Source organism: Arvicola amphibius, chromosome 8, assembly GCF_903992535.2.
Source record: "Arvicola amphibius chromosome 8, mArvAmp1.2, whole genome shotgun sequence".
NCBI lineage: Eukaryota > Metazoa > Chordata > Mammalia > Rodentia > Cricetidae > Arvicola > Arvicola amphibius.
Window position 1 is genome coordinate 113,348,102 of NC_052054.1, and position 144,179 is coordinate 113,492,280.

General features: G+C 43.7%; 2 protein-coding genes across 3 annotated transcripts in view; both read left to right on the forward strand.

Annotated features, from left to right (window-relative positions):
* The window catches only part of LOC119821960 (RING finger protein 223-like), a 2,894-nt gene extending 735 nt beyond the window's left edge, over positions 1–2,159 (forward strand). Inside the window, exons 1-2 of the mRNA XM_038341043.2 lie at positions 1–287; positions 2,096–2,159. The exon at positions 1–287 is cut by the window's left edge and continues 735 nt beyond it. Coding sequence (XP_038196971.2) covers positions 1–287; positions 2,096–2,159 — 351 coding nt within the window. The remainder of the gene's footprint in view (positions 288–2,095) is intronic.
* Positions 2,160–21,433: 19,274 nt separating this feature from the next.
* Positions 21,434–116,088, forward strand: Pax3 (paired box 3). 2 transcript variants are annotated; one of them, XM_038339996.1, is made up of 9 exons: positions 21,434–21,518; positions 22,649–22,884; positions 24,119–24,248; positions 25,344–25,478; positions 85,123–85,328; positions 96,267–96,432; positions 97,270–97,484; positions 115,319–115,565; positions 116,054–116,088. In XM_038339996.1, exons 1-9 carry the CDS (start codon positions 21,434–21,436, stop codon positions 116,086–116,088), a joined length of 1,455 nt encoding a protein of 484 aa, XP_038195924.1. The 2 variants fall into 2 exon arrangements, with proteins under 2 accessions (XP_038195924.1, XP_038195925.1); XM_038339997.1 differs by having other exon boundaries at positions 24,122–24,248.
* The last annotated feature ends 28,091 nt before the right edge of the window (positions 116,089–144,179 follow it).

Genomic DNA, 144,179 nt, shown 5'->3' on the forward strand with positions numbered 1-144,179 from the left:
GTCAACCACTACGGCGGCGGCGGCGGCGGGGGTGGGGGACCCCCGGGCAGCGGTTCGTCCCCCGGTCCCGCCCCAGCTCCAGGAGGATCGCCCTCGCCCTCGCCCTCGCCCGTAGGACCCATCTGTCTGTCAGTGGCTAGCATCCTGGCACTCTTCTCGGTGGTGGTCACCTGGATCATCTGCTGGCTCAAGTATCGGCCCGAGGGGGCGGCCGCGGGCTCCGCAGCAAGCGGCGGGAGTGGCTCCAGGGCGCGGGCAGCCGCAGCTCCCGGCAGGAGGAGCGACAGGTAGACACCCGGCTCCCGGTGCATTGCCTGCCCTGGGAGGCCCCAGAGGACCTGGCTTCTGTTCCCAGAGGACCTCAGTGCGCTGGGGTTTCTGCTTCCCCCTCTTCGTCTGTGACCATGGGCCAATGCGGAGCCTCAGTTTCCCGCCTCTCTGTCTTTCTGTTCCCTACTTCATTGGGCAAGAGGGATGCCGGTGTGTGTATGGGGGGGGGGCGGTTCTTTTATGTGCCACCTCACCCTGACCAGAGTGTGTGGCTGTCCCTTCCCAAAATCTGTGGATGTGCAGAAAGCGGATTGCCTCTAGCGCCGTTGGACTTGAATTGCCTAAAGGAAGAATGACTGCGACGTAAATGCAAATGACCTTTCTGACTCTCAAAGATCCCCCCACCCCCACCCCGGAGGGGAGAAACTGTCGAACACCCGACTCTGCACACAGAAGGATGCACGTCTGGACCGACTTAGCTGTGCTGGGCAGGTGTTCAGCGCGCGTGCGTGTGCGGTCCAGGCCATCTCTATTCTCCCTCAAGCTGGCACATACTAGTTGGTGATCCGTTGCTTTCCGCTTGGTGGCTGGAGCCGAGCCCAGAAGTCCCATCTCCTGGAGGCTTGCGGTTGTTTTATTCACAGTGCTACTGCCGGGAAAGTCGTTTTCATCTTCTGTAACCGGACTCAACTCAGGGAGCTTAAAGAGCTTGACCCTCGTTTCTCTCAAAACTGACTGACGGTTGCCCCCACCTGGAAGACAATGAAAGCTATTCACTCAGAGTATAAACTAGAGGCTTTCCCTTTTCCTGTGACCCTCCTCCCCCCATTTCACTTAAAAATAATTTATTTTTGAATATATAAATCTGGAAGTTTTGCACATTGAGATCTCTAGAAGCCGTTTTGAGCGGTATCGTTTCTCTGTTACCTCTGATTCAAATGCATTTCAGAACCAGAAGCCGAAAAATCGAGGAGTGTTAGTAATTCATTCGAGATTTTATACTGTGAAACAACTTTCAACTCTAGGAAAACACAGACTAATGCCCAAAGATGAAACTGAAAAGTGTCTCTGCCTCTAATGATTCTCGAGATATTGTACATTTATCATATCTTGAGTTTGGCTTTTTGCTGTCATGGAAATCATTGAAATGCCCACACCTGATGGGGGAAAATACATATTGACCTGCTTTTGAGACTAACGGGAATGATTTGTGAGTGTGTACTTGACATGGGGTAGCTGCCTTTTCAAAAGAAAAAACATGGATTTAAGTGTATTTTGTATGGAAACAAATGTTCCCTCTTTTGGAAATTGGAAAGAAATAGTTTTCACTGTTTGAAAAAAAAAAAACAGAGATGTCCCTTGGGGGTGTGTCGTTTTTCCTTGTGTATTGTGTTGTCTGCATGATGCCCTGACACCATCTTATTAACTGAACTTGAATGAAGCATTTATATCTATCACATGAACGAAGTAATTTATTGGCCATCCATAAGTAGCGTGGCTACAATTTAGGAACCACAATATGGTGTGTTAGATGTCTATGTTGTCTTAATAAAAATAGGAAGTGTTTGTAGAAAATCAGCCACACTGGGTTTGGTGCAATTTTATTTCATGGTGGAAATGCTCCAAGCTATTCGCACAGCCTTTCTTTGCCTTGCATGCACATTCCCAGCCAGGTCCCAGCTGCATGTTTTGAATGAGAAGTAACTCACACTTGAGAGTGTGGTTGCTTAAGATGAGCATTTTGTGTACTTCTGGGATTCCTTTCTTTTAAAGAAATGTTCCTATTTTTTAAAAGATGTCTGTGGGTGCATGCATATCTGTGCAGCCTGTGTGATCCTGGTGCTGATGGAAGCCAGAAGAAGGTTTTGGAGCCTCTGGAACTGGAGTAGTGAGAAGCCATGGGGGTCACCATAGGGGTACTGGGAGTCTAACACTGGTCCTCCACTGCTCTAACCATTGAGCCTCTTTCCCAGCCTCTGTTTCTGAGCTTTTTAAGACTCAACTGAGGACTGTTACAATCCTTTGGAGAGAGAAGACTTTTAGTCCCTATGGCTATGACACCCCCCCAAAAACTAGATTTTGATGTCACACTGCTCTTGGTTTCTGTGAGCTCTGTCAAGTCCCAAATAGGAGTCACACTTCAGAGATGACTTGTGATTTATTTATACTACAAACAGCTCGTGCTGCTTTTATATTTACTTCTATGTTTTTTATTCACCTTTATTTACTCCAGTGCAGTCATTCTGTTTGTAATCACTGTGACCAAGATGTATCCACACATGTATGTTTGTGTGGATGTGGATGTATATGCAGGGCACATGCACACTAGTAATAAACCTTGGCTTTGCAGATGGGGCCATGAGTACACACACACACACACACGCACACACACACACACACAAAACAAACATGTGTTTGCTATTTCATCCCCTTCAACTGGCAGCCAATGCCTAGAGTTACTTGGGGACCCGCTTGCTTCTTACTTATAGTTTATTTGTGCCCCACAGAACTGAGCCAGCGATGCAGGATGAACTGTTCCTCCCACGGGAGGAATGCATGTGGCTTTGAGGTGCCTCCATCACAATGAGAGCCACATTTTGCCTCTTCCACGGATTACACATGTAAATGTCTTGTGAAAATTGAGTTAAAATCGTTGAAAAATCAAACAGATATCACTAGAGGATCGGTACTTAGAGATATTTTCCACCTTGGCTGACCTTGCTTTGGTTGCTAATTTCTAACTTTGTAACCAGAAATGGAGTGGTGATTAAAACGTGTGTCTGCTCCTCTTGCATTCAGACATGTGAGCCCTCTCTCGTTTCGATTTAACCATACACCTTTTGCTACTTTTATATTTATACACATTTTTTATCCATCCTTTTTTTAAAAATTTCCCTCCAGTGCAGGGACTGTAATTGCTATAGCGAATTGCATCTCCACATATGTATATGTTCTGAATATGAAAACATATGTATTTATTTATTTGGTTGGTTTTGGTTTTTCAAGACAGGGTTTCCCTGTAGAACAGTCCTGGCTGTTCTGGAACTTTCTTTTTGGACTGGTCTGGCCTCAAACTCACAGAGATACAGTCTCCCAAGTGCTGGAATCAACGGTGTACATCACTATGCGTGGCTTGGGTGTGTCTTAAATATGCGCACTAGTAATGGAACTTGGATTCCATAGATTTTAAGATCTGACAGAACATCATCTTAGAAAAAGCAAGAGTTTGGAAAGACATTGAAATAATATCTGAATTGTCTAGAGGGCTTCTGGGATAATGGGAAGCACCTTCAGATCTTCCCATGATAATTCTCCCCTAGATATTCCTTCTTTCCTTCCTTCCTTCCTTCCTTCCTTCCTTCCTTCCTTCCTTCCTTCCCTCCCCTTCCTTTCTTCCTTCCTTCCTTCTTTTTTTCCTTCCTTCTTCTTCTTCTTCTTCTTCTTCTTCTTCTTCTTCTTCTTCTTCTTCTTCTTCTTCTTCTTCTTCTTCTTCTTCTTCTTCTCTCTTCCTCTCTCTCTCTCTCTCTCTCTCTCTCTCTCTCTCTCTCTCTCTCTCTTTCTTTCCTTCTCAGGTTTTCCAAGACACGGTTTCCCTGTGTAGCCTTCATGTTCCTAGAACCTTCTGTATAGACTGTGCTGGCCTCAAATTCAAAACTATTCACCTGCCTCTGCCTCCCCAGTACTGGGAACAAAGGTGTGTACCATCATCTGGAGTCCCCTCACCATTTTAGAGGAGAGCGAGTCAATCCTGGACGCAGATCCATCTTAAGAGTAAGAAGGTCCGGTAAAATTCTATCTGGTCTGCCTTGAACAGCCTCTTAAGAACTTGGAGATTTCAGCACTCCACTTGTGCCTGAGTTCAAGGTTGCAGGTTCTTCTAAATTTCAAGCACAAGCTTTCTCCTTGGCCCCTGAAGGCTTCCTGATTTGGTGAACAGGATCTTCCCAGAAAGTGCGTTTGCACCTACAGTCAGGGGAGGCATTCTGAAGATTGCTTTCTCTTTATTTGGAAAGACCTTGGGAAATCATTCCACCTCTTGGGCCTCAGGCTCTTCATCTGTAAAAAGTGAGGCTAAGTTCATCAGTGACCCACCTCTGCCTCAAGATATTGGCAGGAGGATTTGTACTCTCAGGAAGACTAACAGTTAAAATGCCCCGGAAACTGAAGCTTCCTGAACCCATGTTGCTGCTTTCATTCAAGAATTTAATGTCCCTTTCACAGAGAGTTCTGTCATGTCTACTATCTGTCCCCAGATACTGGAACACTGTCTGTCTTTCCTGATGTTTAAAATTGCCTACAGAACTTTTGCTTATTTGCCCTGTTGGGTGAGGGGAGAGTACTATACTTTGTAAGCAGAATGTAAAGTCGAGGACAGAAATCTTGTTTTCCTGGTCTTCTCATAAAGGGTGTGTGAGTTCTCAGTACAAAGTAAGTGACTAATCAATACAGTGGTAAATTGGCAGAAGGAAAATCTGAAATAAATGTTGGACAGCTTGGCTCCTGCCTGGCTCATTCTGCCAGTCAGTAACTCCCTCCTGAGATCTGAGGGCCAAAGGTGAGGAGAGGAGAGAGAGAAGGGAGGGGGCTTTCTCTACTTCATAAGGATTTATTTTTTAGGGGTGGAAAAACTAAGGGCCAAGGATTAGTAAAGAAGGCATAGGTCTAATCCCCAGCATGCCTAAAACTGAGCGTGGTGGCACATGGTGCCCTCCTGTGATGCCAACCCTGGGGAGGTGGAGGTAGAAAGATCCGAAGTTCAAGTCATCCTTATGTAACCCAGGCTATGTAAACAACCCAGTCTAAAAACAAAACAAATGCATAAGAAATATATTTACAAAAAGCACTCTGAGTCCTGAGGGAAAACGGACCCTGCAGGGGAACTCACACTGCGTATTCAACAACAGAACCACCAAGAGCTTTTTGGCTTTTGTTTCTGAGTATTTCTGTATTGTGACATTAGGATATGTTTGTACCGTGTGTTCTATAGTGAGTGGCATCTATAAGCTTGACAGAAGGCTTCCCCACAACACCAAAAATGGTTCTGGTACATTTCCCTTTACCTGGTGCTCCCTGTTTTATTATCAGTCCCATTCACTAACCTGCTAATTTTATAAATCACAGCAGTTCCACCTTCTGATTACTCTGATTACCAACTGGTACTCTCTCTCACAACTTAATTCCTAATTGTTAATATCTTTATTTTTTGCTAATAAACAGATTGTTAATATCTTTGCATTTCTGCTTTCACACAAACATGAGTAAATTCAAATAGCAGGCAGGCATCCTTGTTGGGTATACACCTCTTTCTTCCTTTGAAGTTATGTTTTACTGAGAATGTTAGAGCGTGCCTTAAAAGACCTATTATCTGAGTGGCCACTGTCTCATCTCTTGGATGAGTGCTAGAAACAACTGGAGTCGACCTTAGTTTGAAGTTATGTGGATGAATCAAATGCAGGGAAGATTATATCTATAATTCACTAGGTCTCTTGATTGTCTGTGTAAGATAAAGTTTATAAGGATTACCCCATCACTATTCCCTTCCATCAATTTTGATCCTGAGGTTTCGGCTCTCTTAAGCAGACCTAAAATTTGCCAAAGAGAAGCAATTTTGTTTCCGTGATAAATTTGCAGCCATCCCTGATCATAAGACATTTGGGGAAGTGAGTGTTTATAATCCAATCACCAAGAATATTCCTAGGAGCCTTGGAAGAATGCGCACATTTCCTTTACAAAAACAGTTGTCTTTGCATGTAAAATTGGATTATCTTTGGTTTAGAAATGCCAATTTCCAGGGGGTCCAGTGTGTGCGGGAGGGGCTGCGATGAGAGGAGAAAGGGTAGAAAAGTCTTCCTAACCTATAATATTTCAAAACAAACCCCAACATAAACTTAAGAAAGTGTCTAATCTATGCGGAAAGACACTTATTTCAACAGCTATTTCAGAAACCATGAATTGTGGTCCCCTCTGGCACCGAGTAGTCTCCATTACATATAAATGAATATTTCTTTTTTGTTTGTTTTTCCGAGACAGGGCATCTCTGTACATAAATTAATATTTCTATTGTGTGCTCGTTGACAAAATAATTTTTCAGTCGAACTTGAAGGATCCAGAAAGGGTATTGCATCTGCCCTTACGGTTTCCGGGGAGGAATTATAATTTCCAGTGAGAATTATAAAGCTTTTGGCTGAAGGAAAATCCAGGAGGAGCAACCCCAATAAGGAAAATGATTTGTCTTCAAAAGCCCATTTTTTATGAGACACACAAAGCGAACTTATTTCTCGCTGGGGGTCTTCGCAACTTCTCTTACAGGTTCAGAGTTACCTGGCTGGCAGGGAGAAGTACGGGAAGCTCCCGCCCTCAGAGGCTGCTGTTGATTGGCCAGTAACAGGAGGGGCGGCGCGGTGGTATTTTTAAAAGGCGCCCCAGGTGATTTTCTAAGCTGCTAAAATTGGGAGCCACATATTTCACACCTTATTGAAACGCCACTGTCTCCCTAATCTCACTTTAATGAACTCGACCCCGCCACTTTTGTTTTTTGTTTTGTTTTAAGCAGAAATTTCTTGAAGGAGAGGGGCAGTCCTTGGATTTAGTGGTTATACTTTGGAACCAGAAGGGGACTATTTCACAGTTGGACCATTGCTTTAGCGCTCTCTCTCTCTCTCTCTCTCTCTCTCTCTCTCTCTCTCTCTCTCTCTCTCTCTCTCTCTCTCTCTCTCTCTCTCTCTCTCTCTCTGTGTGTGTGTGTGTGTGTGTGTGTGTGTCGGGGTGTGCTGTGATTATTGTAACCTATTATTGTGCAGTGCCTTCTAAAGTGAGACTTTTCTACGAACTTTCCCACCCTCGTCACGGTGTCTGTGGTCTCAGATACTTAGAAAAGAAACGGAGGCAGGAGAATCTCTTGAGACCAGTAGTTGGCGACAAGCCCCAGCAACATGGTGAGACCTCATCTATAAACAAGCAAAGATTTGGGGACAATTTCTAAATAATCACGAAAGTCTTGCGGTTAAGTAAACAGACTCCAAGGGACGTGTGCAGTCGAGGCCAGCGACAGCCACGGGCTACATCTAGCTCCTCTGGTGCTGGGGACAGGTGCGGATATTGGCTCCAGTTTTGGTGTCAGAGCTAGCTAGCTGAGTCTTTGAAACAATCACCGGGAGAGCGGTTAGGTTCCTTTAGGAAGTTCCGCCTGCACACTAATTCCATGCCCTTGGAACCAGGTGTGGATAGATTCGCCCTGACACAGACCCGCCTCCAGTCCTGTGAAGCAAGTCAAGCCTTGGTTTTTCTGTCTGAGTACAGTCTCCTGCGGTGACTCCCGCTGGACCTATAGACTAGGGAGAGTGGCTGCCGGATGCACAGGGGTCTTCTGCTACAATTGGAAGACCCCGGACAGCCGTTGCAATGAGGACGGCTGAAGTGAGTGAGGAGTGGGAGGAGAGGGCGGTTGCTGCTGTAGAGTCAGTAGAGAAGAATCCGGCACCCTGGGCCTAGGGTCTTCTCTAGCCTCCCATCGGCCTTCTAAGCAGACGTAATCCCTGACATGCTAGGATAGCAGACTGGAATCTGCAATGCCCATATTTCGAGCCCAGGTACACATGCGTTTGAGATCCGGAAAGGAGAGGACCAGGACAACTCCAAGGCTCAGAGGTACAGTCCGGAAATGTGTCTCTAAGCCCCACCTTTTCTGCAAGAGATTAAAAGGGAAGGGAGAGGAGGAGGGGGAGGGGAGAAAAGAGAGGGAGGAGAGAGAGAGGAAAGAGAGAGAAAGAGAGAGACAGAGACAGAGACACACAGAGAGCGTCTCATGAACTAATGTACTTGGCTTGCTTGCCTATTTTATTCGGTGCTGAGGGTACAATCCAGGTCTTCCTACCTGTCAAACAGGCGGTTTACCAATTAGGCAACACCCCTCGCCCTGTCTCTGTGTCTTATCCACTCACTTATTCAGATCCCCGGTTAGCTAAAACGATGGTTTAGTCTCTCCCTGCCTCCACTGCTGTAGCCCAGGCCTTCCGCCCTCTAAGCAAGAGCTCTCCCATAACCACACCCAGACCCTCTTTGGATAAACTTGGGTTTTAGCGCCAGGTCTCTCTGGTGACATTTCCCGACTTCAGGTTCTGAAGAGTATTATTATTACGAATGACTAGAGCTTTTAAAACCCAGGAGTCCGACTAACCATCCCTACATCTCGCCAGAAAGTTCACGTCTGTTAGAACTGGCAAAAAACATCCAAAGCAGGAGTGCGGCTGCGCGGCTCTGCGGCTGCGCGGGGAGTTGCTTTCCTTCGGTTCTCCTGCCTGGCGGAGATCTAGGGTTGTGGAATTGCTGTCACCTGTGGCTGGGAAATCAGCTTTTGGTAAGAGCCCAGCTTCAGTTTTGTGTCTGCCGCCTGACGACTGACCACGAAAGAAGGATTGCCGGGCACACCGGTAGTTCTAGCGCTCCGGAAACACGGGCAGAAGGATGGCGAACAAGTTCACAAGGTGGAGTGTCAGACTGAGGTCCAGTGTCTGTCAAACGGAAGCGCAGTGGGAAGATGCAGACGGGACTCTTAGGATTTCCGTTTATAAATTCCTCCTCAATCCCCAAAGGGGTCGCGCCTTTGGGCTGGTGCCTAAGGGCATGGTCCTCTGAGTGCCTCAGTGCCACCTTGCTGGACAGTGATGAAGAAGCAGGAAAGGAGATGGCGACTAGCAGGAAGACAACAGGTGATCAGGGCCAATGACCTCAGGAAGCCCCCACGGTGCCCTTTCATACCCAGTGCTGTTTGCTTCAGGGATGAAAGAAGACGTGGTCTTCAAAGTCTTTCTTTCTGCAAATAGATTTGTGCCTATTATGTGACTCGCCTGCCTACTATGCATCTCACTAGAATTCTCAAGTCCCTCTGGGGTCCCCAGAGAAGTAGAAACGCTTGTGTAAACTTAACAAAAAGTTTGTGGTGGCTTTACACCGGGAGATGTGTTTTAAAATGTCACAGAGACTAGATAAATTTGTGAATTCTTTTCTATTGAACTGAGCTAGCTTCGTGCTTACTCAAAGTATCAAATGCAACCTTTGGCTGAGGTTCTTCTTTGGCTGAGGTGGCTGTGCTCCTAGGAGTAAAGACTGAAACAGGAAGTTGGTGAGTTCAAGGCCAGCTTGGGCTACAAACGAGTCCCTATCTCCAACCAACCAACCAACCAAACAAACAAACAAACACCCAAATAAATGTGTTGAAAATTGTTTACAGCCAGAACAAAGCAAACAAGGAAAAGTAACAATTTTAGGTAGCTTCCTGATCTCAGTTCTTATGGATTTGATTGGGTTAAAAATTGGGGATTTCTGGCTACAGAGATCAGCAACTAACTGTTATTCTGCGTTCAAAATACTACCTGAACTTCCTAGCTGTGTATTTTGGGGCAGACTTATTAGCATCTCTGTGCTTTTTCTTTTTCTTTTGAGACAGAGTTTCTCTGTGAAACAGTCATGTCTGTTCTGGAACTCGCTTTGTAGACCAGGCTGGCCTTGAACTCACAGATATCCGGCTGCCTCTGGGATTAAAGGCATTCACCATCACCACCCGGCTTACTCTTATAAATTAAGTAGGTTGTCAGCACGTATGGATTCTCCCAATTCTACTGCAATGGTTAGTTAGTGTGCTAGAGGAAGGAGATTCGGCAGCTGGACCATAGAAAGTTCAGGCTGTCTGAGCTCTTAGGCTGTTAATGCTCGGACTCCAGACATATCCTTTGAGCCTTATAGAATAAGACAGAGGCTAAGACTGGCTGACAGAGAAGAAGGCAGAAGAAGTGGATTATCAGGTTGTGGTATTGGAAAGGGGATGTCGGTCATTTTCTTCTGGAGTGCCCTCTCTGATACTTCCTTAATGCCTATTTTGTTCCTTATTTAAAAAAAAAAATAAAAAAGACTCTTGACTTTTGTTGTTGAGACAAGATTCCATGCAGCCCAGGATAACCTCAAACCTAGTATGAAGCCTAGGTTAATCCCGAGCTCCCAATCACACCTGCTCAGCCTCCCTCGTGCTGGGATTACAGGTATGTGCCACTAGACTGGGCTCTATCACTTCTCCAAGGACAGATGCCATCCACAAGTTCCTTGCCCTCATTCACACACACTCATTTCCCCCACGAGCCTTGGATTTCATGATCTGAGATGGCACCACCCGACCTCTATCTATCCTCCCGACTTTTTTTTAACAAAGGCATTTCACAACCTTGAGAATGAAACAAACTGAAATCTTTTTTTTCTTTTTCTTTTTGGTTTTTCGAGACAGGGTTTCTCTGCAGCTTTAGAGCCTGTCCTGGAACTAGCTCTTGTAGACCAGGCTGGTCTCGAACTCACAGAGATCCGCCTGCCTCTGCCTCCTGAGTGCTGGGATTAAAGGCGTGCACCACCACCGCCCAGCCAAACTGAATTCTTAAGTCAATGCTAAGTGAAGAATCTGAAGGCACAGTAAGGTATCTGTCATGTTTTCCTTCTAGAAGGCCCTCTCGCCTCAGAGTTCTTACCATCCCCAGCTGCACATTTCTTGGGCTTGCAGGAGTGGTACTGGGACTCAGTTCCTATCTCTGGATACTGGTGTGTTCTTCCAGCCATGAACAGTCAAGCCATTCTGTCCTGTTGAGTATGATCCCCCCAGGCTCTCTTCCCCTCTCGGTGGGAATGGTCTTCTTCTTCTTCTTCTTCTTCTTCTTCTTCTTCTTCTTCTTCTTCTTCTTCTTCTTCTTCGTCTTCGTCTTCGTCTTCGTCTTCGTCTTCGTCTTCGTCTTCGTCTTCGTCTTCGTCGTCGTCGTTGTCGTTGTCCTCCTCCTCCTCTTCCTCCTCCTCCTCCTCCTTCTCCTCCTTCTCCTCCTTCTTCTTTCTCTTCCTCCTTCTCCTCCTCTTCCTCCTCCTCCTCTTCTTCCTCCTCCTCCTCCTCTTCTTCCTCCTCCTCCTCTTCTTCCTCCTCCTCCTCCTCTTCTTCCTCCTCCTCTTCCTCCTCCTCTTCCTCCTCCTCTTCTTCTTCTTCTTATTGTTATTATTATTATTATTATTCAGTTTTGAGCTAAGGATGATCTTGCTTTCTCCTTCTCAGTCTGATCTGGCAATCTGCTTCTGAGAGCCCCTGGATCTTTCTCCTGTTTTCCTGAGTCCCCTAGAGTTGTTCTGACTCCTGTTTTCCTGGGTCCCCCTAGTAAAACCACACAGTTTGCTGGGCTCTTCTTACATTTGGATCTCTAAGCTCCTCCCACTAGTATGATCTTGTTCATTGCCACAGAGATGTCCCTTTCCATGACAAGGGGTGACACTTGTGTGCCTATTGTGACAGGGCTGCTGGTCCCTTGAGACTATGTCCAGTTCTGGAGATCTTACAGTGATTGCCTTTCCACAGAAACTGATACAGTTCTCTGTTCTTCCTTCGGATATAGGACCTAGATATTGAGACATTTTCCTTAATTAACTGTTGGGGACAGGTGAGACTTGTCGTCTTTAGGTGAACTGTGACAGTTCTGAGAATTTGTGAGCCACTTTTCAAGCTCCCAGTGTTGTCACCTTTACTTCCTCTTGCTTGGTCCCAAACTCCCTAGACTTTTAAAATATGATCTGGCCAGGAGGTGGTGGCCCATGCCTTTAATCCCAGCACTTGGGAGGGAGGCAGAGGCAGGCGGATCTCTGTGAGTTCGAGGCCAGCCTGGTCTACAAGAGCTAGCTCCAGGACAGGCTCCAAAGCCACAGAGACTCCCTGTCTTGGAAAAAAAAAACACTGAAAAAAGAGGGCTAGAGAGATGGCTCAGAGGTTAAGAGCACTGACTTCTCTTCCCGAGGTCCTGAGTTCAATTCCCAGCAACCACATGGTGGTCTCACAGCCAGCTATAATGAGATCTGGTGTCCTCTTCTGGTATGCAGGCATACATGGAAGGAATGTTGTATACATAACAAATAAATAAATCTTTAAAAAAGATGATCAGATGCCCAAGTCTTTCTATTGATAACTTGTAGAGCTCTGTATGCAGTGTGCCTCCTTCCACAACTCTCCTTGGGTCTTTTCTGCTTGCCTCAAAAAATCCACAATCCAGGGAAGGCTGGCTAGCTCTTTAGAAAAATCCATCTCGGGGCTGGAGAGATGGCTCAGAGGTTAAGAGCATTGCCTGTTCTTCCAAAAGACCTGAGTTCAGTTCCCAGCAACCACATGGTGGCTCACAACCATCTGTAATGGGGTCTGGTGCCCTCTTCTGGTGTTCAGACATACACACAGACAGAATATTGTATACATAATAAATAAATAAATAAATAAATAAATAAATATTAAAAAAAAAAAAAAAAAAAAAAAAAGAAAAATCCATCTCTTCTGCTTTTCTGGAGAAAATTTTCTGCAGCTTAGTGGATGAGAGCAACAGGTCCCAGGGAATGAGGACCTGAGCACTGTATTTTGTTTTCTGTTATCCTGTCCCATTCTTCTCCCTCCTCCCCCAGCTTTTCCAGCCAGTGTCTACTGAAAGCAGACCACAGGGTGTGTTTCTCCACAAGACACAGGCACCAAAGACTGTGGGCCAGGGTGGGGCAGCCCCCTGCAGCCCCTTAAAAGAAAGCTAGACTTTTCCACTTCTGAGAAAAACTCCAAAAGGAACATTGGGCTAAAAGTGCACAAGGAAAGATGTAAGAGCCCTTAAGCAATCCTTTAAGGCGGGGGATACACTGCAGGCTGTACTTTCAAAGCTAAGCTTCATATACTGTTTACAATTGGGTTGCGAAGCCAGGTGGTCAACTAGGAACAGATGAAGTGTCCCTCTGGGTTGAGGAAGAGGGATTTGCAGGTTATGCACCACCGGTTGGGATCTTGGAGGTCATTAGTGTGGATTTGGACACTGCCACCCCACACACCCTTTAATTCTTACAGACATAGGGAACTTTCAGACTCTACTGTCTAGACTCAAGGAACCAGGAGGAAGGACAGATGGGGTTCCAGTGGGAGTAGGCAAGGATAGGCCAAGAGGTGAATTCTGGTCAGGTCGGGAGGTGTGGTCACACCAACTCCTTGCCAGAGCATCCTTCTATAAGCACCTAGACTTTCTGCTTTCCCAAGAACAGATAACCATAGGGGTAAAGAACCTGAAATTATCCCCCAACCTCCAATCCAACCCCACCCCTCTACCCCCACCCCCAGCCCACCCCACTTCAGCCAGCTTTTCACTGAATGCCTGGAAGCTGAGACCTTTCTCTCTGCCAAGAACTTGAGTGCCTCTGCTTGGGCCCAGGCACCTGGCTTAGGCGCTATGTCCTTAGGGGACCAGAAGGCACTGGATCCTTGAACATCTAAAAATCTCACCACCTCGCTATTTATGAAAGATCGTAGAGATGTCATGGAGAGGCAGGCTGGGCTAGGCTTCTACTTCCTTTTCCTACCACGAGGGCCTAGAGATGATCAGAATCTGCCCGGATTGCATCTCTGCCAGGGGTTGAGCCTTGGAAGAATTGGACTGCTGTCGGGCTCTTCTTTGCACATCCATAGTTGGAAAGACAACCGGGAGTTGCGGGAGCCGAGAGAGGACACACACGGATGGGGGGTATGGGCAGGAATGTTCCCAAACTAGTTGTGCGAGCAAACAAGCATACCCAAGTGAGGGATGTTCTTGGGCGAAGGCTTTTCCCCAGCCGGGTCCAGGCAGCGGGAGCCAAGCGCAAAGAGGACTTGGATGTGTAAAAAAGGCCTTCTCACCAGAGCTGTGTCCCTCTGACTGCCGCCGCGGGGACAGCCCAGAAAGATGAAAGCAGTGTTGACATTTCTGCTCCCCCGAATGTGCTCTGGGAAAGGGATCTGGCATACGCGGTACTTTCGCTTTGGGCATGATTGATGCGAGCTGCGCTCTGAGGGCTGAGTAATTAATAAAGATTACACTCGTTTTGTCGGAATGTCTCTCTTAATTAATGGAGAAGGGGGGTCGCCGAGGGTGATTTATTTGCATTGGGAATGTTCTCTAGGCAGGGCGAGCTCGAGTTCCGGGATATATGAGGCCAGTAGCACTCAGGACTAATTGGCAATCAGTAGGTGGAGGGGTTCTTGTAGGGATTGACGCACTCCACCGTCCTTTCTTCCTTTCTTCGTCTTGCTGTCTAGGAGGTTCCTCCAACTCTCCTCCAGGCCCTCTATTCTGGAGGAGCCTCCCTTTCTTCAAAAGAGGAGGCCTGCCTGGAGGGCACTCGCCAGCTTCCTGTGGAGGACACTAGCCTTTTGAGCTGCCTCCAACCCACCCAGAGGGCATGAGCTGGATCCCTACTCCCCACCCCATCACCCACTCCGGGCTTTTCTCAGGTCTTTGGTAGGTGTTCTGGGAGCCTAGGCCGAGGTGGGCAAGCGCTGGCTCCCTGTTGTTCCTAACACTAAGGTTTACACGGAAACCCACCCACTATATGTTAGCGTGCCTGTGTTTCTAGGTGTCCGGGTGTGATGAGCTCACCGCCCACCCCCTCCACTACAGTTCATTTCCAGACCAGCCCAGGAGAAAAATAAAATGTCCTCCTCCCGCCTATAATCCTGCTGCTTAAAAATCCTCTCCAGCTCTAAATGTTGACTGTTCTTGACTTCCTCACCGGCTCCGCAGTGGAACAAGCCAGGACTTTCAGTTCTGTCTAAGGTGTGTGTGTGTGTGTGTGTGTGTGTGTGTGTGTGTGTGTGTGTGTGTGTATGTGTGTGTGAGACGGAGTGGTCCCTGGAAGGGCGGCAGAGCCAGGAAACAGCTTCAAAGGTTTCGGTAACGACTCTTCGGCCTTTATTTATGTCCCTATTAATACAATATCCATCATATGCAGATATCGATCTTTATCCTTTAAACTGATACGCTGGAAATCAATTAGCCATGCAGATTACATTTCCTACGTATCCGAATGTTAATCTTTCAGATTCAGAACTGGTGATATATATTTTTGCAGCCAGAACGTATTAGATTTCGTTTGGAAAAGAAATGAAGAAAGAAGAAAGGCTCTCCGACGCGCTTTCCTCTTGGGGCTACTTGTCTTGACTCTTGACTCTGTGCAGGGAAGTGAAATACCCCCTCGTGAAGCTTTTTTTTTTTTTTTTTTTTTTTTTTTTTTTTTTTTTTTGCTTTTCCTCTAGAAGGGGCAACTTTTCCACAGTGACTTCAGTGAGTGTCCACCATGCGGACCCAGGACAGCTATCTGCGAGATGACTTTGAGAGGGCCTTGCCAGCGGCGAGAGTCTGCTATGCAATTGCGAGAGTCTGCTCTGCAGTTGCGCGAGCTAAATTCTGGCGTCTCTCTGGCTGCTTCTTCCTTTCGTTTGTCCAAGATGGTCAGTTTTCTTCTGTTCGGTGTTACCCTCGTGATTCTCCTGTTCCCAAGCTTGGGATTCAAAATAATCCTGCTCCCACTCTCGTCTAGAGAAAAGAAAATTGTATTTTTAAAGTGGACGGACGTTTTCCTCTGACCGCGGCATGGGCGAGGGTGTGGAGAGAAGGTTAGAGATAGAGAAATGGTTTAGAGTCTAGGAAGGAACTTAATACTTAAGTCATGTCTAGCTATTCCACCATGGCAGGGTGATTCTGGTTTGGTTTTTTTGGACAGTGGGGTTTTTTGTTGTTGTTTATTTGTTTTTTTTTCTCGTTCCATTTTTCCTTTCCTCCGCTTTTTTCCTTTTTTCTCGGTATTCCCTCACCTTATTTTTCTTATTTTCCCTTCCTTTTCCTTCTATCCACCCTCCTCACTATAGAAAGTCTTAGGATCCTGAAAACAGCAGCCCCTCCCTGCTTAGCCAAGTTGCCTATTCAGTGCGCTGAGCGCACTTTACCACTGAGTCTCTTCTAGGCAGGTGCACAAGGCAACTTCCGGTTGTCCACTCCTCGCTCCAGGCTGGCTCCCCGCAGGGCTATCGCCAGATGATCCAGCTTGGAGGATGGGAATCTTGTCTCCTCCACCTGTTGAGATTTCTCTGCTCAGCGCGCTGCTGTGTCTCCAGCTCCACTCCTGTCTTTAAAGTCCCAGGGTCGCAGAGCTGGGGGCACACTCGCGGCCCGCGGTCGCCACGACTCCCCTGTAACTAGCGTCCAGGCTCGGCGAGGGGCACCCTGCAATTGAACACTGGCTTTCGAGTTTTCTCCCTTTTTGTTCCTATTAATTAATTGACCCTCATCCCTCCCTTCGATTGAAATCACCACAAAAATCTTCTGTAAGTCGAAGGGCTCGGATCCAGGGAGCGGTGTCATCCTACTGCCCTGACGCCTGCACCGGGGTGACTCAGAAACAGGTCTGCACTCATTCCAGCGACAGGCCTGTCACCTCGCCCGCCACACCACCACTGCTTTGCTACTCCACCATTTTGTCAGCGCCTAGAGCAGGATTCACAGTCCCGGAACTTAAGTCCAGTCCCCCGGGAACAGGAGATCCTGGGAGGGTCATTTGCCTACCTTTTTGCTCTAGTCAGCAGTCCTTAGAAAGTTTGTAGACCTTGCTTCTCTGACTCACTCCTCTTAACCACTCTCGGGACGCCTGGGACTCAGCTTCTCCGCCTGCCTCTGCACAAAGGCGGCCCAGGCTGCTCCCGGTACCAGTCAGTCAGTCCTCAGGCTAAGGAAAGCCCTTTCGCCTTAGCCCCTAACCACAGATACACCAGAGTCAGATCTATGAGCACAGGCTGTCACGAAATTGGCTCTTTTAGAGATCAAGTCCTCCTCCTCCTCCTCCTCAGTTTACTCCCATCGACGCGTGCAGAGAGGATTAATATGTTATTATTGTTATTATTACTATTATTACTGTTACTGTTATTATTATTATTATTGTCATCATATTTTGTAAGACTCCTCTGGCCGTGGCAGATGACCATCTGTGTTTATTTAAAGATAAATCTTGCAAATGAACTTCTGTAAGACTACAGAGGTGCAGTTTCTTCCTATTCTGTTGGTTTTCAGTTTTGTTTTAAAAAGATTTCTCTTCGTCTCTTTTCCTTTCCTTTTCCCTTTTCCTTTACCCGTTCTTTCCCACAAACCATATGTTCTTTATTGCGAACCCGCTCGCAGCTCCCCAAGGACCCCTCTGCTACAGGGGCATGACAAGGACAAACCCGCTGTGGCTCACCCAGACATTTCAAGATCCGCATCTTGTTCCTAAATTAGAGCTCACCCTGCCTGATTTTTCTTTCTTTCTTTCTTTCTTTCTTTCTTTCTTTCTTTCTTTCTTCCTTCCTTCCTTCCTTCCTTCCTTTCTTTCTTTCATTCTTTCTTTCTTTCTTTTTTTTTGATGAAGAGAAGAGCGGCGCCAACGCTTTTGACAAGCGACTGTGAAGCTGGGGCGCAAAATGACTGTCATGACGCTGTGGTGGTGGGCGCGCTGCTCCACGGATTTAACCCACACATTCACCACTGTTGGGTGAGAAGCACACGACCTGGAATCTAGAGTTTTATTAGACTCCTTTTTGTAGAACTGAAGATTCCTACTCAGTTGTCCCACTGTATCCTGCCGCCCAGCGGTGCAGTCAAGCAACCTCTACCTCCCCACCCCCGTGGGCTGCCGGTCCCTGTCTCAGCGTCTCTCCTACCAGCCCCGGCAAAGAAAGCCTTGGGGGCCTTCACCACCACTTTACTTCCCTCTCTCTTAACATTATTTTGCATCAGTTATAATTCCGGGTTGAGACTTCTGTACTCCTGGAAGTGAGGTCATCTCCGAGGGTCCTGGAGGAGCCCCTGAACAGACGACCCCCCCTCCCTGCCAATTGAAGAGGATACATAGAAAAACGTGTCCAGCAGAAGCCACTGTAGATGTAGAGTCCCAGATCCATATCCACTTGGGAGCCAAGAACTAAGCAGTTCGCTCAGGCTTGGATTGTCAGTTTTATCTACAATACCTGACACACCTCTAAAGTGTGTATTTGGGTGAGGGGGTGGATACAGGAGTCAACCGCAATGTTCCCTTCTTCAATCCCACTTGTCACAGGGGCTAGATAGTACTATTTTTGCTCCCAAGACTCAAATTTCATTTTACAAATATGTGAATGGCAGGGATGGGTGCCAGGGTTATTCACGGGATGGTTGCAGGCACTTCTTTGGACACATTTGAGGTTCGCCCTGGGTGAACTGGAGGAGTGCTGCTGTCCAAACCTGGGTTCTCTGTCCTAGATCCACGGGTGGCACTTGTTTGTCCAATTAGTGACTGTACTCTGACTAGACTGAACACCTTGTCTTGGTAGCCCAGTGGCTCCTAGCTGGGGCAAGCCGTATGGGTGGAGACTCCCCCTCCCCCCCCCCCTTCAGGCTGGGGGATAGGGTAGTTTCAGCTTCCAGACGCATTTGGTGAAAAAGGAAGGGGGAAGACCCCAACGAAACCTTTTTCCGGAAACCAGGGCTTGTCAAACTAGGCATTAACCTGTTGTGGGCTTCTTCCAAGTTTGCTTTGCCTGATTTGATTTGGCATTGGGTGCCACTCTCAGGAGACCCTCAGCCTTGGCCTTTGCCATGGAGTTTTAGAAATGGTCCATCTGCTTAATCCACTCAGTGCCCTCAGGACCCTGGGGACTTCTGGGCAGAGATGAGTTGGCCTTTATCCTTTGGTGGCATGTGGACCGGAGAGCGCTGGGCAGGGGAGGGAAAGAACCCAGTCCTTGACCCTACCCTTACCCCATCTCCTCTGCCTGGACATTTTCCTAGCAGGTGGCAAGTATGAATGTACTATTGAACTGGCACCCAGGAGATGTTCAACTGGCAATACCTTGGTGGAAGTATCCCAGAGGACTTTCTTAATGCAGAAAGGAATCTGCATCCACCCCTTACAAAGAGGTCACCATTACTGGCTCTTCAGCAGGGTCAGTTCTCTGGAGAACTGGGGATACACCACTGAAGCCTTGAACTAAAAATCAGAGGAGGCTCGGCCCCAGCGGGGCTCTAACCCTCAAAAATGGACCCCCTTTCACTGACTATACAGCCTCAGTTTACCCTCTTGAAGTTGACCTTGGGTCCCTCGTCCTCCCATGGATTAAAGTTGACCTTACAAAGTGGGAAGCCCGGCTCTGCTCAGCTATGGGGAGACAAAAAACTTGGAAAAGTCTGGCTCCTCGGTCGCTATGGATGTGCCGTGGTTTAGAAAACAAATACCCAGACTTTGAAGGACCCCAATTCTGAAAAAAGAAGTGAGAAAGTTTTGTTCCTTGACAAATCGAATCATTTAATATAAAACTTGGTTAAACAGGACTCCAGGCAAAGAGCTTCTCGGCTTTCCACTGGGAACTCAAATGCTCCTCCCTCAAGTGTGTGGGAGGTGGGGGTGGGGTGTCCAGACATTTTCTGGAGTCCCCCAGAGGCCTGTCTCGCCTGCTCCCAGGGTCAAGGAAGCCTTTTGACTTCAGGGGGAGCACAGAACTACCCAGCTTTTCCCACTGGGAGTGAACTCTTAAAGGGCCAGCTCCCTAGACTTTGAACAGTTACCCGCACCCTCCCCACCACCAATCTTGCCTCTTGAGTTTGCCTTAATTAGCGCTGGGCAAGTGGGATTGGGGGCCTGAGTTCACGTCAAAACTGTCAAAGGAGATGCGGGTAGAGGGACATAGAGAGGCTGGAGGACTCAGGGGCAGGAAAAATTCAAATATCATAAAAGGAAAAAGGGGAACTTGAAGCCCAGAAGTCATTGTTTCCTTTATTTCAAAGGGAAAAAACCTGCCCGATTCTCATCCTTTTGATTGATTAAGGCCCTGAATACCTCTCGGCCCCAGAGTGACAGTCCCTGAATAGACTTGAGGGAATAAAGAGCGGTGCAGAACGCGGGGCTGGCACTCGGGGGTGTAAAGGAGGCGAGTTCGCTGGCACTTACCAAGTTATAAATAAAAGGCTATGCACAATGGTACCTTCTCTAAGGACAGACAGTCTTTACAACACTCCTGGCGTCATATCCTGCTGGGGACACTTCAGCTCCTAGCCAAGACTTTGCTCCTTTTATTTTTCAAGCAGTTTAGTCTGAATGCCATAATAAATTCCTGAGAACAAACGCTGCAGCGGGGCAAAACCTCAACATATAGATGCATGAGCATCAGGGATCGATCTGTAAGTGTGATTTAGAGTCCCCGACTTCCCAGAAGGTCTTTTAAACCGGAAAAAAAAAAAAAGAGTTGAATCCCTCGCCCCAGTTTGTAACTTCTAGTTCGGAGGCCTAGTCATGGCTGTCTATGTCTAAGGCTACCCCACCTATCAGTCCCAGACTAAGGAAGACAAAAGGACCGTCTGGGCACATCCTGGACTCTTCCCGAGAGGAGCCACTCTGGGAGGCTCCCATAGCGAGCCTCGGCCCAGGGCAGACCAGAGAAAGGAACACTAAACACATCCGGGACTCCTTAAGCCTTCCCCCTCCCCCCGCCCCTACCCCCATGTTAGTAACCTCGAAGAGAAATCCACAGGTGAAAAGCAGAGACAGTCAGAGAGAATAGGAGCCAGATAAGAGCAAGCCTCTCCGAGAGAGACACAGAAAGACTTAACAGACAGACAGGAATGGAAAAGCAAAGAGATCAGAGGGACAAACACGTGGAGTGACAGAGACACAGCGAGCCCTTCTCCAGCCTCAGCCGCTCTCATCACCCCGGCTGCCTCTTCCAATTTCAACCTGTCTACCCTTTTCTCTCGGGGAAAGGGGCACAGAGCTGGACCCCTTCGGGTCGGTGGAGGCCTGGGCACCGTCAGGGATGGGAAGAGAAAGTAGCCTCTGTCGCCCAATCAGCGCGAGTCTTCGCCACCCGGGACGGTCTCCTCATCGGCCAATCGCAGCTCAGGGCTCCTGACCAAGCTTTGGGCGAAAGAACTAATAAATGCTCCCTAGTCCGGATCCGTGCACTCGGTGTCACAACGGGAGGAGACTCGGGTCGTGCTCCCGCCTCGTCACCACCCTCCCGCCCCCATCTTCGTGGCGCCTTGAGCACCCTTGCCAGTGGCCCCAGTTGAGGGGCCGATCTGCCAGACTCGCACCAAACTTGTCCGTCTTGGGCTTAGGATCTTTCATTCTAGGGACTCCTCTAGAGCGGGTAGACTAGGAGCTAGCAGCCCCCCTTCCCCGAGCCCCGCCTCTCTCTCCTCTCCAGTCTTCTTTTTGGGGAGGAGCTCTCCGCGATCTGGAGAGTTCCCGAGGGTCACCCGCCTCATTGCGCTCGCTTTTTCGTCTCGCCTTCACCTGGATATAATTTGCGAGTGAAGCTGCCCCCAGGATGACCACGCTGGCCGGCGCTGTGCCCAGGATGATGCGGCCCGGCCCGGGGCAGAATTACCCACGCAGCGGCTTCCCGCTGGAAGGTATGTTAGGGCCTCAGCCCATCCGGATCCCGGGGACTGGGATTGGCTGCCGCACCCCATTCCAGGTCTCCCGGGCCTTTAGTCGTGCGTTCTCAGGAGCCTCTTCCTCTTTACTTCCCATCCCAAGAAGCAATAGTGGGGAGGGGTTCTCGTGGAGGGGAGAGAAGCCCCATTTCACTTTCTGGCTGTAAACGCAGCATCACACTCTCTACAAACCTTCGGAACTTGTCTGGCCTATTCCCGCCTACTCCACTTGGCTCTGTTGTTTTGGAGTTGCTGCGGTGAGGATGGTGGTCAAGCTTCGCAGCAGCGGAAGCGAATTCTCCGTCTGTTCGCCCAAAGTTGCTAGGAAAGTGTCCTGGCTGCGTCCACGTTTGAAAAATTCCTGCTAGCTCGGCAAGAATTTTCCTGCTGTCATAATTGGAAGTTTTATTATTGATTAGTTAAATTCCATTCAACTCAAGAGGCATCTCGAAGTTTCCTAACATGTTTAGAAATGCCTTTTGGTTTGCTTGGGGAGGTAGACATTACTGCAAACCCGAACCCTACCAAACAATTTGGGCCTTAAAGGCACAGCCCTTAGACCTCGGTCCAGAGTAGACCCTAGTAGAGCAGCAACCTCGGCTGTGGTGGCCACTGCCAGGCTCACCGCCGGTTTCGTTTCTGAGGCGTAACAGGTGTGATACATGCTATCATCCGTGTCTCCTTTCCGCACCTTTGCCTACTACTCCCTGGTTCGGAAACACTAAAGGCTGTCTGCGTGCTCCAGACCCGGCAGGATTCTGTAGCAGTTATTGCAAGACAGTCTAGGCAGCAGCCCGGATTCTCCCTCCGACTTGCCCTTTCTCCCTAAAAGAGAAAATACAGTTCCTTCTGCATCAAGTTATCTTGCAGCAATTACTCAATTTCCGAAAGATTATATGCCCCTGCAGTGCGTAATTATTTAAACAATCATAACAGTAAGGGTCCCGGACTGGGAGTCGCAAGCCTGGTAGCTGGTGTTTGACTGACATAGGAGGACAGGCCGGAAGGAGACAAGCAGAGTTGGGTTCTTTCGTCTTTCTGCTGCTTTCTTTCTATTCTTCTAAATGACTTTCGCCTGGGCTCTGTCTTTTGCATTCTCTTTCTAGTGTCCACCCCCCTTGGCCAGGGCCGGGTCAACCAGCTCGGAGGAGTATTTATCAACGGCAGGCCTCTGCCCAACCACATCCGCCACAAGATCGTGGAGATGGCCCACCATGGCATTCGGCCTTGCGTCATCTCTCGCCAGCTGCGTGTGTCCCACGGTTGTGTCTCTAAGATCCTGTGCAGGTACCAGGAGACAGGCTCCATCCGTCCTGGTGCCATTGGAGGCAGTAAGCCCAAGGTGAGTCTGGGGCCTAGTTTCCTGGACGCAGGGCGCATGGTCCAGCGGGTGGGAAGGAGGCACTCTCTAGCTGGGAGTAAGGGACTTTCCAAGGGAGGTATACCTCATATCTAGGAAGAAGTGTTTGTGTGTGTGTAGAACTCAGTTCTTATAGTTGCTGGTGGTCCTTGAACACTAGAGAAAGGCTAGCATTTTTGGCAAAGGAAGGTAACATTAGCTTTTGATGCCCAGGAACCTTGGAAACCTCATCAAATTAATTTGATAAACACCTAAAGCAAGCCCACCCATTGCTGATTTTCCCCAACAGTCTTCCCAGCCCCCTCTCATGGCAGCATCCTAGAACGAAGCTAAACATTCCAATTTGGTTCTTGAACGGTTTCTTTCCCAGATTTGGACTGCACCCCTCCCCCCAACCTCCGTGCAAATTGTTTCCAAGAAGTCAGGGTTATTAGTTTTCTTTATAATAAGCCTCTTGACTCCATTTTTGAAAAAGTATTTTTGTGAGATCCTTAAATTATGTTATTTTTTTAATAAGCAATAAAGTCCTGCAGGCTAGAGAGTGGGAGGAGATTATACGGGTGCTGCCTTCTCTTTGGGTTATTCAGAGAAGCCAGTATGATTTTCTGGTTGTCAGAGGTGGGGGTTAAAATCAAGCGGACACTGAAGACTCCCAAACACAGTTCCTCTCTCCCCGTTTTCTCACTTAACCTGAGGATCTAAGGAGACAGTTTTATTTGAGTGGGTGAAAGAGTCATTCTTTCCAGTTATCTATGTTTGTTTAATTAAAAGCAACAATAACCCAGCCTAGATACATGGCCTTTGAAATCTCATCTTACTCCTTCCATAGCTCAGCTCTGACCTCTTCGGAACTGACGTAATTTGATTTTTCTGTGGCTCTTTCCAGCATTCGCCTTTCAGTTTCGTTTTTGTGTGGATTCCCTCCAGTTTCTGGTGATCAGAATGTACAGCCCTTACCTCCAAACTTACTTTTTTTTTTCTTTCTTAATTTAATCTGGTTGCTCTAGCGTCTTTGGGCAGGTGGAGGGTCTCCAGGCTGCCCCGAATGGGATAATTTCCTGTCTGCTTCTTTCTAAACTGAATTAAAGTCATTTGGCTAAGCAGAGGGACAGTCCCAGAGAATACACGAAGGGGCATCCAAAAGACCCTGAGGTGGGGGCACTCCATCGGGCTCACAATACTGGGTACCAACGCACCACCCGCCTATCTCTTAAAGCAGGTGACAACGCCTGACGTGGAGAAGAAAATTGAGGAATACAAAAGAGAAAACCCGGGCATGTTCAGCTGGGAAATTCGAGACAAATTACTCAAGGACGCGGTCTGTGATCGGAACACTGTACCCTCAGGTACTGGGTCTATTAACTTTCCCCGGAGGCGCGACCGTCAGTCTCGTACTCCAATGGGACACACCAGCCGTAAAAATCGCCCCAGTTATCTATCGTGGCTATTAAGAGACTGCCCTGAAATATTTACAAGCCAGACATTCTTGATGTTTTATGGAGCATTGGGTGAACTGCTGGTCCCCAGGGTGGCGGCTTGGGGGACGGCCTGAAATTTCCCGGGGGGGGGGGTGGCGGGATGCAGAAACGCGGCGCACAGGCCAGATGATTATTAGTATTGATGGTTCCGTTCTAAAGAGAAACCAATGTTTTGGTAACCTCCACTGAAGTAACCTCCAAGCCCCACCGGTGGAGAGTTGGCTGGGGCAGTAAAGGGGGTGAAAATTCGTTCAGACGCGATTTCCCCAGGAGTTCCAGAGTCGGTCCAGCATCCTGGCATCTTGGGAGAGGTGGGGGGTGTGGGCCTCCGCGCGGGAAGAGTTTGTTTTTAATTAAAGGCAAACTCCCTTTTTCTTTCTGTGAGAACGATATATTTCAGAGCATGGATTTGTTTACCAGACTGGAATCTGGAAAAAATAAATCTTAGAGAGTGTGTTTTCTTTTGATTTTTACAATAGGGAAATATTCTGCAGTTGAAATTTAAACCCTTTCTATCCTGAAAACAAGTTCATCTGCAGGCAGCAGGCCCTCCGTGGTTCTTCTTGGTTCTTCTTACCAGGACTTTGGGACCCAGTGTGGGGAGGGTCACGGTGAAGGGTGAGCTGGTGGAAGGAGCCTCTTAGGGTGTTCAGAGGCAAGTAGCCAACCTCTTCTCGGAAAGGGACAGAGGTAACATTTCTCGATTCTAAATTGGAGGTGCTGCGAGATTTCTAGTTACCAGTTCCAGTCTAAGCAATTAAAACCCCACGAAAGTGTGAGGGCTTTTTTTTTTTTTTTTAGACCGGAGAGAATGGAGACCAGAGGCAGGACACAGCAACGATGATCCCTGCCCAAGAGCAAGAAACGTGTTGAGTGCCTGGGCTGGGCCTTTGAGGTTTCTCCTTTGGGATCTTTCTCTAAGTCTCTTAAATTTGTTTGTTCCCTTCCTCTTCTTATCCCCAGTGAGTTCCATCAGCCGGATCCTGAGGAGTAAATTTGGAAAAGGAGAAGAGGAGGAGGTGGATCTAGACAGGAAGGAAGCAGAGGAAAGCGAGAAAAAGACTAAGCACAGCATCGACGGCATCCTGAGCGAGCGAGGTAAGGGGCCCTTACTGGGCCGGGCGCGCACCGACTAACAAGCGCTGGTTCTAAGACTTGTGGGTCTGCGCAACCGCAAACCGGCCCTGGCTCATCTCAGAGCCCAACTCCGGCCTCGGCCACAGCTACTGCTCTTGGGAAAGACATTTACGTGAAAGACCAGCGAGGTACTTGGTATTAAACAAACATCTTCTCTAGTCTAATCTTATTTTTTTTTTTATTTTCCTGGAGCTTGAATCCGGGGCCTCATACACGCTCAGCACGTGCCACCTCCAGTAATACGAACTCTAAGCTATTGTGAGTTTTATTCTCCACCATTTCTAGCTCCTCGGAGTCGAGAAGTCTGAAATGCGTTGCAGGTGGACCCTTTCTAGATGGAAACTAAGCTTCTCTGAAAGCAACTTATATGGGCTGATAATGCGGGGGGGGGGGTTGTTAATTAAGTCTTCGGAGCTTGAAGCAGATTTTACGCTCTGGAAAATACTGTGCGTGTGGGTGAGAATTAATGAGAATATGACTTTTCCGGGCAGTGGGAGCCTAAAGATGCCCACCCCTGCTGCCTAATACACGTGTGTGTTCGTGTGTGTGTACACAAACCGAACTACGTTTCATTTATTTTCAAGTAGGATGAGGGATATATAACCTGTATGTGTCTGGCAACCGACGGTGCCCAAGTTATAGCATTATAGGGATCTGGGTCAAAGGGATCTGTGTTCTTCAGCCCCTGGTGTTGTCACCCTCTGTCCCCCAGGGGTACAGACCACCCACTCCATGTTGGCTGTGGCCTGTCAGCACCAAAAGAAAAATCTCCCTCCGGGGCATGGAGAATTGCAGGCTGTTTCAGTATCACCTGCTTGGAGTCATCTTCAAAAATAAAGGTTTACCGAAAGGAAGAACCCTTTTCTACCAGGGCTTTCTGGGATGAACTGGATGGCTCTAGCAGACAGATTACTGTATCTTTTTTAAAAACCTTCATTGTAGCCTCGAGACAAGTGTTGGCTTTCCAGAAAAGCTGCCTTCAAACCAATACAAAAGGCACCCTCGATATTTAGAGTTGGATGTGAGCAACCAAGTGCCCGACTTCTAATATATGGATGTTTTTAGGGCACACATATAATCAAGAAAAAGGCACTCAGAATGGAAGGAAGTTGAGCAGGGAAATGGGCATGCGGTTACTTCTGTGTTTACAGCAGGGGCTTCTCTAAAATCTGTGCAAGGCTGGACAAATGCATTTCTGGTCACCTCTGGTTTGTATTCCAGCCCTAGCTGCACTCTAGAGGTGCTAGGGTGAAAGAAAGCTGAGGGCTGAGGACCCAGACTTCTCCCGGGCCCAATGGGCTCCTATAGCAGAGGCTAGAAGAGAGGCTCTACTCTAGCGTAGCTATGAGAGAGGCCCTGCCAGGATCCATGGCTTTGCTACTTGTTGCTCCGAGCTCAAAGTGGCAGCCAGGCAGAGCAGCCGCTCCCTCGCAGCAGCAGCAACAACCGAGGCCCAGGAGACAAAACGTCCCAAATGAGCTGGTCAAACATTTGTACAACTTTTCCAGCGTTTACAAAGAAGGCCTTCTCTACACAATCTACACTTGGAGATGAACTTGGGAGACAAAGCCTGGAGAGTCCATTGAAACTCACACTTTAGCTTGGCCCAGACAAAGCTCCAGCTTCGAGCAGCTTGATGTGAACAAAGGAAGGCAGCCTTTTTATAATTCAAGGAGAAAAGAAGAGAAAACAGCCCCACAAAGGGCCCAGAATAGACATTATGGGCTTGCAATGAGGGATGAATTATTCAATGAGCCCCAGTAGCTGCTGAGCCAGGAAGTTTTATGGACTCTCCAGCGTGGAAAAAGTGGCCATTTCACCTACAAAATGTTTCGAGTCTTTTGGGTCGCCTCACTGGGCCGGCTGCCATTCAAGGGCAATTGCTACCATTTTTAAAAACCAGAGTGTTCCCCCAGTGGGGGCTGTGTCCTTGAAACACACACACACACACACACACACACACACACACACACACACACACACACCTCAGTGGCTGAAGTCTAATTTAATTTGGGGTTGTCAAGGAAGGCGCAGCCTGGGTCCCTTCAGTGCCTCCAGCTTCCTTTCCGGATGAACCCTGCAGGGCAAGGGGGCCCAGAGAGAGGATAGAGGGAGATGCAGTTTGAAGTCTAGAAACCTCAAATATTCCGCTCTGTTGTTTGGGCATCAAAAGTCTCCGGCGGTCCCACTTGTAAAATAGAATGGATGTTGAGAAAGGGCTCTCTGAGTCCTGGCAAAGGGGAGGGAAAAGCTGGCGGAGGAGGGACTTTGGGGAGTCCCCACCACTGCTGTGTGCTCTTGCCAAATGGGCCTGGTACCTGCTACTCAGACTGACTTTTCTGGACACAAATTTGGCCTGGGGTCTGCTTGGCAGACGCTTGGGTGCGGGGAGAAAGGCACCCAGACAGAGGTCAGAGCCACCGCCCCCCCCCCCCCCCCCAAGATCTTGTCCTTTCTCCTAAACGGTCCCTTTTGTCTTGTCCAATTTTCCTTCTCCCTTGTCCAATCCAAGAGTTGGTCACCAAATACAGCGGGTGCGTCCTGCCCTGAGCTCCAAGGGAACCCTAGGCTCTCTGCACTCCTGCTGAGACCATCCTTCCTGCTCCAACACACCCGTGAAAGAAGAGCAATGAGCGGCCGGGGACCTTCCACCCTGTCCCTGGCCAGCAGTGCGGATGGACGGAGCAGGCACAGCCGGACCTGCGGAGTCCTAACTCAGGCACCCCGGGCTGCGGCAGCTCAATGGGCGCCTCTGTTCCTCCCCCGGCGCAGCAGAGCGGGCCCGCGGGCGCCGCCACAATAGCAGGGGCCCCCACTGCTGCGCCCTGCGCCAAAGCGCCGCGCCGCCCCTCCCCGCGCTCCGGCCGGCCGGCAGCTTAGCTCGCCGGGCTGCAGCCGACTCAATTGCCTCCTTTATGTCCCTCTCACTTTCATCTAGACGCAGCCCGCCTCCCCCTTCTTCTCCTCTTTTTTTCCCTCCCTAGCCTGAGGCTCACATTAGTGAAATTTCTGCAACCTCCCCCGTTTTTTTCTTATTTTAAAGAAAGCCCTTAACACAAAAGCGGTGACTAATCGATAGAAAGTGCTCCTTCATCATCCTCTCCTTCTCCACCTCCTCCCCTCCTTTTTTCCCTCCTCCCTCTGCCTCTTACTCCTCTTCCTCCTCCTCCCAACCCCCTCCGTTTCTCTCAGCAGGGTGACGCTTTTCCTGTTTGTGAGTTTTGGGCAACATTTTTGCTTTGTGCGGTAATGGAATTACCGGACAGACGGGGACTGTAGATGGACACGCGACGGGAAGACTTTCCGCTTAAATATTTAGATGTAACGTTACAATTACGGACTTGTTGCCGCGTCTTTGAAGTGGCCGTGCGGGAGCGCAAGGCGAAAGAGGCCAGATTGCCAAATTGATGTTTTGATTGGGACTGGAGACACACTTTTACCGGACTCCCCCCTCCCCCTTTAAAAATAAAATTTCAAATAAGCGTGGGAGGTTTGCAACCATTGCAGGGATGAAACTGAGAGAATTCGGACACAGGATCGCTGAGAGCCTGTATTCTCTTCACATTTCTTCAATTTGGGGAGAAAAGGGCGCTTTGTTTTTTTCAGAAAATGCAAGTGTTAAACGTTTTCCCTGGCCCTTTTTGTGTATAAGCTCATGCTCTTCTCTAAAATTAATGACAAATGACGTCAGATTAAAAAATGTGTTTCTATAAAGACCAAAAAAGGTGGGGGGTAAAGTTCTTGGGATATTTCGTTTGCAGTGGATGGTTTGGAAAACTCTTTCGAATGGAGGGGGTCCCGCTGGGAAGAGGAAAGGCATTTGCTTCTTCCGTGTTGGTGGGGAAGGGAATTGCTGGTGTCGGCTTGGTGTGGTGTGGAGGCACAGGCTGAGCCGTCCCACATATTAAAATAATGGGGTGTAGGATCACAGATTTCTGGACCCAGATCTTTTATTACTGGTGGCTTTCCTGGCCGTTTTCAAGTCCACTCGCCAGGACAGGAGTCTGCCTTCAATCGTATTTGGACTTGGAGATTAATTTTAAAGTTTTGCGATTCTACTCAAGGAAAGTGTCCCATTTAAAGGGGAAATAAAAAACATTGGCTATGACAGTGGGTCACCACACGGCAGTCACATTCTCTAGACAGGACAATGAAGAGGTTGGGGAGGGGGTTTCTGTCTCTTAGCACTTTCTTTTTCCTCTTGTTTGACTGGGGTAACTGCTGTATGCTTACTCTGTAGCTTTATTGAAAACATGCAGATTTTCTAATTAATGCTTGAAATCATATGTTTATTTTGGGGTTTGATGTGATTGTTGATAGCACCGGAACAGGAGGTAGGGGCTTCCAGTGTGTAATAATTACTGAAGGGTCATTTAAGAGTCCCGAGGGCTGAGTCATAAAACCCACCCAGGCGGTGATGCGGAACCAGAAAGTGTGCCTCGGTTCAAGCAAGTGTAATATACAGAAATCAATCAAGTGAACAGGAGCGTTGCACCAAACCCGCGTGGTTTCCAGATTCATGAATATTTTGAGGACCAATCAAAAATCCTTCCTAATCGTGAGAGTAAACGTTCAAGTTATGCAGAAATAAGTGGGCAGCAGAATGAGAAGCTCAGTGATGATTGCCTGGCCTGGGACCCTGAAAGTTGCAGTTCAGTGGGACCCTATGACAGGTAACTTATTCATTCTCTCCAGTAAATGAAGATTAAGGAACTATTAAGAACAAGAACTGACCACATAACTCGCTAGCCACTAAACGGCAATTAAGCAGTCAGCTTGGTGCCTTATCTCATTGGCTGCTCTTGGGTTGTTTTACAACCAGGAATTAAAATCTGAAAGGAGCGTTTTCTGCAGCTCTGGCCAAATATTGATTAAGTAGCCGGTTGTTGATATACCATTGTCATCCATTAAAAGGCCAGGAGCTCAGCCCCTCGGTGGCCACCTACTTTTGTGAGGGCTTCTTAACCACACAGATCAAAGCAGGATCATTTCAATTTATCTGTCTTGGAAAAAAATCCTCCTTTTCCTCTGAAATCTCTAAGGAGGAACTGACCAAATTCCCCTTCAAGGAATAGGAACTGAAACCAGTTCCGTGTCGTCATCTCAGAGAGAAGGCTCATGGGGTGTTTTTTCAATTATCCCGTGGCGAGTTTATGTTGAGAACTGAGGTTGAGATATTGATTTTTATCAAGGTGGTTCTCTCTTTGGGCCGGGGTGGAGGAGGGCGGGGGGGGGGGAAGCTGGGGTGCAACTGTCTGTAATGGCAAATTTTCTAAATCTGAATTTGTCACTATAATTGCCTCCCAGGCTGGAATGTTATGCGGAAAAGATATCAGATTTTTATGTCAAATTAGACGGAGAATAAATTACACAGAAGGCTGTGCGGTAGAGTGGCCACATCTCTCTATAGGTGGCGTTTCCATAACTTGGTGTTTGTTTTTAAATCCCTGTAATAGAGGAGTAGATATGTGTTTGTGTGCACAGTGTGTGCCATCAGGGTTTATTTACAAACTGGTTGCCGAGAATTAAGCCGGCCCTGGTGTGCTGTAAAGGTGTGTTATCCTGCAAACTTCTAGAGGCCTGGCAGTTGGAGGTAGTGGTGCAGATCTTAGTCCGTTCCCAGATGGTGACTGCTGGGAAAGACACCTGAATCCCCTCATGGCTTCTGTAGTTGTTGATTTTTTTTGGTCAACTATTAGGTTTTTGTTTGTTTAAGAATTTGCTATATTTGTATTGGTTTTTCCTTTCTTTATGAGACGGCAAAAAAAAATCTTTCAAGGGCTCCTCTGGAAATATACCATTTCTGTGCTTAACTTGCAAATTCCAAGAAATTACTCTGAGCTTCCCCTATTGATGCCAGAGTCAGGCTTGGGATAGTTCCCTGTGTATCATGTATGTGCCCCTGTATGGGACTTGGTGAGTGCCCTCGCAGTGTGCATTTTGATTCTAAATAATGATTTTTATAAGGGTTCATATTTTTATTATTTACGTTTTCTTTTTCATTCTTAAACGAGGTATATATTGACATGCTGAGTTAAGTCATTGCTGGCTGTGTTTTTCTTATAAGTATTTCTAAAAATTTCATGCAATAATCCCTTATATTAACTCATAATGAGCTCATTGATGATTCATCTATGTTCAAATACCTACTAGTGTAACATAGCGCTAATCAATCATTACAATATAGTATGACTTCCCAAAACAGATTAGGTTGTAAGTTAGAGTCTGCTTGCATATGTGAATATGCCTTAACTGGGTCAGGTACATCATTATTTTATCCTTGTTGTATATTTTACATGTACATATATTTTTATACACATACAGAGTTAAAGCAGCTTTCTCCCCTTGAATCTGTGCTCAAACATTGCCAGGGAGACAGTAGATCCCAGTTCCAAGTTGGGCCAGATCTTCGTCCCAAGGCCAGCTTGCTAAGTTAAGAATGATAGCCTCTGTCTGGGGAGTTGTGGCCTCAAAGGAGGAACTCTCCTACATTCTGCTTTATTTAAAATCCCGCAGCAAAATTCAAAATGCCACAAACTTTGTGATTTGTCACATGAAGAGAGAGAAAGCAAAAGGCAACTTGGACTTTGCCGTTCTCCCTGCAAATGCTCACCAAGCTGAGAGTGGTGTTGTTCTATGGCTTTCCCATGTCCTACAGCTTCTCACCCTTCCCAGTGCTGCAACCCTTTCATGTAGCTCTTCATAAGGAGATGGCCCCCCAACCACTAAATTATTTTTGTCACTACTTCATAACTCTAATTTTTGCTGCTGTTATGAATCATAATGTAAACATCTGATAGGCAGGATACCTGATATGGGACCCCTGGGAAAAGGTTGTTCCACCCCGAAAGGGTCATGACCCACAGGTTGAGAACCGCGGCGTTAGAAAGTTGCCCTTGGCGAAGCGAGACAAGAAAATGGGGCCGAAGACAATGCCACGGGGTTTATGAATTCTTACCTTCGATCTCCCGCTTTCCCATTGTCCCCGGTAAAAAGGAACAGATCACTTCTGCTATGTAAATGGCCACCTCTCTTTTTACAAAAGAAGAAGTTGTATTTGCGATAAGGAGCATCTGTGTAAAATTTAGAATTTGATTTGTTACACTTTTCTCCCAAAAGGGAAAAGGTTGAGAAGGCAAATTAGTTTACATGGCAAATAGCAAAACAGTTTTCCAGCGTTTACAGTCCTGCAGTAGATTTGTAAGTAAAGTGAAAGAAAAGAACACACACCCCCTTTGGGGCAAAGAGACTTGATGGAAGGCATCTGAAGTTTCAAGTCCTCCATCTACTGCACTGACAAACGGTCTTTTCTACGTCACCTAGAAATCATGATAGTTAAAAACCAAATTACTCTCTGTCTATGTCCTTAGACCCGTTCGGTAGTTTATTGGCTAAAGTTTCTTGTGGACTTTTAGCTGTCTAGTTTTGTTGTGTCTATACTAGCATATTAACACCAATTCTCAATTCTTGGGGCCAATTCTTCTTGTTCTGGATCCAATCCAACAGATTCCATTCAGAAGTAGTTGATTAAAATGCTTCGCAATGAGCCAGGGAACCCCTTCAGCACTGACCAACAAGGTGGAGGGAGGGGGCTTGCGACTGTATCTTCAGCGTGCACCATTCATAATATCATAGTAAAAATTTAAAAAGTATAAATTTGTGGAAACATAAATGAAGATCTTTAAAAAGTAAAATCAATAACTATGACTCTAGAAAGAGCTACGACATTAAATCTGCTTGGTCTCATTCCATTAGATAGACACCACGAGCAAATTAGGGTAGAATAGCTAAGAAAAGAAAGTTAGTTACTTTGCAGTTTGTGTCAGAACATAGAATTGACTTGATTTATTTTTGTTATTATAGTGAATATTGATGCAGTCACACACTAGCTTTTTAGTAGAAAGTCAGTATTTTTCTCTTATGATTTTTTTGAGCGATATAGATATATTAAAACATAGCAGTCACATATCCCTCTTATTTCTTAGTGTTAAGTTCTGGAATAAACATGGAGCTTGTTTGTTTATTTAATTCCTCTGATGCTAGGGACACAACCCAGGGATCAACATGCCAGGCATGCATTCTCTTATTCGGGGCATCTCCCTGGAGTCTCAAACATGTATCCTAGAATTTAATATTCTAATGTATTGTTATCATTAAGAAAAATTGTGTCCAAAGGGTAAGTGTGTTTGTCTCTCTCAATTTTCATAGCTGAGCTTAATTTGAACTAAAGAAAATTAATTGGTGTCATTTATTTTATTGTAAAGAAAGTGGAAGCCTGGACTGGACAGTTTCCTGGTTGAAGGTTGTTGGGGCATTGAGTGTGTTTGTCCTGTCTGGTTTAATACTTTCCTACACGTTTTTGTGCTCCAAAAGAACACAGTGCCCAAAGTAAAAGTAACCCGTGCTTGCCTTACCCATGAGGCTCTGAAACGGTGACCAAGCACACTGTTCAGGTGTGACCTCCTGAACTCCATTTTTTGGCACTTTTAAGGTGAAGTAGGTAAATACTAGTTTCCAGGGTTCTGTGAGACTAAGATGAGAAGCTGCTTGTGTGTAAATTATATCCATCCTAGAAAATTCACAGTCCTGGTGGAGTAGGGAGCACAAAACTCTGAGCATGCTGAGAAAGTGACCAGCCTACAGACTAGCAGATGGGCTCTGCCCAAGGGCAGATAAAAGCTTAATTCAGGGCTTAGCAGCAACAATGAAGACCAAGCACACACACTCAGCCTTCACACATACACACACACACACACACACACACACACACACACACGCCGCATCCCACATCCCTCGTGTCAGAAATGTGAGTTCGCAAGTAGTTATTTCATAGACCAACTTGACTGATTTCATGGGTAAGAAAAATGATAAATTTCTCAGACTTTCACCAAATGTCTTCACTCCTTTTCTTTCCCAGGCTCTTGGTTTTCTCTGCTAGATGAGCTTGCTGTTTGCACACTTTTGTTTGTTTGTTTATTTTGCCGGGTCAACGATGAGCACACTACTTGGTGAAAACTGATCTCAAACTTTCACTCCAGCAACTCTGGAACTTGCTCGTTTGGTGGAGTTCCTCACCATTTCTCAGTATGCCCCATCTTCAGCCTGCTCATCCTTAAATAACCTTGCTGTTCTGCACGTGGGATTACATGGATTCTCCGTCCTTTGTGGCGTGCGGGATTCTTCTTAAGACTGCAGCTTAGACGTGTTGAGGAAACCTTCTAAAGTAGTCATCTTACGCGGGAGGATAAATTACAATGACCTTTTAATTTGATTTCCTTCTAGTCAACACCACCCCACCCAAAAATGGTGGTGAGGCTGTGTGTGCGCCCTTGTGTGTCCTGTTTTACCGTCAAGCGCTGTGAATGAAGAAAGTACTTGCTCCCGAGGCCCTGGGGACACAGAACTCCTGCTCCTATCTCTGGCTTGAGCCGCTTGCCAGTGCAGGCCCTGACTGCATGGACTCTTGTTTTCTTATCCCCACATGCGCAGATCTGACCTGTCTCAGAGATAGGTCAAGCTGGGGCATGGCCGGTTTATGCAGCTGTTACGGCTTAGGCAGCACAGCAGGCAGTCTCTGCTCCTTGGCTGCCAGGCCCCAGTAAACTGATAAAAACTTATTGGAGAGCATGCCACTTTCCTTCTGGATGCCCCCTAGCCCCCTGAAGGCTTTCAGATGTGAGGGGACTTCTAGGTTCTGTGAGCCAGCTCTCAGTTCCGTGGACAGACTGAGGATCACATCCTCAGCAAGTCAACCCTTCAAATGACTTAGACTCCCAGTTAATTGTGGTTTTTGAATTTTTCTTTTATTTCAAATTTGGGGTGGATAAAACACTTGATTTGTACAAAACTGTAAAGCTATGATTGGAAGCAGGATAGCATGCTTTCTTTCCCTGTATTCTAGTTATCAGTCAGTACCTTGATTTTTAGGAAACTATACACAAACATGCAATTAACTCCTATGCCCCCAGCCTATGTCTCATGCATGTATACAATCTGTTCACCTCTTGTAGACATGGTAATCTTCTATATCAGCTGTTCCCTTCCTCGTTTGTTTTTTTTTCATTTTAAACTCCACATTATGCCCCAGCAATCCCTCTTTGCCAGGGATTTGCCCTGTTCGTGTAGCCACGTAGTATTCTGCTATATTGACAGAGGGTGGCTTATTTTACATTTAGAATGTTTCTAATGTAACAGCACCATTTGGCACAGATGTGAGTTTATTTATAAAATAAAGGGGATGGCATCTGTGATTTTTGAGAGCTTTGCTGGAATTTGGGTTCTGCGTGGAGAGCAAATGGTGGAGGAGCTGAGCAACTGAAAGGCGGGGGGCCGTGTTTGCCTTGGGGGGGCTGTGGCACGCAGACAGGGCACTTTCCTCTATCAGTCTGTGAGGGGGAGCTTTGACATCACGGCTAAGAGTTGTTCCATTAACAGTGACTGCCTTCCAGAACCTTCTCCAGTGTTCTATTGTTTCTCCAAGTGGAACATCTAACTCTAAACCAATTTCCGCCCCCGCCCCCCCCACTTACTGGTTCCTTTTAAAATTTCTTTTTTGGTTTAATTTTTACTTAATTTCCACTCCTATCTAAAACAGTCTCCTGGTGTTAAGCTTCTTTGTTTACTTTTATTTTGTGCGGGAGATATTATGGATGGTTTGTATAATTTAGAAGCAATTTATTCTAACTATTATGCTATAAAGGAGATATTATCTTCCAAGGACTTCCAAGCTGGGTTCGAACTAGTAAGTCATAGAATATCCTGTTGTATTCTGACTCTGAGCTATGCTGGTGTGGGGGTTCTGCATCCAGTAATGGCTGACTTGTAACGCTGCACGTTTTAAGGGAGTTTGTATTCATTCCCTTCCTACTGCACAAAAGACTGGTTATATTTTTCCACATACCTTACCTCTTGCTACACACTTTGGCCTATTTCCCCTTAAATCTGATGCTTGGGAACACAGTTGCTAAGACCTAGCTTACCTAAATTGGGAGACAGAGTCCGGACTAAACCAGAAAGAACTGTGCTCCAACTATCCCAGAAAGGCAAGCCACTCCCAAGCCCCAGAGATGGGGAACAATGATAGGAGTACACAGGTACAAAATACGAAGCAGATATTTCAAGCCACTACTCCTTAGAAGCAGGCCATCCGGTGGCGGGAGAAATGAGGCTAGGAACTGACTTCTGAATACTAAAGCCTTAGCTGGTGAAAACAAAAACTGAAAAAGAAAAGCGAGACTTGTCTCTTGACCATTCTCGTTACCATTCCAAGATGCTCAACAACGCGATCTGTCAGTGCAGACCGGAAGGTGCGTGTTCTGTAAGCTGAGAGAGATACTGCTGGCTTCTTGGATCCCCTTTATGCTCTCCCTCTGCCTTGCCTGTGGGATCCGAAGTGGTCAGGGAGGCGATGCAAACAGGCTTGGTGTTAAGAGCAGCTGCTGAGAGCTGGGAACAATCCAAAGCAGCCTTTCTCCCTCTCCCCGCCCCGTGCATCATTTGGACCGAATCAGGTCCTTAAAGTGTGGCATCTCCTTCTTACCTGTAAGAGTATGTGGTCCCCTCAGTAGGAGGGAAAATCTGGGGTGGTTAATCCCCAAATGAAGATCCTGATCTGTTTTAATGTTGCTGCGAGGTTGTTCTCAGCGGAAACTTAGACCATATATTGTGAATTGTTTCAGGGCTACTATGTACACAGTAATGGAACCCTGGATAAATGGCATAGCCTCGTAGTGCTTTTTTAGTAGGGAAAGAGATGGCAAATAGAGTCAGCTTCTAGGGAGGACTAGGTTCATAGCCCTGAGATCTCTGAGGAGGAGGGGAGGAGGAGGGACGGAGGAGGAGGAGGAGGAGGAGGAGGAGGAGGAGGAGGCGGAGGAGGAGGAGGAGGAGAGGAGAGGGAAGAGGTAAGAAGACTATGAAGAAGGACTAGAAGACAGATAAGACTCAGAAGTAAGAAGAAGAAGCAGAAGAAGAAGAAGAAGAAGACTTATAAATCCAGACTCACGACTACGGCTTATGCTTCGCCGCCTCATAATTCTCTCCTTCCTCTATAATACTTCTAGATTCTTCTTCTTCTTCTTCTTCTTCTTCTTCTTCTTCTTCTTCTTCTTCTTCTTCTTCTTCTTCTTCTTCTTCTTCTTCGATTCAATTATTATTTTATGTATCTGAGTGTTTTTCCCGCGTGCATGTATGTGCACTGCATATTTGCCTGATGCTTACAGAGGTCAGAAAAGTGCTCTGGATGATCTTGGGCTGGAGGTAAGGGCGGATGTGAAGCAACAAGTAGCTGCTGGGAGCTGGAGCCATGTCCTCTGCAAGAACAAGTGCTCTTAAGCACTGAGCCATCTCTCCAGCTCTGGGGAGAAATACTCTTTCACTTTCAGTGTGTGTGTGTGTGTGTGTGTGTTGTGTTTTACATGTTGTATATATGGAGATGTTCTGGTACATGCTCCCATGCATATGCCTGCAGAAGCCAGAGCATGACATATGTGTCTTCTATTACGCTTTACCTATTTCCTTTAGACAGAGTCTCTCATTCAACCAGAAGCTTACCATTCAGCGAGGTCAATGAGCTCTTAGGGTTCTCCTGTCTCTGTCCCTCAGTGCTAGGGTTATAGGCATACAGAGCCACGTCTGACTTTTAAAACATATATAGGAACTGGGGATTCAAGTTCAGGTCCTCATGCTTACAAAGAAGAGCTCTAACTAAGCCATCTCCACGTCCTATTCCCTGAAATTCTTGAAAATAGCAAGGGACTCCTGGATCCAGTGGGAGGGGGTGCATTTCAGATTCCTCTGTAGGTGAGATCTCAGTGCCTGGAAACTGCCATTTTGAAATGTTTAGGGCCTTCTGACATCCTGTCAGACTGTTTCTAAAAGGCCCGGGAATCCATTCCAGGAAGGAGAGCAGTTGAAATGGCTGGATCCTCCCAGTGCCTGGGGTAGACTAGTAATCTGTCAAGGCAAAAGAGGACTTGGGAGCTCATCTGGTGTGGATGCTTTCCGGGTGGTGGCTTGCTCGGTGTTGTGCAGACAGGGCACTCCATGGCACACATCTGTGCGCAACACACGTTTATTACAAGCGGCAGAAAGGCAACTTCTATAGTTTCTTACTTGAAGCCAGTGACTGCTTGTGGTCACTGATCCTGCCAAAATCTGAATACTTGCTGAGTGTTTGTCTGGGAGAAGAGGGCAAATGGATGACTTGGGATAGAGTGTCAGGTCAGAAAGCCCAAAAAAGCAGACTCTAGTGTGCCTGAAGTAACTAGCGGGATACCCCAGGCTGGGAAAGCTGCTGTCAGAGGGTGGTCGTTGCTCCAGTAGAAGGTCAGGATGGCAACTCAAACTGTCACGTATTGGCCATCAGTTTTGAGTTACTCGCAAAGGTTGGCTTCTCTGTGTCTTCCCCTTGCCTATGCTGGTCGTTTTGGGGATCCTTGAGGACAAAGTCATTGGATACTTGGGATGTAGGAGGTACCATAAATATTCAGTGGAATAGGGGGATACAGTTTATTTTTAAAGATTTATTCATTTATTTATGTATATGAGTGCTCTATCTGCATGTATGGCTTTATGATAGAAGATGGTATCATACGGGGAATACAATTTTTATATGCATCAGAGAAGGCTCTTATCCCTTACCCAGCATCTCCTGGTCTCATGTTGCCTATCCTTCTCCTACCTAAGCTAGGCACAGTTTGTAATGGAGAGCCAGCATATACTTTGGTCAGGCAGGAGAGGAGTCATTTCCTTGTTAAAATGATAACACAGGACTGAATTTTCTGCACTTTTGTTGGATCATTTTCATTATTTTATTCAATTACTATAATTTAATGTCACCCAGTTTAATGAACCTCCCTCCCGAAATGAATCCTATTTTCTAAAAGTGAAAACTCACATTAAAACCAGGAGGAAAGACAATGCCTATCTTTCACCCTGACATTTCTGTACATGGAAAATCCTTTTGGAGAAACCTTAGGCAAAAGGAGTGAACTGTCACTCAAATCTTTATAGGAAATGATGTCTCCATAACAAGCTTAGCTTTTCCACTGATGGTTATGAGAATCTCCCTGTCCTCTCACCTCACCCCCAAAGACGTTTGAAAATGCTTTCTTTCCTCCATTGGCTTGTGGGTTGACCTTGGGTAGGGGGAGTGGTCAGTTTCCAGGCTTGTCCCTTCTCTTCTCTCTCTTCCTTGACTTCTCCCTGCCTGCTCCCGTGAAGCCCTGTCACACACACATACACTCCCACACAGCTTGCCCTTATTCATATAGAAACTCAACAGCTTCATCTGTCAAGGGCACTGTCATTTTTCAAAGGGATCTTGGGACTGGTCAATTTAGTATGGAGGAAAGGTGAGATTACAGGTGTCCATGGCGACAAGCAACTGGAAGAGGCAAGGAACAGGCTTCTGTTGCTCCTTCCATTAACCCTCAGCAGATCCGGTTTCGAATGTGGGCATACAGGGTCAGTTCAGCCAGGAGAGTCCTCCTTGTTGACAGAGAGAACCAGAAGGCAGGGTGTCCTCCTGAGCTATCCAAGAGGAGGTGAAGCCAAGTTGGCCTCAAAGAATTCTCTACTTCACATGCTCCATCTCCCACTTTTTTTTTGCATCAGGGAAGGGGCTTGGTTTTGGTGTTTTGGGCTCCTTGGCAAATAACAAACCAGAGAAGAGCATTCAGGTTCTTTTTGGCTCAGAACCATAGATCAGGAATGCATGTGTGGGGCTCATCTGGTCTCCAAGCTGAAAGCTTTGCCATGGCAGCCAAAGTGACCTGAGCGCTCACACTTTCAATGGCTCCGGGCCATTTTTCAGAGGTCTGAGGAAATGCATCTGCCCCGCTCCAGAGGACGTTAAGATGTGAGGGATATTCTTCTTGGGTGCACCAGCCGAGAGGGTTCCAATGCTCAGTGCATCTAGAATCTAGAGTCTAGATGCTGGGTTATGTGGTGCTGGGGACTGAACCCAGAGCTTCATGCGTTCTAAGCAGTCATATTATCAAGTGAGCCATGACCTCAGGTTCTGGAAGCCTTGAGAACCTCAGAAGTTCATCACTTTGAAGGACATAAGCCAAGAGGCTCTGAATTGAACAGCTGGGCTTTATTTTGTGTATTTTTAATTTATGTACTATTAAATTTATCATAGTCCTAGAGTTGGTACTTAGATTCTATTGATAGTATATGAATAGTGAGTTACATCAGTGGATATGACCCTAAAAGCAATCCATGTCTGTTAGGAGGGACACTTGTCAAAAGTGGGTTCTTTCTATTTGTTGCTGTTGTTGTTGGTTGCTAGTTTGTTTGAGACACAGTTTATGTAGCTTAGGTTAGCCTCAGGTTTGCTGTGCAGCTAAGAATGACCACGAAAACCTGATTCTCTTGTACTTCCAGAGTGTGGGGGTTAGATATTCACAACCTGGTTTATGAGGTGCTGTGGACTGAACCCTGGACTTCGTGCATGCTAAGCAAACACTCTACCAACTGAGCCACATCCTCAGCTCCCAGAGGTAGATTCTCCACGGAGGCAATGAACTTGTGGAGTTGCGCCTATGCGAGCCGCTTTGTGTCTGGGAAAGGTCCAACCAGGTCTTAATTTCCTTAGAGCTTTGCAAATGAAAACCTAAGATATCATGATCTACTCAAGATAGACCTGTGAGTCTCAAATGCTGCATCTGCCACCATCTGTCTCCAGCAGAGGTGGGGTGAGTCGTCAAGCATCTGTATGTGACATGGGAACATGGTCCAGTTGAGAACAGATTAACCTCAGTACTGATGCTCTGGTCCCCTCCATGTGTCCTTCGGACCTTTGAACTTCCACTATGATCCTTTCTGTCGCGTGCCTTGTGTTGTTAACTCAGTTGGGCAAAGTGTGAATCAGGCAGCTTCCCCACCTGACTTTCCCCTATGTAGCATCCTTGGAACTCACAGAGAACTCATATCTGGGACTGACACCTCACAAGTAGATGGAAGAGGGTTCACTCACTGGAGAAGAGCAGGTAGGCAGAACCCTACTTTGTCAGGACCTTAGTCCCCTCGGTTGTCAAGGTAGCATGAAGCACTATGTAGATGCTTCTAGGAAGTCTCTGGAGATATTTCTGTGACCAGCTTGCGGCTGTGACTCTCTGGCCCTTAATCTCTTGTCCTTTGGAGCACAAGACCAAATCCAAGGCAAAGTGAAAGTCAAAGCCTTTAACTTGGGCAGGCAGTGATGGCTGTCACAGTGTCCCTCCACCAGCAATTCTGGCACCCCCAGGCAGCTTCTCTAGGAAACAGTGGGGCCACAAGGAGTCCCAGCATTTAGGACAAGAGTAGGCAGACTATGGCTTGTCTTTGGGGTGGGGGCAAGATTGCTTTAGGTACCAGAGGGTGGTGGGTAGGACCAGAAACCTAGAAGGTACATCTGTGTATGCTCCTACAGGTGGTCAGGCAACCCTGCCTTATCCACACAAGGAATGCATGTTTTCTTGTTCTTACCCGCAAAGCTTTGGCTTATAGAAGAAACTGGGAAAGTATGGGGTATTCCTTTGAGACTGCATACAATTCTGCATTTATATAAAAATGTTACTGCCTTCTGTAGAATGGTAGTGATTTCTTCATGTTTCCAGAAAGGGAAATAGAGCTGTCTGAGCAATGACCAAATAAGCATTTGAAATGATCTTGAAAGCAAGGAAGGGAAAGAGGGAGAGAAGGAGGGAGGGAAGGAAGAAAGGAGGGAGGCAGAGAGGCAGAGAGGGAGGGAAGGAGGGAGAAAGAATATTAGACAAGGCTGTACTTCACTCACTCTGATTCCACACACTGTTTTAAGTGTAGGTTAAGTGAGTGACTAACTTTCTCACATCTGGTACTGAACAGCTGTCAGAAATAGAATTGGCCAAGGAAATTTTTTTCTGTTTTTTTTTTTTCTATTTTTTTCTTTTCTTATTTTGCCTTGACATACAAATATACATCAAAAAATTCTTTGAAAATCTTGTTTGGATCAATGAATTTTTTTTATACAAAACAATTTGAGATTGTTTTCTGTAAAGATTAAACAAGAAATCACTTAAAATCTGGAAACTATTCTTCTCTCTCTCTCTCTCTCTCTCTCTCTCCTCTTTCTTTCTTGAGACTTGCTGTGAGCATTTTAGAAGCTTGGAAAGAATGTAAGACCTTTTCCTTTTGGACTGAAAACAACACAAGGCACAATGTCATGGTCTATCAAGAGGAGATTTTATTAAGTTTTTTTCCCCCCTCTACCTTTTTACTGTTTTGTTTTTATGGAAATTTATTTCAACAGTTGACATTTAACATATGGACTTTTAAGCTGTATATTTTGAAAATGGACAGAAATTCATTCATGTATTTCAATCCTTCACTGTGAAGGCTGAGTGATAAAATTAACAACACACGGTGCATTCTGAAATTTTAATATTTACATGCAAAACTTTTTAATGTATCGAATATCTCTGGTTCAAATTTTGTCGTAGATTTCTTTATCTTAAGTAGGTTTGTGGGAACACATGTAAGCGAATGTTGCCGTATTTACTAATCTTTTGAAATCGAGGCTGAATGCTATAAAAAAGAGACTACTAGGAGAAGAAAATATACCCTTGTACAACCAGAATAATAAGCACTACCGTTTACCATATGAAAGAGTTTATTTCTATTTTTCTTACTGATTATCCCATACTAAGATCAAATATATTGCAATTTTGAGCTCTGAATTGCAAATTAAAAAAAAATTTATTTGATAAGAGTGAAAGGCAGCGCTCGACCTTTAGATTAAAGAAGAAATCTGATCTTAGCTACTTCTAGCCAACGCTTGACTCTTTTTTTTTTTTTAAAAAGTAACTCCATACAAATCAAAACAATCAAATGTATTGAATTCTTTTTTTCTGATTCACAAGCAAGGCCCTGCCTTACACCGATACAGGGAGCAGCTTCCAACAGGTTGTTGGGGGTTACATTTGTGAGAGTTAGGCATAATTTTTTTAAAATATAGTTTGAGTAGCAAGATAACCATAGAACTTTCAAAACGGCAGCATTCATAGTGCTGGGCCAAGTCTGGGGTGGCGCACCATACTTGATCTGAGTATTTGATTTCCTTGACTTAATATTTTTCTTTCTTTTTTTTCCTGTGTTTTCTTAGGGAAGTACTAGTTGAGTTTCGAAGAAGAGTTGTTATTCTGTTTAACTATATAAAAACACTAAAACATTTTAGGGAATGCAAAAATACATATGTTTCAAATTAAAATATTGAGACATCTTGGATATTTTAATAACGTTTCCACTCTAAAGTAGCAAAAACAGACCTTTTCTTTCATTCCTTTCTCCTTTTCTCTTTCTCCCTCCCTTTAGACAGGAGTTACATTCTGACTAAGGCAATCCGAACACCTGGGGGGAGCACTTTGAAGACACACTTTTTTTTTTTTTTTACTTTATTGGGAGGACGCACTTTGAAAGTTTTTTTTTTTTTTGCTCTCAATTATAAATGCAAATATATTTTACCCACTAAAGAAGTCAACAAATGTTAAAGCGAGACCGTAGGATGATGTGCTCGGGGAGATATATCTATATTTGTATCTGCTTCACCAAGGTCATTCGTAGTTTGCTCAACAACTCATTTTGAATATTAGAGACCTGAAGAAAACCGACCAGCAGAGCAGAGCCCAGGGTGGCCAACACTTGCTTCTAAACGTTCTCTACACACCAAGGGGCTCTGTATATTTTTGTCTCACGAGCCTTTTTGTGAAATAGATTTCTCACATCAGATTTAAAAGGCCTTCTCCACAGGAACCAAATAAATACTTTGAATTCACTTGCAGGGCAAGTAACAGTTTCAATAGGCTTCTGAAGTTAGCTTGATCGGGACTGCTCAGTGAGGGGAAATGAATCAAGCAGCAACATTTTAAGATATTCCAGCACCTGCTTTGATTTACTGAAGTTGCGTTTCTCTTCTGCTGTAGTCCTGAGACTTGTTAAATTACCTGAAGAGCACAATAGTTTTCTCAAGAGACACCCAAGTAAACGAACAAATAAGGAAAGAAAAGGAAATTAGCCCCAAATGCTAGAACCACACACCAGTCGTCTCTGCTAGGCTTTGCATGCCTTTGACTATGAAGGAATATTAATTTTATGAGAATGAGCTGCCTTAAAAGCGCGGGTGGACCGGGAGCTGATTTTGGCATGCCTTCATTTTCTGCCCCCACATTCTTTTGTTCACTTGACACCCAGCTTTTCATAGGCACCTCCGAAGCAGCGATCACTGGACAGTCTGTGCAAGCAGGCTTGGAGGGTTTCTCTAACCAGCAGCCAGAGGTTTAGTTACATAGTATCCACCCTGCCTGCCTCAAGCTGCTGAAGAAATAGCTGTTGCCATCAAGGTACTGATGAACTTAGGTTCTCTGGTGTTAATTGGGCAAGGCATGTTCTTGGTGGTTAAAGAGAAAGACAAAAACAAAACAAAAACAAAAAAAGAAGGGAAGAAAAAAGAAAGAGAAAGAAAGAAGACACAACAACCTCTCCCCACAACACGCCAGTCATGTGGTTATTATTACTGTTCGAAATGAAAAAGAATCATAACCCAACAGTTGTGTGCCTTTCGTCTCGTGCAGAGGATGCGGAGGTTGAAGAAATTATTTTGTCTATTAATCCTGCTTCCATGTCCTGCTCGGCTGGCTCAAGAGAAAGGAAAGAAAGGTGTAATTTTAAGCACACCCTGATTTGTTCTTATTACATAACAAAGGTCCATTTCTTTATCATGTTATCATTCCGTTAATAAAAATTAGCTACAATAACAGCATCAACTTTAAAACCCCTCCAAGTCCAGGGGATTTTCTTTCACAATGAACATGAATACTGTTCAGAAATACAAACAGTCAGAGGATAACTTTAGGTCTGAAAGAGAAACCTGGCGAGGGTAATTGAATAAGCCTGGGTCCCCTGACCGTGTCATGGTGAGGGCAGTCAACATGTCATAATTAGGTTTATTGAGGGCCATTCTGACAATCTGCTCCTATTCTCCCTTCCTTATTGTCCACAGCTAGGCAAATAGCCAAGGGACAAAGGAATCAAGTGCTGACAAAACATGAAAGAGGAAAAAGATTTAGCTGCTTTTATCAAAGAAACTGAGAAGGACTTTGTGTAAATAAAATAAGTGGCTGGCCATCCTGCATTTAGGCAATGCCGTTTTCATTAGAATTAATTCTTGACATATTGGAATAGTTCCAAGGAAGGATTTCTACTTCTGACAAGTTTAATTTGTAAATTAAAAACAGTTGGTTAAACATGAGCCTCCATCAACAAAACTTAACCAAAGCCATACACGGTAGAGGCCTAAGCAGGTGAAAGAGAGAATGGCTTTGAAAACAGTCTTCCCCCCAAATTATGCAAATTCTTACTATTTCATAGCAAATGTTGTCCATTGAAGCCTACAGCAGGGATACCTGCTCCCGGAGCTCTGCGGAGACTCAGGGTTTCTCCCCCTTTAAACCTCTTTCGTTGATATAACACTGACTTCAGTGCTCGGATGAGGCGGGGGTAAGGTTAGAGGAGGAAGACGTAGGTTTTAATCGGAGCAGGCCAGTAGAGCTGGAGTATTTCCTGTGGGGCTTCAGAAGCCCTTTCCAAGCTGCAAATGGGAAGCCCAGCTGGAGAGGAGTACACAGTCATCACCAGGAATAATTTGCACTTTGGAAGAATAAAGGTTACTTGGCTATCAAATGCCCCTCAGTTTTATTGGAAATAAACGGATGATGTGGGTAGCTTCCCTGAGTAGGCTATTCAGATTTACAGACTTTAAATGGTTGTTTCCTTCGACATTAAGCTCTATCGCCCCATCCCTCTGCATTTGAAATTAAAGTTAAAAAAAATTATTTTCTCAACTCAAAGAACCAAAATGATGTCAGATACTGGATCTGAGACTTTTAAGTAATGCAGAGCCCCCCGGGGCTGAGGATGTAACTCAGCTGGTAGAGTGTTTGCCTAACCTTGAGCATGGGTTTGGTCCCTAGCATGAAATAAAAGGGACGGGTGGTCCATGGCTGGGTGGTACAGCACTTGGGAGGTGGATGCAAGGTGACCAGGAGTTCAAGGTTATCTTTAGTTACATAATCAGTTTAGGGCCAGCCTGGGCTGCATGAAGCCCTGTCTCAAAAAAAAAAAAAAAAAAAAAAAAGATGATGATGGCAACAGCAATGAAGACAATGATGGTGAAGATGATGACGATGAAGAAGAAGAAAAGAAGAAGAGGAGGAGGAGGAGAAGGAGAAGAAGAGGAGGAGAAGGAGGAGGAGGAGGAAGAGGAGGAGAAGGAGGAGGAGGAGAAGAAGAGGAGAAGGAGGAGGAGGAGGAGAAGGAGAAGAAGAAGAGGAGAAGGAGGAGGAGGAGGAAGAGGAGGAGGAGGAGAAGAAAAAGGAGAAGAAGGAGAAGAAGGAGGAGAAGGAGGAGGAGAAGGAGGAGGAGAAGCAGCAGCAGCAGCAGCAGCACCAATAGCAGCAAGTGCCTAGACAGACAGATGTAAGTTCTAATCAGCAGCAATTCAGAATCACCATTATCATCGGCCATGTCATGTATACATGGCTGTAGTGTTCTGGGTAAGCATTAAATATGTGGTCCAAATACTTTTCTTGTGTCTCATTAAGCTGGATTTGCAGTGCTTTTGAGTGTGCGCCACTTGTGGATTTTGGTAGAGAAACCACAGAGCATCGGGCTGCCAGCGTTTACTTTTGCGTTAGTGGAACTCTGACTGTGAGCCACTGGGCTTGAGACTGGCTTATGTCCTCCTCCATCCTCTGACTCACTCTGCCCCTTCTGAGCTGGGCTCCCCGAGGAGGAAGATGACAGTGTCCGCCCCCCCGCCAGACATTGTTGTGATGTGTTCATGACCGCAGACATGTGATAAACTCCGAACAAATAGAGTTGCTATTTACTTGAGATCTTCTGTTTCTTTTGGCGTGTCCTGAAATAAGATTTGCTCCCTGACCGATTGATTTACCTTCATACTTTGCTCAGAGTCCAGTTTAACCAAGGTTAAGTAGCTTTTCTCCTGGCTAGTTCAAAATACACTGAACTAATTCTCTATCCTGCAAGGATGGGAGCTTGCAGCTATTTTATTACTCCATTCTAAAGCAGTAAGCTGGTGCCGAGCCTGCAGAACACTGGAATGGGAGAAGCAGCCATTGAGAGTCTAGATTTGGGCAAAATAATTCTTTTGCTTTGTACCGTGTTTTGATGTTTGTTGGCTCTTGTCAAAAGATTGGAAGGCCCAGCAGGGCAGGAAGGAGTTTTTTGGGATAAAGTTGGAAACTTCGAGAGATTGGCTGGCTGACTTGCTGACATTTATTTGCTGTCCTTCCTCACTCTCTTTTGGCAACTTTGAACCAGATAGACAAGCTCATGGAAAATAGAGCCTCTGAGGAAGAGGTGCCTTTGATTTCCTCTAAGATAAGGGAGCTCTCTTTCTCCCTCTCTCTTCTCTCTTTTAATATAACGCTGGTAAGCTGGTGTGCTGGAATTTAAAATTGGCAGTGTACTTTTGGGGAGGAACTGAAGCATCTGGAACAAGGTCCTTCCTTGTGCATCATTGAGACTCACATAAACTCTTTTTCCAAGGCATCCAGGGAAGGGACAAAGTTCTAGGCCCTGGTCAGTCTCAGTGTTATATCTACAAGAGGCCAACTTGGGTGTAGCTGGGTCCCCGGAATGCTGGTTCAAGCTATGGCTAAGACGGTAATTCCCCGGGACTGGATTTCTTCCTTAATCACCAATGCCTTTAGAAGGAGGAGGAGGGAGAGGAAGGCTGGCTTACTATTTCACTCTGTAATCATGATGATTTGAGCTGAATTTTACCTTACTTTGACCTCTGCTGCTGTGGGTTTGTGCATGCCTTGTACAGTTGGGACTGCAGTGCTACCAGGGGAAACCATGACAGTGGCCACTAATTGCTGATTTCTGGGAAAGAAATGTAAAGTATGGGTCAGGTAGACAGTCAGACAGACAGACATAAGTTTTAGTATTTTAGGCTCAAATTAAGTTCTCTGTATAAAAGAATCAAGTGTGAACAACTTAGGCACAATTGCTCATATCAAAAGTCACTCTATCTTGGTCTCTGGGATATTTGTTACAAAAAAAATTACATTTTCTCAAGATCTTAAGGCAATAAATTTATTTTTCCCGTGTTATTCATGGCCCAGGCTTTCAGAATGACAATACTTCAGGCCTGTTTTTTGGAATTTCAATGTTGATATATGGGATTAAATGGTGGATGGACTTGCTAATGAACTATAGCTTTTCTTTCTTTTGAATGGATCTGTGAGAGGGGATTGCAATTTGGGATTTCAGCTTATATTTATTTTATGTTGTCTCTGTTTGTAGACTTTTTTTTAAATTTGTTTACTCTTGTTTGTTTGAACTAATCACTACTTAAGGAAAAATCCTCTCAACCTCCCCTTCACCGAGCCTTTAGCCATGGTGACCATTCAGGCATAAAAACGTGCTTATCTGCAAGTGAATGGCAGTTCTTTGCTTCATTAAAGCCCCTTTCTCTTTTGGCACTCGCATTGTGACCCTTTGATATTAATTCAAAGGCCAATTAAAGAATGCGGCCCATCTTTGAAGTAAGGCATTCAGGGCAAGGGTAGGGACGAACCTGGGCCTCTGATGGACTGAACATTCAACAGGCTCTTTTCAAGGCAGTTTGAAGAGAGTCAAAGAAAATGGGCAGGAGAAGGTCAAAGAGAAAAAAGGGGCTAAAGAAACAGTCTGTATTTGTTCGGAGTATTAGCCAAGCAAACTGCAAATAGCAACAAAATGAAACAGTTAATAGAGCAGCTAGACAGAGCCGTGTCAATCACTTAACTTGAACAGCCTTAGGCTTACGAGGCTCCTTCCACTGCGTTACCTAATTATCTTGGGAAAAGCAGTAGCTGGAAGTAATGGTATTGTGTGTCTTTCTGCTTACTGCCCAGAAGAGGTGATAAATACCCACTACTCTATAATTATGCAACATATATACATAAAGGAGTGGGAGGGGGTGGGAGGGCGCCGAGGCCGAGGAAGCATTGAAGTCCCTAGTCATAGGTCCGAGGATGGCACATTCAAATGTTAGCAGGCTGGAGGAGAGCTTAACTCATCACATCTGGAGCTGGCTGAAATATGCACAATCTTTGCTGGAACAATTCTTAAAGGCAAACACCTTTATCCTTCTAGAAAAGTTCCTTCTGGCAAAAAAAAAGCCATGCGCCAATCATAGAATGGACTTGGTGAATACATCCTTTCTGCCATGGTGGCAAAGAGATGGAGAGGGAAGTAGAAGACTCAGTCCTGAGCAATGCTCACTGTGGCTGGCTTTGGGGACAGGAAGCTGGAGAACCCTCCTGGCAAGTGAACAAGTGATCTAGAGATGGGGTGGGGAGAAGGAGGGCGGGAGAGGAGGGAGACTGATTGAGATCTGATTGGTTAGGATGGACATTTTTGCATTCCATTTTTATTGGTCATTAGGATGAGCAAAAGAACAGCACCAACCCAGCATTGCCTCGAAAGTGCGAGCAAACAGAGTTGCAAAAATGATTTCCAGACTTCCCCAGGGGCGTCTGGGTAAGACAGAGGCAAACACTGGAGTGTCCCTATGAATGTCTGCAGATAAGTCGAGTGTGTTTCTATAATTGCAAACGGCAGTCTTCTGAAAAGGCCCCTGCAGACTCTACTCAGATGACTTGCTGGCTCGGCTGGTGAGGAATTGCTGTTTGATGTCACATGTGTGCATAATGGGAGGGACAGTAATAGAACACAGGGATCTGTTATGCAGCTTTTGACAGGCTGTACCAGAATGCAGCTATTAATGCGAAAGGCGGGCTTTGCAAACATGTCTGTCACTGAAGTATATATAGCCCGATGGTCTGCGTGTTCACCCACATACTTTATGCAGGAGTCTGAGATGTTCTTTTTCTTATTTTAGGGTGAAAATATTCTTGATTTTAGGGGCATTCAATGTACATTGACTACTAAGTAATGAAAACAAGCTATATAGTTTTTAATACCTCAGTTGCTCAGCAGGATTGGCCAACACATGATTCCTCCCTCCCAGTTTAGCACAGCAAAGGACCAGGGCTGGAAGGTGTGGCTGTTAGGGTAACAGTTCACAGACCTGTAGTGGGGGAAACAGTATCACAAAATAGTCCAGGTAATTACAAGTGCTGAACAAGGAGGTGTAAAACAAGGGGAAATAAAGCTGGCAGGCATAGGATGAGGTAGGGTATTTTCATTACCAGTGAGCATAGACACCTCTTTGCTTAGAAGAACACATCTATTTATTTATTTATTTTTATTTTTTTTAATTTTCTTATCGAGTCAGGGTCTCATTAAGTAGCCCTTACTGTCCTGGAAATCACTGTCATAGACCAGACTGGCCTCAAATTCACAGAGATCTACCTACCTCTACCTACCGAGTGCAGGAACTAAAGGCATATGCCACCATGCCTGGCTTACTTTTAAAATAGTAATTTGGATTTTTTAATGTTATTATTTATTTATTTATTTATTTATTGTTTGTTTGTTTGTTTGTTTGTTTTCTGCCTCTAGCAGAGCTGGGAATTAGACTCAGGATCACGAGCATGCCAAGCCAGCCCTCTACCACTGAGCTATATATTTCCCATGTCCTCCCGCCACCCTTTCCTCCCCGTTTTAAAGGGTGACTGAGGATCATAATCTCTGGGTTAGATAGATTAGAAGTGCCACTGAAAGTGCTCGCTCACCGTGCATGCCCCAGTCAGCATTGCGGGAAGCAAGGTGCAGCTTCTGCAGAGTCACCCCCAGGTCCTCCACAGGGAAGAACTGCCAGCTGCCGTCACCTTTAAGGCCTCTGTCTCAGTTCCCCACACAAACCAACATTGTTTGCTGTAAGGAGGGGAAGCTAGGGAGAACACTTGGCTCTTTTCTGATCCCTGTTGTTTTTACCCTCCTCCCCCAACTGTTGTCGGAGAGGACAAACGCTCTTTGGGAGAGACTGAGGTCAAACAGCCTAGCTGTTTGTTCTGTCTGTGGTTTGGTGAGTTTGGACAAAAGTGGCTACCTCTGGCTCACAGAGGACACTTGTGATCAGTGCACACGCAGTTTCTGCCATCTTCAGCTTCAGCGTTATGTGTTTTCAGGGGTTTTAAACAAGACAAGCCAATTCTCCCTTTCTGTAAATGGCTCATTTACAGAATGGAAGTGCGCGAGAAAATTCTGGAATCTGTATGTCCTGGAGGGGGCGGTGGTATGGTTTTAGTGGGTCTCTCAGATTGGAGTGGGATAGGGTTTCCTCTATCTCCTACCTCCTTTGGATGTAAGTTTATGGTTAGATCTGTCTGGTAACCCTTCTATTGCCAAGTGATAACAGTAACAATGCGGCTTCTTGTTCACAGCCAAGGAAGCAGAAGACAGACAGGCTGAGGATCACACCTAGCGAATACAGAGTGTGATGGGAGGCAGAAGGCAGAGTTGCCTGATGATAGCGTGGGCGCCACTCACTGCCACACGATATCATTGCCTGGTGGCTTCTGGGAAGACAGTTGGCCTTAAGACAGCCCTTTGGAGAGACTGTTGGAGGGAGTATCCCTGAAGCCGTCCTAGCTGGTCCACAAAGCAGAGAAATTACTGGCATTTGCCTGAAAAGTTACGCAAAAGACCCTGAGACAGTTGGCAGGGCCATGGAGAGCCACTCGGCAATGCCAGGTTAACTTTTCAGGGAAAGGCCTCCCTCGGGGGGTGAGTTGATTTCTCGGGAAGCTAATAAAGCTTCGACTCGGAGGCTCCTGCACATGTGAGTCCCGGAGAGCGCTGAGAGTTTGCTTGGTGCTGTGGAATGTTCTAGATGGGAAGGAGAAGCCGGGATGTGGACAGGAGATGTTTCAGAGGAACAGTCCCTGTTTGTTTATCTCAGACATGCACAAAAGCCACTCAAAAGCTTTGCTGTGCTTTTTCTCCCATTGTAAACAGATATTCAATTTTCTTTTTTAGAAACATGAGAGAGAAGGAGAGAGGGAGCAGGGGAGTATGAATGTGTGCTTGTGTCGCATGTGGAGTTTATCTGGAGGTCAGAGGATAGTTTGTGGGAATCAGTTCTCCCTTTTTACCATGTCATCTTGGGATCCATCTCTGGTACTCAGGTTTGACGGCAACCACCTTCTCCTGCCAAACCGTCTTGCAGGCTCCAAATACTCACTTTTTGAACCTGGCTTGTGTTTTTGAATTTATATTAATTTTAGAGTTCTCCTAAATTTTACAAGTTTCTAGCCAAACAACTCTTGGATCTCCTAGGAGCTGCCCCTAGCTCTTTGAGGTTGCCCTGCCAGGAGTACTGAGGCTGCTTCTGATGGGTGACTAAGTGCTTGGTTAAGTGTGGTTTTCTCAAAGGCATTAGTGGAGAGTTCTCTGACAGGGGTGTTGGATTCTGCCTGTATGTGAATGACTCAAATCTACCACAGTGTTTGGGAGCTACTTGACGCTTCATTTGCTAAGTGTTGTAACATTCAGTATTTCTTTTTTTCAAGACAGCGTTTCTCTTTAGCTTTGGAGCCTGTCCTGGAAGTCATTTTCTAGACTAGGCTGGCCTTGAACTAAGGGATATCCACCTGTGTCTGCCTCCCGAGTGCTGGGGTTAAAGGTGTGTGCCACCACCGCCACTACACTTAGGATCTTGAAAGAAGGCGAAACCTTACTGTGAGTGTTAGCTGGAGACGCACAGCAGGCAAACTTAGAATCGCTGAGAAAGCCCAGAACCTGGGGAGCCAGGGTTTAGCTTAAAGCAATGGTAGTGGAAGTTGTGAATCAAGGAGAGACTGGGCCCAGATGCCAGCGCCCACTGTGCTAACAAAGGTGTAGGGCAGTCCACAAACCCACTGGAAGTTCTGAAAGCCTGCGCTGCGCCTCTTGTGGGAGAGAGTAAGGATGAATGAGCTTTGTTTTTTCTCAGGGCCTGTGGCCCTGAGGGAAAGGCAATCACATGAGCATCTCATGGCAGCTTCCACGGTTCAGTACTTTCAGAGCCCGAGGCACCATGGGAGTTCAGGGTAACCTCCCATCCCCACCACAAGCTGGGTCCAGAAAACCAAGAAGAGATGTTGGAGGAAGGCCGATTGTTGGTTCCCAGCTGCTCAGCAGGTCAGACCCAAAATAATAGCACAGAAACTATATTATTTAAAACACTGCTTGGCCCATTAGTGCTAGCTTCTTATTGGTTAACTCTTACATATAAATTTAACTCATCTCCATTAATCTGTGTTTCGCTAGGTTGGCAGTGGTTTACCAGGTAAATTTCCGACTGACTCCCGCGGGACTACATGGCTTCTCTCTCATTTTTCCCTTCTTTCTCCCAGCATTCAGTTTAGTTTTCCCCACCTAAGTTCTACCCTATCACAGGTTCAAGACAGTTTCTTTTTTAAGCAATGTTATTCATAGCATACAGAGGGGAAACCCACATCTAGTAGATCTCAGACCTCGATGTGAAGGGATGGCCAGGAATTAACCAGCCCAAGAAAGGCTAAGGAGGAAAGATTTACAGGCTGAGAGAATAGGATGGGGAAAGGCCCAGATTCATGGGCTCCTGGACTGTGGGAAATATATGAAACTAAGGACAACAAGGGGACTTGTTCTCAGGTTTCTTAATTTTTACAGACAAAATAAGTCCCTCCTTTTGGGCCATGTTCTACTCTGTGATGCATTCTAAAACATGCTTTCGAAAAACTGTACCTGCAGCTGTAAACCTTTGCAATTAAGCAAAGAAAATAGAGCTCACGGGCATACAGACAGACAATCGAATTGATATTCACAGTGCCAAGACTCGAACCCAGGAGAGTGTCAGGCTACGGCTCTACAACCGAGCTTACCTTCCAGTTCTCCTTCTACTCTTCTTACTGTGGGAAGGGCTTTTCTAAGTTGCCCGTGCTAGCCTTGAACTTGAGATTCTCCCATTTCAGCCTCTAGGGTAGCTTAGATTACAGGTTCACACCACCAGACTTAGTTCTTTAAGTTTTTAGAAACTTGGGATAAGAACTGCCCCACTGTATGGTATCTGTGACATTTTTGGGTGGGAAATCCTCTGGAATTTGACAACTTAACTCCCAGTCTTGACTTGTGCTGTGTTTAAGGTGATAATCTGACCACGGGGGTCACAAACTTTTATTAATTTTTGTTAACTATTGGCTTCTCATGGCTTTAAATTGATCTTTGGAAATGATCATAGTGAAACTGACTTTCTGGATTATATTGTACTATAGTGTGATTTGTGTAACATTAAGCATTTTAAAGTGAACAGCGGGTTGCAGATGTAGTCCGGGTGTTAAAGGTCTTGCCTGGCGTTAACAGAGCCCTGGTTCAGTCTCCAGCACCATGATTGGGGTCACATACCTGCACTCTCACACCAAGCAGGTGGAGGCCAGAAAATTATGAGTTCGAGGTCAGCCTGGGCCACAAGACGATGTCTCAAGAAACGGAACAAAACACAAACCTCAACTCTTTACAGCCATTTTGTAGATTCATAGTGCTGTACACGATGAGTTGTAAGTCCAAAATATTTTCCTTGATCTTAAATAAAACCTCGTACCATATAATGGGCTGTTTTCCAAGCCCCCGCGGGTCTCAGACACATGCCAGTCTGTGTTTGTTCCTAGGAACTTAAGCACACAGAATGATGCTCACAGAAATAGGACCCTGACAGCGTGTGATCCTTCCTGATCAATGTGATCCTTCTTCAGGCACTCACTCACGTAGGGGCCTCGATCAGTCCTTCGTTTCTTCCCATGGCTGAGTGTTATTCCATTGGATGCTATTTATAGGTTCTAAATCGATCATCCATGTATCTGTTAGAGGACATTTGAGCTGTTTTTTTAAAAAAAATAATATATATGAATTCCAGGCGTTGTTGTCATAATGACATAATGTCACATTGACATAAGACAGAGGACAATTCCATCACATTGCACGCTCCTTCCATCCTTAGCCCTGAGGAATGGCTTATTTTGTTATTTTGTTCTGAGAGTATGGTTCGAAGTCAGTCATGGTGTACACATGACTGTCCGAGACCCGCTGCTGTCTTCAGTATAAGTGCCTTGAGATTTGTCCACCTGGTGACTGTCCTAACAGTCTATCCTTTTGATTGGTGGCTAGCATTCTGTGAGCTGAGGATGTATCCCGGTCTTTGTCTTCTCTGCTGAAGAGCATGCGAGTAATCTCCAGTTTGGGGTCATTGCGGGTAAAGTCACTGCACACATCTCTGAGGAGGTTCTGGGTGAACACACGCCTTAGGAGTGAAAGCTTCAAGTCACATGTTAACTGTGAAACACTTGTGAGTGTTTTTTTTTTTTTAATCTAACTGGGCCATTTGTTTTTTACCGGTAACACACGAGGGCCAGGAGTTCACAATGTCAATCCCAAACCCTGCTCTTCTCAGTAGTTTTCACTGTCACCAGTCTGACCTGCACACGGTGGTGTATGGTGGCTGTCATTCGTGCTTCCCAGTGGGTCCCAGTGCAAAGCATCTTCTGTGCTGTGCTTCCATCTCCTGTGTCTTCTTTGGTGAAACACATGCTCTACGTTTTTGTTTGTCGGTGTGTTTTATTTTTTATTTTTTTTTTTATTTTTTGAGATGCAGTCTCATGGTAACCATTCTGCCATCAGACTCACTGACCTTGAACTCATGATCCTCTGGCCTCCCCCTTCCAAGTGTTAGGGTTATAGCTATGCACTATGTGCCCAGCTCTTTAGCTTGTCTAAAAACTGTCCGTGTTGCTGAGTTCCGAGAATTCTTGTGTTCTCACTACCAGTTCTTCCTTAGAATACATGCTTTGAAAATGTTTTTCTTAGTCTCTACCTTGTTTTTACGTCCTTTGAACAAAAAAAAAAATGAATTCGAGGTCCATCGAGAGGGCTCAGTGGGGTAAGGTGCTTGCGAACAGGCAAGCTGCCCTGGGTTTGATCCTTGATGCCCACGTAAAGGTAAGAGGAAAGAACTAACTCTACGAAGCTTTCCATTGCACCATTGCAAAACTGTGGCATGTGTCTCCCCCGCATTATGTACATACATAAAAATAATAGTCATTAAAATCTAGAAAACAAATGCAAATGTGGCTTTTCCTTTGATAAAGTCTAACTTGGAGAGGTTTGACTTATGCTCCGTGGTTTTATGTGTCTCAGCATTTCTCCCAGCCCTGGCTCCAAAGGCTTTCCCTGTACATCACAGACTTCAGGTCTAGGATGCCCTGCAGTTGATTGCTGCCTGCAGTTAGGCGGATGGCAGAGTCTGTCTATGCATTTTTGTGTGTGACTGTTTAGTTTTCCCAACACTTTGTACAGAAAATGATTTCCCTGCCTCACGGATTCATCCTTGCACTTTTGTTCAAATCAACCAGCCTTGCTTGTGTGAGTTAGCTTTTGAGTTCTGTGTTCTGTTCCATTGCTCACTTCTGTCTGTCTCTGGAAATATGATTTTTCTCATTTTATTCTTGTTTGAAAGTGTGTCTCTCTCTGTGTGTGTACACATTGTTCATGTGTGTAAGTACCTGTGGAAGCCAGAGAACTTCCACTACTCTTCCCTAAGAATGATGTCCACATCATTATTATTATTGTTACTATTATTTATTTATTTTGATAGTAATGGCTTGAAGCTCCCAAGTAGGCTAATATGGGCAGTCATTGAGCCCCCAGAGGTCCTGCTACCTCTGGCTCCCAGCACTGGGATTGCAGGAAAATGCCACCACCTCCAGCTTTTTTGCATGAGTTCTGCCAGTGTAGCTAAGGTCCTCTTGTTTGCACAGCGAACGTTTTCCTAACTGAGTCATCTTTCCGGCCCCTGTATTCACCTTCTTCAACTTTTTTTTTTTTTAGCTATTTGTAGTGCTTGTGCTTCCCTGCATATGTTTTAGAGTTAGTTTGTTGATGTTTACGAAAGGTCTTCTGTGCACAATTTCCTTAATTAATGTTACAGTGCTGGGGAATCAAACCCAGGGCCTTGCATGTGCAGGCAATGCTCTCCCACAGAGCCCCAGTATGTTCACTGACTTTTAATTGACGTGCATGTGTTGTGTTGAGGGGGGGGGCTGGTTGTGCTACAGTGCATGTGTGGGGGTCAGAGGAAAACTTTTCCAGACTTGGTTCTCTCCTACTATGTGGGGTTCTGGGGATCAAGCGCAGGTCATCAGACTGGCAGCAAATGTCTTTACCCGCTGAGCCATCTCGCTGACCCCCCAGTTTACTTTTCAAAAAGCTGTGCTATTCTGCTTTCAAAGAAATTGGAAATCTTTGAATTTGTGTGCTGATAAAACAAATCCATTTCCGTCATCTACAGAATTAATAAAATTATCTACAAAATTGGGGGTGTCATTCTATTACAAATATTTCCCCCATGTAACTGCTTTCTTTTAGTAAAATGTTTGGCTGCAAAGTCCCAGAGGCGGAGCAAAGCCGTGATATCTACACCAGAGAGAAACCTCGGATTACCACGCGTGTTTAACCCGCTTTACCCATTGGTCATGCGGTGCCCAAAGTCACTCTCTGAGAACAAGGAAGGCATACACCAAACGTTTAATGTGCATTCATAAAGAACAGGCCAGCTTGCTCATGGCTTTTATACCATTTATTTAATTTATAAAGTTTTAAGCACTTGGACCCTCAAAAGCCTTTGCAAATGTGCAGTGTTCTAAGGTTTCGGGGCTGCGTTCTGACCTTGGATGGAAAAGCTAGCCTATCCGAACTTACAGAGGGAATGGGAAGGAAGGATGTTTTGGTTTCTTTCTGTGTAAGTCAAGGAAGAAGTCCAGCTGCCGTTCTGCCTCAGAGAAGAGCAGTTATAGAGATGGCCCAGTCATCCTTTTCCTGTGTCTGGAGCATCGAGCCCAACATTCTGCGCAAATGACACATCAGCTAGATGAGATTCCTTTTTGCAGGGCGGTGGTGGCGCACACCTTTCATCCCAGCATTCGGGAGGCAGAGGTAGGCGAATCTCTGTGAGTTCGAGATCAACCTGGTCTACAGAGCGAGTTCCAGGATAGCCTCCAAAGCTACTGAGAATCCCGTCTTGAAAAACAAAACTAACCAACCAACCAAACAAACAAAAACAAAAACCCAAAACAAAACAAAAAGAACCCCAAAACAAACAAGCAAAAAGATTCCTTTTTTCCACCTTTGCCCAATGAATTTTCTAGATTTGACCAATTACTAAAGTTTAAAAAGACAAAAATCAGTGTGAGAGTTAAGAAAAGAAGCTTAAATTATTACCAAGAATTCAATGGGTTAGTCTCAGATTTGGCAAAGGTCCCCGGAGGAAACTCCCTGCCTTCAGAAACTGGGTGTCAGTTGCTGTAAACACACCTTGGCAGGCTCTGTGTACAGGCTGGTTCTGGCGGGACAATGGGCTTGCTGCTATCATTTTGGAAACTCTTTAAAACTGCTTGTTGAAATGAGCATCTAAGGCTAAAACTGATTTGTTATAAATGTAGGAATTCCGGCCTAGCAGTGTTCTACATTAGAAATGATGCAATATTGAATATATCTGACTAAAACTTAAGTTCTTAATTATTTATACAAAGCCTCGATGATGGTGGGGTTTTAGTATTGCTTTGCTAAAAATAAATTTTTCAACCCTCAGCCATGACCTTAGGGTGTTGAAATAAAGGTACGTGCAAATGAGAAATGATTGTTTCCTCTTCACCCCTTCTTTTCCCTCCCCCTTTTCTTTTTTGAGATAAGGTTTCTTTTTATAGCCTCAGCTGTCCTGGAACTCACTCTGTAGACCAGGCTGGCCTCAAACTCAGACATTGGCCTGCCTCTGCTTACACTTACCTTGTATGATTTTTTTTATTGGAGGGTGTGTAGAAAAATTATTCATATTCTGCTATGAGCTGGCATGTTTTGCTTTTTTTTCGAGACAGGGTTTTCCTGTAGCTTTGGAGCCTGTCCTGGAACTCGCTCTTGTAGACCAGGTTGGCCTCAAGCTCACAGAGATCCGCCTGCCTCTGCCTCCCGAGTGCTGGGATTAAAGGCGTGTGTCACCTCCACCATTTGGCTTGTTTTGCTTCTTAAAGCGCGGTATGGTCCTTCTTTCCTATGTAGCTCTGCCAATAGAATGCAGAAGGATGCTGCTCTCCCTAGTTTAAGCTCAAGAAAGTGAGGATGAAAGAGGCTGGTGACTCGCCTGAGTTTGGGTAGGAACGGCAGGGAGAGAGAGCAGAAGAGTCTCACACTCCACTCTGTAACAGAGAGTGACTCTCCACAAGGAAAGAGAACGGATGGCTTCCAACCTCTGCCCTTCGCATGCTAAATCAAAACTCAGTGGAAATTTTTAATTTTTCCCCCCATAAAATAAAATGGAAAAAAATCAAGATAAAATTGCCAACACCTATGGACTCAGTGCTGGGTTTGCAAGGTTCCCAAAAAATATAACCATTTGGGATTTTTCTTCTTTCTCAATTTAATTCCTCTGTTTGGACCAGCAGTTCTAAACATTTAATTTTGATGTTCTTAACAGCTCTTGATTGGTATAGCACTGTGTTTGGTCTTTGGTTGCTCGATCATCTTATTACCTGCGACGTACTTATTTATGCTTTGCACAAACTCTCAGTTTTACCGTTCCATCTGGATATAAAACAGGCAGAAACAATGTTTTCCCTGCCGCTAATGAAACACGAGTCCAGAAACTAGGACGTTCCACCTCAGACTGTGTCAGGAAGTGGGGAATGGGCTTATTCAGACAATGGTGTCCTATTGAACAAGTTAAGTTCATCGCTTCCAGGTACTGCGTGTGCTTGCCACGTGTGTGCGTGTGTATGTGTGTGCACGTGTGTATGTGTGTATGTGTGCGTATTTGTTTCTAACTAGTCAGAATAGACTTTTCCTGTCACAAGAAGCCTTTCTTGGAAGTTAGATCTGAGCTGCTGTAAATGAGGTAAAGTATAGAATATATTTTATATAGGAAACTTGACATATTAAGACTGATTGGAACCCAAACAGGATCCACAGATCTCAATCTTTGGGAATCCTCTTTTGGAGACTTTATAGCTGTGGGTTATGCAGTCAGTCTCAGATGTGATTTAACTCTAGAGAATGTGAGTGAGTGGTGTATGTGTGTGTGTGTGTGTGTGTGTGTGTGTGTGTGTGTGAAATATCAGTGTTACTAGAAAGGCGATAATTTTAAAATAACTGAGTTTCAGATCCACAAATTTAGAAAAATGTGTTTAGTGCCTGGTCCAACACTTATAAAGATATTCTTCATCTCCCCAAGTATTGTCTCACTACAGACGATACACAAGGTTAAGGAATCAAGTCCAGAGGGTAAAGGCTTGCTGGCTAGCCAGGGAAGGAGGGGGGAGAGACAGAGAGATACACTGAAGCATGTCAGTTTCCTGATTCCGGGGTCAAGCTGTTCTTCAAAGGAACAAGGCTCCTTCACAAAAAGTGCGATTATCAAACACCCGGGTCAAAGTTTATCTCTAGGTCAACGAAAAGGAGTGTGTATGTATGGAAGGGAGGGTGTGGGGTGGGATCGTTCCAGCTCTGAATATAAGCTCTGTATTGAAATAAATTTGCAGCCAAGTATTCAGGTTAGAAAAACCCAAATTCCCCTATCAGGCTTATTAAATATTATTTAATAATATTCAGATAGAAACACAAATTACCTTATGAGGTTTGTTAAATATTATTTAATAATAAAAATAAAAATGTTCTCATGTATAATAATCTAATAAGAGGCAATAAAAATAAAATTTCACATGCATTATATAATTTAACCCTCACCACAAGGCTGAAGTAAATAGTATTCCTATTTTACAGATGAAATTATTCAGACTTGGAAGCATGACCGCCTCTTCTAAGGTTGCAGTAAAAAGAAAAAAGTATACTGGTATATTGTTCTTTCCAACATGATAGCTCCCTCCTAAAAAATTCCCCCCGAACCAAAAGCTGAGTGGTGTGTTATGAATTAATCCTAATGTGGATTTTATTTCTACAAGAGCTGTGCTTGACAGCACTCCCAAAAATCAAGTCAGGTTTAGCACAGAAGAGAGATTTCTCGAATATTCTTCGTCCTGTCGGCAGTTTGGACTTTTCTCGTGGCTCTGTCCCCTCCTCTGGTCCCACTATGAGCAGCAGCGGCTGATAAAACTATTGCCAGGAACCAGAAAGCTCCTCCTGCCCCCACAAGATGGCCCATTCCCAGAGCCTCGGCCACACCCGTCCCACCCCGGCCATCTGATACCTGCGCTGTGTCCAGAATCAGAGGGCCTGCCAAGCCTCAGGTTCTCTTGTTTTCCTTAACTTTGCTGTTTATTATTTTACCATCATGAGAGGTTGCTTTAGATTATTCTTCTCTACACCAAATGAAAGAGGCTTTTGAAGCACCGTCTGGAAAATGGGCGCTTCCTTAGTGGGTGCCGTTGAGAAGAAAAGCCTCTGTAATGAATATGATGAAAAACAAAAACATTTATTTTCAAAACATGTTGTGAATTGCTGAGTTCTAAATTTTTCAGTCACCATTTAGAAGGCAAGGTAATAATAATAATAAGATGAAGAAGGATAATTTTTCAGTTTTTTTTTTTTTTTGAGACATAATCTCTCTGTGTAGCCATGGCTGTCCTGGAACTCACTCTGTAGACCAGGCTGGTTTCGAACTCACAGAGATCCTCCTGTCTCTATCTCCCGTGTGCTGGGATTAAAGTGGTGGACTGCCATACCACACCTGGCCAAGGAAGATAATTGTTTTCACACAGAACCATGTATAAAATATTGAAATGTATTGACCATTCGTGTCCAGCTCTAGGAATTAAAAGCAAAAGACAAAGAGACGATTTGGTGAGTAGCCATGGTAATGTCAGCCCCATGTTTCAAGAATTTCTTGAGCACACAGAGTGTGGGCAATTTAAAAATACACTAAAGAGAAAGTCATCCCCACCTTGCCGTGTTTCCTCACACAGCCTGTGACACGGCATGCTTGGGAGACTGTTTTCTGTTGTCTCCTTTGTATTTACTGTCTCAAGCTAGTTCTAGTCAACAAAATTATTTTACAGCTGCAGGGTGCACTTGAGCGCTGTAGGCTGAGCCGAAGTTTAGAGTCATGTGGGGTGGCCATATGTGTCCTTCGAGGGGTGGAATAGGTTTGGGGGTAGCCTGTGAAATTGCAAAGCAGGAAAGCATTTCTTCCATGACTTCTTTCCCCTCAAAGTCAGGTTAGTCTTTTTAAAGCCAGCTGCGTGGGAAGCAGTGTAGCATTCGATAGACCACATTCATTGCCGTTTGAAGATTTCTTTTTTTTCTTTTAGCAAAAGGAAATTTAAAAAAACATTGTTAGTTTAAAAATTGCTGTTAAACAGTATTTAATTTTATATTCATGAGAAAATGAGACTTTCGGGCTACTAGTAAAGAAAAGTTAATTCCTTGCAGTAGAAAAATCAAAGAGTCTCTGGGGTTGAAGGAGCTGGAGGAGGTTAGGGGGTCTTTGTGCCGGAGGGATTGTCTCTGTGGGAGTGGAGAGGGAGAGGGAGAGGGAATGATCAGGAAAAGCCAGCCTTCTCAGTGTGAGCCTGGGGATGATGGAAGAACTCTAGGGGCCTCTAGCTAGAGCCTGGAGACAATCCTGCTCTGCATTAAGGAATGATGGAGTGACCTGTGAGAGAGCCACAGAGCCTCACCGGGGTAAAGAATGCTTTTCTGTGAACTCACAAGCCCTTTACCAAACCCTGAAAACCCTTCGGAGGCTCTGATGGCCAGCTGCGTCCCTCCTTGGAATGTGACAAGAACAGGGCCTGTTACATGCCAAAGTAGGCCGCACCTACTAAAAGTAGGCACTAACAACCACAGGTAAAGAATGTACTTGGCATGCTACTATTGTTACAGTACAAATTTTCTCAGTGCGTACTGGTGCCTGCTGTAAGAGAGCTTCAGCTGACCATGGCCAGACAGCCACGGACTAAACTCAAGTGTCCTTGGCTAGCCTGTGACTGGTGACCACTATTCTGACACTTTCCAGCCCTGATCCAGAATTTGGCCTTACATGCAATTTAATTCAAAGTCTAGATAGGCCTGGGCCCCAAGAATTGCAGGGACCTACAAATTATACAAGAGACCATGAACGTGTGTATGTGTGTGTGTAAGATGCTCAGAACACCATCATGATAGATACTAGGTAAGCACTAAGAGCAGCATTTATTCTTCTCTGGGGTCTTTGTCTAAAAATACTATTTGTAGGTGTGAGGGAGGGAGGGAGAGAGGGGGATCACTCCTCCAAACCCAATGATATGAGTTCCATCCCCAGGACCCACACGGTGGAAGGAGATAACCCGCTCTCACAAGTTGCCTTCTGACCTCTACATATATGTGATGTGTCACATGTGCCCCATTTACTCTAGCACACAAAATAAAGGACCAGTAAGTAGATATTACATAGAAGTAGCATGTCAACAATGCTCTCAAGTTCACCATGTAGCAGTCACGTTGATCGGTAGTGTTCTCCATGAATTAAAATGGTAGAGATGTCAGTTTAGGGAAAGATCCAAGAAGAGGCAGGATGGATAAGTGTGGAAAAGTTATGTTTCCAAAGGCCTTCCTGGTCTGCCAAGAGATGCCGAGTTCCAGCCCCTTTATATGTCTGAAACATTGGGCAATACTGATCGCAGGAGAAGCATGTCTGAACACATACCACAAAGCCAACATAAACGTCAGGTTAGAAATGAGTGTCGTAGCAAGCCCCCACTCTCTCTGAGGCAAATAATATCTACATATGCAAGATGGGATCAGAAATCTAAGTACTAGCTGGTTCTCTATCGAACAGGTCTGGCTGAAAACTTAAAACTCCCCATTAGGGAGAAAAACCATGTACAATTGTCATTTTCTGGAAATTGGCTACTGGAATTTAACAACTGATACTGGCAATACAGTGGGCTTTGCTGTGCTCAGCTTTTTAGGTCGCAGCTCTGCACAGCACCGGATATGAAAAAGGAATGAAGTGATAAAATTGAGGACTAGATGAAAACATGTATAATAGACTCAATGAACAGCTAGCTCAACCTTTCCCGCTCCAGTCTTGGGGATGAAAACATTTTCTGTAAGTAGCTGTGTCTGATAGATGCTGCTGTGTCCCGCTCCCCAGACTCTGGGTATAGTGTGGAAAGCTTGTTTTATTGGCATCTTGATCATGTCTCATCTTGGTCATTCACGTATGTAGAATCCTGGTGAGCGCAACGTTGCAGATCCTAAATCGTACCCTAAAATGTCTGCAGGGTTCAACACAGTTAAATTACTAACGTCAGCCCAGAATGTATACTTGATACTTCAATTCTGTAATTTACTTTTATTTTATATCTGCGGTGCTCAGCATTTTTCAAAGGCTATTCCTAACCCAGGAAAGCAATTTCTCACGATTACCAGTGGGTTGTTATTAGTCCTCAGAGCCGGGGAATCTGGGAGCCATGTAGTTCAGGCAACTTGCCCAGCTTACTGTCTGGGTTGAGAACAGAATCCTGGGAAGAGAGTCACAGTTCTTCCCTCCTTCCTCTAGCTTTCTTGTTTACTGAAGAGGTAACTCTGCTGGCCTGATGGTGGCTGTTTGGTTAGAAAGGATAGAAGTACCGCATGGAACATCCGGGTTTATATAGGGTTAAGGAGAGAGGTGACAACTCTGGTATTTCTGGGGGTGTAGCTTATGGTCTACACCGAAGGTGGGTGAGTTTATGGCCTTGAACTCCAAGATGACCCAAGGTTTAGATGCGAAGAAGCTAGTGTGAAGTTGAAGGAATCACGGTAGTACACCACCTTGAGAGAACCTGATGTTCATCCTCCTTGTGAAGTGAATGAATGATCATACCAATTTTGGCTATAATTAATTCAAGAATTAAGTGTTGCATTTGCTTAATTAAATTCGGTAACACCACAGAGACTTAACCCTTCATGGGAGAAAAATCCAAGCTGACTCTAATTTCATTTCTGCTAGAACATAGTGGCAGTAGGGCCAGGGATACTTACCCTCTCTGCTGACTGGAGAAAGTATAGGGCTTGCATTATGTCATTGATGCGGGGAGGGTGAGCCCATGCCTTGCCTGCTCTGGGATGGGCTTCTGCAGTGACAGGGAGTGTGAATGACTCTGGGATTTATAAATATCAAAAGAGAGATTTAATATGAATTTTGCCTCCTTTATATACTAGCTATTTAACTATACAAGTCTCATTGTTTACATCTCTAAAAATGAGGAATGTTCATAATGATGTCTTGAAGGTTATGTGCAGGCAGGTAATGAAGGTGTGTGGGATGATTCATGGAGCTTAGTAAGCACTCAAAATATTGCCATCCTACAGACTAAGCAAGTGTCTTCCAAATCAAGGCCTATGGAGTGACTATTTCTGGACATTCTAGCCTCTGGTCTCTTAGACCTACATAGCTCTACTACTATAGCTCATGGCCATGAAAAATGCACATATGAACAGTGTGGCTCTTTGTCGATGGACTTTTTTTTTCTTAAATGGACGCTAAGATTTGGTAGATTAATGTTATCCTTTCTTGACAGTTTAAATATGTAAGAACCATCCTTGGGTGACTTGTCATAACAGGAAGTGGGCCATGTTTGTTTACCTTGTTTAGCTGGTTTTTACCTGTTTAACTCTAAATATTATTTGGTTTTCCATGGCGTTTTCATGTTCAGGGTAATGATTGTGAGAGTTCTGTTGGTCGCCTCTGCCTTCCTACTACAGCAACCTCAGATAGCCGCTGGGAGTCCATCTGGGCACCCACGGCCTTCCTCCTTCCTGCCGTACTCCACAAGGGACACCTCAGAGGGCTGTGAAAGGGTTGAAGCAGATGGGCTGGAACGTGGCTTCTCAGGGTGGCCAGGCACCTCAGGAGTCTACGGTACATGCACTTGATTCAGATAGTAACATGTTGGAACTGCCACGGTTTGGGAAAATGGGTTCTGTACCTGTGAGGTGCGGGGACACAGCTCCAGTCTGTCATCCGGGGCCAACCTGTGTGAGGTGCCTGACACCTAATCTCGGGGACGAGAATAGAGCCACACCTTCAGACGCAAGTCAAGGAGACACAGAAGGAGTAAGTCTAATTTGTAAGCCCCCATGCTAGAATCAGCCAGCCGTTTAACCAAGAATAATGTTTTCTCTTGTAACTTTCCAATCCACCCCATTTCCTCTTCGTCAGTTTCTAGGGTATTATGTCTGGCCTGTGTCTGATGGTAATTTTTTTTTTTCATAATAACTTTCTGAGTTCCTGCGGTGTAAATATTTCTCACGCAAGACGATTGGGAAGGGCTTGGCATTCACAGAATTTTCACTAGCGTTGGCGACAGGTGCTTTCAAACCCAGGGCATCGGGCATGCCGAGTACCTGCTCTACCAGTGAAGCACGTCCCCAGTCTTAATGTACTATCAACATTTTGCTTTTAGATACAAAAGAATTATATGCACTGACGAACATGTTGAATCTACTCTGTTATTACAATAGTAACACATATTTATTACAGAAAAAAAACACAACAGAAAAACACAAAACAGAATTTTCCATGAGTTATTTCAGCTTTCTCACGCCCTCCCACCCTCCCTCTCTCTTTCTCCTTTCTTTCAGAAAAAGGAGATGTTATATTGCTATGTTGTTCATGGTAGCTGTGAGCCCTGAGGTCAAACAATCCCCTTGCCTCAGCCTGGTTAGTCGCTGTGGCTGTAGGGACATGCCAGATTGCCTGGCTGGACTACATTTCCAGGAAGGCCCAAGGAACACTGAGAAAGTTTCCTTGGATGAACCAGGCCCATGGAGGTTGTTCTAGGAAAGTACCATTGTACCTGTGAGTTCCTTACACTGCCCCTAATTTCCACACCTTTTTGTAAGGCTACATAAGGCAATGTGGCTTCTCAGATTTCATTAGTACTATGAATCATCCATGACTTATGTGGTCTTGTTATTTATGGGCTAAGGTTGTGGCCACCTGTGAGATTTGATTGTAGTAGGACAGCAGAAGCAGACACCGTCCTTAAGACCCAAAACTGAAAACAAGAATGAGACAAGGAGCAGCTAACTCATGGGAAGAGTTGCTAGTTTGGGGAAGATCTGCTTCTGTTGGTGTCCTCCTGTATTAGAGGAAAGAAATTGGAAGGCTTAATTTAGTTGGAAGATCTCATTCACTCCAGTGATTTTTAAAAACAAACAAACAACAAACAAACAAACAAACAAACAAAAAACAGGGTCTCATAGTCCAGGCTGGCCTCAACCCGCTAGGTAGTCTAGTACAACCTCGAACTCCTGATCCTTCTTTTTCTCCCTCCCGGATGCTGAGATTACAGGTATGCACGACCACATTCAGCCTCTTGTGTTTGTATTTTCTCTCCGGTAGGATCCTGTCACTCCTCTTTAGGACTAAATGGTGTCTGTTGATTTGTTCTCCCAGGGCAACTGTTATTCCTAGTTGCTATCTGGTTGTAGTAGTGAGGGGGAAGCATCTTTGGTGAATGTTACAGCTTAGGATGTTACAGTTACCCTCCTGTTTCTCCCTCATTGCTAACTACTGAAATGGAGAGGACAGTCTTTATCTGTGACCTGGGCTGCCTCTCAAATGAACTGGAACCCTATGGGAGATTGGAACAGAATGTACTTGAGTGACTTTTCTTCTTTTCTGATGTCACATGATGCCATGGGCCGGTCTCTCTTCTGGGAACTCACTGGCACTGTACAGCTGAAACAACCAGGGGACTCTGTTCTGCATAGCCATGTCTCTCAGAATGGCCTCAGATTTCTCTTTCTTGTTCGCAAAACTCTTCAACTGGCAAGCAAGGAACCAAGTTCCCTCCAAACCTGCTCTTAGGAAAGCAGTGTCCTTTGCCTCATTCTGATTTGTCTCTAAACCTCTGAATTACTTTGACTGTTTGACTCTTGAAAATGAAACTGGTACCCGTGGGACACACAGCCAAGTCTGTACAAATTCAAGGAAGTGGCCAATCAGAGAAACAAACCTGGTCGCATCAAGAGTTGACATGTAGGTTTTAGTCACAGTTCAATAAGGAAAGAAAGTTGGCAGACATATGGGAAGTACTAATGTTCTTGGCAGAGTAGGGAAAGGAGACAGGGAGAACATGGACAGAGAGCGGAAGGGAGGGAAAGAGGGGAAGAGGGGAGAGGAAGGATGCGGGCTGGCCTTTAATGGCTGGTTGGTTCAGGTATGACTGTGGATCTAGGCTTTCAGGGCTACATGTGGCATTGTGTAAAGATAGGCAAAAAGAAATTCTGGTTTAGGGAGACAGTGAAGGAGGTCAGGAACCAAGATGTAGCCAAGCCTTGGTCTTTTGGACAGTCACACAAGGGCTTCTGGAAATCCGTTAGTTCACTGATAAATGAAAACCATACCAAAGGCTTTTTTCTACACGTTTGATTTTATAGTAATTACAAGTTCTCTGTATTTTGAAGCTTACATACTCATATATTCATTTTCAGTTCTTATAAAATTGGTTATTAATGATTATTATTTGATTGTAGGTGGGATTTGAATGAAAAACAGAACAAAACAAAAAACCTGTGGCTGATTCAAAGTAATAAATGGATCTCAAATAATTTCTGGCTGTGTGTTGAGTGAAGGTAGTTTATCTTAGTAACGTTAGCATCTAGCTGACTTGCTGAGACTTTGGGCAGGCCCACCAAGGATCAACTTCATTTTAAAGACCAATGTGGGAACTTCTAGCTCACAAAGTGATATGGAAATCTAATGGAGAATGAAACTTTAGATAGCAGAAATAGAAAACAGCCTTATATAAAAGAGGCTATCTCACAATGTTTGCAATGCTAGCGATTAGGGGCTCAGTGAAGTGCAATGGACTTCGGTTAATTTCCTTAAGTTTTGTGGTGTGTATGTGTGAGTGTGTGGGAGAAGGGGAGTGTGGATTTTTTTGGTGGGAGGAGCCAGTTACCACAGCAGGCTGGAAAATAGAAGTCCAACAGGTCCAAGGAAAATACTGATTTGACTGTGAGGTAAGGAGAAACAGCTAGAGATTCGAACCAGAAGGTCTAGGTGGGAGACTTCACTCTGCCCCTGATGAGCCAGGAGGGAGGGATCTCTTTCAATCCACCAAACCTTCATGTAGTGGTTTTATTTATACTTTCTGAAGAGCTCTTGACAATCCTTGAAGTGATTTTTAAAGTTCTAAGACCAGGGGCCTTCAGGATGAAACAGGAGTGTCTTGAGAAGGCAGTGGAAAGCAGTTTTAAACGGTGGCCAGTCCCTGGCTTTCCTCTTGCTGTTTAATTATGTTGCTAATTATCGGGGCTGTTGCCTTCTTTCACCTCAGCTGGCGTTCCTGACCAGCCAGTGGGCACAGGCTCCCACCCACACAGGCATTCACAACTCTTCCTGTCCTGGCTTCTACTATTATGAAGAAGCAAACTTCTGAAGAGCACTCCTCCCACTTAATTGCAGCCTGCTAGAGCTGGGGGGTGGGGAAGGATGGCCATTATTAACAGCCAGCTCTGATGACTCAGGCCTTTGGCAAGTGTTCTCAAGGCTGTGGCCTCTGAGTAGGGAAGGTGGAAGGAGAGGTGAGCGAGAAGTGGCTCAGTGCTGGCTTTTGTGGAGTCCCATACCTGCGCTGTATAACATTTATCATGGCCCTCGTAAGGGGACGAAGACATGGTCCATTGGGACATTAGCTGAAGCTGTAGGTGATGGGAGAACTGTGCCTCAGAGCCTCAACACTCAGGTTAAAATTTCAATATTAACAGCCACTGGACGCTTCTTTGGGTATTACTAAAACAACAAAGGCAACTCCTTTGTTTGGGTGATAGAGGACTCGTGTTTGTTTCATAACGTGTGCCCTTGTCAAGAAAGTTTTAAAAACTTGCGTTATTAATATTATATACAAAACAAAAGAGTCGGATGAAACACAGTAGCCTAGCCTGACCCATCTAAATGTGGGTCTGTTATCCCCCAACCCACGCACCCATTTTGATGATAATTTAGTCATCTAGTTTAAAATCAATGCTGGTTGTTTTAGATGCTGCTACCACTGTTTCTAATATTCAGACACTACCTGGATTGTCTTCTATAATGCTTTGTGTTAATAGCATGTAACAGAAACAGGGAAACAACAAAATTTATAATTTTACTTGAGACTCTCTTCTTTTTTTTCTTTCTTTTTTTTGGTCATTCCCCCACCCCCACCCCAGGGTTTTTCTGTGTAGCCCTGGCTGTCCTGGAACTTGCTCTGTAGATCAGGCCGGTCTCAAGATCACAGAGACAGTCCTGTCTCTGCCTCTCAGTGCTGGATTTAAAGGCATGCGTCAACTGCCCGAGAAACTTTCTTATTAGAAATGAAGTAGCTATGACTGGAAGGGAAATAGCAAGATTAGAATCTAAAGGGCGCCAAGCAGCAGAGACTTTGCATGCTGGTATCTATCCTGATATGTCCCTGGGTGACTGGAGCCAAGTCACTGGAGGCTATGGATGATGGGAAGGATGGGTAGAACCATTGTGGAACCAGAACACATCAGTCTCTCATAGAAATCCTAGTTCTTTGGAACATGCTTACCCAAATGAGCTATTCTCAGGAACTGATGGAGAAAAAAATGGCTGTGGTCAATCTACTGACTCTGAACCACTTATTGTTTTAATTATTATTATTAACTATTAACCAGAAAGAAAAATTGACTCTTCTTTCTTCTACTTCTCTGTTCCTATTCCAGTTTCTCCCTCCCTTCCTTCCTCCCTTCCTCCCTCTCTCTCTCCCTCCCTCTCTTCTTCCCTCCCTTCCTCTCTCCTTTTCTTACTTCCTGCTTCTGGGCTTTTTTCCCTCATTTCCTTCTGGTTCACACGATGTTCTCTAAAATGGTAACAGAGATGGAATTGAACTCGCTGGTGTCACTCATAAAAAATTTGCTACTTACAAAAAGTTGATTCTGCCCCCACTTTCTGGAGTTAGATACCTGACCTATTCACAGCGGCTGTGGTGGCTAATCAGAATGATCAGATAGAAATTGCTCAAAATGGTGCTTCATTTTGCCAATATTGTTTTGTTTCAATAGACATCAGATGAAAGCTTGTCGCCAACAAAATGAAACAAAACACACTCAGAACTAAAAATAACAGAAACCTGTCCAAGATAAAAATAATACAACCTCCAGCGAAACCTAACACTCCCCCAAAACCGTATCAGAACAAGTGTCAGCGTAAAAGGAATTGTACCTAGTGTGTATTAGGCTGTTTGCTTTCTTTTTGTTGAGTTTAGACTTCTTGTCTTGGGGTATCTGGGCACTGGGACTGACTCCTTTCTTAGCTTCATTAATATTGGACCCTGGAGTGCAGATGTCTGGCCCAGTCCAGGAGAATTCGAGAAAACGTGGCTTTGGATTTGTGAATGGATTCGATCTGAGAGGAACTGGGCTTTAGTGGACACAAAGATTGATTGGCTATAGCCAGGTCTTCAGAAGAAGAAATGGCACCAGATTGGACAATGTGCTTATTTCACAAACTTTTAAACTCCTAATAAGATGTCAAAGGTCTGTTCTCCTTTTCTCTGCATTGGGATTTAGGGAAGGTCTTTCTTCATGCTATCTTTCCACCCCTGGAGGAAGGAAGGGAAGGCATTAGGAAGCGAAGCGGGTGAGGGAAGGGGGTGAGGGGACAGGGATGGGCTGAGGAGTCCACGTGGGAACCTTGGTTCTGTGTATGTTTTGTTTGTGTTTTCAGGAACTCTCCATTCTTGATGGCCAGCTTTTGAAACTGGAGCTCTAAACCCTATCTTACTGATAAGAAAACTAGTTCAGAGGGTTAAAAAGCTTCCCCGCATGCCAGACCAACAGAGGCTCAGGGAATATTTGAACTACCCTGGCTGTGTCCTGAGTGCTAAGTTTGCCACCACAACATGGAGTCTGCCTTACTAGGAGCTTTGGCATCACCTTGCCTGTTGCCTAGAGACAAAGGGGAAGGCAATGTTTCCAGGCAGCCATTCCTACTTTGAACTGATTACAAGTCCTTCACTTTATCCATTTAGTAGTCTGCCTGGTTTGCCTAATCTTCTAAAGAGCCCTTTGGTGGGCCATGGCACCAGTCTGGAAACCCACCTCCCAGCTGGAACAGGACACTTTCCGGAGATGCAGGAGGGGACTTCTCTCTTTTTGACTGTGTTATCTCTCCCTCTCTGCTTCCCTTATAGTGCAGAACCCAGGCATGATTTCAGATGATGACCTGGTTGTTGTTATTAATTCCTCTGCCATTGAGTATTAAGCTGAGCCGTCTCTGTTTCCTCCAGGAAAAAAGAAGTTTCCCTTTTCATTTATGTTTGACTATTGACTCTTGCTATCTTCCAACAAGCAGTAATTGACCTAGATAAGACTCGGATTTTCAAAACAAGCTTCCTGTGCCTATTGCCCTTTCTTCTTTACAGAACCCAAGAGAAAACGAAAAGCCAAGAAGCCAATCTTAAAATGCCATATGGGATGTGTCAGTTACAGCAAGGGCACATTATTTTGATCTCTGTATTAAAGATCTTAGGCTCCCCAAATCTAAAGCTCTGTTATTTAATAAACAATGTATCTAAGTTTTTCAGTCTTGAGAGGACCGTTTCATCTCTGTTGCCCCAGGGCATGGCTCGACTTTCTCTTCTATGGACTCTTTCTTCGGCCCTGGGGAAGGGAGCTAGGAAAAGGTATTCCACTTTTTTTGAGTTTGGATTCCATAAATTATTCATATCCACATCCCTGGTACTAAGGCTATCAACCACATCGTAAACATCCAATGAATGTTTGTGGAGTGATGTGTGATTTGGGGGTGACCCTGTTTGCTCGGCCAGGGGATGGCCCCGGGGCTTCTTATAAGGCTGATAAGTTCTGTGAAAGCAACGCTTTGCTGTGGCGTTGGCTGACTTATTATCTCCTTACTCTGCACAGCTAGCTCTCTGGCACACAAAGCTCGAGTAGTATTTAACTTTCTTCTTAAGTCTGTCTTTCTTCTCGTTTTCAAACATCTTGTGTCATGCTAATCCTGGCCGAGCTTACGTGTGGATCAGGCTGAGGGGTTTTGTGTGCCCTTGGGTAGTCTTGTCTTAATAAGGGTTGGCAAAAGCATTCTTTTGTTTTCTACCCCGTGAAAGGTTCTCTGTGTGACTTGTTACCTAGTCTATATATGGAGCCTTCGTTTATTTGTTGACTTTGAAGCAATTTAGGCACACAATGGCAAAAGTATTTGATAGTGGAAAATAGGAATGAAGGCCAGGCTCTTGTTGGTAAGTTTGCCCTTGGCCGTATTGAGAACACTATGTCTTATTTAAAGTTCTGCAAACATAGCTTAGGTTTAATTTTCAGAGTCAGAGTTCTTTCTTAGTAACTGTACTTAACACAGTTTTCACACACACCACACACACACACACACACACCCCAACCCCTCACCTTTCCTGTTCACGTTTTCACAACAGATTTCCAGGGTTCATTAAGTTCCGAGTCAAGATCTGTGGAGCAGGAAGGGAGAAAAATGATAATTTTGGCCCCAGTCTTTTTTTTTTTCAACTCCTTCCTGACTCAAATGACAAGGCTAGGCAGGTCTTACATTAGGGTGGCTCGGGTTCTCACTCTCTGTAGCTAGGGGAAGACAGAGAGGAAGGAAGATGTGCATGGAGGATCCGGCTGTGGGCATGGCAGGCTGGAACCAGAGATGGAGGAACCAGTTTGCCCACCTATGTGGAGAAACAGTCACCAAAAAGCTTTTGAGAACCATGCTCTGCCTCTAGTTAACCAGTTTATAGTGATCCACGGCTTCTGATGTAAACTGGCCTACATGGCAAGGAATGAATCACACTTGGACTGAAAAAAAATTGTGGTTTCAATTCTGCCGCAGTAACAGAAACAAAAGCTACATTTCCCTTTGAAACCAGTCCTTTGCAACATGGCTTTTCTTTTTCTGTGGTGGGGAAATATCTATCTATCTATCTATCTATCTATCTATCTATCTATCTATCTATCTATCTATCTATCTATCTATCTATCTATCTATCTATCTATCTATCTATCTATCTATCTTAATCTAAAGGAAGATGGTACCTTTGGGAAATGCATGCATCTCGAAGTGATTGTTTCCTCTTCTATCGTCAGAGAAGTTAATGGTTTTCAATTTGAAGTGAGAACATTTCTATGATCCAGCAGTTTTGAAAAAGGAAGGTGTAAGTGGATTCCAGGTACACAGCAACCGGACAGAGCATGGGTTTATGTTTAACAAGGAGTTTACTGTTTCATTTGTGACACCTTCGAAATTCCTGTTTATTTGCGAGAGATTAAGAATGCCTGCCATTCCCATGATTTGTAGTGTGTGTCCCCCCCCCCTCCCCAAATAAATTCTGTTGAATATCTCCGGGTTGTCACATTTTAGTCAGCAATAACTGCATCAAGCTGTGCTGACAAAATGTCCCGACATAATTGTTAATAAGCATTATCATTTTAAGCATGAAACAGTTTAGCTAATGATTTATCTCTTACAACGCAGCACTTGGGGCAGCTGTACGCGTCGTCTCTTTAGCAAATCAAGTAATTTCTTTAACAAAATGTTAAGCACAGATGGGCCCTAAGCTGTCAGTTAACTATTCTTGCGCCTGCATCTGCCGGCTTTCAATGCACTGTTTTACGCATCCAGCCAGTCACTTAGCTGCGGCTCAGTGAAAAGCTGAACCTACTCTGATTGGCAAATAAAATGTTCATTTGTCTCTTCTTCCTATTGTTTTGTTTTGGTAACACATGTCAGCAGCTCAATTACCCAGTTCATTAACAGCTCCCAAAGGACACGATGGCCAGCCTGTGATAAGAGGGCAATTGTGGCCCATATGGCCAATAATGGCCTCTTTCTTGGCAATTGCAAACAGAAGTCTCTTGGCCCTTTGCCTTTCAGAAGTACTGTTTTCCTGTTCCCCGTCAGCGTGCAAATTACCTTTCTTAGCTGGACCCAGCTTGCTGTACTTAGGGAGCCTGCGTGCCCATTGCAGCCCCAGCTCTCAGTTTTAATTATGACTGACTTTAAGCTCTTGAGGGGAAAGTTCTTATCGTGGGAGACTATTCTTAGAAAGCTGTTAGCCGATTAATTGGTTAACTAATCAGTTTTTCTAATTGAATAGCAACACATTTTCTTGGGGGATTTAGTCTCGTTTTCTCTCCGAAAGGCTCTAGTGGCAGTTACCATGGAGTCTTAAAAGCTAGTTTTTTAAAGCATATAGAAGTCATTTGTGGGTGGGTGTGGAGGGACTAGTCTTCTATGAGATGGTCTGATCATATTGCTAATGGAATTCTTTACAAAACACACACACACACACACACACACACACACACACACCATATCCCTCAAGTCAAAGGATTACAAAAGTCATCGTTCTGATTTAGGTCAGTGTTTGCCTCTCCTAAATCAGGAAAGAAACTTTCCTTGCTTTGAACCCTTGAGAGAAAATGCTTACACAGGTACGGGGTTGACCAGTTGTCCCTACCTTCAGCCAAATGCCACTTTAAGAGCATTTCCAGTGATTTAAAAAAACAAAAAACCAAAAACACACTACTACTGGGAGAGAGACCCACAGATGCATGAGTGAATGGAGGGGACATAAATCTTTCTCTCCAACAGTGCTGCCACAGAGCAAGCCCTCGAGAGTGGCTAATGGGCAGGTGTTAGCTGATGGTGGAGACCGCCACCTAGAGAAAGGTGGCTCAGGTGCCTCAGATGAAAATCATGTCAGGAAACCTTGGGATGCAGGTGTGTTTGGAGTTGGGCATCTCCGAGCCTCCCGAGTCACGGGCCATCCTGCTGGTCTATTTGCTAGCCCTTATCTTAAATAAATATCCAAGGGCTCCTGTTGAGCGTTTGCTGTGAGAGGAGCAGAAGCACGCCTGGACCCATGCGCATCCGGCCATATTCATAACCAATCTGTACTCTCTTCCCAGGGCAGCGGGCACTGAGGGAGTTGTCGAATGTCAGGGTCTATTTGTGTTATTTTGATTAGCCCCAACCTGGCAGGAGCTTATTTTCCTTCTAATGACCTCACGCTGTGAGGGAAGTGCTTGGGTCTGAGGGGGACAGGAAAGCCAGGAACACTTCTGTAAGCCAAAAGACCAGGGACGGGGCAGGACCTGGGTAGGTAAGGAAATGAAGGATCTTAATTAGATTTAGTGGTCTTGAAAGTGTCTTTCCTTGAGAAAGCCCTGCATAGCCTTGTCAGAAACTGCTCAGACTCAGCACCTGCCTGCCCCCACGTACAATTTTGACAAGAATCTTTTTGTTATCACTTTTGGGATGGAAGTAATAGATGACATTAAGAACAAAACACCCGTAAACCACTGGTTAGATTATTAAATCATCTCTCTCTCTCTTTGTTTATTTGTTGGGAAAACTGTAGTTACTCATGAAGCGTGACTGGCTGGGAAGAGGAAAGGGACTTTGGGGGGCAGTGGTCAAGAGGATAATGGTGAGTGAAAATATTCAAAATGCATTATATTAATAAGTGGAAATATATTTAAACCCATTATTGTGTATCATTAATATAAGCTAGGAAAAACTTTGGAAAATCAGTTATTTGAATCTCAGTCTGGGATAAGAATTCTGGAAAGAATCATTTATTACTTGGTAGCTTGTTAAATCATATATCAGTCCTAGCTCTATCTTAGGGTTTTATGGCAAATCTTTTGTTTGTTCCTGTCAGAGGTATGATTCTTTCATTTTCTTGACATATGTACAGTTTAAAAACAGTATCCTGGTTTACTTTGTAGCTTGTGAGTTAATGTGAAAGAGATGCCTGCAGGTGCCTGCCGAAAGTCTCTGAACTGGCTTGGATTAACCCCTACTGTGCATCCATTTCAAACTCCCCCTCCTCCCTTCTCTAGGAAAAAAAATAAAAAAAGAAAAACACCCAACCTCCTCTTTCTCATCCACTCTGGCTTTCTTTGTGTCTCCTGCACCCTGCCAGGCAGGTGTCAGAACCCTGAATGAGGGTAAATGCCCCGTTGATGGATTCCACAGATGGAGCGTGGAAATTGCTAGAATAGGACTCAGCCACAGGCCATTTCTTGGGATCCAACAAAAGCCTCCGAATAAGTCAACAAAAATCTCAAAGATCACAAAGGGAAAATGTCATTTGTCATTTACTCTGGGTCCGTGAGGGAGTATCAGTCTTGCTTCGTTCCTGACTTTCACCCGAGTAAACACGGGAGAGGTCATTCACGTCTTTTTCAGTGTAGAGGGGCTACTTCAGATCTGAAACCGGCTTGCTGGTCCGCGGAGCGGTAAACCTCACAGGCATAGGAGACTCTGCAATCAGCCAAACGGTTTCAGCAAAGTGAGAGCCAGGCTACTAAAGACTTTGCAGAATGTGCAGTATTTCCCTTCAGACACAGTGCGAAATGATTCAGAGAGGAGTCTTGTTTTTATCTTGTCCTTTATCAGTGGAGTAAAAAGGAAACAAGTTTCGCCCTGAAAGGAAGACTGCTGGGGTCTCTTCTGGGGCCATCTTAGGGAAATGAAGGATGACTAGGAAGTTGGTCCCCCAGAGGTGCCCCTACCGTCCCCCTTGTCTGTAAATCCCATTGTATTGTATCTAGGGCAAACCTAGAGTTTAAATAGCTGTCATGTTTTGAGTCTTTAATTATTCAAATAGAAGGGCTTGCTGGGAAGAATGATAGTGTGCCAAATGCGCGAGCCTGTGAATTACTTTGTTTCTTCATTTCTCCCCCCCCCCCCCCGCCCCTGTCGCCCATCTCTGAATTCTATTTGTCTGGAAACCAATAATTACAGAATTCCACGTGACTAAATCCCTATAAAATCGAGGCAAGATTTCATGTATAATAGTGTTAACTAGGGTGAAATATTTCCCGAGGCTACAGAAGAGGTCACAAGGGGCTAAGGGACAAAGACACACACTCTAATTCTCTAATTCCATCTTTAATTAAACTTCCTGGTTAGGCCACTGGTGGTATATACTTTCGCCTTCTCTCCCTGGTTTGATTTGCCTCTGAAGGAAGGATTTGTCTTCCTGTGGGGTGTGACAGTTGTCTTATTCTTTCATTCTTTTTAGTAAGGACACTCATTTCTCCAAGTTCAGTCTTAACGAATTAAGGGGAAATGAACAGGATAACGGAAACTTCGCCTCTGAAAACGGAGAATTAGTTGGAGGAAGACACAGACACACCTGATTTATAAAAATACCGAGTTGCAGCACCCAGTTGCCCCGAGAGCTGTTATGCTTTTCAAACGTTCTGCTATTTGTTCGTTTGTTTGGCTGACTGACGTAGAGCCATCCCTGTGTATTTCAAATTTCTTATTCTTTCACTTTTCTTTTGAAGGACTGTGCAGCTCTTGATAGCCTTTCACCAGGTGCGTTGTAATAAGAACAACAACATAAAACCTTCCCGAAGACTGTAATAAAAATATAAAATGAAACAATCCCTTCAGTTGGTTATGGTTAGTGCTGGGTTCCAACCTGCCTCTGGAGGTAGGCCCAGGAAATGGCTTTGATGGCTCTTAAAGGAGGCTGCAAAGTTAAATGTTTTTAATCTTACCTCTATTCAGTATCTTGGCAAGACAGGCTTGCTTCTTAAGAATTTTATGGCTTAAAAAAATTAGACCTTGACCTTTTACAGAACTCAACCAAGTTCCACTGAACTAAATTCCACCAGGAAGGTCTTTGGTTTGGTGGAGAATATTAGTGCAGCAGTCGGTCCCTTTTCTGTAAACTTTTGTTTGTTTCGGGCAGTGTTTGAAAACTTGAGAGAAAGGGTAACAAAAGTGGCCATCAGCTAGATGATTGACATCTGAATTCCTAGTTTGGTTCTCTTTTCTGCTATGCCTCTTCAAAAGGACAGTATGTGTGTGCTATTTAGCACACACCAAGGGATAAGAGATAGAGCAGAGTGTATCTTCTGAAGTTACCTAGGCCTTGGTCGAGTCTTTAACTGTGTGAGCTGAATAACCCTGGTTGTCTCAGTTTCTTTTGCTGTATCCAAGGTGAGTTGGCCTTTGCTTTGCAATGAGAGAGAGAGAGAGAGAGAGAGAGAGAGAGAGAGAGAGAGAGAGAGAGAGAGAGAGAGAGGCTCCCTGGCTCTTTGAGACACTGCACTGAAGTGATGTGGGAGTCAGATTGTGCTGGGATACTGAAAACAGAGGTAACAAAAACAATCACAGATAACATTTAGGGTTGGGATTAAAAAAAATCTGTGAGTTGTGCTGCAGTTCAAATCCATAGCATTTCCATTTTAAGCTATGCAAAGCACACTGATGTGCATATTTTTGATGAGAGCTATTCTGAAATTTGAACTTTGAAAACAATCTCTTTGATGAGTCATAGAGCAAATTTTGCATATGAGGATACCAGTGAGAGCATATAGAATCTAATTTCTACAGCCTAACAATTCTTTCTTTTTTATTATTATTATTTAAAAAGAAAACAAACTATCTTTTTCCTTTTTTTTTTTCATTTTACCTACCAATCCCAGTTCCCACTCCCTCTCCTCCTCCCATTCCCTCCACCTACCCTCTCTACCCCCATCTACTCCTCAGAGAGGGTAAGGCACATTGCTTTGGGGAAGGTCCAAGGCTCTCCCTACTACATCTAGGCTGAGCAAGGTATTCATTCAAGGAGAAGAGGTTTCAAAAAAGCCAGTACAAGCAGTCAGGATAAATCCTAGTGCCACTGCCAGTGGCCCACAGTCTGTTCCAGCCATACGACACCCACATTCAGAGGGACTAGTTTGGACCTGTCCGGCTGGAGTTGGTGAAGTTGGTGAACTCCCATTAGCTAAGGTAAACTGTTTCAGTGGGTGAACCCATCATGGTCTTGATCTCTTTGCTCATATTCTCACCCCTCCCAATCTTCAGCTAGACCTTAGGAGCTCAGCCTAGCATTTTTTTTTAAAACATCTATTTGTCTAGTCCCGAAGAAAAAAAGCAAAAAACCAAAACCCTGTAATTTCTTTCTATCAAGCTGCAATGAAAAGGTTTGTTTTCCTTTTTATATTGTATTTAGGACCCACTATCCAGTTTGTTCTACTAGCCTGAGTAACACAGAATATGGATAATACATGAACTACAAGGAAATGGTCTCTGTATGCTGAAAGACTTAAAATTGAGATTTGCTCAATTCACTCAATTATTGGGAATTAGGTTCTGTACAAATATTAAGTTTCACTTCTATTGAGATATAGAAGAAACAGTAGTATTTCCATGTTAGAAAGAGCTGGATTTTCCTAGCTGGTCAATTAATCTTGGATTGCTGACTATACATATTTTAAAGCCCACATCCTTTTGGGGTTTACAGAGGGGGAGAAGTTACAATTAGCTTGTAAAATTGCGGCTTTGTATTGCCAAAAATGATCAGTTGGTTCAAATAATTTTCCAGTAGAGAAATCAAGGAAATAATTTCCTTCCAGTTTCCTGAATTGCTGCTTCTAGAACTTTCCACTTCTTTTGGGTGTTCAGTTTAGGAAAAAAATAGTGATTTGTTAGCTCGTTAGAGAATTTTATTTGTGGTAGAAAAGGTTGTCCTATTAAATTAAAAAATTCTGAGACTTTTTATTTGCTTACTTGAGATGGTTCCTCAACACACACACACACACACACACACACACACACACAGATACATTCATACAGACACACACATAGACACACATCTTTTTTTTTGAGAAAAAATAATATCATTCCCAAGACACATACAAGTATACAAATGGTTAGAAAACTTTGAAAATAATTTTTAAGAACCTGTAGGCCTACCCAAACAACTCTAAGTAGACATTGCGAGGCTAACAGAGAGTAGATTATCAGAGAAATCGGTGTTAGAAAAAAACTGAAAATTTGCCGTGTGGTTTCATCCATTCAACTTGCAATTATTAAGCACCTACTGTGTGCCAAGAGCCCAGCATGAGCAAGTCAGGGAGAAGGCCTTGTCCACACAGAGTTTATTTTCTGGGGATATTGATCATTAGGTAAAACATGGTCTTGATCCTCAGGATTAATTCTTGCTGGTCCTTGCCAACCCAACCAGGCTTTTTCTTCAGAAACCGGAGATGATTTTGATGAATTGACCTGACAGTGCATGACACATCATATTTACTTGGGAGAATTTAATAACCCCAGAGAGTCCCCAAGGAAACATGAAAATTTCTGCATACCTTTATCCTAATGGGATCATAGTAACAGAATGTGGCCGTGAGGGTTTAGGGTTCTACGGGCAGAGGTTCTGGAAAGGCCTTTATCTCTGTTGGACCTTTCACCTACATTCACTGTGGAAAGAGAAATCAGAGCAACAGAAATCCGGAGTGGGGACGGAAAGGGGTCTGTGGAAATGAATGGCTTCCTTGGGGAGTGGGTGATTTGTTTCTCTAGGGGTGTGTAGTATTTACAATTTAAACATACATGTAAAAAGTAACATTTGTGGACAAAGTGTGGCAGGAAGTGTTGTATATATGTATATGCTTGGGAATTAGGGGAGGGAAAAGAGATGATAGGGACTAGTTGCTAGAAGTTCTTCTTCTGTTGTCATCCAACATCTGCCACGCTCTCACCTGAGACTGTGTCAGAAATGCACATTTGAAGGGCCCAGACCCAGCTACTGAATCCTGAAATGCCAGGCTGTGTTTCCCTGAGGCCTCTGAGTGATTCTTCGGATCTCGACACCTGAGGACTACTGTTCTAAAACTGTGTGCAAGTCAGTACTTGGTTATTTGGCTCACTTTTATCAAGTGGATGTTTGTTATTTATTTATTTATTTATTTATTTATTATGTATACAATATTCTGTCTGTGCATGTGCCTGCAGGCCAGAAGAGGGCACCAGACCTCATTACAGATGGTTGTGAGCCACCATGTGGTTGCTGGGAATTGAACTCAGGACCTTTGGAAGAGCAGGCAATGCTCTTAACCACTGAGCCATCTCTCCAACCCCAAGTGGATGTTCTTATAGGGTGTACTGGGAGCTGTTGAACTTTATAATGTAACACATGGCATATTTCATTTTGAATCTCCCTTTAAAATATCCTCTCAGTTAAAGGAAGCCAGGTTTTAAAGTTAGTATCTAAAATAGGATCTATCTCAATGAGATAATGTTATATTAAATTAGGTGAGGGTAAGTTGAAAAAACATGTGCGTGACATAACACACACTAAATGTACTCCATGTAATTCTTGCTTTATGTGAAGTGCATTTGTGTCCAGCTATGTTTAATTTGTCAGATGACGTGGCTAACTTACTGTTTCCTCATTTCAATCTGTGGGTGTGCATCAAATATAAAAGTATTGAAATGATAGAACACTCATAACCACACCTAGAAATTCACTTTACCTTTCGGAAAGTTTATAATTTGTACTAAAATACAGTGACATTTTCATTTTTATGGGACAGAATTAGGCTTGATCTTGAGACGTTATGGGGATAGGGAGAAAGCTCCCAGGCCTGACAATCTGAGTTTGGTGTCCTGGACCCACATGGTAGAAGGAGAGAACCAACTCTGGGAAGTAATCCTCTAATTTCCCTATGTTTGTTGTTACTCCAGTGCCTTTATACCTACCTCCAAATATGTAAATAATAAACATTTTTTAAAAAAGGTTAGATCAATAGCTTGGAAGGATAGCATACACTTATGATTCCAACTGTCTGGAGGCTAAGGCAGGAAGATAATGAATTTGATTGGAGCTAGGACTCCACATTGAGTTTGTAGCTAGCCTTGGCTAAGTAGTTGACCCTTGTGTCAAAACAATATCAACAACAAATTAGAATTATAGAACACATTGTGTCTTTGTACTGCTTGTCTGGTCCTACCAGCCTGAGTTGGACAACAATTACTTTGATGCTTACAGAAGTTATTTATTTTTGTTGTTTGTATAAATGGTGTGTGTGTGTGTGTGTGTTGGCACACTTACATGCTAGGTCATATGTGGCGGTCAGAGGACAACTGTGTAGAAGTCAGTTCTCTCCTTTCAAGTTCATGTGGGTCCTGGGGGAACAAACTCAGGTTGTCAGGTTTATGTGGCATGTAACTTTAGCCACTGAGCCATCGCGACACCTCTACCTTGATGGTGACATGAAGAATCTTCAGTTTTCTGGCTGGTGTGCCTATTTGCTACAGCACATCTCAATCCCTCCTCTGAAGGCTCCCTAGTTCTTTGGGCGGAGGTTTTAGGGTGCATTTGAATGTGCTCAGGAGCGAACACTGTGGTTCCTCCTCCTGTCTCAGACTCTGTCCCTGATAGCCATGGACAGCACACTGTCCCTTGCCCCCAGTGTTTGGTAAGGGCAGCTCTCCTGCCCAGTGCCCAGGTCTTGCGTGTCTTCGATTCACAGACAACACTTGTTATAGATTATATAGATTGTCAGATGCTCTCGTATGGGAAAGACTAGCTGTGAAGGCACTAACACTTTTGACAGAAACAAGGCGAATCATGTACCAACTCTTTCCTCATGAAATGGTGGCCTAGAAATGGCACCCCTGGTGTCCAGCTCTTTAAGCTTGTCTTTCTTTAAGAATTCAGATCTCGCTTTTATGTGAGAAGTGGGTTGTTCATTCTGTTTCTGCCTCATCTCTGGTTCCCACTTCTCTTTCTAGTAACCTGCATATTAAGTAATAAAGCTCACCCCTCCCTATTAATTTAAAAAAGATGCAGGCTGCTTGGGGAGAAGTCATCGTAGGGTCAGCTTCAGGGTCTTTGGTCCTGTGCAGTCATGCAGCATCCTGAGAAGGGTCTAAGCACTGGTTAAAGCTGTCTTGAAATTTGTGATAACTTCTGAACGAGGGGCCTGCCCTTCCCTTTTTGCCCTGGGCTCCTGCAGTCAGGCAGCTAATCCAGACTGCTACCCTGCCTCAGCCGAGATGCAGACTTTGAACTTCACTTTAGGGATGGTTCACCGAACAGTGTCTCCCTTTTGGATTAGTTCTTAAGATTACCATTAATAAAACAGAATTTCTCCTTAAAGCACTTCTCAGGAGATGAGAGATAATGATATTTTTATAGGACTGGCAAAGCCTATAGCATATGGGAATCCTGCAATAGCTTACTATTGCCCATTCTTTTTAGATACCCAGTCAAGTTTAAAATATTTTTAGTAACAACTTTTCTAGCATAAAGGTTAATAGTATATTATTTTATAATTAAAATTTAAAGTTAGCATACAAAATAATGGGTTTCATTTTGGCATTTTCATATATGTATGTTGTTAACTCTCATTTGTCCTCTCCCATCATTAGTAAACAAATTAAAAGCTGGGTATAGCGGCATATATCTGAAATCCCAGCACTTGGGAGAATGAGGCAAAATTTTTGAGTTCCAGGCCAGCCTGGGCTATGTAGGGAGACCGTTTTTCATTTATTACATGGACAAATGCTAAGCACAAGGCTGTGGAAATGGAATAAGCCTAATCCTTGTTTTCTAAGATCTCAAAATAGCAAATATCCAGCGCAAATTTTTCTGGGGGCTGGAGGGGGAATTGCTGCAGGAAGACAGAGTGCAGGGGGGGGTCATAAATATTATTTAATAACCCTATAGAGGTATATGGAGGGGCCTGGTGTCTTAAGAAGACATTGAGAAAGTACTTTAGGCTTCCAGTCACGGCGGCTGGGGAGACTGGCCTTTTGATTTAACTTTATATACTGTTCTGTCGTGTCCCCCCCCCCCCCCCCCCCCCGTGTTTTTAGCCTCAGCGCCTCAGTCAGACGAAGGCTCCGACATCGACTCTGAACCTGACCTACCGCTGAAGAGAAAGCAGCGCAGAAGCCGGACCACCTTCACGGCCGAGCAGCTGGAGGAACTGGAGCGCGCTTTCGAGAGAACCCACTACCCAGACATCTACACCAGGGAGGAGCTGGCCCAGCGGGCCAAGCTTACAGAAGCCCGAGTACAGGTACTGATGCCCAGACATTGACTCATCTAGGAAGACACCACCACCACGGTGGGGAAGGGGGGGTCTCCTCTTGGGAAACGTTTTTGTTGTTTGTTTGGTGGTGAAGTTTCACTAAGTATGAGGCTGGTGTGGGCTCATAAGCCTCCTGCCTCAGCCTCCTGAGTGCTGTTCTTACAGATGTACAATACAACTCCCAGATGAAAAGTGTTTGAAACCAAGAAAACCACATTAGCAATAGTGCTTAGTGAACGCGTATCTGTAGGCTTTGGTTATTGCTATGAATGTTATGTTTATGACACGGACGTTCATTTCATTTTGTGCATCCCGGTGGTGTACCAGAGACTATATGGCTGCTGCGGGTGGTTGCCAGATTAATAGCAAACATATTTGGAGTGGCCATTTTGCATCAGGCACTATTTGAAGTCTTGTATTTCACATGGGTTAACTCATGAATTATCACTAAAACCCTTGTCTGACATAGTTACTATCCCCAATCAATGGATGAGGAAATAGAAACTTCAGCTTGTTAAAAAAAAATTATCTAAACTAACGCTGCTGCCTGATAGTATAGAAACCTCTGGATTCCACGTGCTTTGTCTGTGGCCTTTCCATTAGGAAAATGTGGAAAGTCCTTTCATTTACAGATTGGAGACTCTGGAAGCAATTATATTATTTTAATAATATAATTATGATATCTGATTTTGGTTGTCAATTTGACACACCTAGGCAGAGGAAAGTGTCCAGCTGAGGAATTGCCTCCATCAGATTGGCCTATGGGTATGTCTGTGGGGCATATATATAATATATATAATATATATATATATATATATATATATATATATATATATATTGGGTTTTCGAGACAGGGTTTTTCTGTAGCTTTGGAGCCTGTCCTGGAACTAGCTCTTGTAGACCAGGCTGGTCTCGAACTCACAGAAATCCGTCTGCCTCTGCCTCCTGAGTGCTGGGATTAAAGGTGTGCGCCACCACCGCCCGGCTGTGGGGCATATTTTTGATTGCTGATTGATGTAGGAGAGCCTAGCCACTGTGGGTGGTACTACCCCTAGATACCATCCTTAGGTGGTCTAAGATTGTTCAAGAAAATAGTTTGAGCATGAGCCAGAGAAATCAAGCCAGTCATCAAGATTCCTCCATAGTCTCTGCTGCGGCTCCTGCCTCCACATTCATGTCTTGGCTTCCTTGGGCAGACGATGAACTGTAAAGCATGAAATGAAATAAATCCTTTCCTCCCAAGTTGCTTTTGATCGTGTTTATCACTGCAACAGAAAAAAAACTAGGTTAATCATGTTTGATTCTCTTTTATCTTTTTACATGACTGTATGTGGCGTGTGTGTATGCGTGTGTGTGGTGTATGTGTAGGGTGTGTTTGTGTGTGTGGACTGTGTGTGTAGTGTGTGTGTATGTGGTGTGTGAGGTGTGTATGTTGTGTGCGAGTATTTGGTGTATGTATGGGGAGTATGTGTGTGGTGTGTGTGTATATGTGTGGTGTGTGGTGTGTGTGTGTTACATGTGGAGGTCAGAGAACAACTTGTGGGGTCAGTTTATCCTTCCTCCACATGGGTTCTAGGGATTGACCTCTGATCAAGCTTGGTTTCAGGAATCTTTAACCAGCTGAGTCATTTCTACAGCCCCGAGTTTTGAACTCTTAGGAGGACTCCTAGAAAAGGCAATTTCAGTTAGCACGTCTCTCTTGAGTGTACAATAATGTTCTCTTAACAAGTGGTATACTTTCACTTCAAGTTTTGGGCACATTGCACAAGACTAAGGGATTCCCAGCACCCCTTATCAACCTGGAAGTTGACTTTCTCTATCTGGAAATGCCACACGATGCACCCAGCATTTCATAGTTGAAGTCAGGCTGGTACTTTGGCCGGGAGCTACTCAGGTGTTGATGTGGTCCCTTATCAACACTTTTACCTGTCCATTACATAACCTTGTCTGTTGAAACAGCTTCTTCCAGCTGCAGAGTCTAGGGAGAGGAATGGCTTTATTCAGCCTTCTGTGTGATCTGTCATACCAGAACCTTTGAAAGGTGAAGAGATGGACTAGCAGTTCTCTCCAGGAGCTGCTGTGGTCCAGTAAAGATAATGATAACCATATGAATAACCACAAACAAATGAACAGAGCAGATGTGTCAAGTGTCGATAGAATTGCATCATGTGGGTGGAGAAAAAGAAGAGTTGAGATTTTGGAGAAAATGTTGGCCAAATATTTATTGGTCAGAGATGGGGAGGGGAGCATACTCAGCCTAGGGCAGAACAAAGGGACAAAGCTGGAAGTGCCTGGGCTCTGTGTGATGACCACTCAGTTTTCTAGCCAGGTATTCTGGAGAGATCAGGAACTAGTCCTTTCTGGTTGGAGTATGGAAAGGAGGGAGAAGAATGGGTGCATCCCGTGAAGGCTTAGCTATGGTGCTACCTGGCTCACATTTGTAAAGAGCACTAGGGACTGTGGCAAGAAATAGAGCACGGCGTTGGCAAAGATGGGATGATGGCGAAAGGATTCTGAGGTAGCAGGTAGGCAGCTGTTGTGTAAGCTGGAGGGAGGATGGAAGGGTGAAGAGAAGGACCACAGACATGCCAGGCTTCTCAAGACTGATTATTTAACATCGGGAGTATTGAAGTGTAGAGACTGCTCAGTGGTTAAGGCACTTGCTAAGCAAGTATGAAGCCCATAGCCATGATCTCCAGAATTCAAGTAGATGCTGTTGGGCATGGCGGCATGTCTGTAATTCCAGCCTCAGAGGGAAGAGACAGGGCATCACTAGAGAAAGCTAGCTAGCCTCAGACTAGCCCTATTGGCCAGCTTTGGGTTCAACTGCGAGACTCTGCTCCAAGAGATGAGGTGGAAGAGATTGAAGCTGATTCCCAATAACATCAGTCTTGAACTTTCACATGTACACGAACACAGATGCATGGATTCTTATCCATGTGAACACACACACACACACACACACACACTGAAAAAAATTGAATTTATCTACCTATTTCACTGGGACAGGGTGCTCCGCTCCTCACAGGACAGAAACCATCTTCTTTAGCCATGGACCAGGATGCTTTTCCTCTGCATCCCAGTGGACTGGACTGAGGGCATTAATAGTTCTCATATGCTGCAACACTGCAACCACAGGTATAGCATCTATCTTGCTTCTGTTAGAGTCTTGTGAGCGCCCAGTTTAAAACCAAGGTGAGGTCCAACGATTTCTCATTGAATGTCCACTCTGTTTCCTCTCTTAGCTCTTGTACTTCATGGCTGGCCCAGCCGGTGTACTGAAAGGCTGGTCCACAGTCAGTTCTGAATGCAGTGTGAATAGAAACTAAACTTTAGAACGACGAGACAAAGAAAGAGTGAGAATCTGAAAATCCTCACTCTATCTTATTCTTGCCTTCATCAAAAACGATGGAGGGGACAGAATGCGTTTCAAACCCAGACGGCTTGCACAAGTCCCCAACATTCTCGTCTGGCTCAGTGGAGGCCAGAGCACAATAATAACAAGCCTATTAACTTTCAGAGGACATGGGATCAAACCAATAAAGAGCGGTTTATATTTTTATATATGGTTACCTCCCCGCGAAAGCAGGGCCCTCATTAATGTAACAGCTGTCTTAATGTGGCTTTAACCCGGTGACTCTTTACATTCCGTATGGCTTCTTTAGCTCCCTTGAGACACATCATGTCTTGCACCGGGCTATGATCTACAGCCTAACAAATTCCCCAGAACAGCCAGCACATGGATATTTTACTTAACCCAGCAGGAAAAAGAAGAGGGCAGTTAATCACTGATTAAAATGCCAGCCGAAAAGGCTGGGGTCCTTGGGAAGAGCTGGGAAAGCAGTAGCTAAATCAACTCACTTTGAATGATAGCCAGAGAGTGTGAGTTACTTTAATTTGGGGGCACCTGGGAAAAACCAAACCTCAAACCCTCAAAGCCCAAACCATGTCTACATTCCACATTTTACCCCTCGGAGGGAAAATATTTCCAGTCTCTTCTGGATGGAGATGAAACTAAAGCTATAATAACTTGGGCCTTTGTCAGTGTTGCGTAGAAATTTGTTTGGACACTTGTGTTTCTCGCTGCCAAATCCGAGCGCGCAGCAAGCTAAGGTTCTCTGTTGTGCAGCAAAGCTCCATCTAGAAATAATGTCAGAAGAAGAGGAAGAAGCAAAGTGAAATCAGAAAAAGAAAAAGACAGACTAGTTGCTGAATTCTTTGGGTAGCTGCTCTAAAGCAAATAACAGGAGCATGAAGGTTTTATCGAGACAGAATTACTTGCAGATATTTGTGGCATGCAAGCGTTTGAGTAAGTATTTCATCTCAGAATGAAGTAGGTGAGTTTCTTACTGTCAAGAGGAGAAAAGACATGAAGGACAGCTAACTGTGGAGACAACATTTGGCCACAACATAGGAAGTGCAGCTTTTGGTTCTAGTTTGCCGAGATGTTTTGTTGAGCTTGGGTTAGTTTTTTCTATTTAAGTATGGGGTGATTATAACAGGTGATCTCAGCCTGGTTTCAAGGATCTCCAGGGTAATTATGGGTAGATTTCAGGACATCTGGGCAATATAAGTTGTGTGTGCATGTGAGCATGTGTGTATGCGTGTATGTGTGTGGTGTGTGTCTGTCTCTCTGTGTGTGCCTGTGTGTGTATACACATGTGTCTATCTGTACAAGTTTTAACTAGAGACAGTGTCTCTGTTTTTCATATTTTCAAACATTAGCTCCCCTTTATCGCCAAACTGAAAGCTACTAGGGGAACTTGGAGAGATGGCTCAGTGGTTATGAACACTTGGTACCCATGCAGAGGACCCTGGTGGCAATTCCTCAGAACCTACATGGCAACTCACAACCATCTATAACACCAGTCCCAGGTGATTTAGTGCTCTCCTTTGGCTTCCTTTGGCACCAGGCATACACCGGCAGGCAAAACACCATACACATAAATTAAAAAAATAAGAAAAAGGAAAACAATCTATTAGGTGGCACGATCTCTCAAGATGTTCTGTACTAGAAATTTGGGATTCTCAGGAAAGCCCAAAGGAGTCTTAAAGTTACTTGGCATACCTCTACTGTTTAGAAGGTAGGATAGGTATAGAAAACCCCGACTCCAGAATGGATCGAAATGGTGGTCACCTGCCACTCTCCACCCCACCTTGTTCTTGATGTGTCAGGATGCAGATGACTGGGCTTGCGTGTGTCCGTGGACCTGTTACAAATGTGAGAACATGGCTGTCCTCCTCCTCTGCCTGTTCTCCCTCCACCCATAGCCTAAAGCTGGGGAGCAGCAATGATGGGAGGGAGGTCTGGGAGAGGCAGGGCAGTGGAAGAGGAAGGAGATGGGATGAATGAGAGGGTCTGGAGGAACCAGCACTAAGTGCTGAGGTTACCTACTTGGCTTGCAGCAGGTCTCCTTGACGTGGTAGCAGGACAAGTCACAGAAGCTAGTGGTCAGCCTTTTACAACCCTGTGGCATTCATTGCCTTTCAAAGGATGGAGTATGATGCTTTCCTTCCCATTTGTCAAATTGCATTTGAAATAACCCATCTGGAACAATGTAGGTTACACTGCCTTTGAGGACAATCCAAAAAATGTGAACAAGTAATTTATTGATGGGTAAAATTAGGCTCACACCATGGTACAATTAGCACTAATCCATGAAACTTGGAAGCAAATTTGACCTAAGCCACCATTCAAGTCAAACTGGCTCTCCATTGTTTGAGGTGTTCTGTGGGCACTTCTCTGTTTACTCAAAGGCTTTGGCTGCTGACTTCAGAGTAAAGGACAGCAAGCCAGGCTTTAATTAGGTTTTCTCAGAAGCGCTCATGTGAGCTTTTAATTTAGCAGTTAGTATTTATTGAGCATTTAATATCTCCTAAGCATCCTTGTAAGTGCTTTGCCTTATTGTCCTCGTAAATTATCTCAACAGGGTCCTGCAGAAGTTCTATGCACTTCCCATTTAGCAAAGGAGAGGCCAGAACTCCCCAAACACTGAGCAAAGCGGTCAAGGTCAAAGTGGTGTCAAGTGGGGAGCTAGGGCTTGACTTTTGACTGGCCTAGTGGTGTAAAAAGCTTTCCTGCATTTTCCCTGTGGAAGTACTAATCTCCCCTCCCTAAAGTTATTCAGGGTTGAGTTTGAACAAGTTGGCACTTTCCTCATGGAGGAAAGTTTAAAAGCAAAACAAAACTATCTTTTCTCATTTTACATAGGAATCCCAGTTCCCACTCTCTCCCTCCTCTATTCCTCCACCTCACCCTGCCCCCCCACCCGCACCCCATCCACTCCTTAGAGAGGGAAAAGCTTCCCATGGGCAGTCAACAAAGTCTAGCACATTGTTTTGAGCAATGACGAAGGTCCTTCATGGAGGGAAATTTTATGAAAATTTTATTCTTATTTTGAAACCCATTATCTTTTTCCCCCTTATGGTTACTATGACGTTACAGAGAACTTGGAATGGTTTGAATTTTACCATTCAATAGCTGGATATTATTTTTTGGATATTATTTATTATATTGTGGAAATGCACATGAAGATCATTTTTAAAGAAGTATAGCTATATTTTATTGGCAGTCTCCATAGCAGGTAAAATTACCAGGTAAAAATGAGCCAAGTGGTATATTTAATGTATTTGATGTTACACAGACAACTACGGGCAATTCACTATATATGATAGTAGACTATCAAGTAATGGATGTTTCTTTCCCTCATTTGCTTAGCTTGTTAGCAGTTATGGGAAAGCCAGAAGAGGTGACGTGGAGAGAGTAGAATTACATGAACTTCTAGATCACAGAATTACACTTAACAGATAGATAGCTGACTTTTCAAACCTTGTGTTTTCTGCCTTATTGGCAAAAAAATTCTTAGAACAGCAAGAGCCAGTTTGTTTCTGTTGCTATAGTTACTCTTTTCAAAATATGGAGACATTTCTTCAAAAACATATATTTTTTAAATGTGTGTGTTTTGACTGCATGAATGTCTGTGTACCACACGAGTATCTAGTGCGTGAGGATCCCAGAAAAGGGATTCTTATTCCCTACAACTGGAGCTGGAGATGGTTGTGAGTCATCACATGGGTACTGGGGAATTAAACCGGGGTCTTCTGGTGCTCTTAACTGCTTAGCCGCCCCTTCATCCCCTAAGAAGGAGACATTTCTAACCACTGTAACCAACTCATAAATTCTCTAGACCTGTTGGGGATGGAACCATTCTGAATTATGCATTCACAGTAGATTATGTGTTGATTGCCTTTTAAGAATTGATAATTCACTGCTGAGTTATGGAAGGCGCCCGCCCGAGTAGCGGGATTACTTTTCTCCTTCAGTTACGTATAGGGTGATGACAACAATTCCAGTATCCCATGCTCGCTTGGCAAAGGTATTGAAAATAAAGGTCATTTCAAGGGCAACTTCTTTTTCCTGCTGGAAATTAAAGATGCTGCCTGAGTTTCAAAACACGAGGCAAAGGCCGAGTCCCGTTTGCAGCACCAGTCTGTTTTCCCTTTAAGCGATGCGTTTGGCAGGCATGGTGGGTTGAGAAGCACAGAGGTTAGCATTGGTCGGATCATTAAAAGCCTCTAATTAAATGCCCAGAAAAGACAGGTAGGCCGGTCCTCACTGGCCTGGTTTTTCTCTCCATGTATAGGGAGCCTCAGCTTAAATGTTGGGATTATTTCCTTTGGGAATCCTGAACTTCCGGTTGAAAGTTTGTTTTTCAGTAAAGCTTTGCTTCTCAACTGTTTTTCTTGACTTTTTAAAAATATATATAATGCTTGAGTTTGAACCTGAGACCTTTTTGTGCTAGGAAAATTCTTTATTATTGAGGTATACCCCTAGCTCTTTCCTGTCATTTGTTTTGAATCGTAGCTACAATAGGTACTATGCAATAAACATTTAAAAATAACCCCCTAGTGAGCTTGTTCTATATCTCCAGTAATTACTAGTGTCAGTTTGGAAACATAAAATGAGTGCAAACTTCAAATCCGTAGCCACTTCGTTGTTTAGATTCTGTCTTTTGAAAGTAATGTGGAAAGTGATGATAATTGTTCATCATTACTTAGGCAAAGACGAAACTCTACTTCTTTCTTTTCTTTCTTTCTTTCTTTCTTCTTTCTTCTTGTCTTTCCGTGCCTTCCTTCCCTTGACTGCACTTACTTCCTTACCTTCCTTCTGACCCGCCCATCACTCACGCCACTCAACTACATCCCCTACATACACCTCACTCCCTCCCTCCCTCCCTCCCTTCCTTCCTTCCTTTCTCTCTCTTTGTTGTTTTTTGTTTTTGTTTTTTCAAGATAGGGTTTCTCTGTGTAACAGCTTTGACTGTCCTGGAACTCACTTTGTAGACCAAGTTGGCTTTGAACTCATAGAGATTCACCTGCCTCTGCCTCTTGAGAGCTGGGATTCAAGGCATGTGCCACCATGCCTGGCTTTAGACCTCTACTTTTTGACATTGGTCTATGACATTGGTAGAATGCTCTTTGACACAGTGGAATGCTGAGCTTCATGGGGAGCTCAGGCATAGCCAGCCCTGGTCAATCCAAGCGGGTTTATTAATCTAAAGGTTCTAGAAGACAGAGGATAGAGGATTGAACAGCCTGCTTCAGCAATAGCCAAGCACAGGGTTCTGAGTGCTTCATGGAGGCGTGCACTGGAATTCAGGATGGTGACCTCATGAATGAAATCACCTCAGGGCATCTCTAGAAGTTCACTTCTCACAGGATAGCACGGAAATTTGGAACTCTGTGGCATGCAGTTGATTTTCAATTCCAGAAGGGTCTTTTGAACTTGTCATTTTATCATGTTTGACTATAGTATATGGCAGGGTAAGTACCTCCAGGCATGAATTCTCACCCCTAGTCTCTTCCACTAACTTGGATGATGCCAAGATCTTTCTTGGTTTTCTTCCCATGATGCCTCTGGGAGTCATTAATAGTTTAGACTCGCAGAGAGAAAACACAACCAAATGCCAGCTTGAAATAGAGTGTTTATGGTACTGTTATACCAGGTGGCAATTTATCAAGCCAAGTGAAGCTCTGATTCAATTACTTTTCCACATGGGAAAATACTAAATTACACTGTTTTCCCCTTGGAAACATAAGGGGTATGAAAAGGTAACATTTGGGGCTGGTGAGAAGGCTTAGTGGGCCAAGGTGCTTGCCACCAAGCATGATGACCCGAGCTTAAGCCCTGGTGCGCATACAGTGGAGGGAATGGACTCTTGCAAACTATCTCCTAATTACATTCTAGACAAGGGCGGTCCCTGTTGAATTCTCTTTTCTTAGCCAGGCTGGTCACATCTTTCTACTCTCTACTGTGACCTCTATCTAGAAAAATAATCCTTATAATAATTACATCCAACTTTTAAAATGAGCAGAAATTTTGTCCCCACTTTGAAGTCTTCCTGATTCCTTGACTTCCTAACACAGAGCTTCCATGTCTGGTGAGCAATTCTTCTGGGCTCCTTGAAGGAGGCCGCCTGAATGAGATCTCCTCATTGCATCCCTTCCTATCCCTTCCGCCTCAAATGTGATGTTCTTTGTGTTAAGTTTTGGAGAACTTTCTATACAAATGCTAATACTTTTGGTTGATAGGAGTCTCTTTTTGTGGTATGGTAAATACTATGTGTACACCCTGGAAAATCTACTCTAAGTTTTACATTTTTTTGTTTGTTTTTGAGGCACGGTTTCTCTGTGTAACAGTCCTGGCTGTCCTGGAACTGGCTTTATAGACTAGGCTGGCCTCGAACTCACTGAGATCCGCCAGCTTACCTCCCAAGTGCTGGGATTAAAGTTGTGTGCCACCACTGCCTGATCGTTTTACATCTTACGCAGATTTAAATCATAGTTGGTCTATATCTTGAAGTATAGTAAAACCCTGTATAACACCATTCAACATGTTAGACATTCAATTATATTTCTGGTTGCTGTCTTTTCCTCTTCTCCATCGACCCACAAGAAAACTGAAGCTTTGAATTATTGGAAGAGAAATTATTTTCCAACAGATTTTTTTCTGAACATAGGTGATATTAGTACAGTGTTCAATACAGATCATTACATTGCATAACACAGGCACCAAAAGAAACTAATTCCGTTGCAAAATATACTTCATCAGCATCCATTTTAATTGAGGTCAGAGTGATGTTTCGCACTTTGAGAAAAGGTGGTAAAATGGTTCTACTTGCACGAATTTCTGTTTAATTCATGCGACGATATAGAACAGCGGTTCTCAGCATGTGGGTGGCAACTGCTATGGGGGGGTCAAATAACCCTTTCCTAGGGTTTACCTAAGACCGTTGGATAGCACAGATATTTACATTAAGATTCACAACAGGGGAAAAATTACAGTTATGAAGTAGCAATGAGAGTAATTTTATGTGTAGGGGTGTCCCACACCGTAAGGAACTGTATTAAAGGATTGCAGCATTAGGAAGGTTGAGAACCACTAGCTGGGACCTATACTTACACTGATTATAGACATACAGAAATAGACTGATATGAACACAAAGCCTAAGGCGTGGTGTCTGTAATTGGCAAGGTCAAATTTAGGACACGTGCCATATGTGTGACTGTTGGTGTGTGGTGGGGGTGTCCAAGTGACTCGAGATTTCCTGGAAAGCTGTGAGATGAGGGTAAGTGACGTTGGTGGCCGCAGTAGAGAATGCTTTTGTTCTGACCATGCCTACCAGCATCTGCCCAGGGTCCTTATCAGCTTTACTGACGCAAATCCACACAGGGTCCCTTCAGCCCCCTTCCTGACCCCTGATATTTAACGTTCCTTTCACCCCAACATACTATGGAAGACAGAGGACTCTTGCTTCTATTTGCCCTGTCAGTAGGGGCCTTTAATCTGTTTTAGCATGAAAAATTCATTAAGAATGTACTATTATTTCATCAGTGAAATCCTCAAATTTTAAATTAAATCCATAGGTCTGGTTTAGCAACCGCCGTGCAAGATGGAGGAAGCAAGCTGGGGCCAATCAACTGATGGCTTTCAACCATCTCATTCCGGGGGGATTCCCTCCCACCGCCATGCCGACCCTGCCAACATACCAGCTGTCGGAGACCTCTTACCAGCCCACGTCTATTCCACAAGGTATCGGAAGAAAAACGGGGAGATAAGGATGGAACTCCCAATAGCTTCCCACTGGCTGTTTCCCACAGTGATTCCTGCCTGTAATTCTGACATTGACGCTGTTAGTGTGCCTATCATCTGACATCAGCTGTCCCTGTACATACCCGCCTTGTCTCAGAAGTAGTTTGAGCTATATTTGATGCTCTTCAGATAAAACGTGCTATGCTGTAGCACTATTTCAATGTTTAAAAACAACACAACTTTCCCAAAGAGACATGGGATTCTCCACCTACCCCCACTTTTATTAAAACCTGAGCACTGTATTTATATTGCTGGTTGCAATCAACTTAGGATCTAGGATTATGACTAGTTGCAATAAAAGTTCAGAGAATGTGAGTGTTGGTAAAAAATTATAATTTGTTAGGGCAAGAGGGAAATGGGGTCATGTTAAATTGTAAGACTATTGTTTCGGGGTTGTGAAAGTGTGTTCCCAACACTTGGAACTCTGATGGTCTATTCAGGCATTGCGTTTGATGAGACATTTGGTACCTGTAGTGATTACCTTGTGTTCACTACCCAAATCGGCTTGTTAGTGTTGCCAGTGTGGTATCTGTGAGTATCTGGGTATCTGGAGGAGTGTGACCTGAGAGTTTCTACACAGTCATGAGCTTGGAGACACACGCCACCATAGATGTTAACCGTATTTGTTGTGTGATTTCACAACTGAGCTGTAAGAAATGCACTTGGAGTTCTCACAGCATCTGATCAAATGGATAACGACTACTGGGAACTTCTGTGTTGAACTCGCTCTGCTTGTCTACCAGAGAGCACCATGGTTGATCCTCTTCTTTGTTTCAGCTGTGTCAGATCCCAGCAGCACCGTTCATAGACCTCAGCCACTTCCTCCGAGCACCGTCCACCAAAGCACAATTCCTTCGAACCCAGACAGCAGCTCTGCCTACTGCCTCCCCAGCACCAGGCATGGATTTTCAAGCTATACAGACAGCTTTGTGCCTCCGTCGGGGCCCTCCAACCCCATGAACCCCGCCATTGGCAATGGCCTTTCACCTCAGGTCAGTTCTGTGTCTCTAGACAGATGATATGCCGTTACCAGAACCAAATAGCCAATTCCCCGAGGCAGGACTATAATGAATTGCCAAATGTAAACCATAATGTATTCTTTATACAAGCCACATGATTTCAGTTTTCGAGTTTCCTTTCTTTCTTCCCTTTCTACTGGAGGCTTCAAAAGTTGTAGCTTAGACTTAAAATTCAAGTGACTTCTAATGCAATCATGGGGATGCTGTGTTTATACTTAGTTGTCAAGGCGTTTGTCATATGCCTGCCCTGTCCTTAGCTCTGAGTTTTGGTTGAAAGCCTTACAGACTTGCCAGGGTTTCTTTTCTTTTGGTTTTTGTTTGTCTGTTTCAAATGGTATTTGGTCAGCTGACAGAATTTTGAGGAAAAGCCCTCATCCAAAAACACCAAGGCTCTGACATGACAATTGGAGAAGCAGAAATGTTGTAGGTAGAGAGAAGGGGAAGTCAAGAGGACGAGGGGGAGGGGAAAAGGGAAAGATGGGGTGGGAAAGTAGAAGAGGGAGGAGGAAAGAAAGAAAGGGAGAAGGAGGGAGGGAGGGAGGGAGAGGGGGGAGTGGGGGAAAGAGGAGAGAGAGGGGGAAGGGAGGAGGGAGAAAGAGAGAAAGAGAGAGAGAAAGAGAGAGAGAGAGAGAGAGAGAGAGAGAGAGAGAGAGAGAGAGAGAGAGAGAGAGAGAGAGAGAGAGAGAGAGAGAGAGACCCAGCTGAGGACTGCAGAACCTGGAATGAATGAGTTCTAAGAACACAAATTAGGGAAATTGCTAGTCTTTGGGTCTGTATAAATATTTGGACGTTGTAATTGTTTTTGTAATTTGCATTGGACTATGAGTTTTTCTTGAAGGATGGTATTAATAAATTGCCCTGATAATTGCATGTCAGAAGGATGGTTAAATTTCCTACATGTGGCATCTGTCTGGACTTGACATTATTAGCAGTTGTTTAAATACAGATAGCTTGATTTTATTAGAGAGAGAGAGAGAGAGAGAGAGAGAGAGAGAGAGAGAGAGAGAGAGAGAGAGAGAGAGAGAGAGAGAGAGCAGTTGGCCCAGGTGGTGAGGAGAGCCACCCACTAAATTTGGAGAAATGTCACAAAGGGATTGCAATCTATAATTGCAATCGAGGATCTCTTTGGGGCTGAGAGCGAGAGTTTTCAACAGCGTTATCTTTTCTCTTCCTCCCTTTTCCTCTTGGTGGTTAGAAAAACAGAGAGAAGCTCAGAGTGACAGAAATGGAAAGTGAAAAGACAATTATACTCAATTACACACTAATCACGGCCTATCACCGCTGCCTAAGCACCGAGAGGGCATTCTAATAGGCAGAAAATGAGATTTTAATGGCACAAAGGGTGGCCAAAATAACGACTCATATATCTTCGCCTTCCCCGGCTTCTTCAACTTGTGGTGTGCGTCTTCGGAGCGGAGCTCTTGCGCTCTGTGTAACGGTGATAACTCCGAGCAGCTGAGAAGTTCAAAGCCATGGGAGTTGAAAAGACTGGATGGCAAAGGCAATGAAATAAACATTTCCGCCTCAAGGCAAAAGTTCATAAATCCTTTTTTTTTTGTAAGAGTAAATGTAATTAAGTTTTATAGATTCCTATAGCACATCCTGGGCTTAAAAAAGAAAAAAAGAAAGAAAGAAAGAAAAGAAAAGTAAGAGGCTGCTTTTTCAACCTCAGCAGGAAAATAACAACATGAAAACAATGCAAGCCTCCTACAGGACTTTCAGCTCCTTTGATTGCTAAGCACTGGCATTTGGGGATTCACACGACAATGTCAGGCTTCTGCCAAAACAGCCAGCTTTGCAACACTCAGATTCCTGGTGCAGAAACTTCTTCCAGAGATTAGAAGTAGCAATGAAAGGGTCTGTAAGTTTTAGCATCACCTCTCGGAGGCCAGAAAACAGCAAGCTAGTTTTTGCTCATTTTATTTATTTTCATGCGTCTTGGTGTTTTGTCTGCAGGTGTGTCTATGCAAGGGTGTCAGATCCCCTGGGACTGGAGTTCCAGGCCTGTGTGAGCTGCCATATGGGTGCTGGGAATTGAACCCGGGTCCTGTGGAAGAGCAGTCCACACTTAACTGCTGAGCCATCTTTCCGGCCCCCTTTTTATGGTTGGATTTGGTGGAAAGCTTCCTCCGTAGTAATGTGTGACCGGAGCTGCATCTATGAGAGGCAGGATTCCATCAGGAGGTCTTGTAAACTTCAGTCGTAATGAAAATGACACGAACTTGAACTCTGTATGCAAACTGGTTAGTCTCTTGCACGCAGTGGTCTGGGAATAATGTTATAGCAGTATTATTTAAGTGGATGTGTTAGAAATTGGTCTCTGGCCATTAAAGCTCACCTTTAAGAGTATTGCCGGTGTTCAGCTGTCAGCGACTCCAGAGTGGGTGCCAGGGTGGGGACACTTCATATCGAGCAGTGGAAAAATCTCACAGGCAACTCCACTCCTGTATTTCTTTATTTCATCTTCTATACGACATCAGCTCCATACTCACATTTGTGATCAACTAGTGTGCTTTATGTCTCTGCCGTAGACGGCCAGTAGGGTTCTTACAATATTCCCAAAGAGTCAGGAAAGAAAGAACAATGTCCCTCAGTTCAAGTCGAGGACAAGACAGGGAGTGAGCGGATCTGCACCGTCCAGACATATTTATAAAATAACGGGAAAAAAGACGAGAACTCAGATTTCTACAACCCTTTGGACTCATTGCTTCTTAGCAATGCTTCTGTTGAGGTAAAAGATGCCTACAGTGGTGTTGGTTGTCTGGCTTTATTAAACATTAGTCTAAAGAAAGTAAGGGCAAACCCAGTTTTAACAGCTGGCTTTAGTTGCACCTGAGACGAAGTTAAAAAGAGAGCAATCGATGGTCCTGTGGTTTCTGCAATACAGAGAGCCCATTACTGACACATTGGTTGGATCATGTGATCCTAAGAGCAGAACGTGTGTTACTGTCACTCCTCTTTTTCACCACTGTTCCTACCTCCTCCACCTCTGTCTTGTCAGCGACTTAGCAGGTAATTCATTGGCAGAAGCAAAGGTTGTAATCCACTGTTAGTGTAAAGGGGTTGGCATTAGATTCTGGGATTCCTGACTGCTGGTTTAGGATCTAATCTATCTTCAATGGAAAAGAAGTACTCTTCAAAACAAAGCAGAGACAGGATTTTAGTCACATTTGAAAACATTAACAGAGACTGGTTTCCTATTTTTTTTTTCAGTGCTGGAGACTGAATTTAGTTTTTAAATTTTAGATTTATTCATTTGATTTTACATGGCTGTGTGTTTGGTCTGCATGGACGTTTATGCACCACATGCATTCCTGGTGTCTGCAGAGGCCAGAAGAGGGTGTTGGATCCCCTGGAACTGGAGTAACAGACATTTGTGAGTCACCAGGTGGATGCTGGAAACCGAACCCAGGTTCTCTGCAAGAGCAGTTAGTGCTTACAATTGCTGAGTCTTTTCTCCAGCCCCTGAATTTATGTTTTTAGTTTGGGTTAATTTAGAGGTCTTTTTTAAAGTCTGATTTATTTTCATTTGTCTTTTAATTTCTACCAGTAATAAAAATATTCCATGCTCACTGTATAGAAGTTCTTTCAGGAAAACCACTCATGATATTTTTGTACCTTGAATCTGGGTTCTTTTTATATCTTAGGGCTTTCTAAAAACCCAGATAGATGGTAGTGTATGGATTTTCCATCTGTTGGAATGTTCTTTTGAATTATTGTGGCCAATTCATTGTAGTTCTTGTCGGTGGACTCTATTCAGCGTATTTAAACTATTTGTGTATTTTATTTGACATTTTCTCCAGTATCACCAGTGTTGGCGTCTTGTTGCCTACTAAAACTGGCAGGAAATAGAATGTGTGAGAACCAATGTGTAATGGATTTTTTAGTATTTTGTTTATTTTTCATTTTGTTGCTTTTTTGCCCCCTCTTGACGTAAGGTCTGGCTCCATACCAGGTGAGCCTGGGAATTGTGGCATTCTTTCTGGCTCAGTCTTCCGTCGCTGGAAATACAGGTGTCAGCCACTCTGGTTGATCGAGTTCTAGTTTTTTGATAAGTAATTGATGGACACATCATTTTCCAAATGATTCCTACCCTCTCTCTATCTACCCTCTTCTTGTTATTCTTAGAACACAAGTCACACAGTTTTGTTTCTCTGCCACTGCCTGCTTGTCCTGTGAGCCCGGTCAAATGTTTGCACAAATGGAGGGGCTGGCCTCCCATTTTCTAGTAAAGGCTAGGTCTGTCAGGACACTCGAGGCCAGATTCTCAGAGATGGACAGGGGCAGGGCAGGTTAAAAATTCAATATTTCCTACCTTCTGAATAGTTGTCTGACATATTTAACCTTTCCAGGAGATGGGGCACAGAATGAGGATCCAGTATGCCCTGAGAAGACCACCCAACTTACCCTAGTGAGAATGTCCCCTGGTAGCAGCAACCTTTTTTGAAAGGTTATATTCTCTTTTTGCAAGGACCATACAGAACCCATATGCACACTGATCATTGATATCTCTTTCTGCTCCCAGAAACTGATTTCAGTATCTTGTACACATGTGGTCAAGACAGGGGACACTGACTTGGAAGTAGGATTACAAGGAAATCTTGCCACACTCTCAAGACATGAGGCTTATTAACATGTGGCCCATGTTCTTTTAATTAACTTTCCATTGCATGAAATACTACCCTGGGTGATTCCCCACCCCCAAAACACAGATAGCCAACACCCCCAACATGGGCAATTAGATTAACAAGCTTGCATAATTTCAGGCCCCACCTCTACCTATATCTATAAACTTTGCAGTGTTTGTGGACAGCTTCCAACAAGCTCTTGAGTAAAATGCACTGTCACTGGGTTACAGGGGTCTGGGGAAATCCTCTGTTGCTCTGTCATCTATGAAAATGGGTCAGCCTGGCAGTATTTAGGGTTCATCAACAATTGCAAATGATTCTTCAAATGTTCTGGGTTTGGTCAAACCTAAAACACATTTTTTTTTTTTTTTTTTTTTTTTTTTGTCAAGCACTTTTTCTCCTTAATTTATCAAACTGTGTATTTTAGGGAACATTTGATCCATATGGTTTTGATTCATTTACTCTTATATCATTGAGGGTTTTTTTTCCTATGGAGCCATTTGATATGCAAGAGGCTTTTCTTCACTCAGTTTAAAGCCCCCTCCCTCTTAAAGGGAGGAAGTGCTGTTTGCAACTTCAGAGGCCATAAATTCTGAGACTCACTCAATCCAGCAACACTTAAGACTACATTTGGTATAAATCTGGGTCATTATGAGCACATTTTATGTTTAGAGCAGACAGGGTTTCATTCTCACTTATGAGTGAAACCAATAACAAAATAAGAAAATAGGCTTAAATTACAAAAAAGATTTTGTTTTAGAGAGCATTTAATGGTTACTAACCCATCCTGAGGTCAATGCTACACCCAGAGCCCGCCTTTCAAATTTTACCCGGGTCTTGGGTAAGATGAAATAAAATAACCCGTACACCTGTCCTGTTTTATGGCTAATCTACCAAGGGGGATACTTTCTCATGAAAAATCGTGTAACAGCTTGAAAATGCTTGACGGTCCCCTTGGCCCTCAGCACATCCGGAAGAAGGGGTCGGTCTGTGGATCTCATCAGATTTGTTGATCATCCATCTAAGTCTGGTTGAACTGTCACACACTTGTAGTGTTGAGATCCTAGGCCTGGAGCCTAACCGGAAAAAAAATGGAAGGATCTTTGCACTAACGAGATGGCGATTGATGGTGTAAGATGCCAGGATCGACTTCTGTCCTTATTCACACTTCACAAAAGAACGCCTTTACCTCAAACACCCATCCGGTTGCTTTTAAAGAGGAATGTTAAAATTGAGATTATTAGTGTGTAATGTATGTAAATTGCATATTTGGTGTCAGTTATGCTTATTAGGCAGTTTCTCTGTTTCATGCATATATGTATTAGACTATCGTGCGTGGTCCCATTTCAGATTAGATTCCAATCGCTCACTGCAGTTCCTTTTGACAAACATTTGTTAGCACTAAAGCATATTAAGGTGAAGGCGCTAAGTGTTAATATGTATACATTGAAGTCAAGACTGCTTTGGATTTTGCTTGTATTTTTCTTTGGACACAGAGTTCATCATGATCCCACATTCTTTAGCAGCAAGGCAGGATGGTGGTGGCTTGTTCTTAAGATCTAAAGAAGAAGAACTTGCCATAGGCCAGCTTATTATATGGATGGACTATGATCATTAAAATAAACTATTAAAGATAGTTACAGTGGCTGCTTTTCTGTTTCATAAGTTTCAATGAAAATCTTACAATCATGTATGGGAATTTCTTTGTGCTCCCTGCCACTTCCCCTTTGTGCTGTTTCAGGTAAACAGTAAGGTTGGATTTGCTGGGACAGCCAACTCTCATTTCAAGAGAGCTGTTTTTTTTTTTTCTGGACATTTTTGGGGATACATTCCAAAGCTATTTAAGGCTACTATTATTGACAAGCCATTTGTTTGGCACATTGAACACACAGATTGCTGATCTGATTCTGTACCCTTGGCTTACCTTTTATTGCTTAGAAGAACCAGACAAGCAGGTGGTCGGCCACACTAACTCAGTCCCCAAAGGAGCCACTTCCTTCCTTCACACTTTCCAGAAACGCATCCGTGGAGGAAAGAGGGGTGATTTTGATTAAAGAGATTTGTTGGGTGTCAAACAAAGCTGGGATGGAGACACGTTCCGTATGAAAGTGGCTGGCTCTCCAAAGCCCCCACATCTTTCTGGTTCTTTTCTAAACTGGCCCACGAGCTCATTCCCAGGGTCTGAGAAGCCCTGTGTGTTTACGAAGACTCAGGCTGTTTACAATCATAAATGAGCCTGTTTCAGCTACATCAGAAGAGCTCTGGGTCATTTGTGTATTTCCAGCAGGCCATATTCTGCTGCAGGGGTGAGGGGCATCAGCTCCGCAGTAAATATGCTGCCGTTAATTCCTTTGCTGAATACATACAGGCTGCCACTGACCTGGTGCCTTGAATTTTGCTCCACAGGCTGAGGTCCCTACCCTTAAAAACAGGAGGAAGACCCTGGCTTATGCTGACTTTTGTTGTAGCCTCTAAACTTATGTAGATTTGGATAGCTGTGAGAATAACAGTGAGTTGATCCAAATCTCCTTTTCATAGACAGAGACGAAATGGCAGCCAATGACACCTTCAGGAATCAACGATCCCAGAGAGCCACAGGCAAACCTTTTCTGCTGAGTTCATTGTTGTGTCTCTGCTGAGTGGATTTCAATAGCAACTCTGTCAGTTCTGTCCTTCTGTACATTAGACAAATTAGACAGTGGCCTGTGGTCTTTTAGACTCATTTGAATTCCTCTAGCCGCCGAGGAGCAGAAGAAAAATTGAGTGCGATTGCTTAGTTTATGACTAAGTTACTAGGATGAAAAGTTTGTCTTTGTAGTGAGCAGTTTACAGAAGAGCCGTGCTAGGTCCTCGCACGAGGCCTATGGTCTGAATCAATCCTTTATATGCGGTTGGAATGCAATGTAAAGCTTTTAATTTATTACTGCGTTTGCGAAATGGCAATATCTAGAGAAATCTGAATACTTGCATATTTATTCAATTACGGGCTGAATGTATGCTCTGTGTGGCGAGCACAGAAGACTTGATTCAGTCATTAGTTGTGTACTGTTTTTTGTTTTTGTATTTTTTTCTTCCCCTTCCCCTAAAGAATCTGTCTGGGTTTCATCAGGGGTGTATATTTTTCAGTGTATAGTACAATATTAAAAATTGCTCCAGGCATTCAGCTTGAGGTTAGTAAACTGGTTTTTCTGAGACTAGTGATTGCAATGTCCCAATGACCAATGGAAGAGGTATCGAGCTGGGAGACTTTTAAAGACTGCACCTTGGAAAAAACCTCTCTCTCTCTCTCCCCCTCCCTCCCTTGTGGTCCTTCAATATACGTAGAAAATGTGTAGTGCTTAGATCAGGGTAATTGGTTTTCTGATACCTCCTTTTTCTTTGAATTGGCAACATCCAGCTTTGAAATACTCAGTTATTTGTTGACAACTGTAATTATCCTACCATGCCCTAGAATGTTGTTACTTTTTTATATTTATTTATTTATTATGTATACAATATTCTATCTGTGTGTATGCATGCAGGTCAGAAGAAGGCACCAGATGCCATTACAAATGGTTGTGAGCCACCATGTGGTTGCTGGGAATTGAACTCAGGACCTTTGGAAGAGCAGGCAATGTTCTTAACTGCTAAACCATCTCTCCAGCCCCTCTGTTACTTTTTATATCAAATTGGACCTGTGAACCCATGATCCATCCTCTCTGTACTCTTCTGTTCTCCTGGCCTTTCTCCCATACCTTTCTGGAAATGCTATTCTGTTTTTGTTTGTTTGTTTGTTTTGTTTCTTTACTTTTTTAGTTGGAATTTTGAGCTTCCACATGTAACTGAGAATGTGGGAAGCTGGGCTTCTTTCACTTAACATAGGAGACTGTGCATATGTAGGAGATGGGCAGATGGCTCAGTGGGTAAAGTGCTTGCTGTCCAAGCCTGTGGATCTGAGTCAAGAGTTAGGCACTACAGCATACGCCTGTAGTCCTGGGGCTTGCAGGCCATCCAGAGTGTCTAGTTGAATCTGCGAGCTTCAGCTTCCAGGAGTGACCACGTCTCAAAAATAAGGTGAAGAGTGATGGAGGAAGACATCAGCCTCAACCTCTGGTCCCTACATGTGTGAGAATACACATGTATCCACATCCCTACGTGCATTCATATGCACATTCATATACAGTGTGCTTTGTGGAATCGCATGTTAGTATTTCTAGACTGAAGGGAATCTTTTTTTTTTTTTTTGTTTTTTGGTCATGAGACACTATATAGCCAGTCTTTAGTGCTGAACTAACAGAGGTGTCTTTTACAGAAATAATGGCGGCTCTATTTGTTTCTTCTCGCAAAATGCTCGTGTGTCATTGAAACAGCTTGCACTTAGAAAGTTCTCGTTAACCTAGTATAATCTGCTCTGCTCTGAGATCCATGCTTGGCTGGCCCCTGTGGAACTGATCCCCAGTCTGTGTGCCTCTGTGGACCACCCTCCCAACTCTCAGGGTCAACTCTCCCCTAACTCTCAGGCAGGATTTCTTATTTTTGCCTCTGAGAATGCTACATGGCTATATTTATAACTTGTTGAACAGCAGATTATCAAGGTTTAAAGGAACATTTCCTAGGAAGGAATGGGTGATTGATAACACAGGTGGAGACCAACTCATGGTCCGTTTATCTTTAAAATGGTTGGCTTTTGCACAGGTGAATAGTGATGTTAATGTCAGATGTGTCCTCTGTCCTCTGCCTCCACATGGTCTCGGTCCTCTAAGAACTTGGGTGTGTGTGGGAGGATGGCTAATTTTAAAGAGAAGGCTAAAAACTGTCTGCTAACATTTAGTTAGGGCAGATAAAGAGACAAAGGAAGAAAGAGGTCCTTGCTAGTCACTAGGCTGTGGTTTGGATGTAATTCCCTGATCTAAACAGAGCTCCACGATTAAAGCCACTAGATTTCAAACCATCCTCTAGCTGATCTGAACTCTGGGTGGAGGGAAAAGGGAATGACCATATACCACTTCTTTTCTTCAGGAAGCTGGAGTTGAACTCATGGCAAGGAGGCCGTGTGGGTTACCAGTTTATTGGAAGCTATTTGTGAGTCTCAGATTGAGCTATGTACTCACTTAGAGAACGGCAAAGCGAAGTTTGCGTGTGTAGATGCTTATCAGGGTGGATCTGCTCTGCATTTCCTTAAATGCACGTTTAGTTTATAGGAAATTAGAGAGAAATTCCAAAATACCATCTCATTAAAGCGCTGAAGGATGCCCAAGCATAGAGATTTTCCTTTCTATAGTTAGACTCCTAAGTCCCAAAGGGTCAATTAGCGTTTCGCAAACATATCCTGAAGCAGTCACGGACCAAAGCTGGTGTATGTTTGATTTTCCACAGTCATGTTCTCAGACAGGTTGCTGAAGTGGTCACAGGTTTGAGGGCATACTCTTTAAAGGGCTACTGTGATTGTGAGAAAGTTCCTGAAATGAGAAGAGCCAACAGCAGGTAATGCCATTCCATGGGGAGAGAGTTTGCGACTCTGCATTAGGTGATGAATGAGGTTGCCTGACCCACATCTGTTTTGCATTAGAATGGAACATTGCCCTGACATCCTCAGGAACATTTGTCAAGATTCCCTGGACAGAGCTTCTGTAAATTACATGCTGCGAATGTGCCAGGGTCAGATAAGAGGATATCATTAACTTCCCAAGTTTACTCAGGACTCTCTCAGTTCCCCGTAATACGCTATGGGCAATTTTTTTCTTGAGGTATTTTGTTATAATTTTTCATTCATAGACGGAAAAAATGTGTGTCTTATCCCCCAATATTGAAGTGTTCCTTTCTCATAAATCATATTAATTATAGACATGGTCCCAAAGCATATTAAATGCAGGCATGCGTAAATGAATTAAAACATATGAGAATTTTATTATGTCCATGGTGAGTCCAACATAGCCCAGGATCTGTTGTGTTTAACAAGCAGACTTTTTCATCTGGGTAGACAGAACTTCTTAATGGAATTTATTTGCTAATTTTCTTGATGATAGGTAGATATTACAGAATAGTTCATCATTGATTAGAAATAAACTAGAATCACACATATGCACATATGTGTTTACGCACCTCTGGCATTTCTAGGCTATTTGCCTTGATTTATATTTTATTCATTAGTCCTTAGAAATAAATGCTTGACTGAGGATGTAGCTCAGTGGGTGAGTGCTTGCCTAGCATATATAAGTCTCTAGGTTTGATCTCTATCTCTCAAAATCAAAACAACAAAACAAAGATAATAATGATATAATAATAATAATAATAATAATAATAATAATAATAATAATATCACTAAAAAGTGCATGGCTGTCAACTTAGCTCTACTGGGAAATAGACACTGGAAAGACTTTAGAAACTGGATTTGATTTCTGTGTTCCGTCTCAGGACAGTTTAGTCAGGCTTGTTCTCACTGTGCACTTTGCAAATGAAACATGGAAGTGTGCGTAGCACGGGAGACCCACGTGTCTGGCACTCATTCTCCCTTTCACCCAGTGTGTAGCATTGCTACTTGTAACATGCGAGCTATCTTTTTTAAAAAGGGACTTCCTAAGCTAGGCAGGTTGCATATTTCTCTCTCTGGTTAGGTAAAAGCGTACCTGGTCCTTTGCCTAACACTCATGATGGGTGAGAAGGTCACCACACAGACCCCAAGGGAAACTCCTCCCTGTAGGCAACTTCCCCTTTTCTTACAGCTTTTCAAACAGACAGGACACAAATCTAATTATTTAGATGCTAATCAATTGCAGAATAACTCCTAAGGCATTCGAATCTGAAGATGTTTTCAGAGAAGCATGCCTCCTTTAAAATTGAGGGTTTTCAGCCTCAAAGGTACACTTGTTAAGATTCAACTGTTAATGGACTCCCAGGATACCTGCGTTGGTATTCCATAGACAGCTGATTTTTTTCTTTTTGGTTTGATTTTGGAAATAAATCATATCTAAAAAAAATCTGTAGTCAATAGGCTTTTAGAGGGAAGGGTAGAAGGATTAACAAACTCAACAATTGAACAACACTGTGTATCATGCACAACTACGTCACCAAAGCTTTTTTTAAATTAACTAAATGTGTGTTGTTAAATGCTAAATCAAAAGAACATCTGACTACTCGAGAGCAAGAAGGAGAATGAAGAGAGGAACACGGATTCATCCCAAGGCAAAAAGAAGTGCCTACGCACACCCCCTAATTTGCTTAGTCATTTTGATTTCTGATAAGCTTTGAGCAAAGCCATAATGTTTGTGCCAAGGCAAATATTTTCCAGACACATCGTTTTGAATGTAAACCTTAATTTGGCCCATAGTTTTTTTTTTTATCTTTTATATTTAATCTTACAATAGGGAAATTAATTCAAGAGAAATGTGGCATGAAGCAGTTGCTAAGAGTTGGTCTCTCCTGAACCATGTAATCTCCCAATCAAGATGTAAACAACCCATTCAGAATCCTGCAACTTGAGACTGAGCTGAAAGGGATCTTCAGAAAATGTCTCTAATAAGCGATGGGAGAGTGGGAGAGTGGAGGAAGTGTGAGCACAGAGCTGCAGGTTTGGGGTCTGTTTGTAAAGGCCGCCCTGTAACACAGGGCGGAGGGAGAGTCCAGGCAACACCGCAGGGGCTTTCAGAAATGCGCTTCATGGAGTGTTTTGTTCGGATACCTTGATTAAGCACTTTATGCAACTGGACTTAAAAATAAAAGAGCCGTGGGCCAGTGGGATGGCTCAGTGCATAAAGGCGCTTGCCACCTAGACTGAGTTCCACCCCCAGGATGGACATGGTACAAGGAGACAACTGACTTCTGCAAGTTGTCCTCTAATCTCTGTAGCCATGTGGCGTACTCCCAACCACCCCACACCATACCTATGCATGTTCCTGCGTGCACATGTGCACACACACACGCGTACACACACACACACACACACACACACACACACACACACACACATTTGTGTATATAGATTTCCCAAACAGTCAAAGAGACCCTCATCTTTTCCCAATAGGAGAGAACCTTTATTTAAGAAAACCCCTCTTCCTCCTTGTTAATCTCCCTCGGTTACCTGCCATTTCCTAAAAATGTGGTCAGCATCTGGGAGGCAGAGTGGAGTCACTTTGAAATCGTTTTCTTTGAAATTATTTTTGAAAACAAAGCAATTGTGCTCCCTCCAACTTTTTTTTTTTAAAAAAGCTAATACGGTAGTAGACATAGATTATTAATGGTATAAAGGAGGAGCCCAGGGATTCGTTCTACAACAAGTGAAGATTTTATTTCAGGCTTCGAACAACGGGTTGCTGTAGGGAGAGCATGATAGGAGAGACGAGGGTGAGCACATGGCATTCCGAGACCCTGTGGGGGAGGCTAGGAGGCTTATTTACTAACTTCTTGTTCATGAGAAGATGCTTCTACAGTTTCCTTTGAACCACACGAAGCATAAAATAGCTTTTAGAGAAACATACTTAAAAGTGTAACAGGACCCTTCCACAGAGATTTGAGGTTTTTGAATTATGTCAAGGGAAAGTAAAGCTGTTTCTAGTGATATATGCACTTCTCTTACAGATTTCTTTTTTAATTTTTAAATGACAGGTGATTAAAATGGCATATTCGCAGTTTTTCAATATGAATTATTGAGACAGTCGGGTGGTGGTGGCGCACGCCTTTAATCCTAACACTCAGGAGGCAGAAGCAGGCGGATCTTTGTCACTCTGAGGCCAGCCTGGTCGACAGAGCAAGTTCCAGGACAGCCACGACTACCCAGAGAAATTGTCTCAAAAAAATAACACACACACATACACTGCAAACTACTGAGACAAAGAACATGATAATTATTTATTAGTCTTTCTTCCCTTCTCCTCTACTCCTCTGTTTCTTCGTTTTCTTTCTCCTCTTTTGAGAATGGGTTTCTCTACATAGCTCAGGCTGATTTTAATTTTTCAGCTTTCCTGCCTTAGCCTTCTGAGAGCTGGGACTTTAGGCCTGTGCCAGCACTCCCTGCTTTCCAGTCCTTAAGATCACCATGAGAACAGACATTTGTGTCCCTGTGCCACCTTGTTGGGTTTGTAGCAGGAAATGAAAGGGACCAGGGACAGCAGGTTGCAAGTTCTCTTTCTTCCTTCACACCGGTCACAGGGCTGTGGAGCTAAGGCCATTCCTAATGGAGAAGCAGTCACTTAAGTCACTGTTCCTTCATTTGTTTGTGTAAGACAAGATCTCTCTAGATAGCCTTGGCTCTCCTGAAATTCCCTATGTAGATTAGGCTGGTCTTGAACTCATAGAGGTGTGTACTTCTACACTTCGCAAATATTTAAGATGTTAAAGACTGTCTATCCGTTGTCCTGAATACAGCTGTATTTTCTCTTCTTCCAATTTTGTTCTATTTTTTTCCCCATAGCACAAATGCTGAAAAAGTTCCTGCATGAACAGGCTCATAAGCTGAACCTTTGGCTAATGGTTGTTTTCCATCGTTTAAGGCTCTGAGTAGGCATGCCTTTAGTCCAAACATGTGGGAGACAGAGGCAGGTAGAGGCTTGAGAGCAGCCTGGTCTACATAGTGAATTTCAGGACAGCCAGGCTACATATAGAGATCCTGTCTCAAACAAACAAATAACAAACAAACAAAAAAGAAAAACCTCCCATTTTGTTTCCTCCTTCTTTTGGAAAAAGTTACTACTGTTTCCTTCAAAGTTATACAGCAAGAAATGTGTGGCAGGGGATTTGAAAAAATTTATTACAAAAGTGTATTTGTATAGCGCATGGAAGAGCCACAAGCACTTCAGTTCTGGAACTTCAGTTCAGTGACTGTATTTAAATATCCCACATCTCCTTTAAAGTCACATATGCTGAACTGAGTTCTAGGTAAATATCTTCCTGAAGCACACTGTTCATTTAAAAATTGATTCCCTTTTACCCAATACCAATGGGTATTTTCTTTCCGGGATGGATAGAGTCAAAATTGCCTTCTGTATGTGCTTGTTTGACTTACCACACCTTATCTACAGCACATGCATGCCCCTCCCCCACCCTTTCCTGTGCCAGTACCCTCGTTTATAAGGAAAACCACATTTCCCACTTTTTTGTTTGTCCTGTCTTCCCCTTTTAACAGACCAGTGCATCAAGATGTACTTCTTGAGCAAGAAAGGACTGTGCTTGTTCGGTACCGAGAGGCGCCCTACCTCTCTTTCTTTGAGACAAGTTTCACGTATCCCAGACGGGTCTCAAACTGACTGTGTGGCTGAGAACAACCTTAAACTCCAGATGCTTCTGCCCCCACCTCTCAAGTGCTAGGATTACAAACTTGGGTCCACGACAGCCACCTATAAATATATTTTAAGGACTTTAAAGATAGACACTCCTAATTTGGATGGAAATAAAGTATTTTGTAAATTAGTGTGTCAACGAAAGGAGATGAATTTTTCCAGGGACACACAGTACAATTATCTATACAAGCTCAAAGGAAGGAGGGGGAAGGGGAGAAGGGGGAGGGGAGGAGTAAGAGGAAGAGGGGGACAAAGAGGAAGAGGAGGAAGAGGAGGGGGAAGAAGAGGAGGGAGAGTCCTGAAGGTGTAAGGCATCTAGGGGGAGGGGAGGAGTAAGAGGAAGAGGGGGACAAAGAGGAAGAGGAGGAAGAGGAGGGGGAAGAAGAGGAGGGAGAGTCCTGAAGGTGTAAGGCATCTAGGAAATAATTGCATTCTTAGTTACATTTGAAAATTTCAAATGAAATGAACTTAGCAACAGTGTTGCGCAGGATCCCACTAGAAGCCATGCTCTAGTGATCGTCTTCCTGTAGCTGTGGACCTATTGATTGGCTCTCCATTTTGTTAAGGCCACTTGCTTGCAATCTCCAAGAAAACTATGCTTGGCTACCTGATGATTAAACTTTTGATTATTTTATTTTATTTTATTTTTTATTTTTGCACACTTTATTATATAGCTTACTGTGTTGCTCTGCCTGCTCTTGCCTGCCTTCTAAGAGTTCCTATCAGTAATTAAAAGGGAGAGCAGGGAGGCCAGTGGCCTTTTGGATGGAGAAAGGCAATAAGCATCTCTCTGGGATGGTATCATGTGGTTTCCTGAAGATGGATCAGTTTAAAATTTTATCAAGATTTTGTTTACTTCAAAGGTTATGCAAACTCTCCCCAAAGGAAGATATGGGACCTTGCTTTCTAATTGGAGTACGAAGGCTCTGGGAGGGGGGTGTATGACTGCCTTCCTACATCACTGCGATAGAGGCCTCAGACCCGGGAGTCTGTTGTCCAGATTGCCTGCCTGTAAACCTAACTTTGTGCTTAGCACAGAGGACTGTGGTCTGGGTTGGTTTTTATTTCGGCAAGACCTTGACAGACTGTTGTGCAACTATGGTGTGCCTCATTTATAGTCGTTCTTAGTAGGACCATTTTTTTGGGGGGGGGATTCTTCTACTAGATTTCTTCTGCAGTTGCTTTTTTGAGAAAAGTCACTTTCTCTCTTATGTGGATGTTTTCTAGTTTTGAATTAATTGCCCACTGCCATTTCATGAGGAAAGGGTTGGGAGGGTAAAGTGTGTATGAGTTTGGGAAAAACCTACTGGGTCTGATCTGATTGTTTCTGTTCTGTGATTACTATTTCTTACGGTGTCTTTCTCTGGGGTCATTTAGAGCCCTAAAAACCCCGTGTGTGTCTTTAAAAAACAAACAAAAACAAAAACACAACACTTATCTTAAACTGACTCTGTGAAGGAAGAAATGAACAGCTATTAGACGTAAGTGCTAGGAGAATCTTCGGATCTGCTTGGGCTTTTTGAGACAAGGTCTCACGTTACAGAATAAGTCAGTCTCCAACTCAGGACAATCTTCCTGCCTGCACTTCTGAGGGCTTGGACTGTGGTCCTTAGCCACCGTGCCTGCCTGAAGAATTCTTGACCTTTTGTTTGACACCTCTGCTTCCAGGCAGTGCTGGGCAGGAACGCAGCAAGGGTCACGGTTCTCGTTAGACTTTTCTCACAAATCAACGTGGAAAAGTGAGACTGGAGCATGGATATGATGAGGGAAGCACAAGGGAACACTGGGGTCGGGGAGCGAATTCTAGTTGCTCACCCATGGACCAAAGAAGCTGTTTGGAGAGGCAACGTGGTGGGAAAAAAAAGAGACATTGAGGTCTCAGGATGCATACACAAAAACTTGACTCCAGCGTGGCTGTGTGTGTGTGGGTGTTCAAACTCAGGGATTTCTCCATGTCAGGCAAGCACTTTGACATAAAGGTACATCTTCAGCCCCAACTTCTAATTCACACACACACACACACACACACACACACACACACACACACACACACACTATATATATATATGCATACACACATACGTATATGTACACGTACACATATACACATGAACACATACACATATGTGCGTACACATGCACACATATACATATACAGATGCACACCTATATGCACACATATACACACATGAACACAAATATATAAATAAATGTATACACATATATGTATATATAACACATGAACACAGACGCATAATATATGTACATAAACGCATATGTGCACACATATACATGTACACATACAAAACACACCTATTAATATATACATATGTAGCATGCATATGTGCATGCACACACACAAGCATGTGTTCAAGTGACTTTTTAATTACTTGGCTGGGATTAAAACTGCGTGATAGAGTACTTGCTTAGCATGCATAAGTCCCTGAGTCCAATCCCCAGAAACACACATGCATACATACATACAGAAAAGCACGCACACACACACACACACACATGCACAGACACACAATCACTTGGGTGTCCAGATGTACGATAGTAGTAATTTTTCTGTATAGACTGATCTAATATCTCTGTCTCTCTGTCGTTCGCGTCTTTACTTTTCTTTGAAATTCTAGTCTGATGTTATCACAGCGGACGGACATGGTGTAATCTCTCCTTCTCTGTCTTCCTCCACTCCTTCCTTCTTGTCCTTCTCCCTCCCCTTCCTTTTTCTGAAACTGCAGTCAGATGTTATCATTGGGTGAGGTCATGTGGCTGCCACTTTGAATCGAGGTCAAAATCCTCACAACCATTCCTCAACAGATTTCTGAAGGCATAAAAGTTGGCCTCTCAAGATCTTGCGATGGGTCTGGGCCACAATCTGTTTCTGCCCACACTTTAACTTCTTCCAATCTGCCTGTTATTGCAGGTAATGGGACTTCTGACCAACCACGGCGGGGTACCACACCAGCCTCAGACCGACTATGCTCTCTCCCCTCTCACTGGGGGCCTGGAACCCACGACCACGGTGTCAGCCAGCTGCAGTCAGAGACTGGAACATATGAAGAATGTGGACAGTCTGCCCACATCTCAGCCCTACTGTCCCCCAACCTATAGCACCACAGGCTACAGTATGGACCCTGTCACAGGCTACCAGTATGGGCAGTATGGACAAAGTAAGCCTTGGACGTTCTAGGGGGTAATTCCTCCTGGAAGGGAGGCAGATCACCTTGTCTAAGAAAGGGGAACTGGACACATGATTAAATCTTTCATCCCAGTATCAGTTTGGTGGCAAAGCTGGCTGATTGCTCCAGCACAGGCTCCCTTGTGTAATTATTTTCTTAACTGATGTCAATAACATCTTGCAGTTATTAATTGCTGGGACAGAAAGCCGGATTGTCAGTAGGTAAAACACAGAGGTTGACCAAAATGAAATAACCTCTGGCATTAGAAACACATGTTCTTAATGAGGTCAGCGCCAGGATCATATGGGGATAAGCCCAGGACACAGAGTTGTGTCAAACTTGTCTCAGGAATAAAAATATTAGTCTCCATCCTTTGATACCGTGGTATTAAATATGACATTGTCAGCCTGTAGCTGATCTTGCCCCTAACTGTGAATTGTCCCAGCGTGACCTAAAAAGCTGCGTGTGTTTCCTTACAGGTGCCTTTCATTATCTCAAGCCAGATATTGCGTAAGTGAGCTGTCCACTTGGAGCTAAGCTGGCCCTGTTTCCGGCCTCCACAGACTAGACATGAAGAATCTTCTCAGAAAAAAAAATAAACCCACAAAAAAACCCAAACAAAAATAAATAAAATAAAAAAAATCAGCCTTTGGGGGAGGTGGAGACAAAAGAAAGTGATTGATTTTCTTTCTCCAGTAGTCAGTTTCAGATTCTTTGAACACGTTGGAAAAATGGCAGTAGAGATGAGGAAGACCCACAGCTAGGAAATGCACCATTTTAAGCCAGTGACTGGCTACATAGCTAAATGTCCCCAACCCTTTGTTGTTGATCAAGAAGCTAAAACATTCCATGTGTACATGTGTGTGCGTGCGTGCGTGTGTGTGTGTGTGTGTGTGTGTGTGTGTGTGTGACAGAGAGAGTTATGTGAACTGGTCTGAGCAAGCAGAATGTTCTCATATATCATAGTTGAATTCTTGAACTCGAACCGTTTTAATGACCAGGGCTGACCAGGTTTATGGCACTCACACTGCTTATGTAAGGAATTGGGACGGGGGAATCCTTGACTTGGACACGCTGGAAACTGATAGGAAAATCAACACCACCGTTTCATAGGAAGCTAGACTAGATGTGAAGGATCTCCCCAATCAATTATTGCAATTCCCTTATTTGTAATCTAGTTGTCAATCAGTGTCCCGGATTTGTCTCGTAAAAGGATGTAGGATAATGAGAATAAGTGTGTTCTGCTGTGGGGATAGATTGATGGTGTTTCATTCCCAAGACACCAGTCTGGGTGGGGGGAAGGGCATGATGGAGAGGAAGTGACATCTATCACGTATCTGCTTCCCAACGTGCAATACTGTGTACCTCACAGACACTTTGGCCGTGGCCAAGGTGATAGAAATGAAATCATAACTCTATTTTTGCAGGTGTTTTTATTTTTGCAGCCTGTAACTCACTGTGGTAGAATGCAGTGATGTTTGCTCTTTGCCAAACCGCCAATGCCCCGACCCGCTTACTCCTTTTGCTCAAAGACCATGTCCGAGATTTAAGCTTCCCACAGTGATGCCGTTTACATTCGTCTCTTTTCTACGAAAGGCAGGGCAAGAACAGAAATGTCCATGTGGCTCTCATGTATTTTTAAATTATACAATGATACCCAATCTTAAAGGATGATAGGGAACAGAGGTTTACATACATTTATGTGGTGACATTTAGGATGTCAATAAATCTGTGTTTGGAAACGATAAGAGGAAGAAGGTGGGAGGTGCTCTTATTTATTTCTTTCTGTTCTTGGAACCACGAATGAGGTAGGCACAAATACATTCCCTTTAGACTTAAGAACAATGAGGTAGTATGTTAGTGGGACTAGATATAGAACTGAGTTATTTTATACGTTGGGCAAGAGTGATGGAACAGGAGACATAGTATCTTTGTGTTGCAGCCTCAACCAACAATGATGTGTTGTAAAAATGTCTTTCATGTAAAAAAGTGCAGTAAATATTTACTATTTATAATGAATAAACAGTTAATGAAAATAAGCCCAACATTGTTTTTTTTGGGGGGGAACTGGTGACTATAGAATGAATAACAAGGTGACCAAGGGACATACCACAGAGCAATCCTCCTGGTGGTCCCTTGCACATGGGACTGTGACACGGGCAAAAGAGTTCCGTATAAACACAAGATTCCGGCTTCAACATGGTCTGCAGGACCTATTTTACAATGTCAGGGATATGGAATCTTGAACCTACCCCTCTCCTGTCCACTCTCTTTGGCTCTCTCAGAGATGTCAAATCCCTTCGGTATCATTTGGAAGTATGTCCCCCATTGCACCAGGTTCTATCCCCCAAATTCCTCTGCATTGAACATTTTATTTCAAAGATTTTTAGCAGCTCCTTTCAGCCTTAGAATGAAACTGTACTGCGTATTTCATTGTTTCCCTTCCCTTCTCCTTCCTTAGCATTTCCCCTCCTTCCTCCCTTCCTCCCTCCTTCTCACACTTAGTTCTTGACACTCTAGATATGTCAGGCATAATACTAGACGCTGCTATTGTGACGAGACATAGTGTTGAGGCAGAGGTGTGAATTGTAGTTGGAGGCTGCTCATTTGTTCCCAGCTGCTCAGACCCAAAATAATCACACAGAAACCATATTATTTGCAATACTGTTCGGCCAATAGCTTAAGCATATTTCTAGCTAGCTCTTATATCCTAAACTAACACATCTCCACTAATCTGTGCATCACCACAAGGCTGCGGCCTACAGGCAAAGTTATTGCAGGCTCCAGCACAGGTGTCTGTCACCTGTGGTGGCTATATGGCTTCTCCTTGATTCCATCCACTCTCTCTATATGTTTCTGTTTGGGTTTCCTGCCTAGCTCTACTCTGTTAAGCCATTGGCCAAAAGCAGTTTTATTCACTAACCAATAAAAGGAACACTTATACAGAAGGACTATAACTATCTATTTTTCAACTACATCAACGACTCCAGAAGGCTATAATATTACCTAAGTAAATAGGAAGTGCATTGAAAGCAACCTCTAAAAATCCAGAATTAACAGAGACATTTTGCTACCTGGACAGTCACCCAAAGTTCCTCTGTACCATTGGAGCATCCAATCTTCAGCCCACAGACACATAGTATCCAGTAGACTTTTCCATGAAGCAGGAAATTTGAAGATCTCTTCTACCCCGTAATGGCAAAGTCCATTAGTTGCTTTCTTCTGTGTCCTGCAGAGTGTTTAGCAGATTCCTTCACAAAGCAGGAACCCCAAAGGACAATCTCACCTTTAGGTTAAGTACAGCAGTCATTTTTCTGTGGGTCCTGCATGTCCAGTTCATACAGCATAGCATCAAGCAGTCCAGGAAAGATCAGTCTCTTGCCCAAATGGCTAACAAATTCTATAAGGAGCCTCTTTGATACCCATCATCCTGTTGAAGTAATTGCTGCTGCCAGGAGCAGATGTGTCTCAGTGAATGTGTTGTTTCAACACATTCTGACAATTGTTATTATGAGGGGATTAAGCACAATATCCATGGAAGATTTTGTATTAAATTATTCCTCCTAATGTCTCATGTGATGTCATTTCATGTGTGCAACAGCCATATATGGCCAGAAATTGCTGTATTTCGTAGCACTGCTATAGAACATTTTGGAACTTTGTTGCAGAAAGTTCTGTGAATCAACTGACCTAAAGCATGCAGGATTTTAAGCATCCTAAAGATTTGTTATATGGTGGGTAAAAGTTTTAAAATTAAAAAAATTCCTCTTTTCTTTTTAACTTCCACTTGTTCCTCTGATCTTTTTGTCCTGACAATTATCTTTTCAAAAAATAACGCAGTCACAGGAAAGGAAAATAATCATCATGGACTGCTTAGATTTTTATCATTTCTCACAGAAATTCTGTGAGGTAGATGTCATTAGCCCTACTTTACAGATGAGTGGACCCACACCCAGAGTTGTTAAGTAGTTGGGCCAACACCAAAGAACAGCAGACACAGCTCACTGTCTACCAAATATTGCATTAGAAGCCATGTAATTTTATTTTGCCGAATGCTGCCTCCAATACCCATTTCCTTATGTCAACCTGCTCTTGTGCCAAAACCCAAGTTAAAAACAGGCATCAAAAAAAAAAGCAACTCATTCTCAGCACACAAGAGACGTGCTGCCAGGACTCGGATTTCACAACAGAAGCTGCTCTTCCCTCTCCTGTCTGCCTCCTGACCTAAGGACCTGCCATGTGTGGCCCGGCCCTCTCTCTGATATATTTCTTTCTGCCCTTCTCTTATTTCTGGATGTCTTCGAGGTTCTCTGCTGGCAGCTCTCATGTTCAAAGTCGCTATAGATCTTTCTTCCTCTGATTTTTGTTTTCATCTAATCAATCTCCAGGCAAATGAACACCTGACTTCTCCCCTGGGTTGGACTACTCTTCACCTTTTGGGACAAGCCACAGAGAAAGCGCTGAACCCCTGACATTTAACCAAGCTTGATCCTGCTTATTTGTGAAGTTGCCCCTGCGTCATATCACTGCTCACATGCCTTTAAGAAGCTAAAAGTGAATACTACAAATCAGAATTAAAGACAGTCAAATTGTGGTCATTCTGTGGTTGCCTTGATGAGCTATTCATAAGCAGTTTCACAAAGAATAGGCACCATATTTTACAAATATATTATTTCTATAATTAACACAATCTGGAGGTGTACTTAAACACACAACACACACATGAATACACACACATAAATATTTAAGCACAATTGGAAGGGATGCCTATTTATGCTGGCATACAGAGACAAGGTGATGGACAAGGCCACTGGCTCATGGTTGTGAGTTTAGAAATGGCAGAGAAGATGGGTGAATGAGTGATCTGTGTGGATAAGGCAGAGAAGAATCTGTTCTCACACAGCATCAATTAGAGTCAAAATCAGTACATAGGACCAGAAACAAGGTCTATAAAAGGATACTGACTCTGGGGATAAAGAATTGGGCCTCAGTTATTATGAATGAATGTTTTTGATATTCAACTACCAATTAAACATAGTTAACATCACACAAGAAAATGCACTAGTGCCGTGTAACTGGAGGTTTCTCTCCTGCCTGCCATTTTCCAGATAACCACTCTGAGGATTAATATTAATTACAAACTGTTTGACCTGTTAGCTCAGGCTTATTATTAACTAGCTCTCACTACTTAACCCATTTCTATTATTTCATATTTTACAACGAGGCTTGTGATTTGTTACCTCACACCTTGCTTCTCTGACAGCTGCTGGCACATCTCCCTTGACCCCACCATTTTTCTCCCTGTATTTCTGCTTGAATTTCTTGCATGGTTCTATTCTGCTTGGCTATTGGCCAAATAAGTTTCTTTATTAACCAATGGTAATAAGACATATTCCCAGCATACAGAAGGGAATCCCACATCAGTGTCAGGAGGCAGTGTTTATGACAGACTCTAGTTGTAGACAAGCACTGAGGGACACGAAGGTTAGCGTTGGATGAGAAGCAAGAGGGTGATGGGAGAGATAGGGTTTGTCTAGGACTTTTCCCTAAACAGTGGGGATCTAAGGTACACTTACCTTTTCTACAGAGCGCTCTCAGTATTGTTGAGCACTGCATTCCAGGAGCTCAGCACCAAGTCTCACCCATAACAGGCACCCCAAACCCACTTGCTGAAGGAATAAATGAGGAACAAAGAGTGACTTTTCTGTTCTGTCTCTACTCAACCTCTAGACAAGGTGACACTCAGCTCATGCAGGACCAAAGGCTGAAGGTTGGATTGGTACAAAGACCAAGGAAAACAGCGGAAGACAGGATGTCTAACGAGTCAGTAAATTCCATCTTGTAGCATTTCTGATGGACGTTGAGGGTCCTAGGAGGGAATTTGTTGAATTTTCCACTGGGAGGTTTAGAGTTCAAGAGGAAACAGTCTGTTGGTTCAGTTGGTTTATTATTTAGAAAACTGTTTCTATTCAGACATGATGATATAGTAATCTTTGGAATTGAAATAAACACACATACACATACACGCATACTCATGTAAGCCATACACACACACACACACACACACACACACAGAGAGAGAGAGAGAGACAGAGACAGAGACAGAGACAGAGACAGAGATAGAGAGAGACAGAGAGAGACAGAGAGACAGAGACAGAGACAGACAGAGATAGAGAGCTGTCCTTAGGTTCACCTTTGACCACAGTGAAGCCTTGAAGCCTTGCCTGATGTATCTGATCAGGTACATTTACCCTGGCACAGCTGATATGAGGAAGTCACTTTGGAATACGGAGATATATGAGCCTTACCTTTCCCATTGGGCCCTTATCCTCATTTCTCCTTTTAAGTCAGAGAGCAGAATCTGGAGATTCAAATAGTCCGGAGATGGTGCCTGAGATGTGTGGTAGAGCTGGATGGCTGAAGGAGCCAATCTCTTTGGTGCTGTGCTTTCACATCTCAGTCTCCTCGACAAGAGGCTTGCAAATCTTGTTCCTTAGACGTGAATTCTGCTTGGCTTCTTCTCCATGAGGTGTGGGCATCCTATTCACCAGGTTCTGGAGAACTCTGAGCACACAACTGTCCTGTTCATCTGGCTCCCGAACTCCATGTAGCCCAGCACTCATACAATATCTGAGCCTCAGAAAGGATCCTACCCATGCTGGGTCATTTTACTATTTGAGTGTCATGGGAGACAGACAGTGTTTTCTATTTCCCAATTATTGATCAGTGCATCGTATGCTTACTGAGCTCCTAGTCAATGCTGGGGGATGGGGCTCAAATAAAAACAAGAAAGTTCCTCTGTTAGAAGACTCCAGGGTAGAATGAGCCAGGTCAGCAAAAATAGTCAGGACACAAAGTAATACATAAGCAATAGTTTATATGGGGAGCCAAGGAGAAACTAAAAATCCTCCAGACCCTGGATTGCCTTTCAGAGAAACCGTTCTTGAGGCTGGATCTCTAAGAGTAAATCAGAAAGAACTTGGGCAGGTGCGGTGACAAAGGACAGGTTCTGTTTTTACATCAGACCAGTTTCTACATCTCCAGACAAAAGAAGTCAGGGAAATCAGACAGTAGCTGAGCCTTCCACACTCACTAGGAAGAGGAGTCTATAACCCGAGTGCCATGAAAACCCATAGTGGCTCAGACTCCGAGGATCTCAGATGAGGTAAAGTGGGTGCCTCTTTCCTACCGACCACTTTGATCTCAAGGGCAGACAGTGAAACAGGAGGAGGGAACATACATGTACGTGCTGTCATTATTGCTATCCTAAGCTGCGATGTAATAGCAGCTCACTGGCCAGTTGCTCTTTCATTGATGAAGGAATTTGCTGGAGGTCTCCAAGCTGCACCATTCTGCCCCTGGCATTTACTTTCAACAGGGCAGAGTCTTTCCTTACCTCTTGCTTCAGACCGACCAGTATAAGCCTATAAGCCATTCTTACCAATTATCTAGTTCTTGGAGACTTGCCAGTCAACTTTTATAACTTGATCTTGTTGCGTTAAGTTTGCCTGTTTCCTTCCTTCCTTCCTTCCTTCCTTCCTTCCTTCCTTCCTTCCTTCCTTCCTTCCTTCCTTCCTTCTTCTCCCCCTACCTCCCTCATTTTGTCCAACTTTACATTCTTCTCTGGATCATATTGTGAAAGTCCTCACTGCACACACAAGCTAACAGTCCCTTGATGTGGGATTCCCCTCTGTATGTTTGATTATGTTTTATTGCCACTGGTTATTAAAGAAACTGCTTTCAGCCAATGGCTTAACAGAGTAAAGCCGGGCAGAAAAATTCAAACAGAGATGTAGAGAGAGAGTAGGTGGGGTTGACAAGACTCCATGTAGCCACCACAGGAGGCAGATGCACCAGAACCTTTCTGGTAAATCATGTGTATTGTGGTAAAATATAAAATAATAGAAATGAGTTAATTTAAGATGTAAGAGCTAGCTAGAAATATGCTTAAGCTATTGGCCAAACAATATTGCAATTAATATAGTTTCTGTGCGATTATTTTGGGTCTGGGCATTAGGGGAATGAGCACAAGTAGCCTTTGTCTACAGAATGGCACCTAAATGACTGGGGCTAATATGCATGACAAGTCACACACATTGGGTCTGGGTACTTGTATGCCTGCTTGGGGTTAGGAGGAAAGTAGCTAAGAGTATGCCTGCTGTTCAGCATCCTGGCCTGGGAAAGTGGCTGGACTGGGTCTGATAGACATGCATAGGCAGAAGAGCATGGTGGATTCTCACCACCATATACAGAGATATTTCCAAGTTGCACTGTGTGATGCATGGCAAATTTAACTTTCTACTCAGATAAAACGGGTTTATATGCTGCACGATGCTACCCAGAGTTGAAGTGGTGAGGACAGCTCCCTCTCAGCAGTCCCAGAGTGAACTACCTTAGCCGTGGTAAAAGGCTGAGAGAGGCAGAGCCAGCATCCAGGGCTGCAGTAATCACACTGCTTAACATTTTAAAATGTGTTTTGTCAGAAAAGGATTTCAGATACACAGTAGGACAGATTCAGACATAAAAGACTTCTAAACGAGACACAGTGTGTATTTAAAAATGTATGTAGGCTTGGGAGAGAGAGGAAAAAGTATAGACAGTTATAAAAAGAAGTAAATCATTAAAAAAACAAAGTCTTTAAAGAGACAGAGTACAGACAGTCACAGGTTAAAGGAGTAAAGAAAAATAAACCACATAAAGATGGAGAATTTGGATTATGCATATTATTGTGTTTTCTTTGAGTACTTTTTACTGCACAGAGACATTTGATTCTGGGCACTACTAAGCTAAACCATATTAAAATATATTAAAATATATATTAAAATATATAATAAAATATATTAAAAGGATCTTGACTTCAAAATTTTGGTCTAAGGATATGCTGCTTTGGAAAACAGGTTTTGTTTTTGCTTCCACAGAAGATGAGAACCTGTGGATTCCTTCCAGGTTAATGTGGTTTGATGGACAAAGACCCCCTGAAAGATCTCCAGGAACCCCAAACAAAAATTAGGAAGCAGTTCAGAAAAAACTATGCCCAAGTTCCCAAATATTGTTTATAAATGTTTGTTTACATTTAAAGGGGATTATGCTATAGACATGAATACTTTGCATTGGCATGGATCTTGGTCTATTGATATAAATTTAAGGACAATTTTGTTATATGCATATTTCTCTTCTTGATTAAGGTATTGTGTTTGTGCAGATTATTTAAAAATATAATGTATAATTAAGAGCTATAGGTTAATAGATAATCATCTATAATAGTCAAACTTGTAGTTATGTTAGTCAGGTTTTCTAAATATACAAAGATATATAGAGCTATATTTTACTTAGATAGATATTCCTGAAACCTTTCCAAGACTAACAGAATATGGCATTTAAAATATTTTAAAAACTTAGGACTTTTCATGACAATGAGTCACATCTGCTCCTGGCAGCACCATTACTTTAAGAGGATGATGGGCATCAAAGAGGCTCCTTATGGAGTTTGTTAGCCATTTGGATAAGAAACTCTCCTGCCTGGATTTCTTGCTGCTATGCTGTATGAATTGGACATGCAAGACCCACAAAAAAATGACTGCTGAGCTTGCCTAAAGGTGAGACTGTCCTTTGGGGTTCATGCTTTGTACAGGAGTCTGCCAGACATTCTGTGGGACACAGAAGAAAGCAACTTATGGATTTTGCCATTATGAGGCAGAAGAGATCTTCAAATTTCCTACTTCATCTGAAAGTATACTGGATACTATGGGCCTGTAGGCTAAAGATGGATGCCCCAATGTTATGGAAGAACTTTGGGTGACTGTATAGGTAGTGAGATGTCTCTGTTAATTCTAAATTTTTGGAAGTGGCTTATAATGCACTTCCTGTTTACTTAGGAAATATTATATTCTTCTGAAGACTTTGATGTAGTTGAAGAATAGTTATAGTTTTCCTTAGTTATAATAAAAAATAAAGTAGATATAAATATTGCAACTATAATTCTTGCTTGGTACCTGTTTTATTATATGTAATTTTGCTATGTTAAAGTTAAAACCTTCTTTTTATTTAGACAGAAAAAGAGAGGTGTTGTGGGATTCCCCTCTGCATGCTGTGATTATGTTTTATTGACATTGGTTAATAAAGAACCTTCTTTCAGCCAATAGCTTAACAGAGTAAAGCCAGGTGAAAAATCCAAACAGAGATGTAGAGAGAAAGTAGGTGGAGTCAATAAGACATTGTGTAGCTGCTGCAGAAGAAAGATATGCCTGAACCTTGCTGGTAAACCACAAACATCATGGTAAAATATAAAATAATAGAAATGGGTTAATTTAAGATGCAAGAGCTAGCTAGAAATATGCTTAAGCTATTGGCCAAACAGTACTGCAATTAATATAGTTTTTTCATGATTATTTTGGGTCTGGGCACCCAGGGAATGAACAAGCAGTTTCTGCCTATAGTCCCTAGTTGGTATAACAGAAAAGGAAAGTCAAGAGCTTGCATTTCTAAATAGAGATGGCAAGAAGCAGCTTTGTTTATTGAAAGCTTTATTTCTTCCTTAGGTGTTCATATTTCAGATTATATTAACTTTGAAGATGTCAATCCTTCCCATATCGGCTTGAAAGTGTAGACTTCCATAGAAGAGTAGGTATCTGCTTATGGGGGCAGGGCTAATCCATTTCTAGAAACATGGGTGCAAGCTGAGAGCCCCTGTGGACATATTTGAATCTGGGAACTATGACTATTAGTTAGGGTCCCATTAAATAAAATACAGATTTAGGCAAAAATTTTGAATTGGGCTTCTCAATAAATAAAGGGATTTTTCACAAATTTGAAGAAGTACAGGGGAATCATAAAGGGTTGTATAGCAACCTAGTCACAATAGAAGAGTGACTGTACCTAGGGACAATGAGTAACGGATGGAGGGATAGAGAGAGGAAACAGTCATCTCTAAAGGAAGAAGAATGCAGACATCTTAAGGAGGCCTCAAAAAGAGTGATCCAGGGGCTGAAGAGAGGGTTCTTTTAAAAGAGGTCCTGGGTTCAATTCCTAGCACTTGTAACTGTCTATAACTGTAGTCTCATGTGATCTGATGCCCTCTTTTGTTGTATAGACCTACATGCAGACCAAACACCCACAATCATAAAATAAACAAATACATCTTAAAATAATGTTCATAACATTAAAAGGGAGAAGAAGAAGAGAAAGAATATGAAGAGGAGGATGAGGAGGAATCTAGGGGAAAGAAATATCCACCCAAAGTTCCTGCTCTTTTTGCTAGGGTCTTTATTGGCTGAATCTGATTAGAACTAGAAAGCACAAGAATCCAACATACCCCACAGCGATATCCTTTATAGAGAGTGGAGAAGGAAAGGGAAAGGGTCTGGTCTTGGATTGAAGTCTTCTACTTTGTAGTCTGAATGTGTCTGCTCCTCTTTCTCCAAATCCATTCATTTTTCAGTTTCATTATGGTAATTGTCAAATTGCCGGAGTTATTTCTTCAATGGAGTAAAGTTGTTGCTGTTTACATTTGACTATTGTGCAGCCCATGTGTAATTATTTAAAACTTATTATTTATTTGTTCTTTTGATTAGCATATGAAATATTTGGGCTTAGGTTTCATTACGGGATTTTCAAACGTACCCTGCTTTTTGATGGCCCTTCTCCCCAGTTCTCCCCACCTCCCTGCCTCTCATGGCCTTCAACCATGTAGCCTGCGTTCCACTTCCACATTCACACTGCATGTTTTCTATTACCCTTCCCTGCTCATGGTTTCATTTCTATTTCCATGGCCTATATAACTGCAATCACATTCAAAAACATGTGTAAACATTATAAGAAGGCTATACCTATGAGAGAGACCCTCAGACATGGCACAGTATACCTTCACTATAGTAGACAGGTTTTTTTTCCAGTTGCAATCCATCTAGACACTAAGTCCCGTGCTATGTGCTTTTTAGTTTTTAAGGCTTTCTGATATTGTGATAGAAATGGTCTCCTAAAATTGAAAAAAAGCACAAAAGGCATTTATTTAGGACTTTGGATAATTCACTACATCTGTTTTAGGTTCCAGATGTTGAAGAGAGGAAAAAAATCATAATTCCTATATTCAAACAGCTCTGATCTATGAAAGAATTTATAATATAATTTGTAAGACCATTTGATGAAAGCTAAATTTTAAGTCTACTTTTGTACTAACAATGAAGAAAGGACTCACTAAAAATAAATGCAGTGAAACATGATTATATAAAAAATACTGAGCCTATTTAATAAAATGAAGTTTGTAAAAGTCACAAAAGCAATCACTAATAAATGAAGTTGCATAATAATTATATTTCAGAGGAGTGTATATCTGTCCATAAGGACATAGAGACACTTCTACTTACCAATGCATCCCTAATTGGTAGCTTAAATTGTTGGAGGGAAGGGGCCCACTTGTTCTTTCTGGCCAACTGGCTAGCTTATACCCGAAATAATCACACAGAAACTGTATTAATTAAATCACTGCTTGGCCCATTGGCTCTAGCTTCTTTATGGGTTAACTCTTACATCTTAATTTATCCCATTTCTAGTAATCTGTGTATTGCCATATGCAGCTGCTTACTGGCAAAGTTGCGGCATGTCTGACTCTGGGGGTAACTCCATAGCATCTATCTGACTCCGCCTCCTTTCTCCCAGCATTCAGCTTAGCTTTTCCTGCCAACCTAAATTCTGCCTTGCTATGGGTCCAAAGCAGTTTCTTTATTTATTAATGGTAATCACAGCACACAGAGGGGACTCCCATATCATTAAATTACTTCATATTTGATAATAATAAGGTTTCTTTCTTTATAAAAGCTCCATCAATTTGATTTTATTTTAATTATAAGAAAACATTGACCACTCATGTGTAGAATCCAGCATGAGGAAGAACAAACTTAGGGAGGGCCTGCTGCATGAGCAAGGCCAGCCTGACCTACCAGAGAGTTCCAAGTCAGTCAAGTCTACACAGTGAGACCCTGTCTCAGAAATCCAAAACTCAAACTAAAACTAAACAAAGACAACTGTCTTACTTTGGGGAAAGCATAGCAAATGTTATTCTACTCGTGTAACAGACACTGAAAGGGTTTTTCTTTTCATTCTTTGACAAAGTACTCACTCGTTTTCAGGAGTGTGTGGTGTGTGTGTGTGTGTGTGTGTGTGTGTGTGTGTGTGTGTATGTTCATGTACATACATGCTTTTGTATAAGCGTGTGTACTTGCATACGTATGCAGAATCCAGGGGTCAATGTCTTCTTCAGTAACTTTCTACTTTATTCTTTGAGGCAGGGTCTCCCACTGAATCTGGAGTTCACTGTTTGGCTAGACTGGTTGGCCAATGAGTTCCAGGGATCTACTTGTGTCTGCCTCCCCAGTGCTGGGATTATGGACATTGAATGTCTCATCTCACTTAACTTTTTAGTGGGTTCTTGGAAGTTAAACTTGGACCTTCATGGTCAGACAGTGAGTACTTTAACCTACTGATCCATTTCCCCAGCTCACACTTCAGATGTTTTGTTTCATTGTAGAAAGCAGCAGAATTGCTCCCTATGACTGTTCTTGGATCACACTATCATTTCTCAATGTACCCACTATAATTTTTAATAGTTTTGGTGGCTTTCACAATTTAATCTAAATTAATAGGCTTTTTATGTGTTGTGTTTCTTCCAGTTCCTCAAAACTGTGTTCTGTTCACAATGTCCAAAACAGGGAACAGAAATTTCTTGAACCCCCCCAACCCAGCATGTGCAAAAGAGTGTGCAAGTGCATACACACACACACACACACACACACACACACACACCCTACCATCTGTGTATAAATATGTATTTTGCTTAGGCTCCAATTTCAGCTGTTTCTCTCTTTCCTTCTCTGTCTTCCTCTTACACTGACTGCTAGGAAGGAATGGCATCCTGAGATTGGACCACAGCACAATGTTTCCACAGATTTTCATATTGGCGGCCTCTTTAGGAAACCGTGCTTTCGTTAGACTGCATCTCTCTCCAGGCAGCTCTAAACAAGTGCTTGCTGTTGTCTGGACTTTACCTTTTTATGCTCACAAAAGAAGCTGGCTTTCTGAGTTTCCTGAGGGACTGTGTACCTCGCCTGCTGCTTTAATAGGACGCTGAGTCAGTTCTGAAGACAGCTCCTGCCTGCTGCAATTGCTCAGTCTCAGCATTACCCCTAGCCCCACTTCTGCTGTAGAAGAGGGAATGGGGGAGGGGTGGGGATGGAGGGAAGTCCTGATGACGGTAGAAAGAAATGGCCAAACTGCACCAGAATCACTGATGAGTTAGCATCAGTTGTCCATGTGACACAGTGGTGGAGGGAGGGGCTCTGATGGAGATATTTGGAGGACGTCCCCACTTATCCCTTATATCAAGGAATTCCTCAGCACCATCAAGCCATGCTACAGGGTCACTGACCAATTCCACATCTGTAGGCTGGCATCTTTTTGGAGTTTCAATATTATTTGATTTCTAATTAACTTTGAGCCTGAGGAGTCCACAATATTGTATATTGTTGTGGTTAGGAAATGAGTCTGTCCTTTCAATGAGTGACAGAACAGCGCACATCCAAGGAAGTTCCTATTTAAACCCCACCTGGAGAAATTCAGAGTCTGACCTGGAGAACATGATCCAAAAGGATATGGACACAGGTTGGATGGTGATAGGTGAGATGCCATGGCAAGCTTCTTATACTTGGTGAATCACCTTTAGGTGAGATTTTGGTAGGACCACGCCAACACAGAGTACTGGGCCAGGTTGCTATGGTTCGATTCCGTTGTAAACGTGAAGGCTTTGCCACTGGCGCATTCTAAGGAGACTGATGATAGAGTCAGGTTTAGGAAGTGACTCCCATCTTATGCTTCAGCAGTAAAATGCTCCTGATGGGCTCATATGTCTCACCCCTCAGTCCCAAGTAGATGGATCTGTTTGGGGGGATCAGATAGCCTTTAGGAGGTGTGTCCTAGCTGGAGGAAGGAGATTATGGGAGGGGAGGAGACTCATGGATTACAGCCCAGTCAGTCCCTCTACTTCTTAGCCTGTGGAGATACAGCCCCTGGCTCCACACTCCTGCCACTAGGGAGAGGAGCTGCTCCTGCCATCATGCCTTCCTCACTGTGATGATGTGCCCTCATGTCACGGTTCTGCCAACTGGACACAGACCTAAGCACACCTGGGAAGAGGGAACTGAGTTGAGGAATTGTCCCTATCAGATTGGCTTGTGGGTCGATTTGTGGGGGCATTTTCTTGATTGTTGATAGATGTGGGAGGTTCCAGTGTTTGTTGTAGCCACATCTCTGGGAAGGTGGGCATGAGATCTGTAAGCAAGGTAGCTAAGCAAGTCAGGAGAAGCAAGCTAGCAAGCAGCACTCCCGTGTGGTTACTGCTTCAAGCTCTTTCCCTGGCTTCCTTAATGACCCATTATAACATGTAAGTAAAACCCTTTCCTCTCCAAAGTTGCTTAAATATCACAGCAACAAAAAAAGCAAGCTGGGACACCTTAGAAACTGGGAGCCCAAATGAACACTTCCTCTCTTGAGTTACTTGTTAGGTATTTGGCCACAAATATATGAAACCAGTAAACTCCAATTATATTTGTTATTATTATTAATTTATGTACATTGGTGTTTTGCTATGGGTGTTCGTTCTGGAACTGTAGTTACAGACAGTTGTGAGCTGCCATGTGGGTGCTGGGAGTTGAACCTGGGTCCTCTGGAAGAGCAGTCAGTGCTCTTAACCTCTGAACCATCTCCAGAACCCAGAAATTACATTATAACATGCTTCTACAAATAATAACCTCCTCAGGCTGCTGAAGGGACTGTATACATGATCTCTACACCTTCACGGCAACTCAGACATACAATAGTACTTAATGATCCTAGAGAGAGTTTCAACAAACTGCCTAAAGCCACATGACAAGCTTTACTGGTTCAGGAGACAGAATATCATGAGCCCCTTCCCTTCCCCACTATCTTAAAGGCATCTCTTCCTAGATCCCATGTTTCTTCCTCTTCCCTAATCCTTAATGCAGTATAGTTAAGACAAATAACAAACATGGACTAAAACCCAGAGCACCCGAGAGATGTCAGTGTGCCCTGTTCCACAGGACACAGGTGCCTTTAACCTGGAATTGAAGTCGCTGTGGAGAGTGCAAGCAGTGGGTTTAACTGAAGGCAGAATCAAGAGCGTCAAGGCAGGAAACTGTTACAGTAGTGCATAGAAAGACAGGGAGGACACAGACAAGTACCACAGGGCAAGCAAAGGGACTTGGGAGAGAGTTAGAGGTAAACGGAGGAGTGCCTGTGTTGGTAGATTCCTATGCAGAGTGGGGGCACAGAAGAACCTAGGAAAGTTTTCAGGGTTCTCATTTGGGCGGTTGACTTGATGGTGAACTTACTAATCACGTTATAGAAAACAGATGATAAAGGAAGGGCATTGTTCCCTTTGTGGGATTAGTGCAACTCGGGATCTGGTATAATAGGGAATGGGGTATAATAGGGGATGATGTAAGCACACCTGAAGTCATGTGTGTTTATCTCATGTCTAATATGAGATACCCGATGTCTGACCTAAGAGATCTGGTGCCAGTCAGAAGACTGCAGAAGTAAAGCAAGTATTTCTGGATCTTGTTAGATGGCAGAGACTTATCCATATTCTTAGGGAGAAAGGAATGGGCTGATGTATGGGTGACGGCTGCAGTTTGAATTGCACCATTCAAGAAGACATGTGCAAATTTTATTTCCTGATATTTGCAACTATGATCTTACTGTGGAAGGAATCCTCATAAATGTCACTAAAATGTTTTGGCTGTTGCGTTGGTGTCTGGCTTCTGATGCTGGCATGGATAAAGATAGATACAAGTGAATGAGGAACAAGCCTGTTCCTTAGCAACGAGCAATGTTCCTGCATCATTGCTGAGGAACATTGCTGAGTGACGGGAGGAAAGGAATGGCAGACAAAGGGAGAAATCGAGCTCTGCTTGCTGGATCAAGGGAGGCTTGCAAGGAAGGAGAAGAAAGGAACCTAGGAAACAGATTTCCCAGACAGAGGATGCAGTGTGCCTGGTGGCTGGATTTGAGAGGCCATTTTGCTCATCTGAGTCACTGAATTCAGGACCTTGTTTCTGGTGTGATTGAACCTGGCCAAGCTGAGTTATGCCAAGTCGCCTTGGTGGCCACAGCCTGGAGCTTGCATTTGATCTTATATGAGACGAGAAACTGACATCTCATATAAGATTCTGTAAAATGTTTTATAATAGGAACTTAAATCCTGACAGAAGAGAGGCATCTGTCTTCCATCCTTTGTGGGCGATAGCGCTGAGGGAAGGCAGGATTGGAAACACCAGGCAGTTGGCGCTAGGAGACTTGACCTGCACATGTTAGCTTTAGAATCAGTCAGACACGGGTTTGCATTCTGATTTATCTGTTGTTAATTGACATATTCTGCTAGCCAGTAGCTACTCTGAGCCACTTTTCAAATCAAGTAGAAAATGAGAAGGTAATCTCATCTCCTAGGATGGTAAGATTAATTAGGATAATTTGGTGTAGTTCAAGAGTCCAAAAGCATCTAGTGAGATTCTAAAATTGTTAATTTTCTTTTCTTTATTTTGGTTTTTCAAGACATGGTTTCTCTGTAGCTTTGGAGCTTTTCCTAGAACTAGCTCTTGTAGACCAGGCTGACCTCAAACTCAGAGATCTGCCTGCCTCTGTCGCCCAAGTGCTAGGATTAAAGGCATGTGCCACCATCGCCTAGCGATTTCCTTTTCTTGTTCACTGGGTAAACATTAAAGGCATGATACCATGCCTATATATATATATATATATATATATATATATATATATATATATTCATTTTACATCCCAACCACAGTTTCCCCTCTTTCCTCCCCTTCCATTCCTTCCCCCACCTTCTCTTTATCCCTCCCTCTCAGTCCACTTCTGTTTCTGTTCAGAAAGGGGCAGGTCTCCCATGGGTATCAATAGAGCAAATATCATGCTTCTTAATGAGTAAGAGTGTGGGGCATAGAGGCCAATGTGCTGGTGACAGAAAGAGAGAAAATATCTCTTGGCATTCACTCAAAAAATGGCAAAACTTACTTTTCATAATAATAAAATATTAAGATTGGAAATCATACAAACCTAGAAATATGAAAAAAATTCTTAAAAACAAGAACCATGGCCCATACATAACTGCTGGAATTCTGACTTTCTCCCCTTCATTGCACTTGGGATAGTGGTGTCTGGCATTAACGACTTGTTAGCCATGCTGAAAGAAAAATGAAGCCCTGTTTGTGAAATGTTTTACAATAGGAACTTAAATCCTGGGATCCCCCTTTGGACAGGTCAGTCTTTCAACGTCTCAAACCTTTTGCTCTATTAGGGTAAGGGAAAAAAGCCAAATTTCCCAGCAGAACTTACATAGCTGAAGAAACGCTGCCTTGGAGTGAAATGTACTCTATGCTAAGTTATCACTTGGGTAGAGTGTGGACTTACGACAGTCTGTTCCCGTCAGGTCCTGTTGTTATCCACTTGAAGAGGTACTGTCTTCTTCTTGTGTAAGTAGTTCAAAGTGGATTGCTGAAGACGGTCAGGCACCGAAGGAGTTAGCCTGATGTTGGCATAGCAGCGTGTAAAACTGCATCGTCCAAACGACTGATATCATCCCACAGGGAATCAACATCTGGACATCAATGTGTTCCAGTCTTTGGAAATACAGTATTATCCAGTCTCTCAGTCTGCACTACAAAACGGGAAGGAAGTTCAGAGAAGACACAGACCACTTGACCTTTGCAGACGGATTTAATGAAGTTAGCTTCATGCAGAGCTATGAAGGGGCAATTGCTGATAAAAACAGACTCGTGGCTTGTCTCTTCCAGATCCTCTGTCCTTTGCAAGTGCTTCGCAGACTTATTAACTCTTTAAAGTTTTCATAATTGGTGGTATTTGGCCCTGGGGGCATATTGACAGCTCTGAGGAGTTGGGTTCCGGTACTCAATGAAGATTCTGAATTTCCTAGGTTTTCACCCCCTTTCACCACCCGTCTTGATATCTTTGTCTGTATAATTAGGCAAATGTGTTTTCAATTGCTTTTATGTGTGTACACATTTCACCCCTTTTACTGCTATCTTGATGGATGTTTTATGGGATAACTTTTCAACTGGGGGGCCTCCTCTACGTCCAGAGGTGCCAACTTGGGCTTCTGAATCCACTTAGGCCTCTACCGTTTCCATCTGCAGGTGTAACTGAATCTGACCCTCCGCTTTCGGGAGGAAGCCCCAGGCCTCCTGGGTTTTCTGAGCGCTCTGTCATCCTTACTGTTTCACCCACTGTTACTTCCCCTTTTCTGCCGTTACTCCGACTTAAGATGAAATATAGATCTACCTGCAGCAATTTGGAAACTACAGGAAAATTTAAAGAACCTTCTTTGTGGTTTTTAAAGCCGCCAGGAGAGCTCCAGCCATTTGCTGCAGTGATTCCATCCCAGAAGCCCCTCTGGCCCTCCAGGCCCATCATGCATCTGGCTCCTCCCAGGGATTTGAGGAGACTCGGACTGTGTGAGAGCGCTGCATCCTTGACTGTTATATTCTTACTAGTTTATTGGCTTATTTGAGAGTAACATCTCACCTGACATATTTTTATAAAGACTTTGTTTTCAATGTACGCTTGTGTGTATGAGCATGTCTGAATGTCTATGTACACGTGTGCATGCACACATATGTCAGAGAAAGAGAGCATCCGATCCCCTGGAACTGGAGCTTCAGGAGGTTGTGAGCTACCTTGTGGGTGCTGGGACACGAACCTGGATCTTCTAACAAGAACAGTAAGTGCTCTTAGCCACCGAGACAGTCTCTCCAACTCCTAGTCTATTATATTTAATGTAGTCCCCTGTGTTTATAATCGCAAGGAACATACTAAGTGCTTGATCGATACTTCTTTAATGGATAAATACATTTATCATTTTAAAGCATATTAAACGTTTAGAAATGTGAACAAGTTTGAATATAATTTCTGTGTTGTTTTTCTCTTTATTGCCAGAATTCCTCTTCTGTGTTCCACTACTCAAGATGTCTGGGCAATGCTATCACAATAAACAACCCAGGATCACAGTGGTGCCAGACAACAAAGGCTCCTTTGCTGTTGTGGGTCGCTGCTTGTGGGGCGCTTCCAGGACAGCTATGCTCATCTGAGTTACTCGGTACTCTAGCTCATGAACCTTTATGCTAACATCTGTATTTCAGTGTGACTGGGGTAGGAGGAGGGATGCAGTAGGTTGGGTATGAGTCCTTAAAACATCAGCCCAGACATGCCACAGAGCACATCTGCTTGCCTTTTATAGACCAAAGCAAATCCCACAGGCTGAAAGGGAGGAATGCATCCCCAGCACGCAGCAGAGAGAATCTGGATTTACATGAACAGTAGCCCTGGTGACTTCCACACAACTAAAGAGCACATTTGGAAAATTATGAAATAACTTTATTTTATAGTATTGACCTGTTTTATTTGTCCACAAGGAGCCCTATACCAGACTCTGCTCACCATGTTCTCTTTATATGCAAACAGATGAAGCATGTGTGTTAACTATATCTGTATGTACAATTCCCCCATTTTTTTCTCCTCAAACAAAATACTAATCTATTTGATTTTGGTCTAGTCCTTTTGGTTCTAGTTTTTGGGCTGTTTTATTTCTGCATAGTACATGCTGGAGAACTTTCTATAGTTCTTCCGTGAGTGTTCTCTACAAAATACACTACAATTCCCATGGCCATTTGCTTTCTGAGAGAGAATCAGGGTGATCTCTTTCTTTGATGAATAAGGCAGCCAGCACAATACACTTAGATGAAACTGTTGCGGTCTAATGTAACGAGAAGCAGCTTGGCTTGGCTTCAGAAAGATCTGCTCTGTAATCTAAAATCCCACTGATTAACTGAATAAGCGACTCATTAAGCCTCAGGAGCCTTGGTTTTTCTCAGTGATAAAATGAGCTATTAATTCATCCTTCCTAGAGTTGTCAGGAGAACTGAAGGAGAATATTTTCTCTTACGCCCTAATGCCTGTTTGATAAATTTACCGTGTGAGTGTTTCAAGGGATTGAATTTGAATACAGGGCTTGCCACATGGAGCTTGTTAGGATAGGAAGGAGTATTTAGCAAGTACTCACATGTATGGAAGCACAGAGTTTCTTTCATGTCGTCCTGTATTTTCATCTTTTTTATGATTTAGTTTTAACCTTTAATGATGTGTATTTGTGTGTATCTGTGTGTGGGCATGCACACATGAGTGCAGTGTGCTCAGAGTTCAAAATGAGGTGTATGATTCCCTGGAGCTGAAGTTACAGGTGGCTAAGGCCACCTGATATGTATGCTGAACAAAGAACTCAGGCCCTTTGCAAGACTGTGTGCCCTTAACCACTGAGCATCTCTCCATCTTCCTTCCTTCCTTTTTCTATTTTCACTTAATCTGAATTTTAAAGAAAATTGAGTTTTATTAATTTCATGATTTAAGGTACAAAGATATAAATAGAGTCGTATGGGCATAAAAGTATAAAAGTATCTCATCGTGAGGGCCTTTGGGTACACACACACACACACACAGACACACACACAACGACACACACACACAAAGACACACACCGATGCACACATACAAACATACATACATACACACACAGACACACACACAGACATACATACACAAAGACACAGATGCACACACACAAACATACATACATACACACACAGACACACACACAGACATACATACACAAAGACACAGATGCACACACACAAACATACATACATACACACACAGACACACACACAGAGACACACATACACAAAGACACACACAGATGCACAGACACAAACATACACACACACACACACACTATGGAAGAAGTGGTGTAAAATCTCTGGGCCTCGCGTTGGCTTATGACTTACGGTTTAACATGATCATTTCCACTTTCTAATCTGTAACTGAAAATTACCTGCTGGGAAGTCAAATGGGAGGCAGATAAGCAAGAATCAAGTATTCTTTGCCAATACTTGTGTTCATCGTATTTTTTCTGTCATTTGCATATACATTATGGTAACTGGCTTTAGGTTTTTATTTCTGTAGATTTTGCCAACTGTCTATGGTATCCTTTTCCATGCTTCTTTTCTGTCCTATTCTATATTTTTTATTCTATTCTGTTCCATTCCACCAATTCTTCACTAAAGAACTCTGATCATGATCCTTGTATTAATTTTATGATCCATTAAATGAGTCAAGTTACATGGTTTGAAAAATATTGCCCTAAATTTTTTCTTTTTGTTCTGACCTCTACTAGGTAGCTTTGAAGATGGCATCCCTCACAGTTGAGTATCCACCAGAATGACCAGCTCTGCGGTTGTTTCTACCTCATTGACCAGAACAAGCTGCATAGTCACTGGGACATGACCTCTGGACTAGGCAGGAACCAATAACGCCTTTTAAACTTACTGTATCTCAAACAGAAGCCTTTTCTTCCTATCTCGGTGACAAATTGTTCCTGAGTGGATTACTCCCCATCCAAGCAAATGTTGCCATCACTGGTTCAGCTGAGTCAATCCCTGACTCTTGTGGCACTTCCCACACACAAATTACCCTCATGCTCCACTGACTTTGCGTTCAAATCTGTATCCCGACTCTAATAACCTCTCATCACTTCCGCTGCTGATACTCCATTCCGGTCAGAACTGTCTTTCTTAGATGTCCCCTTAGTTCTTCCCCAAAGGAACTGACTTCCACTCTTCCCCCTGCCCTCTCCCACTCAGCCTCTTACACAGCAGCCAGAGTGATCCTTCTGAATGTAGGTGACATCTGTAAGTCATCGCCTTAGTTGATTTGTATGACTCTGTCACCCAAACTGTGGCCTGTGATCTCTGTGTTTGTTGGGCGGTGGATGTGCACACGTTTAGGTACAGGCTGGTCTGTAATGGAACAGGAGTTTTCTTCCTCTAAGTTGTGGTATCTGCAAATGCTATTTCGTCTCCTCAGGCCCCTGGCCTCTCTGTCTTCTGTTCTAATCTTGCACTCCCTACACAGAATAGCTGGGGGAGGCAGTCAATATGGCTGAATGTTGAAGGACTGGCTTCTTCACTGTTTCCTAATACTCTAAGCACGTTCATCTCCCTCAGGGCCTTTGCATCCTTTCTTTTGTGTTATGGGGGATTGAACCTAAGGCCTCACACATGGTAGGTGTGTGCTCCACCACGGAGCTGTCTTCCCAGCCCTGCACCTTTTACATTCTTTCCAAATGTTTGTCCTTCCTAAAACATTCATTCCCCACATCTTCTGCACTTTATTTTTCCTGGTTGACGTGAAAGCCTTCACTCACTCCATTCTTTTTGACATTTTCAAGACTCTGGGTTTATTCAAAATATTAAATTCTAGGACAATGGATTGTGAAAAATATAGATGGGGAAGGTGTATTCTTTATATCCTTTTGGTTCTTTGTTATACATAGAGTATTGATTCTATTCTGCTCTCACCACACCCAAAAAAAGGCATTAGGGGAAAAAGATGTGAGTCTGCACATGTCTATCTAGCCCCCCTGAAGGCGAGGGTATCCGTCCGTTCACATATGTACATACATGTACATGTAAAGAGTGTACACATGTCACTCTTTAGTATTTTATTACTCATGTATTGCATACATCTCAATATACAATATTGCAAAGATTGGCTCGTCATTTTCCCTTGCGCTGTCTCTGGTTGGATATGAACAGACTGCAGTCAACTCTTTGTCCCCGCATGTTGGTGCCTCCATTTCCATAGAACAGGTTTTCCTGAAAGCGGAATTGCTGCAGAGAGCATCTTCATTTTCTCTGGACTCTTCTTAAGCTGTCTTCTTCCTCCCTTCAAGACTCGGCCACATTGACTGCCTCCCCCAGCTATTCCGGGTAGGGCATGTGAGATGGGCACGGCAGGAGGCAAAGTGGCTGTTTGTTTATAGAGACAGTTGCCAAAGCACACACCCTGCCCCTTTTGGTTGCTGGCAACCGGGAGCAATTGGTACAGAATCCATGTGTTTTTTTTTTTTTTCCTGGATGGTACTCGATTAAAATCTGAATAACAATAAAAGCACCCTGGAGTCAATGCGAAGTTTCACATCTTCTGTGGCAGGAGGAGCAAACGAGATGCTGTTCGAGTCTTCTCAAAGTCTCATGAGATGGAATGGTGGCTTCATACACCCCTGAAAGCTCCAGAGAGATCATGGTGAGCATCTGCTGGAGCATCTATATGAGCAAGGTGGGCCTTTAAAAAAATAATTCCAGAAGACAATTTAGTATCAAATCTGGCCTTTTGTTGAACTTATTTCGGCTTCCGTTCAGTGCAGTTGTTCCTAGGTTTTTCCTATTATTCTCTCTCTTCCACGAGGTGCTATTGTACTGGTTTTCCTTTTGAGTTTCTCTGAGTGAAGTGATTTTTATTGTATTTCAAGCAGTAAATACTTGGTCATCAAAAGTATCAAGTGCTAAATAGAAAACAAACATTTTACTTCTGGATAGACTGAAGTAAAAAAACAGAACAAAGTCATACCCCAAAGAAAATATGTGGATGAGAGACAAAAACCCTTAAAGAAGAAACACGATAATTGGGACTCTCACTTAGTAGTGGAGTATTTGGCTAGCAGGCACGTAGTCTTGTTAGCAGAGGCTACCTTCCACTTGAGGGTGTGCACACAGCAGTTAGCAGAGGCTACCTTCCACTCGAGGATGTGCACACAGCAGTTAGCAGAGGCTACCTTCCACTCCAGGGTGTGCACACAGTAGTGAGCAGAGGCTACCTTCCACTCGAGGATGTGCACACAGCAGTTAGCAGAGTCTACCTTCCACTCAAGGGTGTGCACACAGCAGTTAGCAGAGGCTACCTTCCACTCCAGGATGTGCCCCATTCATTTTGCTAGGATGGCCAATAAACACAAGCCACACCACTTGGTGTAACTTGAACAACATTTTAATTTAATACCTCACATCAAAAGGGTATAATAAGAAAAGCCCAAAGGTTATGAAATCTAAAAGCCACCATTAAATGACTAAGGCTTGGCTATCTGGTTTTATCTTCTTATCAGAGATCTAACCTCAGGACTCAGGGCACTGATCACATGAGATCAAGAGGAAGGGGGGATTTCAGGACTTTATTAGTCCTCACTGTAGTCTCTCTGGCTCATTGTGTTGTGCTTTGTTTTCCCTCCATGAGCAAAGGGATAACTGGGTTCTAGAAGGCAGAGGGGGTGCCGCGCACAGCACGGGACTCCTAGTACCATTGTTCCTATCTGATTTTGCTCAAATTCATCAGGGAAAATTAACCTTGGCAGCTTATTCAGTGACTAAATCTTGATATTTTTCTGGCTTAATTCATAACATAACTGTAAGCTATTGCCCTGTGTTTATATTTCCCATCCATTTCTCACATTTCCAAAGCATACCGATATGTGATCCGGGCAGTTTAGCTACCATAATTGGCATTTTTCTTGGGCCGAAAGGAAACAAACTCCTCATCCACCATCCTTTTTTAATTTCTGAAAAACAACAAGTAACATGGTTAATCCCCCTTTTTGATCTTTTTCCCTTTTGAATTTTCCTTATATTCTTTCTCTCTTTTAATCTTTTACTCTCTTTTTAATCTTACCATTCTGCCCCACCCCATTTATTTGACTTCTCATTATGTATTGCTTTAAAAGAATTGGTCCAGTCTATGGAAGTCGGTCTTTAGAGTCTGTTCAAAGACCCATTATCCACATTTAGAGGCCTTGCTATTTCTTTAAAGAATTTCATTGTGGCATTTGCAAACTGCCTTCCACAGTATTAATAGAATGCAAATCTTGCTGGCAAAATAATATAATTAAATTGCTTCTTGCAATAAGAAGATTTTTTTTTAAAGGGTTTTCATTTTTCTGCATCCATGAGTAAGATAGAGGGTTATCTTCAACTCGGTAAAATTGACAGTGCATTTAGCAATTCATGTAGCTGTTCATCCAGAAGTGTCTATATATGCATTTTTCTCTAAGTGTTGCTGCCAGACTTTGTAAAAGTAGGGTGGGGACAGGCCAGCCTAGTTTCAAATGGAAGCATCTTTTAAGAATTGATCTTTACATCCTTTTCCTATGATTTTTGAGCTTGGCATCATGGGGTGCTCAGACAATTTGGTAGGCTTTCAGCTCTCGGAGCTCATGATCTGGGAAGAGTGAAGAAACAGAGAATTTATACATGAAAATGTGTTTTCAGGCTGCTCACATAACTTGAAAGTCTTCTTTACAGCAAGGTGCCCATTTCTTTCATAAGTCACATTTTCAAAACCTATCCTATAATATTTGGCTGCTAGTCTAATATTACGCTTCTCTCTTTCATCTCTCTCTTTTACTACAGACCCTTAACGACAAATGCAGGCGGGTCAGTGATACTGGTTTACCTTGCTTTAGCATGTGAATTAGTCATCAGACAATAGGTTCAAGGGTCAGGCTTAGAGAAACAGTACCAAGTGAACGACACGCAGGTCACAGGAGTGTGCTCCACTTCAAAGGGGGGCATGCTTGGCCACGAGGACCAGGGTCACAGGCGGGAACAGCTGGGATTGTCGTTCACTCAAAGATGGAAGGTGTGTGTGTGTGTGTGTGTGTGTGTGTGTGTCCTGAGTGTGTTTGTCGCTGTGATAGGGTTTCACTACTGTGTAAAACAACAATTAGCTTTGGAATGGCTTTGCTGGTAAAACACAATAACAAGTTAGGATCTATGGGAGACCAGGCATCTAATAGCAAGTGAAGGGGCATAATTTAGGACAAACTACCCAGATACCCCCAAACCAAACTGAATCAACCAAACAAACAAAAATCCCAGAAGTAAAAACCAAAAAGTGAGAGATAGGAAACAAACACCAAACCCTGACATTTCTCCATGCTGCCAACTTGCATGGACTGTGGGGGGATTTTAGCATCTGGACAACTAAGACAGGCTCGCCATTCCTTGTGAGTGAAGACAGACTATGGGCTCGCCTGTTCAGAAACCGAAGTGAAAGCAGGAAATTGTGAGTGTATTCTGAAGATTTTAGAGCATGATTTTTCCTTTCCTATTTTTCCACGGAGAAAAACATATGAGCGGAGAGTTTTCTTTGAAAATTATCTACAAGTACGACTTCAACTAATTAGTCATTTTAAACTTTATCTCTTTTCTGATAAAACTTTTGGAGAAGACCCTGCTTGTTACTCTATTATTAAAATATGCCTCAAGTAAGGTTGCAAAGTACATTCAAATGTGTTTTTGGGCTGCTGGGCATTTTAGTTTCAGTTTGGGAATTGAAACTTTGTCTTAGGGTTCTTACGCTGTGGGAGCACACCCTGCTCCCCAGTCAAGTCAGTGGGATGCAGTGGGTGAGAAGAAAACGTCTCACAAGGAAAGATGCTCAGATGATGTGACTCTTCCTCTTGAGGGAAGCTGCCCCACGGATAAGAAAAGCCAGACCCTGGAATCTCTCCGTACTTCTGAACTACTGAAAAGAAGATGGGAAAGCCAAGTCAAAAACTTCAGCAGGAGAGAAAAACCCCCAAATCCAAACCAGATGATGATGTCTGGTGTCTTCGTCCGCTTTGTCGTGTTACTTTGCTCTTCTGGGCACCAAGTGTCTTGTTGGGTTAGGGTTGCTCCGGGAAAGCCGGCTCAAAGAAAGTTGTTTTCTAAACCTGCAGTCCAATAAGAATGAGCGCTGAAATAAGAACGTGACCTGCTCACAACAGAGAACTATTGCGTTGGGGGGGAAAATGTTCTTTGAACTCTAAAACAAAATTACGGGTGCTAAGGGTATGTAGACATCTCTTGCTTATTTTAGAGGGATGTGAGCATCTTACGTAGCCAAGTCTAGCCTGATAAGGCAAAATTATTGCCTAAACACAGGTGTCTACCTGAAGCCAAGGAAACAAAGATCAACTTTAAAAGGCCAAATAAAAATGGATTTGATTTACTTTTGCTGGCCCATTAGCAGCTTTCTGGTCTATGTGGTTTCCCCTTGATTCTGTAAGTTGGAGAAGACTGGATGGGAGCTAATATACCACTAATTTATCATGGGGCACTAGTAATATTTCTTTTGGACTATGTTCTTTTAAATTGCAGGCAGGCAAAGAAGGAAAAACAACTTAAACCAGGGGTGTGAATCGTTCAAAGGAATTTGTCACTTCTGATATTATCTGGCTTCAAAGACCACGGATCTTTTCTGCTTTCCTTGGGATTTAAGTCAGAGAGTCTGTGCAGAGCAGCAAGCCATGATTTAGCCTTCCTATGAGCGAATACCACTGAATATGGAAATGTCTCAATTCCCTCCTTGTCCTTCTTCTCCCCCCAATTGAATTCATATGCAATGGGAAAATTATTAGCGCAACATCTGCAGAACATAATTACAGTGCTGTGTTCTAGCCTTTCATGGAAACCAGGGAGTTGAAGGCTGGTGAAGGCTGACATTCTTCCTTTCCGTGATTTGGAAATATTCATGAATCTGCTAACACAAGAGCTGCCCTGATTTTCATTGGTTGTCATTTAATGATACAATGTATTCTTATGCATATATAGAAGTATATTTTCAATACAAATTAAGCCAATG

Coding starts and splice junctions, on each gene's coding strand:
- Pax3 (XM_038339996.1), top strand. CDS start 21,434: ATGACCACGCTGGCCGGCGCTGTGCCCAGGATGATGCGGCCCGGCCCG. Junction 21,519..22,648: donor CAGCGGCTTCCCGCTGGAAG/GTATGTTAGGGC, acceptor TTCTCTTTCTAG/TGTCCACCCCCCTTGGCCAG. Junction 115,566..116,053: donor GTATGGGCAGTATGGACAAA/GTAAGCCTTGGA, acceptor GTTTCCTTACAG/GTGCCTTTCATTATCTCAAG.